Source organism: Mytilus galloprovincialis, chromosome 12 (genome assembly GCF_965363235.1).
Source record: "Mytilus galloprovincialis chromosome 12, xbMytGall1.hap1.1, whole genome shotgun sequence".
NCBI classification, from domain to species: Eukaryota; Metazoa; Mollusca; class Bivalvia; order Mytilida; family Mytilidae; genus Mytilus; species Mytilus galloprovincialis.
The window spans coordinates 16,972,842-17,117,020 of NC_134849.1; the positions used below are offsets into that span (position 1 = coordinate 16,972,842).

The 144,179-nt window shown below is 32.4% G+C and overlaps 3 protein-coding genes and 2 long non-coding RNA genes across 15 annotated transcripts in view; 1 reads left to right on the forward strand and 4 right to left on the reverse strand.

The window, feature by feature from the left end:
* Positions 1 to 5,857: 5,857 nt before the first annotated feature.
* LOC143055528 (uncharacterized) lies at positions 5,858 to 9,325 on the forward strand. Its single transcript, XM_076228687.1, has 5 exons — positions 5,858 to 5,972; positions 6,928 to 7,037; positions 7,589 to 7,696; positions 8,354 to 8,494; positions 9,047 to 9,325. The coding sequence occupies exons 1-5, from the start codon at positions 5,865 to 5,867 to the stop codon at positions 9,207 to 9,209; spliced, it is 630 nt and encodes a 209-aa protein (XP_076084802.1). The 5' UTR covers positions 5,858 to 5,864; the 3' UTR covers positions 9,210 to 9,325.
* A 4,651-nt stretch (positions 9,326 to 13,976) lies between these two features.
* On the reverse strand, positions 13,977 to 15,211 carry LOC143055530 (uncharacterized). Its single transcript, XR_012972071.1, has 3 exons — positions 14,867 to 15,211; positions 14,530 to 14,559; positions 13,977 to 14,366 (listed from the first exon to the last, which is right to left on the reverse strand). It is a non-coding gene; the product is annotated as an uncharacterized LOC143055530 (long non-coding RNA).
* An 8,795-nt stretch (positions 15,212 to 24,006) lies between these two features.
* Positions 24,007 to 28,286, reverse strand: LOC143055532 (uncharacterized). The gene is made up of 4 exons (XR_012972073.1): positions 27,831 to 28,286; positions 27,476 to 27,508; positions 26,875 to 26,928; positions 24,007 to 24,391 (listed from the first exon to the last, which is right to left on the reverse strand). It is a non-coding gene; the product is annotated as an uncharacterized LOC143055532 (long non-coding RNA).
* Positions 28,287 to 46,741: 18,455 nt separating this feature from the next.
* LOC143055081 (potassium voltage-gated channel protein Shaw-like) lies at positions 46,742 to 120,442 on the reverse strand. 11 transcript variants are annotated; one of them, XM_076228223.1, is made up of 9 exons: positions 120,276 to 120,442; positions 88,314 to 88,979; positions 86,850 to 86,891; positions 77,103 to 78,012; positions 65,520 to 65,558; positions 60,741 to 60,776; positions 53,867 to 54,037; positions 48,840 to 48,989; positions 46,742 to 47,277 (listed from the first exon to the last, which is right to left on the reverse strand). In XM_076228223.1, exons 2-9 carry the CDS (start codon positions 88,833 to 88,835, stop codon positions 47,126 to 47,128), a joined length of 2,022 nt encoding a protein of 673 aa, XP_076084338.1. In that variant the 5' UTR covers positions 88,836 to 88,979; positions 120,276 to 120,442; the 3' UTR covers positions 46,742 to 47,125. The 11 variants fall into 11 exon arrangements, with proteins under 11 accessions (XP_076084338.1, XP_076084337.1, XP_076084341.1 ...); XM_076228222.1 differs by having other exon boundaries at positions 48,828 to 48,989; XM_076228226.1 differs by lacking the exon at positions 86,850 to 86,891 and having other exon boundaries at positions 48,828 to 48,989.
* Positions 120,443 to 139,909: 19,467 nt separating this feature from the next.
* LOC143054599 (uncharacterized) overlaps positions 139,910 to 144,179 on the reverse strand; it is a 22,339-nt gene continuing 18,069 nt past the window's right edge. The window contains exon 8 of the mRNA XM_076227613.1: positions 139,910 to 143,881. Within this exon, the coding sequence (XP_076083728.1) occupies positions 143,607 to 143,881 (275 nt within the window). The 3' untranslated portion in view covers positions 139,910 to 143,606. The remainder of the gene's footprint in view (positions 143,882 to 144,179) is intronic.

Below are 144,179 nucleotides of genomic sequence, written 5' to 3' on the forward strand. Positions count from 1 at the left end.
AAGTTTGTGTTTTAATTCCCATTTCATCAAAAACATGGCCGCCATGGCTAAAAATAGAACATAGGGGTAAAATGCAGTTTTTAGCTTATAACTCAAAAACCAAAGCATTTAGAGCAAATCTGACATGGGGTAAAATTGTTTATCAGGTCAAGATCTATCTGCCCTGAAATTTTCAGATGAATCGGACAACCCGTTGTTGGGTTGCCGCCCCTGAAATGGTAATTTTAAGGAAATTTTGCTGTTTTTGGTAATTATCTTGAATATTATTATAGATGTAGATAAACTGTAAACAGCAATAATGTAATGCTTAGGGTATACAATGTTTTTTATACTTTCATCATAAATTATATTATGAACACGAGACAAACGAGACATTTCAGTGTGTCCACTCTTGTTTTTGCTTTTGAAGAAGATATGACAGAATCCAAGAACCATTTATATAAATTGAAAACCCAAAATAATCATTGATGGAAGATTTAAGCAAAAAATTTCAGGTGAGCGATTCAGGCTCTGAGAGCCTCTTGTTTCATTGCTTTATGATTTTTAAAATCGTTTGTCGGTTTATAAATTTGGATTATCCCATAGGCATTTTTTGTCTCTTTTTAAAATTTGATATATTAGAATCATGTAGTTCTTTTTTTTCCCTAAAAGAGTACAGTCAGTGGACACAAGTGAGTTCTCACTCAATAAATGTCTTAACATTTCAACTAAAATCAATATTTTTCAAACACATATTTCATAATAAATACACCACTCATTTATATGAATTAAACACAATAATATGTAGAAATTGTAGAAATTTAATTGTTAATTTGGCCCTGATATTATTCAGGCTAATATTTATTTTCTGACGAGGTGAACTCAGAGAAAAAAATTCTGGAAAAGTTTGCAATGTATTCAATCTAATTAAAATTAAATCCTTTAATTGTTCCTGTTGTGATATGTTGCACATCAAGTCATGATGCGCGACATATCAGAAGAGGAGCAATTAAAGGATTTAATTTTAATTAGATTGCAATGTATTCTAACCAAATTAAAATCGTAAAATTTGCATTTGTGTTTTACCTATTAGAAAATGATTACTTTTCTCACAAACGTTATGACAAAATAAACGATAAAACTTCCGACATTTCTTCATCTTATGGTATCTATTATACGAAAATCATTCAAAAAGTCACTTTGAACAATTTTTTTAAAATCGATTTTAGTTGAAATGATAAGACTTTTTTTGAGTGGGAACTCACTTTTGTCCAATGACTACACCATATTTTCAAAGTTTAGGTTATGTTTTGTTTAAGTTCTATATGCATTATGCTCTCCGTCGATTTTCAAATAATTTAAAAAAATAAAATAAAAAAATAACAAGAATAGACTTGAAAGTAGTAACATACTTTGTAAATTGTACATCGCTACATGTAAAACATATTTGGAAGAGTATACATTTCGAAGTGTATTCTAAAATGGAATATTTCATTATTGTGCATATTGCATTTGTCCAAATTAAACAAAAAAACAAAAAAAACAATAGCACGAAGCAAAGTTTACCCTTGCCATGTACAATGCATAAACAACATTGCAGGATACCAATAACTCTAGGATGGCTGGGTTGTTGCTTTTTTCGGCCCTTTTTTGAAATTCTTCTTATTTTCCTGATTCTTACAAAGACTAGCACTTAAACCAATTGTCTAAAATCAGAAACTATATTCAGCATTTCATATTCTTAAAAAAAAACTATTTTTGTATGACTGAAGTTGAACACATTATCTTGTATTTAATTTTCGGGATTTCAGCCAGGATCATGAGTAAAATATTCATACAAACTTGTGAATCGAAAATAAAACCCAAATTACATCTCGAAGAGCTTCTCATGGTCATTGTAATTTCGTTCCTTAAATGCTTGCAGTTATTCTTTGGGGGATAGTTATCTTTCATGGGCCCTTATACTTCACATTCTCATGTTATATAATTTTAAAAAGCATATACATTTTCACGCGAATAACTCTTAGGGAGAAAACCTTAAAATTTTGTGAATTCAAATATAAGCTCCAATATTATGAAATGGAAATTGTTTATTTTCAATAGTTTATAAAATATTGTTAAGATTAATAAAGGCAACAGTATATACCGTTGTCCGAAACTCATAAAAGGATAGAAAAAAAACCAAATCCGGGTTACAAACTAAAACTGAGGGAAACGCATTAAATATAAGAGGACAATAACGACACAACATTAAAATGTAACACACACACAGAAACGAACTAAGCATTAGACAAGCATGTATTAAACTATGCATTATCATTATTTGGTTCTCTTAAAACAAAAATATTGTGTAAAATACTTGTCAGAAAAATGAGATAGAGAATTTTGATTGGTGGACATGTATCCAATTAATACTACAGTAAAAGTATACGAATATTAACGGTCCAGTGAAGTCAATAGGGCTTGGTTAACATACTATGGTTTTAGGAGTTTTATTTTATTTCAATGCTATTTCATTATCAGATAATCATGCATATATTTGTAAACAGTTTGTTTTTATGTAGAGACATTATTAAAACATTTTAAGTATGCAGCAATAAAAGTTATGTTCATCTGACAAAACTTATTTTTTTTTAATTTGCTTTCTTAACATAATAATTTATCTTTATTGTTGTAAATTAAATCATCTTGAAAAAAAAGTAAATAAAAGTATTCCTTTCTTTTTCCCTTTTTTTTTAATGAAAATGATAAGATAAAAGACGATACAACATCAATTTGTTTTCCTTTATTAAATACCAAAAAGTGAACCCTTAAAATGACTTAGAATGTTTCGTCAATGAACTTTAGGACAAAAACACACTTTTTCGGTAATGGCTTATGTCCTTTATATCCTTTCCATCATTTATGACAAAAAAATGTTTTTGGTTCTAATTAAGAATTCGTCTACTTTTTTTTCTATTCGACACTCTTTTTTTTTCTATTCGACACTTTTTTTTTATTCGACACTCTTTTTTCTCCTGAGTTCGTGTTGCTTAATGTTTAGATATCTATGTAGTGTATTGTTACCTATTGATGCTCCATTCATTATTTCTATTTTTCTTTTGGTATGGGTTTTTGTTTGGTCTATCTTCGGCTTATGAATTTATATCGTCCCTTTGATATCCATTGTCTCTTTCTTGCTTACACACAAATATTGTCAGGTATCTATAAAAAAGAAGATGCAGTACGATTGCCAATGAGACAACTCTGCACAAGATACTAAAAAACGACAGAAATTAACAGCTATAGGTCATCGTATTTTTTGTTGATTAGTTCGTCCTTTGTGCTTTATCATTTATTGCCAAAGTGGCAATTGTTCGTCTACTTTTAAGTTTTAAATGTACCTTCCAATCTCCCATACAGACTGAGTTGTCGTCCTTTCCTCCTCAAGATTGATGTCTGTATGGGAGATTGTATACCTTTGGTATCTTCCGCTTCCTTTTGTTTTAAAGTATTAATGTAATTTTGATTGTTGAACATAGCAGTATGTAAGACAAACGTGAAGTTCATAAATTTCATAAAGTTAAATAACACAAATACCGGACTCCGAAGAAAATTCAAAACGAAAAGTCCGTAATCAAATGGTGAAGTAATCAAAGCAATGAATACCCGTTTTATATAGATACAAACCGACGAAGTGATAGCGCAATAATTAAAGGTTAATATTGTAAAATTGTAGTCGTAGTTAGAATCATATTGAGTATTACTTCATTGTGAACACACTTGCAGCAAAAGTATACATTTTCTTTTTGTTTGAAAACAGCTTACCTTTTTTTTTTTTTTAATGAAAAGCATATTGTAACAAACCGCCGCCACAGGCCGAGTAATTGTGGAAGGGTCTGTTGACAAGTTTTGGGGCTCTCGTCAGGAATATTCTGCATCTTGGGGTTTTTCCTTTTTCTACCTCTAAAGACGAATGGATGCCAGGCAATGCACTCATATTTCTCAGTCCATAAACTATAGGTTCGAACGTATATTATATTTATTATTACATGTTCATGGTATATAGTACACAGACAAATGCAGACATGCAGACGCTTAATCAGTAATCAGTTTTCGGGTCATTTAGGTCACTCAGTGTGGTGGGGGATAACTGCCTTTATATTTACATTTCCTTAAAAATACTTCATCTTATATTATTAAAGCATATTAACCTGCTTGGCTTTTCTGTTGGGCTAGGTCTGGTAAAGATAAACTTTCAGGTTGTTAAGCTACTAGTTAGGCTTGAGCTAACAAGTTATCCGCCATTTCACTGAGTGGAACCTTATTTATATACTTTTGAGATCCCTGAAAGCCAATCGAAAATAAGGGATCTAGCCAGGGATCCCTGAGGGCCAATGAAAACCCTGTCAGGACTGACAGAAAAATGTCCGATAAAATAGGGGCTTGACAGGAAAACCTACACATTTAAAAATCACACGTAAAATGGACAGTAAATTGCCTGTTCTTTAATTATTATACAAATGGGCCAAGTCCTAACTTTTCCTTTATTTAAATTTAGCAAAAGAAGCTTAAAACTTCGTTACTAGACTTGTTTCCAATTTCTAGCTGTGCGTAGAACTAGCAGACGCCGGGAGTACTGATACTAAATTCCAGCAGTAAACTGGTTACAATATAATCCCTAAGAAACTAATCTTTAACAGATATAAATAATGGAGCCTTAATAAAACTATTAATGTAAAGACTTATTTCTTACTCTTATAGAATACTTAAGAGATTTAAGATATATAATGATAACGACAAAAATATTTCCTACTGCGGTCACATGACCTGTAAAATGGCTCTTCACAGAGAAACAACAAAAATGGTTTGGACCGATAGTAAAACTTAAATATTTCCTTACTGAGACACTTTCAGGACTTATAATGGGTTGAAATATAATTTCAGGTATATGCATATTTGTGCCAGACACCTTACAATCTATGAAAAATATGTTATACAGTAAAACGAGTTTGGTAAACAAGTGGAAGGGGCACTTGCCAAACAAAATGCATAAAGTTAAAAAGTTGCAAATATAACAGTATGTCCAATTCAAATAAATGTTCATAAAGTCAATAATATTTCTGTTGCAGTCCATCATCCAATAAAGTTTTCATCCATCTGTAGTTGACTTATTTCTTCTGTTAGCATAGTAAATTCCAGGTTGTAAAAATGATTAAATGTTATATTTGTCCAGTTGTTACAATATTTTAGACGACATATATATGTTTAAGTTGACACTTTTTGTCCCACCAACTGTTTAAAAAAAATCATTTTTATTCTCGTGATAATACTGAAAAGTATGTATTAAATTATTTTATTTAATCATTTAATGAGAATTACTTGTGTTAATATATAATAAATGTAAGCGTCATCTGTATTTAGTAAAGTATGATATGCAAAAAAAAAAAAAAAAAAAAAAAAAATGGAAGTACTGTGAACATTGCTAAACAAGTGAAAAAGAAAACACATGCGAATCTTCCAATCCTACACACATTTCGTTTTAATTTTAATTGATCCTGTTTACCATAGTTTTGTAAATTTATTTGAGATTCTTTTGATCTTCAATTAACACATTTTATAGGTTAGGTAGATGCAAATGTATTTCCTTATGGAGTCTGCTGAAGCAATACGTATTTTTTACAACCAGGATTATTTACGGAAACAAAATCAGTTTTGCTTTACTGACGTATATATTCAATAAAGAAGTTCATGCCTGATGGCGCATGTCATACTTATTATCCATTAAATTGTATACTGATATTATCTACACTCCTTTTTAATGTCGATTTCTTTTCTTATGGTCCGATGACCAAACTTTAAATTATTTACGTAAATTTCCATTTGTTGATACTTTATCCAATGATATGGAAGCTTACTTCGATATAAAGACAAGGCACCGCGAAGTTCAAATCATACAACACTCGACTCATTCAAGAATAGAAATCACAGATATGGCTGTTCTAAGAATTTTGGTAAGTAATTGGATATTTTCTAAACTTTAAAATATGACTAACCATGTACTTAGATTTAGAAATTAATAAATAGATATATACTCAATTAACTGAATATTTTCTCAAATACTTATGATTTTATCATTATTTAAAAAATAAGTTGTTTTATAATTTTTCTCTGGTGACCTGATCGGAATAAAATTTGGGAATTTTAGAATTGAGTTTCTGAAATTTTTCGACACTTGCTTTTGTTCAAATCAAACGTTTTAGTACAGCCAAATAACTATTTTGAAATTGGAACTGTTTTCGTGTGAAATTATTTATTCAATAGTAAATTTAAAAAAGGCATCGTTCCTTCTTTAGCCGTTACTAATGCTCGACAATCTTTAACTGTTAAATTGAAATAATATATTAATTGATTGTTTTTTTTAACGTTTAATGAAACGAAAATATGCATATCAATGAAGAACAATTTTGATTAAATCACATATTATATATTAAGGCATTGTGTTTACAAAAAAATATGATTCGTAGGCGGCAAGAATGACTATAAAATGATAATAAATGATTCAAAGCAAAATGTTTCCACTGTAGCATTACATTGAATTTTTCTTAACTACAAGGAGATTACATCGAGCCACTATGTCTCCTATTAATTCTAAATGTAGCCCTGCATTATACATACTGGAATTAAGAATACCAAATTCTTTAAAAGTTTTTTTTTATTATTATTTTTATGTATAATGGATATTGGTCCTCATTGCTCTTCTTCGTACTTTATTTGGCCTTTTAAACTTTTTTTTATTCTTGCGTCACTGATGAGTCTTTTGTAGACGAAACGGTCGTCTTGCGTAAATACAAAATTTAATTCTGGTATCGATGATAAGTTTATTTAGAATAATAATTATTGTTTCTTACCGTTCAACCACTTATTGGTTCTTCGGCCGGTCATTGAAATTAAGTATTTTTATTATAGGGGATTGTGATGTGTTTTATTGCTGTTGTCAACTGCCAGATTTGTGCATCAGATGCAAAAACTGAAGATCCATTTCAAGGAAAATTAGAAGATGAAAAGGGCTATCCAAAGTAAGTTGAAAAACATTATAACGATATAAAACAACAAGAATCTTTCTGAAGTTGATATTCGTTTGGTGTTTGTTTTAATTCTATTTCTTTTGGGAGGGAAGGGTAATATTGTTACAATTAAATAAATTTACTGCATGAATTTAAGTAGCCACGAAAATGCAAGTTTTCCTCAATACATGAAATTTGATACCCAAGAAAAAATGAATCCACAGTATTTATAATTCCTTGGGCTAGGCTTATGAAAAAGGTTGACATATTGCAGAAACACATATTCATTGTTGCAAATGTCGTTTCTTATTTGCGTCTTTCAGAAGCTTTTTTTTTATTGAAGCAAACTTCTTGTATTAAAAAAATATATGATATCGTAGCCATACAGGACCACAAATACATTAATTAAACGCCATTTTGTTGTAATACTGGACGTTACAAACATTGAATTTGTCTTGCTTTTGAATTCACAAACACGCACAAAGGCAAATGCTAAATTGATACATCAAAGTTCAACAGGAGCTTTTTTTAATGAAAACCCACTTGCTTTTTACACTTTTCAGAGCTGAAATAGAAGGTGCATATGAGAAGTTAGACCGGGACACAAAAGCACTGATCGATAAAGATGCCGGTGAAATGGCAACTTTGAGTAAATACGACTTCCTGCCTGTGTAAGTACTGACTTATACTCTTTTCAATCTTTAAAAATCTATATGTTCCTCTTTCATTTATCACCAGTTTTCTCATTCATCCTTTCTGTCTCGGCTAATGAAGTTTCGATTTCATGAATAATTGTCAAGTATATTCTTACCAAAATGAGACAAAATCAAAGCAATTTACCTGCTAAGCAACGGCGTAGACAGGAACAGGGGAGGATCCAGTATATTTGAAAGTGAGCTTCATTGCATAAAGCTGTATATAAACTGTTTCTCTAAATCCGATAAACTATCGCTAATCAGGTCAAAGACTTATACACTTTGACTGTGTCGTAGTGTATGTAAATGAAACAATCAAAAATAAGATAGTTAACAATGAAGATCAAAGCTATCAAAGAAAGAATGATATAAAAAAAGAATATTTTAATTAGAACAATTATATGTGTGACCTTTGCTTGTCTTAGTGTTTCGTTGAATCTCTTAATTTCATTCGTATAATGTCAGCTCATAGTTTATCAATGTTATATTATACATTACATACTTTGCCCTCACAAATTTGTCACAATCTATCAAAGAGCATAACATTTAAAAAAAATCAGCCTATCGTTCATCCATGCTATGTTTTTCATTACAAAAAGTAAAAAATTGATTTCATGCAATGTTATTTTTCAGTTCTCATTTGTCGTCATCCCTTTGCCCTCACACATTTGTCACAGTCTATCCAAGAGGATGGCATTTCCTAAGCAGTAGTCTGGGAAAGTGTTGGATTCTCAATAGATGGTGGAATACCCCACTCTCATACGCTGTATGCCCGTAAGTACAATTATGGTAGAAAATTTATCAAAATACTCCGCATTCATACGCTGTTTGCGCACAAGTACAAATATGATAGAAATTTTATTAAAATACTCCGCCGTCATATGCTGTTTACTCGTAAGTACAAACATAATAAAAATGTATTTAAGTACTCTGAGTTCATACGCTGTTTGTGCATAAGTACACATATGACGGATAGTTTATTAAAAGGTTTTTATGCAGGAGAAGACAACCGGTGTATATCTACACACACAACTGGTGTCAGTCGTTTTACCCCGCGTTTGAATTACTTTTAATTCTAATTACAGGCCGTATTTACAAGAAATAAAAACCTCAAAATATATTGGTTGAACTGCGTAATTGAATAATGCAATAAATTATTGTTTCGATTTGTTGATAGAATAAATTTGTACAGATAAAAGATTTATAACTAAGAAGTTTAAGCTGTAGGAAATGAACCTTTTAACATTTGTTTTTGTATTTTCTTATATATATCTGCATCAATTCCCTACGGAAATAAAACGTAATTAACATTATTCATATTTGTAGAACAAAATCATGCCAAGGCCTACCATGTCCTGCTAAAAACTACCGTTGTACACCATCGAACTACAAGGGCTACGTAGCATGGACCTATTGTCCAGGAAAAGGATTCAGTCGCAGATGGTTTAAATTGCCTCAGTGTTGTGAATGTCAAAGATTTAAATGTTGAGAGAAAGTGATACAGACAGACAGACAGACAGACAGACAGAGAACAATTTTGATCGAAAAAAAGATAATCCTGTATCAGTTAAAAATGTTGAATAGAAAATAAAATGTCAATATAATATCGACTTTTAATTGTTGTTGAATGTCCCTGCCATTGAAGATTTTATCCTTTAACCCATAATGTGGTGTCCTGATGGACGTGATATGTAGTTTACTGACCGCTGCAAAGCCAACCCGACAATTACAATCACACAAAAAACTATGTATAATCAAATGTAAAACTTTGATTTTAACCTAAGTACTCGCCTTCTTTTGTGACAAAGCATGAGCAGACACAAAATCAAAGCACATTAATTACACACACAAAAATTGAACCAATCTGCAGTGTTGAAGCAAAACAACACAACACAAAAGTTTAGTATTACAAAATTCCCTATTTCATGATCTGATGCATACGGGGTTATATTTTCAAAATAGTACACTTACATTTTGTAATTAGTTTAAACATTAGGAAATTCAACCAATGAAGTGACGTTATTTTTACTTATCAGAAATATAGTTTTGGTCTGTCAAATTTGTTCATCTATTGACAACGAGATAACGTCATTTTATAAATCATGCAAAGTATTGTCATTGTATTTTTATCAGTCCAATAAATAATTTATTGGTTTTTTCAGATATATAGATAGTCTCTGTGGAATAACGAGACAATTTGGCATAATCTGTTGCGTTTTAGAGCTTTATAAATGACGTTTACTAATCATAAGAACCTGAGATAAACCTAGTTTTTGGTGGGGTTCATGTTGTTTAGTCTTTAGTTGTATATGCTGTGTGTTGTGTTTTATTGTTTATCTGTCTTTTTCTTTTTATACCATTGCATTTTCAGTTTATTTTCGATCTATGAGTTTGAATGTACCTCTGGTATATTTCGCCCCTCTTTCATGAATTTTGAACAGCGTTATACTACTGTTGCCTTTATTCATTAACAGAAATGAAAGCAGATGTCAAGTGTAAGTCAATGGACCAAAAAAAAAAATATTACACAAAACATTCTAGTTATAAAAAAAGGTTTCAACATGTGCGATCAAAGCACAGCATGGTATTTCCTAAACAAAATCATGATAATTACGTCTCAAACGACACTGATAGATATACAAATTATGTGGAAAAAAAGAACGGGAGATACTAAGGTACATTTTAAACTTATCAGCCGACGCGACACTGACAACGCCGTTGGAAAAAATCATAACAACATCAAAACTAATTACAATGGAATGTAATGCATGAATTTACACACTATAAAGTAAACAAATAATACTTGGAAAAAGAAATACTAATACTGAGCAATATGCAATTTATAAATTGAGGACTGTATTACCGTAATTTGAAGAAATATGGAATAAATGAGGACCATTCTAACAGCAAAAAATTAATTTTCTTTTTCACGGAAAAAAGACTCTATTTATTATTTTCAACATGTTGGTGAGCTTTTTCTAAATTGGTTATCACTAATCCAAAACTTGATAATAACGTGACATTAAATGATTAAAACGACTTAGTCTGTCAACCTGTTGATAAAAATAGTGAAAACTGATTATGTCATTACGGTTATTTTTATCAAATTGTATTGAGCATTATTGTCATACTTGACTTTTATACTAATGTATGCAATGTATATGTTTGCATTTTATTTATGATTTGATTTTTTTATAGAAGAAAAATAAAAACTTTGTCGGATGGATAAATTGACCAAGTAGTGAAATATTTCTTTTCGTCAATAAACTAATCATAGATACCAGGATTAAATATTGTATTTACGCAAGACGCGCGTTCCGTCTACAAAAGACTCATCAGTGACGCTCTAATCCAAAAAAGTTGATAAGGCCTAAAAAGTACGAAGTTGAAGAGTTTTGAGGACAAAAATTCCTAATGTTTTGACAAGTACGGCTATGGTAATATATTCATGGGGTAGAAAAGCATTAATATTCCAAAAATTCACTGTTAATTGGTAAACATGACGTAAGAATCATGCTCACCATGTCAGTCTAGTTAACAAAGTATGGTTCATCTTTACATCAAATCATTATGTTCCCGTCGGGGTGTGCATAAAACATTGGCAACGAAAAATACAAATCAAGCCATTTACACCCGTGCTAATGCGAGTGTTACCAATTTAACTATAAAACTATTCATGGATTAATTTAGGTTCTAAAGAATACAACTGTTCAATTTCAGACTAAAACTATTCATGGATTAATTTCGGTTCGAAAGGATACAACTGTTCAATTTCAGATTCAGTTGCAACTATCCACCATAATCACTGAACAGGATTATAACTTTTAAATTTTGAAAATATCTGGTTAAATCAAAGAATACACGAACTAATCAGAAAACTCCCAGTCGAAAAAGAACAGACGAAAACACACGAAGACATACAACGGACAGTCACACACTACACAAACAGATCATAAACACCTTTCAAACAACTAAGTATAACCTATGAACTGCGGAAAAGTCAACAGTTTCGGCATATTTCATTCCAAATACTGAGTAATTGTCTTGTCAGCTGTACATTAGTTGATTTGAAACCATGATCTGACAAATTTTCGAAAATTAAATCTACAAGGGTGCAATAATAATCTTAATACTGATCAGCTCTATTAGGTGAAAATCGACATCCATGTAAAACAATTTTTGGGTACTCTACGTAATAAACATAACAAACTGATTGGTTCATATCATTTAAGTAAACCCAATTCTGATTGGTTAATATCATATAAGTAAACCCAATTCTGATTAGTTAATATCACGTAAGTAAACCCAATTCTGATTGGTTCATATCATGTAGGTATACCCAATTCTGATTGGTTCATATGTAAGTAATCCCAATTCTGATTGGTTAATATCATGTAAGTATGCCCAAGTCTGAATGGTTCATATCATGTAAGTAAACCATTTAGAACCCAACCCAGAAGATAATTCACCGTCGTCTTCTTCCCCACCTGCAAAGCGAGAATGTTGTATCTCCATATCTGCCATTTGCATGTAGTTACTAGTGGACTGTCAATCCAAAAGGAACCACTCCGCAGCAGATAGAGCTTCTGTACAAAGGACTGTCATTCCAAAAAAGGTTCACTCCGCGGTTGATTGTGGTTTTGTACAGACTTGTCTTTCTATGTTGTGATGTTATACTACTGTTTCAGAAAAGAGAGAAGGTTTTCTATAATTAATACGTTTACTCCCGCTGAATTTATTTGCACCTGTCCTAAGTCAGGAATTTGATGTTCAGTGGTTGTCGTTTGTTTATGTATTTCTCGTTTCTCTTTTTTTTTTTCTTGATTTATTAGACCGTTGGTTTTCCCGTTTGGTTGGTTTTCCCGAGTGATTGGTTTTACACTAGTAATTATTTAGGCCTTTATAACTTGCTGTTCGGTGTGAGCCTATAATCCGTGTTGAAGACCGTACCTTGACCTATAATGGTTTGTTTTACAATATGCATTTATATTTAACGTATATATGACTACTAGTATATAAGTTTGAATAAATTGTGTCCACTTCCTTTTGCATATTTAGGCAAATAAAATATGTTTTAACTAAAAAATAACGTTTGCAGATAGAAAATTCGATAGTTCTTCAACCTAAAGTTAACCTATGACGTTTTAGTTCTTCTAAATTGGTTGAGTTTATTTACCTCCCCCTTTTCCACTTTATAATTTTGTATCAGTGCACAGTGCATCTAATAGATTACACATGCATATTTATCATATTTATGTGGAATGAATTTCAATGAGGCACTTGTGCGGTGCAAATAATTATAGTTCTTGACTTATCAAGAAAAGTAAATTACCAATCAATAGAAAAACACGCATTTGAAGTTAAAAAGTAAAATCACAAACATTCTGAACTCAGAGGAAAAGCCAATCGGAATGTCCATAATCACATGGCAAAATCAAACGACAAAACACATCGAAAACGAATGGACAAGAACTGTCAAATTCCTTAAAATTAAATATCTGAAACTTTGTTTAATGAGCATATCCTTCCAAACTGGTAAAAAATAAAAGAAATAACAAACACAGTTAAATATATCTCAATCAGGAATCTTAAATTTTAAAGATTTTAAAAGGCATTGTGATAAATAGAAACATAAGGAACTACATGCCATAAAGTGATATTAAAAAGTAGCCAAATTCTTATACTTTGGATTCATTATAATTATTCGTGGGGGACCAGTTTTCGTGGATTTCTATGGTACAGGTGAACAACGAAATAAAATGTTCAACGAATAACAAATTTGTTTCGACTTATATACAGAATTTAGCAAAATCACTAGATTAAATACCCACGAATATGCAAGTTTTCCTGCGTCAACGAAAATTGGTACCAACGAAAGTAACTGAATCCACAGTATGGTCAGTTTCATTTCTTGATTTACGAACACAAAATTCAAGAAAAGTACGGCGTTAATCAGGTCCGAAGCGATAAAATGATAATTAGCTGATAAACTCTGCATACTGTTGTGCACACCTCATTTCATGTTTACTGCTCAAAGACCACTTAGCTGCGAATTGATTTTACTTAGCGGCGATTTGATTTTGCAATTTTCAAATTTACTTGATGTTTTGAAATCAAGAAAGATTAAAGTCTTCTATATTTCAACGATTTATATTTACGTTTTTTTAGCGAAATTCGCAACATACAAACAACTTGTGTCATGAGTTTGTTTGTAATATTCAATATGTTGTCTTCCGATAGTAATTGATTTACAAAATTTAAAAGTATTTGAGTAAAACTTTATTATTTAAAAGACATAACAAGATAAAAACAAGGAGTTTGTAGAATGTCACAATTGGAATACACGCATAGAGAAATAGGTACAAATCTGATTCTTTGTAGGTCTACTTGGGACACGCCATCCACGTGTAGACAACTTCGTAGGTAATCGAGCCGCCCCAAGATACAATTTTGAACATGAATCCATGTCCAGAAAGATGGTGTACTGTCGCTTTTATCCTCACATTTTTCCCCCTGTAGGTATCCAGTGAGGTCATTCCAACCACTAAAGCAGGTGTCCTGCGGAAAGGTCTACGAAATGGTATGTACATAATTCGATGTTTGTTTCGTCTACTTGAATACCCAAGCTGTGCAGTTCCTGAAATGCCTACAAACAGTAAAATGAAATACTTTAAACTTATCAAAGCAAAAAACCACATTTGAGTGACTTCAGCCAATACAACAGTAACTACCCCCAAGCTAAGACCCCCATCTCAAACCCACCTTAAGTATATTTTAAATGCAAACAAACATAATAGATAAATACTTACAACCATGGCGGCGGTAATGTCGGTGTCGGACTGAAATAAATTGAAAGAATAACATTTTAATTGCACATATTATGTTACAATATAAAGCATTAAATGAAATTGAAGGAAGGAGAATAAATAATAATGCATTGTTAAACAACCAATATACACATATATACATTTATTAATATTAACAAAATTACAATGATTAGCACCTAACTGAGAAAATAAAATATGACAAATACGTATAGGTAAACATAAATTGAGGTTTACCGACCTTTGAAATAGTACGATAAAATGACAAATAAAACGATGGATGTTAAAAAGTTTGTCTGAGTTCAACGAAAAGTACACGTACCTTCTGTTTCCAAATCGGATACTTCTGATTTCAGTGCCTGAAACTCAGTCTCCATATGATCTTTTGACTGCAACTTGGTTTCTTCTGATTTTGGAGCCTCGACCTCGTTCTCCATATCATTGACTGAAGAGGGGGCAACATCTGGCTTCGGAGCCTCGATCTTGTTCTTTATATCATCGACTAAAGAAGGAGAGGATTCAAACTCCACACTCCCGCCAACTGCAGAAAAAATGCACACAGTGATGAATATAAACACAAACTTCATTGTGTCAAGCTTCTGAGGCTTTTCTATGAAAACTAGACGCGTTATAATTACGATTGTTATATCGCCTCTCTTTTATACACGTCAACCGAAAAATGTTTTCCTTCTTGTACGTGACTTCGACAAACTGGTAACGCATATTCTATTTTCCTACACGTGACTTCAACAAAGTGGTAACGCAAGTTCTATTGACCAATGTATGAAACGAGACTTCAAGCTTAAACTGGTAGTGTGAGTTTATACATTGCATATACAATATATTCACAGAGAACATAGAAATACACTAGAATGGACAAATAAGTAAATAAACAGTCCCGACGACTACCATTCCCCACAAAAAAAAAACGAACACAACAGCAATATATCACAATGTACGCCTTAGCATTAACTCGTTAATTTATTAAGCAAATAACAGATTGACATTGTATAATACTTTGAGATGAAATTTACATATTTTTGGTTGTCCCATATTTGTTCATTGAACTTTCCCTGTAAGACATTTATAAAGATGAAAGGATTAAAAGTAAAATTCATTACAGACCAATTTCGTAATTCAAAAGTTGTTTTCTTGTGCTCCACTTTGTAAGACTTGGGTATATGTTAGTTATATTTTTTCTCCATTTTCAACATTTTTTAACAAATGTATTAATACTAGTTTATTTGTATAAATCCGGGCTAATGAAGAAGAAGAAGTCAATTTAAAACTATAACGCAAGTAGCATAAACATGATACATAAATATATATCTTTTGAGCGCACAGGTAAAACATTTTGAGTACACAATGTGAGTACAAACTCATTGTGTTATACTTAAAGTGAAGTATCTATTTGAGAGTTAATATTTAAAAGTGATATAACTGTTCCAGACCATATGAGTATTTGGACCGTACGCGTACGGTCCGGACCGTATGCGTATACTCGTACGGTCCGACCATACGCGTACGGTCGGACCGTATGAGTATACGCGTACGGTCCAGCTGACCAGACATGTTTTGAGATCATATGGGTTAAACTTTAAACAAACATTTATCAAAATCTTTATTTTTAGTTATACAAATTGTTATTATTACAAAAAAGATAGATGAAGTGAATAAGCGAACAATTGACATTAAATATTTGTTTAATTGTATGTCTGAATCCTATTTTGTTACTCTGGGTCAAGGTGACACTAGTCTTGCTACCACAAGGAACGTCATATTAAAAAAAAAAATTCTTTTTTACATTAACATGTTTTGTTCATGCATGTTCCTTTGCATATGCATTTTTTATGTAAAGTTCCTAAATATTCTATAACAATTGTCCTCCCACATTATGTTTACTTCCGATAACTTCAATTTCAATGAGCATACTGGGCTGCAATTAATGAATTACTGACATGCTAAATACAGGATATTAACAGATTTTAATAAGCGTGATTTTTTTAAATAGTTAAAATATTAAGTTTTTATTTCAATTACTATTGAACTTTTTATATTAATTTGAGATATAAGTTATGTTTATCTGTTATATACATTTTTATCTAATAAACTTGACCAACTTCTTAATATTAGTCAGACCGTACGCGTACGGTCCGACCGTATACGTATTTTGAAAAAGTACGCGTACGGTCTAATTACTCATACGGTCTGGAACATAACTATTATAACTCATGCATGACTTTTTTAATATTTTTTTAAATAACTGATTTTTTTGGTAAAGATCAAAGTAATATACTGTTTTGAGTATTCAAATATGGGAAACCCTGTGTAGTTTGCTTCTGATTCATCATAGTTTATTCTCAAGATACATGATATGCATAATTTGGTATGTTTTTGTTTGTTTTTTATCTGCATTTATACTTACATGAACAACACAATAGGTGCCACATGTGGATGAGTATTTTAGCACTTCATGAACACCTGTGATCAAACCCAGTTTTTGGTGGGGTTCGTGTTGTTCGGTCTTTATTTTTATTTGTTGTGCATTCAAAATCAGCTATTACGATTTTAGTTCATTCTTTACACGTGAGTTACAGCCGATTTCATTGAGTGTGTAGGCAAAGGTTAGAATGTGTTAGGTGGAGTAATTATTAGGTCAGGTATACTACCCTCCTTTCGAAGTAGCATAATCCAACAGACAGAGAGATTGTCGGACTAGTCGTCTCTTAAAGGAGGGTAGTTTACCTAAGGCTAATATCTAGTTAATTTCCCATAGTAGGATACCTTTTACAAAATTACATTATAAAGTGTTAGTATAAGTCAGAAGAACTATATAAAAACGAGTTGTATTTATTGAAATCAATTCATGGTCGTAAAGTAAATTACAGTTGTACGAGTTCAGATTACAACCTTTCCACCCACACAACTGACCTAAAAATGTCTGGATTTTCCCCATTAATTTACATATATCATTTTCTTTCGTATATAATACGGTAGTTCACAATACAGTATCCGTAACGCATCCTATTGTTGGGGTAACAGGAAAACAATTGCATGTTTTATTAAGTAACGCAAATTGAATGATTGTTAATCGCTTGCATGTTTTTAAATAGGAGTTATCTTTTAGAAGGATCTACCGACGCCAAATTAAAAGTTTGGAGCAACTAAGTGTACACGATGTGTTTGTTTTAGTTTGATAAAGAAGAAATACCGACATAGCTAGATATAACAATTTATTATCTTATTACTAATACACTTCTATTTCAATAGTACTGTAATTGTTATTGTTATTAAATAACATCAAATATCATAATTACAAACTTAATCTTGAACTATATCTAATTTGTAGAAATTTTTAGATTTTTACCTGTGACGTCACTTTCATGCGTCGATCCAGTTGTGTGGCAGGCAATGCATGTTTCTTTTGAGTTGTTTTTATGTGCTGACCTAGGTAAATATAGTCGTATTTGTCACACTTTTTGGAATGTTGGGCCATCAATGCTCTTTGTTTGCCTTTCTTAACGATTTTGATCTGAGCGTCACAGATGTTTCTTCTGTAGACGAAACACGTGTATGGCGTATTAAATTGTAAGCCTGGTACCTTTGATAACTATTAACATGTAAAAATGTTCTATTGTATTGTTTATCTATTTCTCTGTCCTGAATGTTTTTCCATTTATTTGTACTGTAGTCCTGTCAAATAATGTTGTCATTTTAGTGTTATGTCAAACATTGCTAAAAAAGCGCGAGGTTTGGCTAGACACAAAACCAGGTTCAACCCACTTTAAAATGTCCTGTGCTAAGTCAGGAAGATGGCAGTTGTTATTTTTTAGTTCGATTCTCTGTTTGTTGCATTGTCGTTTAGTTTATTGTTGCACTTCAGTATTTCTGTCGTTTCATTGTCTTCCTCTTATAGTTTATGTGTTTCCTTCAGTTTTAGTTTGTAACCCCGATTCGTTTTCTCTCAATCGATTTATGACTTTGGAATAGCGGTATACAACTGTTGCCTTTATTCATGAAAACTTTGATGTATACTACCTGTCAATGTTGAGTCCTTCCTTTTAAGAAATATTTGAGAATTATGAAAGTTTCGTGTTTAGAATAATGGCAAAACCTTTGATCAACATATATATTTAGGTGACGCACACTAATAAACAAGAATTTCAATAAATTTCAATAAAAATACGATATACACTCTTTTCTCCTCATACTATATCATGCATACCTTAACGAGGAAAAACATAAATCATTCAAGTAATAAAAATTTTTAGAATGTTTTGTTTAAAATAACCAAGAAACACAACTCTTTTTTTTTCGATATTACTTTATTTCTAAATCATTTAACTTCAACTTTGACTTTGAGAGGTTTAGAGCTATAAAATCAGGCTATATTTGAAAATGCCTGTACCAAATCAGGAATATGACAGTTGATGTCCATTCGTTTGATCTGTTTTATCATTGGATTTTGCCATTTGATTAGGGATTTTCCGTTTTCCTCGGAGTTCAGTACAGTTATTTGGACAAATATATATAAGTTTAATATTCAGCTATGACTCTTCTCATTTGATAACAATTTGAGTCTGACAGAAAACAGATCAGTCATCTACAAATGTTTTTAAAAGGAAAACTTGTGTTTAATGGTCCCAATCATTCAACGAAAATAATATAACCTAAATTTTAAAAGGTGTTTTGAACATCGATTCAAACCAATTAGAATTAACTAATTGTCCATAGACATGTTCATCGTCAGGAGTCCAAGCCATTGCATAGTGACACTTATTATAAAAAAGACTGTAACTTGTATAAGGGGCTCAACACCTCGTGATCTGTTTGACTAATACTTTTCTATACTTTTTTCTTTTGAACCATGTGTATCAATTTGACAAACATTTTATAGAATCTTTTTTTTTTGTTCTCGACTCCTAGGAGTCGAGATTAAGAATTGAACGATGAACAGTAAGGGCGTGAATTTTTCTTGCTACCTGATTGGAAGATATTACGAGACGTGAATAATCAAAGTTTATTGATTGGTTAGGACAATCCGAACCTAGTAAATGTCCTTCAATCCCGTAGAGTATCGGATTTGTCCTCTCTATTTTAGCAATTGGATTTTACACAGGTAACCTTTATCTATAAATAGTCGAATCTTCTGGAGTAAACAACAACGTTAAACGATACTACTTCATAACGTGTGACCTCACGTGTGTGGTAAAATTTGTTGATTGATGTAAGTGGCTATTCTAGTAAATGAATTAATCTACAAAGCGAGAGCACTTTCCATTTTCATCAGCTAAGAGTCGAATAGCCTTTTTCAAAGGCTAACGCTTGTGATTTATGTCTTCAAAACACTGTGGAGAAACCAAGGGAGGCGACTGTAATACAGATTTGGGTTTTACCTTTAATGTATCATTTCTTTGTTTTGTAGTCACTTCTTGCCTAACAGTTTTTATTTCACTTTTTTTTTATCTTTCCCTTTTTAACAATTAAGACGTTCAGAAAATAACGAACATTGTCTTTGCAAATCTACTGGTTTGTTCGTATATCTCCAAAAGAGAAACATTTCGTCTTTAATTATGCCTCTAAAAGTAGAGGATGGGTGTCATGAGAACCTCTATGAGAACGAATAATGCTCAGTCTTTTTCGGGATGTCTTGAGGTCTACGATTCCTGTTTGTCTCAAGTGGGTCTTTGATTACCAACACATCTAAAAACTGCCTTTTAGTTTGTGATTTCTTGTGTGTAAAATTTAGTAGTGCATGGTGTTCGTTAGCATTTTAAATCAATTGTGTTATTTCACCATTTTTATTTATGTACCTTCATTTTAAATAAATCGTCCCTAAACCTCTATAGTTTAATTTCTGTTCATAAAAATACAACTGTTCACGTCCAGATTTAGGTGAAACTGTTCATCGTAACCACTGAACATTAATGATCATGATCATAACTACTAAATTTAGAAAATACATATCTCAATAAAAAGGAGACAAGATACTAATCTGAAACCTCCAGTCGAAGAAGAACAAAATAAAATACTGAAAGGCTTTCAATGGACAATCAAATACTACGCACACATATGATAAAACCCTTTTAAACAGCTGGTTATAACCTATGAAATCCGGAAAGGTCAAAAGTTCCGGCATTAGTTGATTTGGAACCATGATCTGATAAAGTTTATAACAATAACATTTGATCTACAAGTGTGCAAAAATAATCCTAACACTGATCAGTTCTAATAGGAAAACATAAAATCCATGTATAGTCCGTTTGATTTCTATAAATACTCAGAAAATAATTCCTATTTTTTTTGTAAAAATATTTTTTTTTCTTGATGTATGTACATCATGTACATGGTACATTGAAACATTCAAAGCACATGTTTATTGTTTATGTTTTGAAAGGAGGGCTGTCACACTATTCATACTTACTCCATCAAGTATTCAATATAAAAAAAATAAAAGTAACGTAGAGACATAAGGGCCCAAAATTATGTTATTTATAGTCAGAGTTCGTGTATTTCAAACATTAACATACATCAAGAGAAAAATGTTTATTTGTAAAAATGAAGTTTTAAGAATTTTGTTTTTAAATATTTATAGAAGTCAAACAGACTATAATCCACCTCGTGTTTTTGTTAGACGTATTTCTATTTGTATCAATCAGATGAGTTAAGCCTTTTTCAACTGATTGTTATAGTTCGTTCTTATATTGCACTGTTACACCCTGTCCCATGTTAGGGAATGATTGGGATGCCGCTAACTTTGTTATTTTTTTTTTTACATAAATTAAGCCGTTAGTTTTCTCGTTTGAATTGTTTTACATTTGTCATTTCGGGGCCTTTTATAGCTGACTATGCAGTAAGGGCTTTGCTCATTGTTGAAAGCCGTACGGTGGTCTATAGTTGTTAATTTCTATGTCATTTTGGTCTCTTGTGAGGAGTTGTCTCATTGGCAATCATACAACATCTTCTTTTATATATATATATATATATATAAAACAAGCATTGTTTAGATACTCTACGTAACAAACATGACTCTGTGTTGAAGGCCGTACATTGACCTATAATGGTTTACTTTTATAAATTGTTATTTGGATGGAGAGTTGTCTCATTGGCACTCATACCACATCTTCCTATATCTATGACACACATTATCTGATTGGTTCATATCATGTAAGTTACCAAATCTAGAACCCAACCCAGTAGATAATTCACCGTCTGTTTCCTCCCCTCCTGCAAAGAGATAATTGTTTATCTCAACATCTGCCATTTGGTTGTTGATACTGATGGACTGTCATTTTAAAAGGAATCACCCCGCAGCAGATAGTGATTCTGTACTGAGAACTGTCATTCCAAAAACTGATCACTCCGCAGCATAGTGCTTTGGTACTGAGGACTGTCATTCTCAAAAGGAACACTCCGCAGCAGATAGTGCTTTGGTACAGAGGACCGTCATTCCAACAAGGATTACTCCGCAGCAGATAGTGCTTCGGTACAGAGGACTGTTATTACCAAACGGATCACTACTCGTATGATGGGAGCTTTGTACAGACATGAATAAACTGTTAATATTTTGTTTTTCTATATGAATGTATAAATTACGGTCGAAGAAAGGTTGAATTTCTTCAATGCATTAAAAGTTAACCTATCTTATTTTAGCTGTTCTGAAAAGGTTAAGTATATTTATCCCCTTGATATTTTCGTATTATGGCATATTGCAACTTATAGGTTACAAATGCATATTTCAAGGGTGACGGATTTATATAAGTATAACTTGTTGTCGAATCCCAGTATTTCTATTGTATAATTGTAATTTGTGTGTAATAAAATATTGTTTAAACTAAATCCATATTTTTTTGCAATACATTTCTATTAGGTAATTGTGCGGTGCTAGTGATTATAGTTCTTGATTTATAATAAAAAGTAAAATAAACATTCAATTGAGCTTCCCTTCGGTGTCATAAACAGGATGTCCAGAGGCCAACAACTTCAAAAATTCGTGGATTTTCTGATAATAACCTGATAAACTCCGGGACTAACAGTCCACTTGCATACTGAAAAGTAACTTATTTGTTAAGACAATATTTCGCGCTAAGCCCTAAATAATTTTCGCGATTTTCAAATTTATTTGATGCATTCAAATGAGGTAGCATTCAGGTTTTACATTATATCGACGATTTATATTCGGATAAATTTTCTATGAGAAAAAATAAATCGTTCTCGTAAATTAGTTGGTTCACCCCTACAATGCTGTGACCCTCATATCACGGAATTACCCAAAACCCTGTTATTTGGCTCCAATGGCTCTCCATACTTTTAGAAGTACTTTTATCATGCTTATTTAGAAATGAATGCATGTTCCCTCAACCTGAGGCTATCTATTATCATGTGTCTCATGTTTGAATTGCATTTTGAGTTCAAATACGATCTTGGAAAATTGAAATCGGATAACGTTTGTATTTCTGGAGGGGTGTGCTTCCCTTCGTTGTCATACACAGGATGTCGAGAGGCCAACAACTTCCAAAATTCGTGTAAATTAGCAGCCAGCAACTACTTTTTGTAATTCTTATTGAAATACTCATGCTTAAGAAACGACTACTTCCGGTTTCAGGTCCAAAAAGAGGGACGAAAGATAACAGAGGGACAGTCAAACTCATAAATCGAAAACAATCTGACAACACCATGGCTAAAATTAAGAAAGACAAACAGACCAACAATAGTACACATGACACAACATAAAAAAAACTCAAGAATAAGTAAAACGAACCCCACCAAAACTAGGGGTGATCTCAGGTGCTCCGGAAGGGTAAGCAGATCCTGCTCCACATGTGGCACCCGTCGTGTTGTTTATGTGTTAACAAATCCGGTAAATAGTCTATTTCGGTAGGTCACATTCATGAAAGGGAAAGGGATTGTAGTTATATCCGATATCATTTGTGAAACGGTTATTCCAAAACGGTCAACCAACTCGTGATGGCGTCCGTAAAATTTCCGAAGGGATGATTTCAACTGAAGTCAAAAACAGGGGAAAATGGTGAAATTCCGTAATTTTTGGTCCAAACGACCTTGTTTAGACTGCTGTACCTAGATCAGTTTCACCCCGACCTAATGACTGTTTGGATATATGTGTAAACTGAGTTCTACTCTACTTGCAGATGACAGATAAATACCTATATCAGCATCGCTTGGTCATTGGGGTCAAGAAATAAGACGAAAAATAGTCAAAATGACGCTTTTTTGCACGTGATGACCAACTTTGTGGCAAATTCCCGTCCATCCATCCACGCCTCCTCACCTAAAGGAATCAATATGCAGCAGGGTAAAGCTCATGTGCATATAATTTGCATATTTTTGCAAATAAACGAAGATTAAACATTTTCTGAAAACAATTTAACATGGTACTAGTAAGTGTTAATAGTGTTCTATTTTTTTTATTTACCGATAGTTATTGATTAACAAAGATTTAGGATATTTTCGTTTGAAGCTTTATTATTCTAAAGAAATAACAAGAACGAAACAGAGGGTTTGTAGAAAGTTACAATTGGAAAACACTCATAGAGGAATAGGTACAACTATGATTATGTGAACATCTACTTGGGACAAGCCATCCAAGTGTAAACAACATTGTAGGTAATCGAGCCGCCCCAGGTTTTAATATGCAAAATGAATCCATGGTTGGAAAGATGGAGTACATTCGTAGTTATCCTCACATTCTTTCTCCTGTAGGTATCCAGTGAGGTCATTCCAACCACTAAAGCTGGTGTCCTGCGGAAAGGTCTACGAAATCGTATGTACATAACTCGTTGTTTGTTTCGTCTACTCGAATACCCAAGCTGTGCAGTTCCAGATACGCCTACAAGCAGTAAAATGAATAAAGTTTATCAGAGTGAAAAACTAGTGTACATTGGTAATAAAATCAACGACTTTTGATTATTTTCAGTCTATTCTACATTTACTAATTTAATATCTACACAGCTACTTTTGCATAGGTACTATTTTTGTACTGAAATTCTATAGTACTGGAAATTAACCTTTAATATTTAGTATTATTTCTTTACTTTAGAATTATTGTAATATTCAGGTACTTTTATTTTCCAGTACTTGATTTGTTATAATACCACAAAAAATTATCACAGTATTCCATGGTGGAACATCATAACTTTAAGATATTTGAAATAGACAAACTTTTAAATTGCTGAAAATCTGTAGTACTTAAATTTCAAGTACAAATCAGATACTGTAAAATACAGGTACCTAAATATTACAATAATTCTTTAACAGTAACAAAATAGTGCTGAACATCAAAAGTAGATTTCCAGTACTACAGATTTTTGGTACAGAAGTAGTACCTATCCAAAAGTAGCTGTGTAGTGTAGTTATCTTTCTTACGGCTGATTATGACCAGATATATATCAGTGATCTCAAACATAGATTACACAACATTCATTCTAATACTTTTAGTGACGGGTTATATTTACTGGTGGTCAGCGTAGGTAAATTATGAAATATTTTTTTATGTCACCGAGAAGAATAAAATGTGTTAAAATCTATGAGATTGTTTTGATAATGTCCAATGACATAACATATTATATACCCTAATTGTTAGAAGTTTTTGCTGAGATAATTGGCTCATTTAGAAATCAGTCAACAATTTTTTTTAATTTATACAATAAGTTCACCCCGCAGTACCGTTAGCATCTTAACTGTTATCAGACTGAAAGGAATGATAACAAACATTTAAGGACTTTTAAAACCTTGAATCTCCACTAGAATGCTTTTGAATAATGAGATATGGACTTCACTGAACTAGTTTATATATATTTATTTAGGGTCCAGCTGAAGGACGCCTCCGGGTGCGGGAAATTCTCGCTGCATTGAAGACCTGTTGGTTGCCTCCTGCTGTTGTCTGTTCTATGGTCGGGTTGTTGTCTCTTTGACACATTCCCCATTTCCATTCTCAATTTTATTGGAATATAAGTATTCAGAATTATCGTCATGTGAGACGAAAAAAATCATGTCAGACGATGAGTATCGTCATGTAATCGATATGTGAGACGATGATTATCGTCATGTAATAGATATGTGAGACGATTATTATCGTCATGTAATCGATATGTGAAACGATTATAATCGTCATGTAATCGATATGTGAGACGAAATTAGTCGTCATGTGAGACGAAATTAGTCGTCATGTGAGACGAAAGTACTAGGCTCTATATGGTTTTTCAGGATTAGATGTAAAAAATAACACATTATCAACATAACTGAAGACACATGATGCATATGCAATATGTTTTTAAGTGTAATATTGCAAAACATAGATCTTTTAAAAGATGTACAAATACACATCCGGTGTGCTGTACTTTGTCAATCAAAATTAAATGTATTCTTTGGGAATTGTATATTCATGATAAATCTATTTTTTATTAAAAAAAACCTGTTTTGAACCATAAACGTCCAATATGTTATACTAGATTAACAGACTCAAAAATCGCACTTCAAGTCGGTGTTATAATCCATACTGAGTGGGAAAACTTCAACAACACGCTTAGAAGTGAAAGGCGTTCCCGTAACTTTCCTGTTTAGAAATGAATTATTATCCAATTCACCATCCTAAAATTACCGTTTCTTGTGATAAATATTTTGGAGAATCGAAAAATTGATGTTTAATATACAGAAAAAGACCATCCCGAATAAGATGGTACGTGCATTAAAAAAATTAAGTATACTTTAAACCGCTTATGTATTATAAATGTTTGTAATTAAGTCGTTATTATATATGAGGTGAAAATCTGTTGATATGTTTATGATTTTGACAACGGGTTATAACAAAAGAGATAAAAAATACACCTAAGGGATATTCATACTCGACAATCTAGACAAAATGACAATGCCAAGCAAAAAAACAGTTTTTGCCGAAAAAACTCACACTAGGCCTGAAAACACAACATAAAAAACTAAAATATTGAGCGACATGTAGGTGCTTCTACATCGGTTTAAACAAACAAGCATTACCCACTCAAAAGTGTACACCAGAACATCTTGATTGGTTAAATGTGTCCGAAACAAATGGAAATTTAACCAATGACGTGACGTTATTTTCATTTTTGGATACGAACAATGAAATAACCCATGATGCTTAAGATTCTGAAACGGCCAATTCTTTAACTTCTTTTTTTGTTTTCTATTATCATTTATGATCCCGTATATTTGATCTTCGGCGATGAATGGACCGGCTTATTCTTAATCCGAAAACAGAAGAAATTATTGATACAAATACGGACTGAAGTAAAGTTCTTTAAATACAAACAGACTTGATGATAAATAAACACTTACAACCATGGCGACGGTAATAATGACGACGATGATGATGACGACGGTGACGTCGGACTGAAATAAAATTCAAATTTAAATTTTGTGCACTTATTATGTAACTATATTTAAGCATTCAATTAGATTAAAAGAAGGAAAACAAATATTATTGTTATATTTTATCACAAACACAAATACATATTTATATACATATATACACGCATAAATATACATTGTCCAAAATAATCATGATAACATTTAACTGAAAAAATATGATAAAACTACGTAAACATAAATTGGAATTTACCGATCTTTGAAAAAAAGTACGTTAAAATGACAAATACTACCATATTTGTTTAAAAAGGGTCTTCGTTCAATAAAAAATCAACTTACCTTCTGTCATTTCTCTCTCTAACATAATTATTTATTTAAAAAAATGATAGATAATTCTTTATAACTTCTTTTTTTGTTTTCTGTAATCATTTATCAGGACCCGTGTATTTGTTCTTCGGCGATAAATTGACCAGATGATTCTTAATCCGAAAACAAGAAATTATTGATACAAATACTGACTAAAGTATAGTTCTTTAAATGCAAACAGACTTGATGATAAATAAACACTTACGACCATTGCGACGGTGATAATGACGACGTCGGACTGAAAAAAGAAATAAAATTTAATTTTGGTGCACATATTATGTAACTATATTTAAGAATTCAATTAGATTGAAATAAGTAAAACAAATACTATTGTATTATTTTATCACACATACAAGTGTATATTTATATACACACACACACACACGCATCAATATACTTATATACACGCATCAATATACATAGTACAAAATAATCATGATAACATTTAACTGAAAATATGATAAAACTACGAAAACATACATTGGAATTTACCGATCTTTGAAAAAGTACAACAATATATGTTTAAAAAAGGGTCTTCGTTCAATAAAAAATCAACTTACCTTCTTTCATTTCTGTCTCCAACATAGATACTTCTGATTTCAGAGCCTGAAACTCATTCTCCGTTTCACCTTTTGACTCAAAGTTGGCACCATCTGGGTTCAGAGCCTCGACATCGTCCTCCATATCATCGTCTGAAGAGGGGGTTACATCTGGCTTCGGAGCCTCGACATCGTCCTCCATGTCATCGACTGATTCAGAAGAGGGGGTAATATCTGGCTTCGGAGCATCGACCTCGTTCTCATCATCGACTGAAGAGGGGGCTACATCTGGCATCGGAGCCTCGACCTCGTTTTCATCATCGTCTGAAGAGGGAGAGGATTCAAACTTTAACGTGCTGCCATATGCAGTCACAATGCAAACAGTTATGAATATAAACACGAGCCTCATTCTGTCAGACTTGTCAGTCTCACTTATGAAAACTAGACGCGTTATACATACTTTTATTATATCGCCTCTTTTTATACACGTCCACCGGAAAATGTTTTTCTTCTTGCACGTGACTTCGACTAACTTGTAACGCATATTTTAATTTCTTACACGTGACTCTGATAAACTGGTAACTCATTTATTAATAATCAATATATGAAATGAGGCTTCAAGCCAAAACTGGTAGTGGTAGTTTACATATACAATAAACCCAGAGGACACTGAAGTACACAGAAATTGGCAAACAATTAATTAAACAGCCCCGACAACTACCATCCACTAAATGAAATAAACAAAACAAAATTACCATACATAGCAGTATGTTACTATGTACGCCTTAGCGCAACTTGTTTTTTAAAATTCATAAGCCAATGACAGATTGATGTAAGAATATACTTTGAGCATTTTTTTCTGAAATGATATTTAAAGTGTTGCAGTTATTTGCTTTTGCTTTATTTGTCCAATTAACCTTCAATCATATCTAAAATGGGATTCAGAATAAAAACATTAATGTGCCTATGCTTACCCTTCCCGAGCACCTGAGATCATCCCTAGTTTTTGGTGGGGTTCGTGTTGCTTATTCTATAGTTTTCTATGTTATGTCATATGAACTGTTGTTTGTCTGTTTGTCTTTTTTCATTTTAAGCCATGGCGTTGTCAGTTTATTTTCGATTTATGAGTTTGACTGTCACTCTGGTATCTTTCGTCACACAGATTTACACACCTTGTCTAGGGCAGATAAGTGAATAGTTCCTGCGACACAGTGTTTTTTTGTTGTTCCAATGTTTTTAAAATACAGATTTAAACAATGTGTCAAGGCCAAATAAATGATTAAACTGTCATACACGGAGCAGTACTTGCTTATCCTGCTGATGCACCTAAGAATACCTCTTGTTTTTGGTGGGGTTCGAGTTTTTTTACGGATCACTTATGAGTTTAAATGACCATATGATAACTTTCGTCTATCTTTTTGAAGTCAAATTCCGAGGATTGGAACATATAATGATAAACTAGAATCCGTTTATTGTCGATTAGATATTAAAATCACTAATTTTCATGTTACCCGTTATTTTATCCTAGCAGGTTTTACATAGAAAATTGGAAGTATGCTAACCCTATATGGTAACTAACCATGTATTTTTAAGGGCACCCTAAACCAAATATACATAGTCACCACATGTAGTCCTTTAACCAATCATATCTCTATTAATCTATAGGAGGTAAGATAAATTTATACATATATTAGAGCGATTATTTTCAACTTATATTGAGTTGTCCTTAGAGTATATCTTGTTAATATTTTCAAACTAACTACTACAGAGTTAAACCCCTATCTCACACACATAGAAATTGTCTAAAATATATATATTTATCAATTATAGACTTTTGACGAGGTCAATACGTTATATATGGACCTGTTCAAATTATATTTACCGAGGACAAGGTCTGAGGTTTAATATAATCTAAAGGTCCATACATAACGTATTGACCGATTGAAAGTCCTGATACAAAATATATAATGGTTAATACGTGACCAAATAAACCAATGCGAAACAAGAAAAATCAAACCAAATGTAATATAAGTTCGTATTGTCTACGGCATAATACATTCGTTTGATGTGTTTGGGCTTTTGATTTGCCATTTGATTAGGGACTTTCCCTTTTGAATTATCTTCGGAGCCCAGTAGTTATTTTTATTTGTACTTTATATACAAGGATATAAGATATGGTTTTATCAGTTCTGCGACGTTTGTATCATGTTTTTGGTCATGCAAATAGCTTCGCCTCGACCATCATTAAATTTTAGGTATACATATTACTAGTAACAACTCTCTGCAAAAGAAGACATTGCGAGACTTTTCAAATCCATCGATATAAGAAGGAGTGGTCCTAATGTGATAACTCTCTATCAAAGGCACACATCGTAAAGTCAAACCGTTAAAGGTCAAAGTAAGGCATTCAACATGGAGCCTTGGCTCACACCGTACTGCAAGCTATAAAGGCACACAATTTCGAAAAACATTTAAAATTAAAAAAAAAAAATCTTATCTATATAAAAATTAGAAGAATCACTTATGAACCACAGCAATATATGACAATTATTGATCATCAGGTTCATGACATAGGGCAGGTTGATGAATGAAGCGGATCTAATAATTTTGATATGCGCCAACCTTCATCTTATATGAAACAATAGTGTAAATTCCCAACATAGAAACCCACTTTATAGTATCAATCGAAATGGCATTACTCAATCAAATGACATATTAAAAAAGACAAATGAATATAATTTTGGGCCCTTTATATCTTGTTGTTCGGTGTGAGCCAAGGCTCTGTGTTGAAGGTCGTACCTTGACCTATAATGGTTTACTTTTATAAATTGTTATTTGGATGGAGAGTTGTCTCATTGGCACTCGTACTACATCTTCCTATATCTATAATCTGAACGAATTAATTTGAGTTATGACACAAGGTAAATGCTTAATTTATCAAACAAGGGAGTTAGATGTCAAACAATATCAGGAAGACAACCATAACCTTGAACAAAATACCGCGAAAGAAATTAATGCACACAGTAAAATAAATAAAACTTTGTAGTAGGGTATACAATTTAGTACGGAAATAGTTGTTTCAGTTAGCCTACATGTTGCGATGATAAATATGGGGCTTATATTCATCAAATCCTTCATATAGGGACAAATAGTTACGCTATTAACTTTTATCATTAGCCAGAAATGTACTTATTGAAATCAATTCATGGTCGTAAAGTAAATTACAGTTGTATCAGTTTAGATTAAAACTTTCCAACCACAACTGACCTAAAAATGTCCGGATTTTTGTTTATGTATATGATATGATATTTTACAATATAGTATCCGTAACGCATCCTTTTGGTGTGGGAACAGGAAAACATTTACATGTTTGATTTGATAACGCAAATTGTACGATTATTTATCGCTTGCATGTTTTAAAAATTTAAGTCATCCTTTTGAAAGATCTCCGAACGCCAAATTAAAGGTTTATGCAAACTAAGGGGTTCCATTTATTTCGCCTACCCATGTTGAGCCAACTGTAAGTCCTAAACAACACCATCACCATTCAATAACCATTCTTCTATTTTCTGATGTTTTGAGAACAATTTTTTGTTGGTTAAAATTATGGCAAAGCTTTTGGTCAACAATAAATCTAAGTGACATGCCCTAAAAAATTTGTATATTAATGTGAATTCAATTACGAGATACATTATTTTCTTCTCCTCATACTATATCATGCATACCCTTAGAATAAAACAAATTATACATATAGATATATAGATAAATGAATAAGACAGGACTCTAAAATAAAGTGTCTTGTCTATCTATATTTTTTTCTACTATATAACATTTAAACTTTTATCTTGACTTTGGACAAATTCGAAGAACATTTATCCTCAGTTTTGTTGAACTTCCATTATTGAGGACGTTGCTGGCCATTCACGACGTTTTGCAATTTTACAATTAGAACGATCGACAACCAAGAGTCTATACAACAGAAGCGTTTTTTATGTGGCTGTTTTCGACTTTCGTCCCCAAACGGTTCACATTGTTGTTCGATGCTATGATGCTGTTATTTTACGATGTCGATAGGTCGAAAGCTCGAAGATCTATATATATACGCTGAAATGATGTTAAAGAGTTTTACTTCAAATTACATTTCCCGAAACTATTTTCGACGGTTTTTCTTATGACAATTACGTGATTGCCAATACTATTTTTGTTTTGTTTATAAATTAAAAACTGGAAGACGATTAAGATGATGTTATTTCTTAGGTTGAGACACGTTAGTGGTGCATTATCAAGTGCTTCTTTCCGTTTATCATGGACAACTTTGTGGTCTGAAATTACGTTTATGGTACGTATTGCGATGCGTTTTTATTTCAATATGTAGTTGGTTTGTAGTCATATCTTAACTGACCCTATGTTGGAATCGGAAATATTGAACAAAATCTAAATCTGATGAACGATTGGACAAAATAGCTTCATAACACCAAGTCATACTGACTAATCAACCTGATTTATGGAGGAAAACACCTTTTAAATCATCATGTGTCTGATTCTCTTTTCTTGAATCGCCTTCCTGAAGAACAACCAAAGCCAAAAACTAGAGCCCAATTTAACAGTTTCCGTATTATTGAAGTATAGAATAGGTTGTCGATCGTTTTGATTATAAAATTGCCAAACTTCGTAAATGGCCACCAACGTTCTCAATAATGAAAGTTCAACCATAGGGTAGTCTTGTGTTTATTGAACGATGGAGACAATTTGAAATTGTGAATGCACAACTTTCTAAAAGAATAAAATACATCCTAGTAAAGAAAAATCGAACACTCAGCGTTATAAAATTACACTTGTCATTGTTTTCCTGTGTCAAAACAAAAGGATGCATTTCACGGATACTTATAATAAAGCATCCTATTTGCTATGCCAAAAAATATAAAAATAAAAAAGTGTTGATTACTGGGAAAAATCCAAACATTTTAAGGTCAATTGAGGAGGCGAATTTGTAATCCTAACTAGTGCAATTCTACTTTATTTTAAAACCGTTAACTTATTACAATAAAAACACTTTTCTGTATCGCTCTCTACGGACTAATGATACAACATTATACCGTTACGTTATTAAAGAGTTTTTTGTTGGTGTTTACCCATTTTTTTTGTATATTCACCAGAACGTTAGTGTTCACGCTTGTATTGCCAGTGGTCAGCACTTCTGTGTTGACATGAATAATCATTGATATAGTCATACTTATAAATAAACCATTTACAAAGCTTTGACTTTTTAAAAACACGATTTTTCTACCTCAGGAATAAATTACCTTAGCTGTATTTGGCAAAACTATTCGGAATTTCTTGTCCTCATTGCAATTAAACTTCAAACTTTACTTGGCCTTTTTATCATTGTTGTATGTAAGGGTCACGGATGAGTCTTTTGTAGACGAAACGATCGTCTGGCGTAAAAACAAAATTTCAATCCTGGTACCTATGCTTAGTTTATTTACATATTTTACATGTTTCATCCCCCATTTTTTACACAAGGAACTTCCTATACCTAGTCCGGAATATGAAAGTTGTTTTCTATTCGTTTGAAGGGATTATATTTATGATTGTCTCATTGACCTGGGAACTCCCAGGGGAATGTTCTTTGATATGGGAAAACCAAGGGGAATGTTCATTGATATGGGAACTCCCAGGGGAATGTTCTTTAGAGTGTGCTACTTATTTCAACGTACGACGGGTGCCACATGTGGAGCAGGATCTACTTACCCTTCCGGAGCACCTGAGATCACCCCTAGTTTTTTGGTGGGGTTCGTGTTGTTTATTCTTAAGTTTCCTATGTTGTGTCATGTGTGCTGTTGTTTGTTTGTCTTTTTCATTTTTAGACATGGCGTTGTCAGTTTGTTTTAGATTTTTGAGTTTGACTGTCCCTTTGGCATCTTTTGTCCCTCTTTTGTTTCTGATGGAGAGTTGTCTTTTTTTTGGCAATAATGACACATGATCTCATTCGTATGAGAAATAAGCTATATCACTGCCTTATTTCAGATACATTTTCTTTTGGGTTTGAAAAATTGACAGGGATATAACCCTATCAAAAATCACGTTCTGTTGTTCTGTTGTTAATCAAATATTAAGCTTCTCGATGATAAAAAAACATTTTCCCATAAAATGTGTGGTTCAAGTTTTTAGAATTTTTTTTATTATTATTTATGTCTCAGTAAACTTTTTTTCAAAACATTCCGACTATTAAACGTGCAAAATAATTTTAGTCAATGCATCATAAAGCCTCGTACAAAGTATAGTGGTCGAAAGTAGTTTACAAAAGTTACATTTCTATGTAAATATATTTTATGCAAGATATTTGTGCAAACGATTTTGTTATTGTGATAGTTCTAATCTTTTGTACTCTGCTTGCCCTTCCCGAGCACTTTAGATCACCCTCAGTTTTTGGTGGTGGTTTAGTCTATGTTGTGTATTGTGTGCTATTACATGTCTGATTGTCTTTTTATTTTTTAACCATGGCGTTGTTAGTTTATTTTCGAGTTTTAATGTCCCTCTGGTACCTTCCGCCTCTCATTTCTGACTTTTGAATGAGTTTGAATGTCACTTTGGTATCTTTAGCCCCTCTTTTGTATATTTTGACATGGAAAAGGTTATCGACAAGAAAGGACAAATGAAATTTTTTTTTAAAGAAGATCCACGATCTTTTAGTTTTCAGAAGATATCCATTGTCCATCCTATCTGAATTACAGTCCGACAAGTTTGATCAAAATTTAACTAGTTCGAAACAGAGAGCACATGATTGCAGTTGAATTATCTTTAAATGAATCAAAATGTCAGATATTATAATGGTAGAAAATAAATGTTTCAATTGAATGTTTACAATCTACTTTATATATCAAGACGTAGTTTATAATCGTTAACAATTTCCTTGTCAAGTTATACAATTGTGTACAGTGAGAAAATTAAAGGTGTGGGAAACAAAAAAAGAAAAGATATTTAAAAAAAAAATTAAAAACCATTACCAAAAGAAAAGGCAAATAGACAAACAGGTCCACAAATCACTACCAAATAAAACAAAGATTGAGCACCAGAAACCACACTATCCACGGCTAATTTTACCTTATATTGTTTAGACACTGAAAGTATACTATTTTCTAATTAGTTGTAAAGATTTTTTAGAATACTGCATATCAGTAAACTTTATTTTATACAATGTAGAGTGGTATTTGGACAAACGTAAGACCCTATCCGACGGATGTTATTAGAGAACACATAAAATCTATGTTTTAAATACAGCAGACGCCCATTGTAGTCTTCTAGTATAGAAGCTCGTGTTTGACTGGTACAATCGTCAAAGTAAAATGACGCACATCGATTGTTGCCATTTTCTTGGTCCAAAGATACACCAAAATCAAAGAGCTGAAAGCTCTGAGGAAAAATGACGCCACTGCCTCTAATATTGGGATATTTTTATGCAAGTCTTGATTTTCACATACCTTAATAACTTTAACATTGCAACATGTCTCGTAAGCATAAAATTGATATTCGTATGTGTGTGTGTGTGTGTGAAGTAGAGATGACAACTGACTTTTATTTTGTTTAGTACAAATGAATAGGTCACGATTCAAGACTACCTGAATGATCTACAGTATCCAATTACTCCTGGCTGTTTTTTTTTTGTTTGTTTGTACAAATAAAAAGGTCAAGACTACCTGCATGATCTACATTATCCAATGACTACTGGCTGTTTTTTTGTACAAATAAATAGGTCAAGAATACTGGAATGATCTACAATATCCAATGACTACTAGCTGTTCTTTTGTACTAATAAAAAGGTCAAGACTATTAAATGATCTACAATATCCAATGACTAATGGCTGTTCTTTTGTACATACTAAATAAAGACTACCTGAATGATCTAAAGTATTCTAGGTAATGTTTAATTTTTTTCTTGCAATTAGATTTTTCTAAATCAAGAATCATTGACAGCCTACTAGTATCCGTTTCAAACCAAATAATTATTAAGAGCATGTTTTAACAAGCTCTTATACTCCACTAGTCCTATAACATATGACTTCGCATTCTTATTCATTTTTTAACGTTTTTATACTGATATTTTTTGTTGATTTTTTTTTAATGCGAAATGTGGCACATTGATAGTAAATTTTTTTATCAGAACAGTAAATAGAAATAGTAAATAATGCTCCCGAAGTCATATGTTATAGGACTAATTACCCACATACTCGTTAAATAAGTTACTAGTGACATAGTTATTTCTGTTACTTGAAGCAAATTCTATTTCTGTAGATTTACACAATAGCATAATATTGTTATACTAGTTTTATTTCACCTTGAAGATTAGACAAATAGGAATACTCCTTTGATTTTTTTTATTTCATGTCAGTCAGGTCGCTTTATATGAAACTAGAAACCACTTCTCTGCCATATTGATATTATATAACAACTCTGTCAATGACTCATATAATTGATATTCATTCTTTAACCATTTTATATCATAGTAGTCTAGTTTTTTTTTATTTTGCACTAACCCACCATCTTTCATGTCAAATTTCTGTCTCCATTTAAGTTTATGCTATTGAACCATCATGTTATTAAACACAATTCCAACTAACTATGCTGTTATAGTGGGTCACCATATATTCAACTTGGGTGGCATTCCAGTTATTGAAATTTGAGTGAGATTAGAACAATGAACTACAAACAAAAAATGTAGACCTTCAGGAATGGATCTCATAATTTAATATGGAGCCATAGTATGCAACCCCGGCCCAGTAACAACAATAAACAAGCTTCAAAGGATAGATGTCAAGCGGCAAAATGTATCACCAGAGATTACAAGTCAAGAGAGTATGGATACATCTAAAAAATGCTTGCCAAACTGGAACTACAACAAGATCTCCAGACAAGGACGAGCAAGATGTTGAAGCCAAAATAAGTATTTATGTAAAATGTAGTTGAGGGGCTGATTCACGCTATTGAACCAGAAGAATTCCTAAAAAAAAAAGCATGTCCGAAGAGCACCATAACTGCCGAGAAATTCAAAGAATACCACGCAACAATTATTGTGGAAAAGTGAAGAATAACTCTGACGTCAACTCAACTGTGAGTGTATTGACATTCCACCAAGTAAAACACCGTACAATATTCAAACTCATCCTTTGTAAGATAGTGATCGCGTCAAATCAGCTAGAGGACACTGTTGTGCAAGCATCAAACGTAGAGAGCTTCAAATCTAGCTGTTCTCACGCCCCGCCAACAAATCGGCGGCGCTCTCTCAAAGCCAGCATCGATATCGACAATTTATTCACATGTCATACAGAAACAGTCTGTTACAGACTCTGCTGCTGTAACTTTGTAAACAAAGATTGAATCGGGAGTGACCCAGTCTGCGTTGTTAACCACTAGCCCGATGCCCCAGACTAGTATTAAATTTTCAGCTCGGACTAGTAAATTTTTTATTATCGCTAGCCCGACCGGACTTACGGATTAGTAAGAAATATAACGTCCTTTCTATGTTATTTGAACATATTTGAAATTTTGATTGACAAGTAATGCAGAAAAGATCGTCAAATAATGCGTACGAACGTATTAACGAAGTCTAAACTATCGAGATCGATGAAAATTTCACCTACGTAATTTTTTTTACCGAGGGTATAGTTTGCTGGCCTCGATGGTCGAGAGACCCGCGGTAGCTCGCCCGCGTCTAACGTGCGACTCCCCGATGAAAATTTCACCCACGTAAAAAAGATAATTAAACATTTATCCTGAGAAAGTGAAACAGAAACGTAAACAAGTCTCACAATTCGCAATATTTCGATCTGTCATATAACCAGTAAAAGTGGCCCAACACGGACACATTATATTTTCTTATAATAAAAGCATTTGTTTGTAAAACGAAAAGACTATCAAGTTTTCCCCCGATTAATTATATATCTTTATTGTTCTAAGAATGTTTTAGTTTTACTTCACATAATCAATAAAGTTATAAAAATAGATTTATGAGTATCTAAAGCACATCGTGTTGGTACACTTCGATCTATTTGGTAATAAGAAGGACCGGAGACTAAGTGTCATCAGACGATTCATACGCACCGCGTTTATTAATTTCAGATTATTCAATACTTCGTAAATCTGGATAAAGACCAGTACCTACCCAAAAGATGTCAGGATAATTCCGATCAATACTTTTTTAATGGTTGTTAAGGTGAAATGGTAAGAAAGGCTGACATTATTTAGGAGAACTATTTTGTCTAGTGATTGCTGATCATTGGTGTGTGAAAAGTCCAGAACCATTTCAAAACGAATCTGTTTGTTTATTGCGAAGATAAAAGCGAAAGCTTGAATAAATATGAAAAATATAACAAAGGGAAAGCTCAAAATACCATTGGGGTGATACCATTTAATAACAATAAACATATAAACAGGTCAAAAAAGTTTATTCTGTGAATAAAGTATGTAAACTGATTCCCGGTTGATTACTACACAATAGTGATAATACAAGCAAATTCCAGTTTGTATTTAAAATAGTAAATACGAAACCAAGCGCGGTAGACGGAGAAATGTAATGGAAAGTAAATACGAACCAAGCGCGGTAGGCAGAGAAATGTAATGGAAGTTCAGGTCAGCAGTATCGTAAACATGCCGCTGAAAGGGTCATTTTCCAAAAATCATACAAATCAAACAATGCTTTCGATATGAGCGTCACTGATGATTCTTATGTAGAAGAAACGCGCGTCTGGCGTACTAAATTATAATCCTGGTACCTTTGATAACTAATTAAACAAGTGTTTTTGAACGTTTGAACAAATATAAGACCCTATCTAACAAATGTTACTAGTGAATCACGAACAATCTATGACTTTAAAAGATATATCATACGAACCTAAAACTTCCGGTATAGAAGCTTATGTTTCACAGGTACAATCTTCAAAGTAAAACAAGAATGGGTCCCCAGTACACGGATGCCCAATCCGCGCTATCATTGTCTGTGTTCAGTCCGGCAACTGTGAAAATCTCTAATATGGCATTAAAAGTAGAAAGATCATATCATAGGGAACATGTGTTCCAAGTTTGAAGTTAATTGGACTTCAACTTCATCAAAAACTATCTCGACCAAAAACTTTAACCTGGACCAAAAACATAAACATGAAGTGGGACGCATGGACGGACAAACGGACGAATGTACGTACGAACGAATAGACGGACGCACAGACCAGAAAACATAATGCCCATAAATGGGGCATAAAAAACACACGATTGTCGCTAATAGAACACAAATAAATAATAAAACAAAAATCATACAAATTAAACAAGTTTATTTCTTGATGCATTACATCAGATAAGATTGTGGTTTTATTCAAACAATTTACAGTGACATAACGAACTCATATTAATAGTGAATTCGTAATACAAGCACATTGATGATATCACGAAAAAAATAGTTAACCCCATTAGAAAATATTGTATCTAAAATCGTCAAGGACCACTGTAGAATCACATTTATCTTATAAGAAATGAATAATTATTATATAGCAATTCATATTATGAAATCATAGTGCTTGTAAGCACAGAAGATTAAAGATCGCGTTAATTCATCAGTGGGAAGTAAAACTAAATATTGCATTGTCAATATATTGTTTTCATTACAATTCTGAACAATGGGAGATAACTCAAATTTTTGAAGATGAGTTTTAACAATGACTATGTATATATGTTAGTTCATGTATTATTATTGTTTGTTATACATTAGATTCCTGCACCTTGCAAAAGTTATGTTATTTTCTTGACAGGTGTAACATTGTTTTGTAACTTGAATATCTGAGCATATGTTATATTGATAAATTTCCGGAAATATTCATTGATAGGATTTTAAGAATGTAATGATCAATGCACAATATGTTGGTATCAAAATGGTAGTGATAATAAGCCTTGGACGATTTAGATATCAAGTCAGTAATATAGGGTTTTGATTGCATTTCATGCACTCTTTACCCTTAAACCTTTATTGATTGCATGTTTGAGGGTCTGTATTGGGTTTAAATAATACAATAACATAACTAGAGATGGGTAAAATATAGGAAAAGAGAAAAATGAACCAACAAACAATAAAGCATATAGAGAAATGAGCTGCTAAAATATTTAGAAATATGATTTAACGGGCATAAAAAATTTGGCGTAAAAAAGTCTTAAAAGATCAAGGAGAAAAAAATGATTTAATGGGCAGAAAAATGACAGTGTAAAAAAACCTTAAGGATCAAAGAAAAAAACTGACCTCATTGAACGGTGACCTTCCCAATCAAGATCTTTATGTTATAATCAAAAAAAAAAAAAAAATGAAAACAACACGTTAAATAACTTTTTGCATGAAGCGTCTTCATCAGGAATGCTCAAAACCAAACATTTGAAATCCGAAGATGTATAAAAACCGAGACCGTTGAAAAGCTGTATATCCTGATCTGTAGACCTAATTTTTCTCCAAAGTCCAATATGCATTGTCTAACAGAAAGCATAGGTTATCGCTGTCAGGAACCAGATAAACAAGAATAATCTTGGATTACTATGGACAGGACATAATATTCAATGGAGATATGACTTATATATCTTGGTAAGAAAGGTTGATGAATGGAAATTTAACCAAAGATTCTATATATTTTAACCGAATAATATACACATTTTCAGTTCTTACATTAGAACGAAATTGACAAAGCATGAAAGTCATATCATGAATGAGTTGTTTATAGAGCTTATAATTTGGTATGGAGGACATTAATTTTAAGTCATGGCGGGGTAAGTTTTAATTCTTTTGATATTGAAGAAATGTTTTATGTTTATACTTCTGGAAAGTAGTGAAATAAAGAATAAAATTTGTTTTCAAATCTTCAAACTGTTAACAAAATTAGATGTAATAATTCAGTCCCTTAAATGGTTTCCAATAAGAAGTAATTCGTGTTTTAATTGACTTTCTATAAAGGTGATATTTTGTCAGAAATAAGTCTCGACAATGTATAATGTTCAATGGTATCAGACATGGTGATAGTTAAGAGGGTACCCAACACTTAACTAAAATAGATTTTGCTCGTTTAATTTTCATAATGTTTTTATAAATATTTACTTTGACCAGTTTACAAACAAGTGAAAATTTCTGGAAATTTCAACCACACAATTAACAAGAACAATTTTGTTGAATATATAGCAGTTGACAAACACTAATTTTGATCGTTGAAATGCTTGATTTCCCCGTACTATTAATTTGTGATTAAAACGCTCAGCTAGTTTTTTTTAGAGTTATCTATCTTATGTGTTCTGTACCATCTTATGCGTTCATAGGTAACACTAATACAAGTATTTAGATCTTTAAAACTATAAATCGAAGACTTGTAAGAAACAAAATAACAATGTTATTCATCGTGCATGAAGCAGTTGACAGTTGATTTGTGAAAGTGGATGCAACTTAGAGTTAAAATTGAAATGGTAAAGTTTGCATTTATGCAATCTACATTTTACAACTATTTGGTAAATGTATTGTAACTGTTAAATATGTTCAATTTTAACAAATTTGGCAAATTGTAAAAACAAATATTCAGATATGCCACAAATATCACAATATGAAATTATAAATGTATAACATATGTAAACATATAGCATGATACGTAACGATAACAGACACAGTTCCTCTGTTTAACAGTTATTAGATGTAAAAAAAAATAGCCCAAAAGATAATAACTTTAAAAAAATAAAATTAAATTTTGACTCATATGTGGAAATAAATATAACAAAAAGTTATCCAATTTATAAATCTAATATCTTAAAATGACAATAGATTAACAAATACGACAGGAAGAAATGGCTATATAAAAGTTTCTTTTAGTATTACAAAATTGATGATTTGATCAGAAGAATTCTTTGAAATTTCTAAGGAAAATCAATAATGATATTTTTGTTACACTTGCATTTTATCCTGTTATTCGAAAATGTTAATTTATTTGAAAATGGTTGAGCGTGATTCATTTTAGTTAATATGAATTTATAAATACCCATTTTTTGTTTATGTCAAATCGTTTCTTAACCCAACAACTTCTAAAATTACGGGAGCATTAGTGACGTTTTTTACCAGTAAGTGCAGGTCTCCTGTATTCATTTAAGTCTTGTACAAGAAAGTTCTGCCTTTTTACAGCATATATGTTCTTATATTACACATAATTTAGTCATGTGACCGTGACGTCATAAACGTTTTTTCATGGTTTTCGTTGGTTTAAAATGGAATTTAGAATTATATTTTAAGAAATAACTGTAATATTTTTTCTGTCTATTCGAAATAACATAAAAAATGTGGTGCACACGCGTGTTATTTAGTGTGCATCACATTTTTTATGTTATTTCGAATAGACAGAAACAATATTATAGTCATTCCTTAAATGCAAATCAACAAATGATATCATATGTTTTTTAACTTTCGTCCAGATATTAACATATACAAAAATTAAAAAAATCTTAATATGCAATATTTTATTTAACAAGCATATAAATAAAAATGTAAAATCTATTATAAAACTGTACAGACGCATTATTTAAATTGCAAAACTGTCTTTATCCTATATATCTGCAGTTATCATGGTTTAAAAAGAAAATCTTGTTTGCTGTGATAAGTGTATTTTTGTAATTATGTGTCCTTTAATACATCTGATTAGTTTTGAGATACCACACTTTGAATACATATTTCTGGTAGAATTTCCCAACTTATCTATTGGGAATATTGCAATCTGAATTTTTCGTTGAATCATAAGAGAAACAGATTCTGCCCCTAATCAACTTAAGAATAAAATGTATCTACACTCGGTAGATATATTTATAAAGAATTAAAAAAAAGAAATGCTCAGTAAGCAATGTAATTTCTATAATTTTGAAAATAAAATCATCTCGAGGAGATAAATAATGCAATAGATTTGTGATAAAATCTAAAAGAAAACACTGAATTGTATAATAAATTCCTATATTTAATATTTTATTGTAGAAAATACAGAGTAATAGAAATAATTCAATTACAAAATATCTTGTTATTACATTTTCATCTAAGAGAAATATTATATTTGGCATTATTCAGAGAACAAATATAAGAGTAACTCTTCTTTCGAGAAGGGGGTCATTATCGTAGACGAATTGGTTTAAATGGATACATCATTACCACGTGGTGAAATAAACTTTCACAAAACAAACTGTCAATCAAAATGTATCTACACAATAAAATTTAAATAAAATCAACAGTTTTCTAACAATCTAATAAACAACATACTCAACATAACAAATTCTGATTTGCAAATCTCGTTGATCTGACGAGAACAAATAACGGTTCTCTCCCTTTGATAATTAAAAACGTGTGCAAATGGTAACATTGAAATACAATATATTATTTAATGAGTACAATGTAAAAGATGATTGAAATATCGATTCATTATTATTATAAATAAAGCGTTGCTTGGACCCTGCAAAGGGAGATCTGAATATCTATCTTATGCCTTTTTTGAACTTAAACCAAAAACAACTAATATTTCCCGCCTTGTTTCAGATACATGTCCAATAACCATTTTAACAACTTTAAACACCAGCGTCTCTTTTCATTGTACAATAGTAGAAGCAGATTACCCTATTACTGTAAAATTTTATCAAACGATACAATTTTTTACAATTGAGGTATACATGTTCGGCGTTTTATTTGAGTATTGTATACCATCTTGAGTATTAAACTTTCCAGTTTGAAAGTCTTCATTGAGCCATACACTTTAATTTGAATCATCTGCATTGAAAAGTATATACACAAATTTGAGAGGGCAATGCATAATGGTTTATATGATTTATACACTTTATCGCATCAGCACCTTAATACCAGGAAATATATCAATGTATGTCAAATTTAAGATAGCTCATTTAATGTAACTAAAATAAAAACCTTAGACAAAATAATATATTTGTGATACGAAATCAAACATGCATTTATTTCTGCTCCAAAAAGTAACCTAAATAGGAAAAATAAACCATATTAAAAAGATATCTTAACGTGGTACCTAACACTACAGGGATATAACTCTGAAAAATAAACCATTTTTAAAAGATAACTTTATGTATTCAGAAACACTGGTTTTCAAATCCATACTATACATAACATAACATCTGTGTTCATTATTTCGTTGTTCGTGTGACTAGCCTATGTTTTCAGTTCTGAGTCAGGAATATGACAGTTGTTATCAATTCGTTTGATGTGTTTTGAGCTGTTGATTTTGCCATTTGACAAAAATTACAAAGTCTTTTCAATACTATAGTTTTCACTATAGTATTATATTTTTTTAATTTTTGATTCTGTTGTTGTAGTAAACCTTCAATATCATGTGTTCTTATTTTTGTTTTGTTTTTTATCATATATTTGTATCTAAAGATAAACAAAAGGAAAATACATGTTTTTATATATCTGGAAAAAGTTAAAATTGATTGCTATAGTCCTTAATTAAGAATTGAGCCCTGACGATATGATTTAAGTAACAAAAAGTTCATAACTGCATACAAAAATTACAAATGATGATTCAGCGCAATTCTACATTGTACATTAAGAGTTTTGTGTTATTTATTACTACATGTGTGAAACTGTAGCACCCTTTTTTAAAAAAAGGTCAATTATCAATAAACCAGGTGCTCCGCAGGGCGCAGCTTTATACGACCGCAGAGGTCGAACCCTGAACAGTTGGGGCAAGTATGGACAAAACATTCAAGCGTGATACAGCTCTGAATTTGGATTGTGATCAAATTTTTGACATTACATGGGTTTTTTTACACAAAACAAATGTCAAGATTTTACAAATCAATTAAAGATTTCTTCTTATTTAAATCTAAAATTAAATAGTTGACACAGCATAGGTTTCTGACACAGAATGAATGTGGTCTAATGAACTTAAAAGTTTTCTTTTGCCTTTGAGCAATTCACTATGCTGTTGAATATTAATCCTCTCAAAAAAATGTTTGAAGAAATTTTCTTTTTATTTATGAAATCTGAAATGAGAAAAATTTAACCCCCCCCCCTTTTTTCACATCCCCGTTTCCCTTTTTCCAAAACTGATATCAATTCAAATTTCTAATGGAGTTTGCAACAATAACTACTCTTTTAAATACATCATAAAATATTAAAATGTAAAATAAAGTGCTTGTTATCACTGAATGGTAAAGATTGGTTGGTAGTAAAAGTGAATATACATTGTTTATTGTATAAAACAATAAAAAAAACTTCATCAGCAACATTTTATATTGGCAAATTTCCAATGAAGTTATTTACATAAAGTTATTGGCAAATAAAAATAGAAAATGACATCATAGTCATGTCTGGCAAATTTCCAACATACATTATCTAAAACATTTTAGATAAGATAAGGAAAAAAAGCTTCATCAGCAACATTTTATATTGGCAAATTTCCAATGAAGTTATTTACATAAAGTTATTGGCAAATAAAAATAGAAAATGACATCATAGTCATGTCTGGCAAATTTCCAACATATATTATCAACTACTATTCTATACAAAGAAAGATAACTCCAATTGAAAATTAATTGCTATTGCACAATATTGTGCAATTAGATATTTCTTGCTATTGTGCAATACTGTGCAATTGAAAATTTCTTGCTATTGCACAATACTTGATATGGAATCCTGATTTGGACCAACTTGAAAACTGGGCCCATCATCAAAAATCAAAGTACATATTTAGATAAAGCATATCAAATAAGCCCAAGAATTTAATTTTTGTTAAAATCAAACTTAGTTTAATTTGGACCCTTTGGACCTTAATGTAGACCAATTTGAAAACTGGACCAAAAATTAAGAATCTACATACACAGTTAGATTTGGCATATCAAAGAACCCATTTATTCAATTTTTGAAGAAATCAAACAAAGTTTAATTTTGGACCCCCATTTGGACCAACTTGAAAACTAGGCCAATAATTAAAAATCTAAGTACATTTTTAAATTCAGCATATCAAAGAACCCCAAGGATTCAATTTTTGTTAAAATCAAACTAAGTTTAATTTTGGACCCTTTGGACCTTAATGTAGACCAATTTGAAAACGGGACCAAAAATTAAGAATCTACATACACAGTTAGATTCGGCATATCAAAGAACCCCAATTATTCAATTTTTGATGAAATCACACAAAGTTCAATTTTGGACCCTTTGGGCCCCTTATTCCTAAACTGTTAGGACCAAAACTCCCAAAATCAAACCCAACCTTCCTTTTATGGTCATAAACCTTGTGTTTAAATTTCATAGATTTCTATTTACTTATACTAAAGTTATGGTGCAAAAACCAAAAATAATGCTTAATAGGGCCCCTTTTTGGCCCCTAATTCATAAACTGTTGTGACCTCAACTCCAAAAATCAATCCCAAACCTTCCTTTTGTGGTCATAAACCTTGTGCTAAAATTTCATTGATTTCTATTTACTTATACTAAAGTTATTGTGCGAAAACCAAGAATAATGCTTATTTGGGCCCTTTTTAGGCCGTTAATTCCTAAACTGTTGGAACCAAAACCCCCAAAATCAATCCCAACCTTCCTTTTGTGGTCATAAACCTTGTGTCAAAATTTCATAGATTTCTATTCACTTAAACTAAAGTTATAGTGCGAAAACCAAGAAAATGCTTATTTGGGCCCTTTTTGGCCCCTAATTCCTAAAATGTTGGGACCAAAACTCCCAAAATCAATACCAACCTTCCTTTTGTGGTCATAAACCTTGTGTTAAAATTTCATAGATTTCCATTCACTTTTACTAAAGTTAGAGTGCGAAAACTAAAAGTATTCGGACGCCGGACGACGACGACGACGACGACGCAGACGCCAACGTGATAGCAATATACGACGAAAAATTTTTCAAATTTTGCGGTCGTATAAAAAATGACAAAGTCAATTAAATTCAAATTCAATCACAACTATGGTTAGAACGCAATCATAAAACAACTTTTAAACACACACTAAGTCTTTTTCCGTGATTTGATAATTAACATGAATGTTTAAATATTCAGATCTCCTAAAATGGCCATTTAATACATCTATTGTTTAATCGAATAAATAAAAAATGCCGGTGCAAAACAACATTTCCATATGTTAGCTTAATATAAATGGTTTATTCTTTCGAAGCTTTCTTCCTGGATTCTTGAAGCGACTTCCATCCTGTCTGTACTTTAAACTATATCCAAAACTAACATATACGTCCCAACTGTGATATGGATCACTTTCTAGTCATGTGACTTTATTATACAGAGCCATGAAGTGTTCGTTACGTATTTACAGCTACTAAATTGTTAGATGTTGGAGGTGAAGATGAGGGTGTATGGTTTGCAGATCGTTGTTCAGAGTTCTTGTTTGTATCGATTGGCGAGACCTTAGTATCTGGTTTTCCGTTCTCGACATGGCCACTGTTTGGTATAACTGCACAAAAAAGGATGATCACATTAATATAAAATTTGTACAGAATAAAGATTACAAGTACAAAATATATATATACAGTGTAATTGTCTAATCCGACACACATTTCAAAAATATAGGAATAAGCAAAGCAGGGTGTCGTAATACTCAGGTTTTGTCTGCAAGGATATGCATATTTTAGGACCATAAACACGTGTCTGTTTAAAGCAGGGTGTTGGAATAATCAGTTGTCGGATTAGGCAGGTTAAACATAGAAAAACATGAGGCAGACATAGGTGCATGATTCACTGAATTGTAATATTTGAAATATTAAATAAGGATGACTCAGCAAAAACCAGGCATACACAAGATAATAGTATATCAAACATAATTTTGAAGTAAAAATTTAACATTCAAAATAAACTCGAAAATTATACTCCTCTGACGTCATACAGCAATATGTGTTGTCAAGACGTTGTAGATGACGTTGCATCAAACCCAATTGGCCGTTTCAGAATCTTTAGAATCATGGGCAATTTCATTGTTCGTACCCCAAAAGAAAACAACGTCACGTCATTGGTTGAATTTCCATTGTTTATGACATTATTAACCAATCACGACGTTTTGGTTCACAGTTTGAAAATATTACCCAGGATGCATTAGACGGCGAATTGTGAATGAGTTAGTAAAGATGATTACCTTTTTTGTTTTTAAAGAAAAGTCGGTGCATTTGTAAGTACAGATTTTTCATTTTTTTAACAAATTTAAGAACGACGATTGTATGTGCTTTCTAAACAAAAGAACAGCCATGTCAAAAGAACTACTTTAGATATATTTCAGAAAATAAACAAATATATGATTTTGTTTGCTCTTTATTATCTTTTATTCTAGTAGTATACTGCCGAGAATTGTATTCAAAACTTTACCAAAATTTGTATCATAGCTCATTAAAAGTACCTTGACCTGAACTACGTTGCTAGATAACAACAATATGATATATCATGGATATAAAAAGCCTTTAATTTAACTAACGAGTCCTAAGTAAGTAATCTGCTGTTCAGTAGTTATAGTTTGTTGATATGGTTCATAAGTGTATCTCGCTTTTCGTTTTTTTTATATTGATTAGACAGGTGGTTTTCCAGATTGAATGGTTTTACATTAGTCATTTTTGGGACCCTTTATAGCTTGCTGTTCCATGGGCGCATAAAAGCTCCGTGTTAAAGACCGTGCTTTGATCTATAATCATTTTTGGTTCACTTGAACAAATTGTGACTTGAATGAGAGAGTTGTCTTTTATATCTTGTCACTGATTTTAGACGACTGATTTGTTATCATATATATTCCATAGATATAGGAAGACGTGGTGTGAGTGCCAATGAGACAACTCTCCATACAAATAACAATTTAAAAAGTAAACCATTATAGGTTAAAGTACGGCCTTCAACACGGAGCCTTGGCTCACACCGAACAACAAGCTATAAAGGGCCCCAAAATTACTAGTGTAAAACCATTCAAACGGGAAAACCAACGGTCTAATCTATCACTGCATTTTCTTAATTCTAACAAATACTAACACGTTAACATACGTTTTGTATCCCTGGATCGTGGCATAGGTGGTGAATTGGATACAGAGTTTGGATGTGTAGTAGCAGAAGGTATGGTTGTTGACTTAGGAGCCAATCCCGCAGCTTTTGGGGCCATAATCAAACTTGTAAGAGCCCCTGTACCTTGTGTATCTGAAGAAAAAGCATCATTATAAGTTATTTATGTTTTGACTTGTTATATATCTCGATGAACTTCTGACAAAGATGGCATTTATTTGTGTCAGCCTTTGTTTGCTTAGCATCTTGCAACAATATACTAATTTAAATACAATCAAAGTAAAATAATTTCTACAAATACAATATTTTTAGCTTTGTATCGTTGTAATTTGTTTTGTAGAAAATACTCATTTGTTTTCTGCTCTTTGGTCGGATTATTGTCTCTTTGACACATTCCCAATATATCTATTATCAATTCTATTATTATGTATATATCATTAAACTCCGGTAAGGGAGACAGATCCTGCTCCACATGTGACACCCATCGTGTTGCTCGTGTTATTGCAAACCCGGTAAACAGATTGATGAATTTTGTATATGAAGAGATCATTACTCTATAACTGTCTTCCATTTACCAATGCTATAACTTAAATCGTATGTTTTATTCCTATCTACACTGAAATTAATTTTATAGCAGTCAGTTTTGGGAATATGTAGATATATACACATACTGATTTCTGTAAACAGTTATAACTTTGACTATTCTCTTTAAGTCCCTTTTTGGTCATATATATCTCCTAACGTTAGTATATATTCCTTGCAACCTTCAACTGTTAAGGAATGAGCATCATAATGAAGTTTAATACAGGAAGAAAGAATGCTGCAAAGATTTTATTTGTATTGTATCCGTTTTGCTCTGTATACCATTTAAATTAAACATCTACTTAAACTGATTATTATTTGGCATATAACAAAAAAGTTGCAAAAGTTTAATACTGCCTCAATTTAAGATACCTGGGATTTCCATAATAAATATTAACCAAAATCAATTTTGTGTCTTCCAAAACAGTACATATGACGTTCTGGAACTTTATAACTGTCTGAATTTGTAGTGAATGTGACGTCTTAACATAAGAATCTATTTTACAAATAAGACCTTCAAAGTGATGCATTCTTCTTTAATGTAGAAAATATAAATCCTTTGAAGAACCTATGATTAATTAAGAGTACATCAATATTGATAAAGCATGATTTCATTAATAGCGAGGATTGTGCTATTTGTATTTAAATAAAACGAAACCAACAACATCATTATGTCTAATAAAAGGTTAATTTGACTGATCATTTTTATATCTGAAAATATGAAGAAAAAAGTTAGGTACAAGTAAAACATGATGGCAAACCATTAAACTAAATACTACTAAAGAAATTAAAAACTAAAGAAACAACAGTAATGATTACTTTTCTTTAAGCATGGTACAACCTACTACATCTAATAAATCAGTGTGAAAATAAAACTTCTTTGTCGATATCTACATATATATGAACAGTATTACAAGCATATTAAGAAAGTTCAATAATGCATCTCAAAACTGACAATATATTTTAGACATAGGATAATCCGATTACAAATTTTTAAAAGTTATTTTGAAATTTAAGTGTTTGATCCTATTTAGTTAAAATTTCAAGAAGGAAAACCTGTATGCTTATTTTGTTCTAAACACTAATGTGAGATGAAATGCTTTGCAATGGCACATTAAGAACCATATAGTGAGGGTTGAATTTAGGCGACAGTAGTTAACTTCCGTTGCTATGTGTGTTACATTTGAATGTTGTGTCGTTGTTCTCCTCTTATATTTAATGCGTTTCCCTCAGTTTTAGTTTGTTTCCCCGATTTAGTTTTTTGTCCATAGATTTACGATTTTTGAACAGCGGTATACTACTGTTGCCTTTATTTACTTATGTTCAATTTTCGTTAATCACTTAGGAAAAGACACATTTATGTAACGAACAGAGGTAATTTATAAACGAGTATCTGAATACATTAAGTAAACTCATCATATATACCAGGATTGGGTTTTGTAATTACGCCAGATGCGCGTTTCGTCTTCAGAAGACTCATTAGTTTCAAAAAAGATTAAAAAGGCCAAATAAAGTACGAAGTTGAAGAACAATAAGGTGTATGTGCTGTACGTATATCTGAATACAGGTCTGAAGAAATTAAGGCTTGTGTTGTAAGCGTGTCCGAAAAAAACTAAGATTTATGTGTTGAAAGCGTATCTGAATAAATTAAAGACAATGTGTTGTAAGTAGTCAAGTTTTAAAGTTAGATATATAATGTCGTAATGTAAGATTTACATTGACTTATAGTTATCAAAGGTCAGACTTATAATTTGATACGCCATAAGCGCGTTTCGTCTACATAAGACTCATCAGTGACGCTCAGATCCAAATAGTTGGAAGGCTATAAGTATAAAGTTGATGAGCATTGAGGACCCAAAATTCCGAAAAGTTATGCCAAATACTTAGGTGCTATCCTGTAATCCGGGTTTTCTGTTAGGTTTGTGTTGCTCAATCGTTAGTTTTGTTAGTTTGTAAGGCAAGTGCTCATTGAGAGGCAGTTGCAGTATACCACACCAGCGTTTTGTCATGCTTTTCAAATCATGCACTGTCTTTTAAGCTCTTGTTCATGCTGTCAGTAGCTACAATATCTAGGCTTTTTATAGTGTGATTTGCCGTGGTAATTTCTACATGTAATTAACCAGGAAGATTTTTGTGTGCATGGTGTCACTCCACACCGATGTAGGTCAGAAACTAGTCTGACTATCTAAACCATGCGTTGTTCATAGTTGTCTTTGCTTTAGCGTCTTTATATTTTAATTGGACGTTTCTGGTTGGTATGGTCTGTTAATCATTTTGTTAATTAATTTTTCCTCTACTCCTGGCATCCCTAGATTTCCAATTTCGCTTTCTAATACGTTTCACTTCTTATTTACCCTTTTTGGTGGGGCTCATGTTGGATAGTTTTTATTTTTCTATATTGTGTTTTGTGTACTTATGTTTGTGTGTTAGTATGAATTCTAGCAATATTACAAGCAAAAAATGTACCATGACTAAATATATTTGTCACATTGTATTTTACATTCCCTATTAAAAAATATGACGAACAGATTTTCTTTCATCAAACGAAACACTTTAATTGTATGTGCTAGTAATTAATGAGCGACATGGGTTTAGTAGCATCTTATTTGTTTATCTTTAAATCTTATAGTGTAAACATTTTCCCTCTTCAATGAAAACATGCTCGCTTCAAGATTTTTACAATCGTGTTTAAAAGATCCTTGTTTAATTTTGAATATGTATTTCTAGATAATATCTGATTCTCATTTTTGACAGAGAAAAATATTTAATTGAAAATTAAAAACCACCTGTTAACTAATTTTGAAAGACATATATGCTGAATACTTCATATCATTTGATCAACATCTGAAAAAGAAAACAATAAATAAATATAGGCCTTATTTCTCCAAAAAGCTGTGATAAAACGAAAAACAACATAGCAAGCAAACGTATCAGGTCATGCATGAACAGTAGCAATCATTTCGGAATATTTTCTTACATATTTTCTTACATATTTTAGACAAATTTGCAGAAATTTCTTCCATGGCATTTGTTTCTGAATCAATAATATAGTTGCACTGAAATATACAGTACAGAGGGGATGGGTGATTCAGTTAAAACAGTTTAAAGAATAAACTCAACATATATACCAGGATTGAAATAATGAATAAAGGCCAAACGCGCGTTTCGTCTACTAAAGACTCATCAGTGATAATCAAATCTAAAACAGTCAAGAAGCCAAATAAAGTGTGAAGCTGAAGAGCAAATTTACACTTTTAGTTATGGTAAATGTAGATTAAATATATCGCCGACTTTGAACTATATATCAACATTAACAGGACCAATTTTACTGCACCACATGCGCATTTTAACAATAAGTGGATCTTTAGTAATGCTCTAGTCCACACTATGTGTATGTTCAACACCTAAAACAAACGCTGAAGGGCTGATGAAACCTAGCGTACCGAAAAGTAAACAACAACCCTAACGATTGAGCAGCACAAACCCATTCGTGACCTTGAGCTATTTTATACTCTTTAGACTTTTAGATACATACCTTTTTCATGACTCTATTCTATTTAATTCAACAATATTTCGAGATATTATAACAGCAAATCTTAATTAATCAATATCCTTATTTAATAGTTATACAAATATGTGGCATGAGTGGTCTTCAACACGGAGTCTTGGTTCACACCGAAGTGCAAACCTTTATTACTTAGCTAGTGAATACCCGCGGTGACTAATAGTCCACCTGAAGAGGAATAAACCTTATAATACAGGATAATAAATCTGGGCATTATCACTCTAAATCACAAGTAATCACCTTGTTTCTTCTAAAACCAGCAAGGCTAATTTTAACAGAATCACCTTAAAAAACTCTATAATCAAGGTATTGTTAGATGAGGAGCGATCGTTTTGAATTTGAAAAGTATGACTGCTACTGATCATTCCTGTTATATCTAATAATACTATTAAGTAAAAACTAATAGTATCAATACAAAATATGTAATAAAAAATACTAAAGTACAAGAATTAGCAATCTGATCGTATGTTTCCATACGTGGTCAATGGATGACAATTTTACTTTAATATCGAAAATGTAAAAATACTTTAATACAGAAAACTAATACATATAGTTCTTTTCATTATAGATTACAAAATTTGTTTATTGACGATGTAGAAAACACTTAACCAGATTGCTTAGTGTGTGTAGCATGGCATGCAAAGTATAGTATAAATGTATATATAAATGGAATGGAGATAGTGTGGAACGATTATAGCAAGGAAAACACGGGGTAAGCATATAAAGCATAGGGTAACAAAGCAGGAAGGCTAAGAAAGTATTAAGGAAAAAGGCATTTCATAAAACGAAATTTCTCACAAGTATCAGGAAGCGGAAATAAAGACGAAATCTCCTATTCCATTACGGAACAGTATGCAATACTAACCGGATGCCTTAATTTCAGTTACTTTTAATGGTGTACCGGGATTGGAACTTATTTCCACAAGTCGTGGTGGAGACTTTTCAAGATTGGATTGTGGTCGGGATCGGGGCAGAGAATCCTCTTTATCAGTATGATTTAGCATCAACATCGGAATACTCTCTTCTCCATTCCGGCCTAGAGCAGAACATTAGAATAACATTGTTAACAATGCCATGCACATGGAGTAGCGGTCATCTGACTGATTTTGGTAATTTTTAATGATATTTAACTTTAGCAATTTGCAATATTTGAGTAGTTTGATGTGAAATTGTTTGTCTGAAACTATAATATATTTGTCTGATAAACAGCTACTCCATGCATGCGATAACACACACATGTTATAAGTGTTAAGTTTGAACAATTAAAGCATTATTAACGTATAAATCAATATTTTCTCTGTTATATAACTTAAAGTATGTTAATCTGTGTTAGGCGCATCATACTGCGCGCTCATAAAAATAATATAATCCATTAAACTGAATTGTTTTTCAATCTTTAAAATATTTACACAAAATACTTTCATATATAACAACTACTTTTCAGCAAATAAAAGTATAACACATTCGTGTGAATGTTTTCCCTGAGTTGATGTTGAATGAATAATACTTCAACATGTATATAATATGTGAGAGAGTAAAAACTGCAAAATTAAACCTAAGAATTTATAAACGTCACATTGTTATCAACGTATTATCCCATAATATAAAAAGAAATAAAAGATTAGCTTGCAATATTTCCTTGTGCAACAGTGCTATGAAATGAGGACGATATCGGTAGATGTTTTTTGTCATTTTGAAAGTTGTATTATTCAATAAAAGTGTTATTACATTAAACTATTGGCGAATATCGTCCCTAATAGAACATTAAGTGAACTCGGAAGCTATGGCAATATATACTATACTAGACAATATTTACCAGCATCGATGAATAATTATCGACTGTTATGTTTAAAAAAATGCTTTAGTATTAAAACAATACAGGAAATAACGTTACAAAAAAAAAATAGATTCCCTGATATCTTGAAGGGAATAGTATCATCAAGCAAGTGACACAACATTTTAAATAGTGAAGACCATAATAAACAACAACGATATGTTTAAATTACAATAAATACACTTTTAAATGTTTTGTTTACTTTATGGAAATGCTACTTAGTTCATAAATGTACAGAATATGGAAAACATGATGAATACCGTATGTAAACAGATACATAAATTATGTGCACGTAAAAGTAAGCCCAAGTGCCAAATGATTTATGTACATCATAATACACACATTTTAAAACCATCTGATTCCGTTCATATCAAGGTGTCACATATTCGTCTTTGAATTGATCTTTTCAATTCTGGGAAATCCAATTTGCCTTTTGTCCCGTTTATAGTTTTATAGTAAATGGTTCAAAAAGATCAATATACATATTCTGCATTAAGTATACATATAAAAACCTAATTTTCCAAATAAATAGTTTTATCATTTGCCATTTAAAACATATCTCATTCTAAGTTCAATATACAAAGAGAGGGATGCAAAACTGTGAATCACTGTATAACAATGTATAAGGAAGGGGAACTGTTTTAGTTTAATGGTTATTGGATTTTTAATTTATATTTTAAACAAAGCTGAACTGTTCAATACTTTAAAAATCGATAGTCGTTTAATTTGAAAGCATTATAATGTAATTGTTCTTGTACACAAGTCTTTTATAAATGGGATGAAAGTTCCTATTTATATTTGGTATCGCAAGAGATCCTGTAAAACCACTTGTGACTAATGGTGGGCCAAATTGCTTATTGAATGTTAAAAGAAGTCTTCACTTCGGAAATCCGGCAACATGGATATCAAATTACTAATTAAATGCAATGAATACCGATTATTACCATGAAAATAATCGAATGTTTTCCTTGTGGCAAGCGGCCAAAATCAATATGTAATTATTTATAATTTCACGATTAAATTATTTCTCAAGAGTTGCACTAAGACAACTGCTTCGGATGCACCTTTGCCATTGTGAATTGCTGAATCACCTTTTGTAATAAGTTTAACCTAAATATTTAGACTACATGTTGAGGGTACACTGTAATTAACGATCGTGGAATTTTATGATAGAATGGTCGTAAATTTGTCTTTGACTAACATTTGTTAATACAGCACTTGAAAAAAAAAAAACCATGCAGTTTACAATAATAGGTATATCGGTTAAATTAAACGAGTGTAACTTCTGTGTGTCCTAAAATTACTGAAAAGTGTTTTTTTTTGGGGGGGTTTTAACAGGTCACCAGCGAAAGTGGATTTTCATTATGAAGTTGTGGTAAATTTGTCTTTTCGCTCAAATTCTTTTACACAGTACTTGAAAAAGAACGTGTGGTTTCAAATATAGTTTAGGATGGTAAATTAAACGTGTGTAACTTTTGTGTCCAAAACATCAATGAAAAGTGTGTTTGTTTTTTTTTTAATTATTTTTAGAAGGTCCGTGCTTGCATGACACTTCACGATACACCGAAGTACAAAGCAATAAAACATATATTCCCTGATGTTGACATTGAAGTTTTCATTAAGTTTTTCATATTTTAGACTGTCTATAAGCTATTGCAAAATTAAACAATATATTACTGTTCAGTATATCAAATCAATTAAAACCAGTCATTATTTGAGTAGTGCAAGAAAAAGTCAAATTTGTGTCGACATCTTTGTGCGATATTTTGTATAATAAGGGTGAATGAAGTGTGTCGTATAAGGTTAAAAAAGTGAGATCTGAAATGGAAGTCTTTAAAATCTATATATCTTAAATGATACAAATTATTAATAGAATCGGCCTTAAAAATGTCAATTTGTTTTATTAAGATATCAAGTATGATAATTTGAACATAGTGTAATATAGGAAATAACAAAAAAAAAAAAAAACAGATTACATGACATTATTTCTCTGTGAAAAAGTAGAAGTTATTACTTTTTAAAGGCCACTTTTAGATGCTTAAATTCGGGTCATTTTCAATGCCCTTTTTAGTTTATTTTCAACCTGAGAGATGAACATATCCCTTTGGTACCTGGCGCTTCTTACAAGCATTTATTTATGAATTTGTTTCTTTTCTGGATTTACCTTCCTTAGGACAGCTTAAAGCAAAAAGGTTTGAAAGCCAATGATGTACAAATACTAAAATACATAAGGTGTTTATGACTAAAAGGGATCTTAAATTATCCAATGCTTAAAGTGAAGTAAGAGTGTATTGCTAGACGAGACAGCATATGCCTTATAAATGATATTACTTTCACAGTTGAATAATTTCAGGACCAATTGACCGATAGTACAGATAAAAAGTAACTTAATCGTTATGCAACAACAACTATCATTATAGAAGTATATCTTGCCTTAAACGGTGTGAAGACAGATAGTTTGGTTGAATTATCATTCAAGAAAGACAAGTAAAATTGACAACAATATTTCAGAAGAAAATAAAACCAGATGGTTATTAGCATCATAACAAGATTTTGCCTGGGGTCATTATGAAAAGTGCGCTTAATCCTAGCTATGCCAGAGTAGTAGTAGAATGTACAATTGTACAAAAAACTTATAAAGTCTCAACTCAATGAGGCAGGGTGAACCTTAAAGACATTATATATTCTACTTGTCTTCAACGAAAAAGGTAGTTTGTCAAATCATTTGACATTGAAAACGGTTATTGCAGACACACTTATGTTGCGCACTGTAATTGCCATTATAAGTCCATACCAGATCGTGCAGGTTTAAAAGGTAGAAATATATAATAAAAAAGGCAAATGAGCATGCGTTTGAGAATTGTTGTTAAACAATACCGCTAATCACGTTACAGATTAAGAGATTTACCAAAAAGAAATATTCCCAATAGGCAGACCCATTCTACACAGACAAATAGAAAAACAATCATGATAGAATTGAACTAAAGAGGCAAAAGATGAAACATTTCTAAATTTAAGGCTCTCTAAACATAGCTGAAATTAAGTTAACGATATCCCCAACCAAATTATCCTATCTAAAAAGTAATGCGAATATGCGCGTACGTTGACGATTTCCTAAACTTACATTAATGTTCATAACGTGCAGTACCACGCATGTTTTGTTGACAAAAAATGTATGATTCTGTTGGATGAGAATGTTTGATTTTGTATGATTTTATGAACTTCCCCTTTTTGAATTTACCCTAAGGTTGGGTATTTTTGTTATACTTTTCTAAAGGTAAATGTGAAAAATTAAAATATTGCACACTACGGTCTATATGAGGCTAGATACATCTTTAGCAGAACGTACCATGAGTATATGTTGCCTTCTCATTAATGTTTTGATGCGAACTTCCCATAGGAATTTTTGATTTTTTTTGTCAGTTTGCAATTACATGCATAGCAGCTTGCAAGGAATACAAATGCCTGCGAGGTTATAATGTCTACATATATTGAGCTTTGCTAAAGCAAACATACTTTCACAAATCCCGTGTCCTGCGCTGTGTATTACTAATTAAGTGCGCATGTGTAATGACTCAAAAATACCCGCACAATGCTATTCAAAGAGCAATCATTCCTTTTTAAAATTTGTCTTTAAAATTGTGGATAGAAAGCAGTTGGAGAAAGCATTTGGATTGCTTTTTGTACTTGTTGAATATGAATACATCATTTATCCATTAATGATTAATCTAAAAGTGATCATATTCCTCAACATTATCGTTAAATTTTCACATTAAATTAAAACATGAGTTGAATATTTAATAGGAAATTTGATCAGCAGTATATGCCAGTAAAATTATTTACATAAGGATTAAGTTGTCTCATACATTAGTATTTAACATGTTTAATTTTATATATAAACAAGTAGTTATGAATTTTACAGTTGATTTATATAAGACATCCCTAATAAGCTAAGACATATTTGATAGGTTCGAAGACAAACAAGGGTTAAATGATGTGTATTATGATTTTAATGATGGAAATATATGTTAATCTGTAACAATTGTATGATTACAGGATTAAACTGTATGGAACGGGTGGTACAATAAAGTTAGATATCCTTATACCAATCTGATAATGGGAGATAACAGCATCAAAAAAGGGGGTCAAAATGATAAGAGGTTCAGATAGCTCTTTGGATAGTTGTCACTGTATATTCCCATTAGTGAGAAAAAGGTCAGAACAAGCCGTTACAAATACAAGTCTTTATAAATATTTCTTGAATAAACAATTACTAAACAAACAAAAACGAGACAATATATCGAATTTTGTAACTACTAAAACCAGTTGCTCCGCAGGGCACAGCTTTATACGACCGTAGAGGTCGAACCCTGAACAGTTTGGGCAAGTATGGACACAACATTTAAGCTTGATACAGCTCTGAATTGTGATTAAATAGTTGACACAACATAGGTTTCTGACACAGAATTAATGTGGTCTAAGAACTTAAACTTAAAAACTTAAAATTTTAAATTGGACATTTACCTATTATGGTCCAATATCCAAAATCTAAATACATGGTTAGATTTATCATATTATCATAGAACCCCATTTATTCAATTTTTGTTGAAATCAAACAAAGTTTAATTTTGGACCCCGATTTGGACCAACTTGAAAACTGGGCCCATAATAAAAAATCTAAGTACGTGTTTAGATTCAGCATATCAAAGAACCACAAGAATTAAATTTTTATTAAAATCAAACTAGGTTTAATTTTGGACCCTGTGGACATTAATGTAGACCAATTTGAAAACAGAACCAAAAATTAATAATCTAAATACACGGTTAGATTTGCCATATCAAAGAACCCCAATAATTTATTTTTTGATGAAATCAAGACCCTTTTGGTCCCTAATTCCTAAACTGTTGGGACCAAAACTCCCAAAATCAAACTCAACTTTCTTTTTGTGGTCATAAACCTTGTGGTAAAATTTCATTTCATAGATTCTGTTCACTTATACTAAAGTTATTGTGCGAAAACCAAGAAAAATGCTTATTTGGGCCCTTTGTTGGCCCCTAATTCCTAAACTGTTTGGACCAAAACTCCCAAAATCAATCCCAACCTTCCTTTTATGGTCATAAACCTTGTGTTTAAGTTTCATAGATTTCCAATTTTTTTATACTAAAGTTATAGTGCGAAAACCAAAACCAAATGTCTTCGAACGACGACGACGCCAACGTCATACCAATATACGACCAAAAAATTCTCAATTTTTGCGGTCGTATAAAAATATGTGTGCGTGTTCCTTAATCTTTGATTTTCATTTGATGCGACTGTTGCTGTTTTCTGGTATTTCATTTGGTTATAATGATACTTTTTCTTCTAGTAAACGATGTTTATTCTAAAACGAACAGTTCGATCTGAGCTCAATCTAAAACGTGTATACTACTAACTATAAAGAAGGTTACATAATTTTCGGTAATTTTGTTGCGTTAGATAAAGCACTTTCAAAATATTAAGCTTGTAGTCAGTCAAATAATAATCAGTTACTTTTCAAGCAATTCAGAGGGTATCGCCAAACGCATAACTTTTTTTTAACAAGATGTAAAAGAATTGGTTCAAAAATGTTTAAACTTACGACAAATTAAGGTTTGGTATAAAATATAGACACTTGTGTATTATTGAACAGTGCATGTTGCCCTCTTAACGTGTGTGTGGTTATTTGTGTAGGTGTGTTACTGTATCATTAATATATATTCCTTATTTTTTTTATATTCATAAACAAAAAATAAAATATAGTAAAAATAATTGATCAATAGTTTTGTTAGTTTGCACATTGACCAGTAAGATTTGAATGGAAGACTTGTATATGTAGCGGTAATGGAAATGCAAAATCACCCTGAAGCTAGTTCAGTAATACATTACCAACTATTTGTCCGAACGGATAAGCACCGTAAGCACCTGTTATGAACAAAACACTACAATGTAAACATTCTCTAATTTAGAATACATATACAAAACATTAGTGACTAATGATCAATCTAATTAAAATACAGTAGCCCTTTTCAAAAAATATCTTAAGTGTAAAATGTATCGTAATATTTCCTAACAATTCAACTAAATATTTTTATCGTAAGATAAATTTTACACACAAGATTTTTTGTGAAAAGAGCTACAGATCCTGTATTTACTCTTAGCATACAAGGAAATATTCCTTTCTACTTTCTGTTTTGGTAATTATTACATTAGCCAATGAAATGTCAGCCTTCATATATTTGAAGGTATGTATGACTACGACTTAACAAGAGGATTCTGAAAGAGATTTTTAGCAGAAAGTAAAAAATAGCTATGATAGATCCTTGTAAACAAAATGTGGCAACATGATTTGTATCTTAATAAGATAGACTAAACACTAAGCTAAGACACACACTAACATGTCTTGAATCGTTGATATTACATTTTGTACGGAAATAATTATTAATCATAAGTGTCAGAATTGAATAATCTGTGCTAGTGCTATTGAACTATTGAATCATTAAAGTGTATTAATTTGTATTCAATTATAGAGTGTAATATAGCCTTAATATGCTTAAGTATATGATGCAATATTAATGTATTATATTAAGTTGTGTGAAAGTACAAATGGTTAATTTTGATATTAATGAATATAAACTAAGACTACTGGTATTTCAAAAATAAATATTGTGTTATTCAATAAAGTTATTGTGATAAATTAGAAATAAGCTTATTATCAATTAAATGATGATATCTTCTCCGTTTACAAATACATGCAGCGCAAAGGAATATAGGAATGTTTATTAGGTGCTCTCTGTCGAATATATGGGTATAGTTGAAAAGGTCTGGATGTGATGGTTTAAGTAGTCACATTTTTATTTTTTATTAATGAAACTAAATGCAGTATGTGTCTTTGATATATACACATAATGACGAGGAATCATATAATCATAAAGAATTTAAAGGAAACGATTTTTTGGGAAAAATATTTCTGAAATGTGGTGTAAAATCTACACATACATATCGTTTCTAGAAGAGACCGTTTATTTCAATAAGAATGTGATAATTTGTGTGAATGTTGTTGCAGTGATATTTTTTATGCTCGTACAATTCATATGCCTGTAAATAACACCTCTAGTTAATTCTTTATACAATCTTTTAATTTATTTTTAGAAATAGGTTAAACTTAAGTGTCGATCTATGCTTGTTTCTCTGTCAGTTAATCATGGGCTAAAAAGTGATTTGTATGATATCATGTTTTCTCTTCAATTTTCCATTACAATTAGCCGCTGTCTTTAACCTCTAAATGAACTTTTGACTTGTGTTTAACCATGTTATTTTTCTTCTGATAATTTATGATATACAACAAAAACATCTTGAAGTCTTATAATTCGTGACGCTTTTTGAAGCTTTTGAAAACTAAACCTTCCGTGACGGCACACATGAAACCAATACACATCAGATAAAACCCTCCCCTTGACATAATCTCACTACTGTAATCATTTTATCACTGAAAATCACCTTTTTAGGGGTTTACAAGAGATATTTCATTAATGTTCTCTGTACTACTGTTGTGCTGCAGCTTGCTGATAATTTTAAAAAGTAAATACTGTTAACTGAGATAAGTGATAAACTGCCCTGTAAACTTCGTCTTTTTATAAAATTAAAATATACTTTATCGTTAGACTCCAGTGGCATTTTATTAACACATTGGTTCATTTAAATAAACCGTGCGAGTATCAAATTTGGGGGCCTGGATGAAGGGTTTTCCATTTTATATTTCTCTATCCTTTATACTTTTTGCCTATTATTCTCTTTTTTGGATATGTAAGCACCTCGGTATTCTTTATTTATTTTGGTCCATTTTTCTCTATTAATTTTAAACATTATTATCTTTTCTGTAAACCCCGTCCACACACTCACGTATGCACTTAACAACAAGTATCGAGCCTTAGAACTCAAAATCATAACCAGTTATATTGTTATTTCGCATATTAATATAACAAATATGTGTTTTACGTTGTTATTCAAAGCGGTATTTGACTTAAGATACGAGTGTCTTGATTATTGTGAAGAGAAAAGAACATAGAGTGGTTGTGACGTAACAATAACATCAAAGGGAGGTAATGACGACAAGAGTGTCAATTTACTCACATTGTTGGCAGGTAGATACAGTTGCTATTGGTTAATAGTACGACAATGATACAACAATGAACAATATCATTATATGTGAGGGATTTTGTGTCCATGAATGTTTTGAAAATGCATCTCTGGTGTGTTGCAACATCAAACAAAATATATTTTACTTGAGACACTAAATATTGACGTTTACAAACGAAAACCAATTTTAGTTAGAGAATATTTCCTCTATGTTTTCCTACATGCATGTGCTCCGGCATTTAATGCGTACGTTGAAAACCCATCTAGATTCTTCAGGGCAGAGATATAAGAGAGATAAATCTTGTTTGTTCAAGACAGAGAGAGAGAGGGCAGATAATCTACATTGTTCAGGACAACGGGAAAAGGGAGATAAATGTAGACTGTTCACAGTAGAAAAAGGGAGATAAATCTTCTATATTTAAGGGAGAGAGAAAGAAGATAATCTACATTGTTCAGGACAGAGAGAAAAGGGAGATAAATCTAGATTGTTGAGGTCAGAGAAAGAAGGGAGCCACCTCATGATTGTTCAAGGCAGAGAGAGAGAGAGAGAGAGAGAGAGAGAGAGAGAGAGAGAGAGAGAGAGGATAATCTACTTTGTTCAGGACAGAGAGATAAGGGAGACCAATCTAGGTTGTTCAGGGTAGAGAAAGACGGGCGATAAATCCTGTTTGTTCAAGACAGAGAGAGGGGAGATAATCTACATTGTTCAGGACAAAGAGAAAAAGGAGATTAATTTAGATTGTTGTGTTCAGAGAAAGAAAGCAGATAAATTTTGTTTGCTCCAGGCAGAGAGAGGTGAGATATTCTACATTGATGAGGATAGAAAGAAAAGGGAGAGAAATGTAAATTGTTCACGGAAGAGAAAGGGAGATACATCTTGTGTATTCAATTGCTGAGAGAGAGGGGAGATATTCTACATTTTGTAGGACAGAGAAAAAAGGAGATACATTTAGATTTAGTCAGAGACAGAAGACAGATAAATCTTGTTTGTTCAAGGCAGACAGAGAAGGAGATATTCTAGGTTGTTCAGGTCACAGAGAGAAGGGAGATACATCTTGATTGTTAATGGCAGAGACACAAGGATGGTACCAGAATTTATCAAGTCGACAAAAATAAAACCATGATCATCAGGAGGGCATGATGAAACCCAGTATTACAACTGCATTAATCAAATTTCTTTATATAGCGACCACACAAATATCATACCTTAAGTCAGATGCTCCGGATGGGTAACATGAAAGAATTTCAGTTCTAGTTCACAGGTACCTTACATAATTGAATTAAAAGTGTCCTCTACCAGATAGCCAAATTATCATTCAATTAAGGTACAATATCACAAATACAAAAACATGAAAAAGCACAATATTGATAAAATACAAGTGAAACACAAAAAGGGACAAGACTATAATCTGACAAAAATAAACGCTCATCCATATCAACCAAATGATCGAATCAAAAACAACTTTCATATTTCTGAATGGTACAGGCATTTCACGAACAAAATGGTGGGTTAAACCTTGTTTGAGGCGAACTTAGCCTCCCACTTGTATGCTATATATCTTCAGTGCTTTTTTTTAACAAAATTGAATGAGAAACCCAAACAGACATAATTGGTAAAAAGAAAGATAAAAACTGAATATTTGAAAAATTATGCATGGACACAAAACCCCTACATTTGTGAGATGGTCTGGGTTTATATAACTCATATATGTTTTGGAAAACTTCATTAGGACTGTATGTACAATTAAACCTAACAAATCGTGGAATAGATACATATATATCCAAAAAGTCATTTTGTATTTATTCTTGTATTGCTTTATTGTAAAAACATTCATTAAAATCATTTTTAAGTGCGTTTGTCTCATGATTATTCGTACGAAACACCACGTTTGAAAGAAAGTCTAATTTGTTTGATTAGCCTGTTTGTCTGACATTGAAAACTGGTATTCCTGGAGTTCAATCTAGTGATGGTGATAATATATTATATCTAACATGAAGATAAGAAAAAAATTATACTAATAATAACAAATATAATGATAATAAACAAAAATTGCATTTTATACAACAAAAGCTTAAGCATAAACGTGGCGTTGTGTCGGTGAATACTTCTAATTGATCACACAATAATGCAACATGTTTTTGAAACTTTACATTTTTAAAAATCATAAATTCCGCATAGTTAATTATTGTTAAAGAATTAGATTCAACTTTTTTGAATTTATCACTAAATATAGAATCCAGTTTCAAATGTCTCTACTAAATTATGATCTTGAATAAAACTGAAATTTGAAATAACTGATACATTAACCAAAAAATTTTTGTTTAGCAATGTCTACAGTCCTAATGTATTTTCCCCATCTGTGCAAGATGCGTGCAAGAGCCCTTTTCTACGGACTATACAATTCTAACTACTTGTTCCATGCCACGAAGCCTGATTATTGGTTGGATATATTTGACGGAAGAGGTGTTGTGAGCAACCACCGGTCTAGCTAATACGCATGCGGCACATATAAGGTACATTTGACTTACTACGGAATGGGAACATTTCCTGTATTGCACCACCTTGTGCTAAATAAAGGGAGATAACAAACAATCAATAAAATAAAGGGATAAAAACAATAACAATCAATCAAAGGGGTAACAAAATCGAGTATTCTGATAACAAACAAACATCTAATAAAATTTCACCATTTCCGAAATTATTAATTTTTCTTCGTTATAAATAATTCTTTAAAACTGCCATTCAAAAGACCAATTATTGAAACTTGTCTTAAAAAGCAAAAAAAAAAAAAAAAAAAAAAAAATTAATAAGGTAATTCTTCTTCCGGAAATGGCTATAACGAGGCTGCTTCCAGTGTTGACTGAAATCAACCACATGTTTATAAATATAGCATATAATGTAATAAATATAGACTATCTCTATTTTAAAGTGCTACAGAAATGCATTAACATATCACAACTGTTCGCTAATAGTACAGAATTATGCAGTTTCAAACTAAAATATGGCATCCTTAAACCTAACGAAAGACCTCTTCATTTATGGAGGAGTTGTCTGCCCTGGTAGAAATCCGCTGTTTACACATGGAGTTCATCGAAGTAAAACTGCTTATTTTTTTCAAAAAGTAAATTGACAAAAACAAATGTTGTGCATATATGCGAAAAATACACCAGGATTATCACTATTTTCTGATTCGATTATTATAAACAATTTTCCAAAAAAAGCAATAAAGCTTAACTAAACCAAACTACTTCTACACAGTTTAAAAAATTATTAGATGCCATATAATGTAAAAATGTTATAACTGCTATACTATTCAGTGTGTGTGACTTCATTATTTGTACAAAAAATAACATTTTATATAAGAGAATAGAAATCAATTACAGTTACAACATGACACTTTAATTAAACTATCTGTCACAAATGGAAGTCATGACGAATGTTTTACGTAGCACTTGGACTCATTGTGACGTCACATAAAACTACAATTATTCTAATGAAGGTTGTATTCCCTCCACTCTTCTTAAAAGCCAATGTAAATTAAAACCTTAAGATCTTTTCAACCAAAATAACAAACGGCGTATCGATTAGATTCCCAATTCTACCGTTAAACAGTATAATGTTCTATTTTGCCCAAACATACGTTGGTTGTCATGGTAACAGATATTCCTTCAGTAGCAATTGACCACATATTAAGGAAAGTCGTTAATATACCGTCTTAATTAAAAGATATGGCTTGCCATGTCAATGAGTGAATAGTCAATATAGTAGCAAAATAAAAAAAAATCCAAGACCAGTCCTGGTTTTATCTTTTGATTTTGTCATTTGATTAGGAACTTTCCGTTTTTAGTTTTCCTCGGAATTCAGTATTTTTGTGATTTCAGTTTTCACACTGATATTAATTGCCATAATATATATTTATAGCATTTTAAAAACAATACAAACTGATTCTGATTTAAAAAAGTAAAATTTTGCTTTACTTATTACACTTAGATTTTGATTCGGTCGTTAAATATAAATATTTTTTTTACAAAACCAACCCAATTAAAGATAATCCTATATATAAAATAGTCAAATAGCAAAAATACCTCCAAGGAAAATTTAGCAAGTCCTTTATTAAATGGCAAAATTAAAAGCTCAAACACATTAGACTAATGAAAACAACTGTCATTTTCATAATGTGGTACAGGCATTTCTATGTGTAGAAAATGGTGGATTAAACCTGATTTTATAGCTGCTAGCTTAATCTCTCACGTGTTTCAAAAGATAGGCAAAGGATATCAGAGGGACTTCCAAACTCACAAGTCGAAAATAAACTAACAACGCCATGGGTAAAATCCAAAACCAATAGACAAACAATAGTACACAAAACACAAGATAGAAAACTAAAGACTGAGCAACACGAACGCCATCAAAATCTGAGGTGCTCTCAAATGCTCCGGAAGGGTAGCGGATTCTGTTCGACAATTAAGAGGTGTATAAAAGGTAATACAATGTAATGGTGCAATAGCTGGAGTGAAGGATAACAATTTCGACACCGATGGTTCTTCCCCAACTATTGACATGAACTGCTTGTACGAATACAATGTTATCAAATGTAATCAAATGTAATCAAATAGCATAACGCATTGTGCTTTTGTTCACACATTGTTGTCGAAGTAATGGAATTTGATGAGACTATCATACTAGTGACAGGTTTAGCCAGCTTTAAAACCAGGTTTAATCCACAATTTTCAACACAAGAAAATGCCTGAACCAATTCAGGAATATGACAGTTGTTATTCATTCGTTTGATGTGTCTAAGCTTTTGATTTTGCCATTTGATTAGAGACTTCCTTTTTGAATTTTCCTCTAGTTCAGTTCAGTATATTTGTCATTTTACTTTTTTTAAACGTAAATGCATAAGAAAAGTTGTAACTATGTTATGGATGTTACATGAGTAAAATTTATATTTATGAACAAATTGATACATCTAAAATGGCTTAGAATCGTAAATGCCATGTCCCAACTCGCTCAGGCAACGTTGGTTTTAGCTTCGTTTTACGATTATTTTTATGTCCTTGGTGGTCATATAGATCATAACGACTCTACATACATTATAAATCCTTGGTTGTCATATGTTTTGGTTTCGGCGTTTCTCATGAAGCATCGGACATACGAGCATTATAAATTGTTTGTTTTCAATTTATAATTGCTCTATTATTAATATCATAAAAATGTGGCGTTTACATTGTATTCTATTGATAATAGAGTTTCAATATTTATAAATTCTAAATCAGATAAATCTCAAATTTATATCAATTACATAAAATTAGAATCGTTTTACAAATGCATTAATTAAAAATAATTGGATGTTCAGTCCAATTATTTGAAAAATTATCCTATACATTAATGATTTATTTTACTATTTAGAGGGAAAAAAGATTTTTTCTTAAGTAAAAATTGATAAACTGAAATAAGATTTTTTTAAAAACAAGAATCATCTCACTAAATCATAGGTGTTGTTCTAAATTAAGTAGGGTTTGGCCTTACTTTCAAGTATCTTTTTTTTTATCTTAAAACTCTTCAAAGTTTCTGTTTTATCATTCAGTGACGAGACATTATTTGTACAGAACAAACATATGACGTTTTAGACAGAAAACAAATATATAACAGATCAACAGGTTATGTTAGCATCAAAGAAGGGAAGATATTGAAATTGTCTTGCAACACCATATCATTTTTATTTATCAACATTATTTGATGGTAACTTATTAAACTTCTCTTATTAAAAATAAATGTTCGATAGCGTGCTGATCTTTATTGTCTGAATCCATGATCATATGAATTCATTTAGTTAAAATTTAAAAAAAAAACATGCTGTATTAAAGAAACCCAAATTAACAGAACTATAAGCTCCGCTTACTTAATAACTCAAAACTTAATGTTCACATTGTTCGTTTATTTTCAAGTAAACATTAATTCATTTTAATAAAATCGAAAATAACATTAATTTGAACCAGATGCTCCGCAGGGCGTAGCTTTATACGACCGCAGAGGTTGAACCCTGAACGGTTGGGGCAAGTATGGACACAACATTCAAGCTGGATTCAGCTCTAAATTTGGATTGTGATTAAATAGTTGACACAGCATAGGTTTCTGACACAGAATGAATGTGTTCTAATGAACTTAAAATTTTTGTTTTCTCTTAGAGCAATTCACTATGCTGTTGAATATTAATCCTCTCAAAACAAGAATGTGTCCTCAGTACACGAATGCCCCACTCGTACTATCATTTTCCATGTTCAGTGGACCGTGAAATTGGGGTAAACACTCTAATTTGGCATTAAAATTAGAAAGATCATATCATAGGGGACATGTGTACTAAGTTTGAAGTCGATTGGACTTAAACTTCATCAAAAACTACCTAGACCAAAAAATTTAACCTGAAGCGGGACAGACGGACGGACGAACGGATGGACGAACGAACGGACAGACGGACGGACGGACGCACAGACCAGAAAACATAATACCCCTCTACTATCGTAGGTGGGGCATAAAAATGTTTGAAGAAATTTTCTTTTTTATTTATGAAATTTCAAATGAGAAAAATTGAACCCAATTTTTTTAATCACATCCCCCTTTCCCTTATTCCAAAACTAATCTCAATTAAAATTTCTAATGGAGTTTGCAACAATAACTACTCATTTAAATACATCATAAAATATTAAGATGTAAAAAAAACTGCTTGTTATCACTGAATGTTATTTATTATAATTTATCAGTTGGTAGTAAAAAGTGAATATACATTGTAGATTGTATATAACAAAGATTTAAGTTGATTCTGGACAAAGAAAGATAACTCCAATTAAAAAAAAATCTTGCTATTGCACAATATTTTGCAATTAGATATTTCTTGCTTACTATTCTGGACAAAGAAAGATAACTCTAATTAAAAAAAAATTTGCTATTTCACAATATTGTGCAATTAGATATTTCTTGCCATTGCGCAATACTGTGCAATTGAAAAGACTTGCTATTGCACAATACTTAATATAATAATTTTAGATCCTGATTTGGACCAACTTGAAAACTGGGCCCATAATAAAAAATCTAAGTACATTTTTGGATTCAGCATATCAAAGAACCCCAAGATTTCAATTTTTGTTGAAATCAGACTAAGTTTAATTTTGGACCCTTTGGACTTTAGTGTAGACCAATTTGAAAACAGGACCAAAAATGAAGAATCTACATACACAGTTAGATTTGGTATATCATATTGCAAAGAACCCCATTTATTCAATTTTTGATGAAATCAAACAAAGTTTAATTTTGGACCCCGATTTGGACCAACTTGAAAACTGGGCCAATAATCAAGAATCTAAGTACATTTTTAGATTCAGCATATCAAAGAACCTAACTGATTCATTTTTTGTCAAAATCAAACTAAGTTTAATTTTGGACCCTTTGGACCTTAATGTAGACCAATTTGAAAACGGGACCAAAAGTTAAGAATCTATATACACAGTCATGACAGTTAGATTCGGCATATCAAAGAACCCCAATTATTCAATTTTGATGAAATCAAACAAAGTTTAATTTTGGACCCTTTGGGCCCCTTATTCTGTTGGGACCAAAACTCCCAAAATCAATACCAACCTTCCTTTTATGGTCATAAACCTTGTGTTTAAATTTCATAGATTTCTATTTACTTATACTAACGTTATGGTGCGAAAACCAAGAAAAATGCTTATTTGGGTCCCTTTTTGGCCCCTAATTCCTAAACTGTTGGGACCTAAACTCCCAAAATCAATACCAACCTTCCTTTTGTAGTCATTAACATTGTGTTTAAATTTCATTGATTTCTATTTACTTAAACTAAAGTTATTGTGCGAAAACCAAGAATAATGCTTATTTGGGCCCTTTTTGGCCCCTAATTCCTAAACTGTTGAAATCTAAACTCCCAAAATCAATTCCAACCGTTCTTTTGTGGTCATAAACCTTGTGTCAAAATTTCATAGATTTCTATTAACTTAAACTAAAGTTATAGTGCGAAAACCAAGAAAATGCTTATTTGGGCCCTTTTTGGCCCCTAATTCCTAAAATGTTGGGACCAAAACTCCCAAAATCAATACCAACCTTCCTTTTGTGGTCATAAACCTTGTGTTAAAATTTCATAGATTTCCATTCACTTTTACTAAAGTTAGAGTGCGAAAACTAAAAGTATTCGGACGCCGGACGACGACGACGACGACGACGACGACGCCGACGCCAACGTGATAGCAATATACGACGAAAAATTTTTCAAATTTTGCGGTCGTATAAAAACGTAGTTGACAACGTATCTAGTAAATAAACATAGATAACTGATATACGTATCTAATAATAAACTAATATCCTATGATATGCATGCATACTTCTGATCGAAATTTGATAAATATTTAACGAGGTATCTACTTTGAAATCGACAATTTCATTTAAATGACGTATACTAATTGATTTCACGTGGAATGATACTGCTTTCATCTCACGTGACAATTTCTATCGACGTCTTGTTGTTCAAATTTTAATTTCAGGTTCAAAATGGAATAACATATATGTTGTACTTCTTTGTTACATATTTGTTTGTTTTTATAGCGATTAAGATTATAACACAATGTTGACTGCTCTGCCCCTATTTTTTGATATTTTTACCTATTATGTATGTTTGTTTTGTTCACACATTGTTGTCGATATAATGGAATTTGATGCGACTGTCATACAAATGAGAAGTTTAGCCAGCTTTAAAACCAGGTTAAATCGATCATTTTCTACACAAGAAAATACCGGTACCAAGTCAGGAATATGACAGTTGTTATTCATTCGATTGATGCATTTGAGCTTTTGATTGCCATTTAATAAGGAACTATCTTTATTGAATTTTTCTCAGAATTCAGTATTTTTGTGATTTTTACTTTTTATATCGAAACTCTCTAAATATATGAGTGAATGCAATGTATTGCACTTTTGAAAATTATATAAAATAAAAGCCATCATCCCTCTCCAATGTACCCTCATTTTTCAGTGTCAAATGCCACACACTTTCAACGCAGTCTTTAAACTATCCACAGAAAACTCTTTTGTTTGTACTTAAGGCCAAATAAAATAATATGACTTTTTGTGTGTTTCCTATTACATCTCTAAAAAAAGTAGGTAGGTAGGCATTTTTTTTAATCTACATTTTTTTACATTGAGTCTTTGGGAGAGAAATTCTGATTTTAACAGTGTTTATTGAAAACTGCCGAAAAAATAAAGGTAGGCTTTTTCTAAGCTTAAAATATTTGAGTACGGAAACAGGAAACACACATTTTTTATTTTTTTATTTGGCTTCAAACGGCATAACGAATCTCTTTTCCAACATTATCCCAGTTAGCACATTTTATTTTCCCATTCATACCTGTTTCAACTGTAATCTCAAAGGGCATGTTATTAGATGTTAGGCAATCTTAAATCCCATTGACAGGTTCAACAATCCCTTAGAACACGTAACTACATACGTATCTGTATACGTCCTGGTGTTCTGATTTTATCAAAATCATTGTCGGTAATGATGTTTGTATTCTCTGTTGTAGATCTACGATAGTCAAACATAATCCTGACTAATGGCTCGTAAAATAAGGATATTGAAACACAAGGAGTTGTGCCAAATCATATAATGTATGTTATGTAATGTGTAGTAAGATCTAGTAATGTAGTACCATCAGACAAAATCTGGCAGGAAACATGTTTCTACTCTTATAAAGAATCAAATTTGTCAAAACCTATTGGGATTTTAATGGACTTAGTTTGGCGTTTATACGCTCGTATACATTATTGTTTAGTGAATAGTAAAATCCCGCCTCCGACTGTAGAATTTTTAACACTGCGTTGAAGAACCATTGGCAGCCTTGGACTGTTGACTGCTCTCTTTAGTCGGGTTGTTGTCTCTTTGACACATTACCCGTTTCGAGTCCCTATTCTATAACAATAATCGTTTTTACGTATGAATTCCAAGTAAAATATCTCAGATGTAACGGATTGTCTTGATATTCTACTTAATGAAACGGAACATCGAAATCTTGTAATAAACTACCTACGGATATGAATTTCAATTACGCAATGTAATATAAATAATAGTATTATATTATTGATCCTAGAAGAAATATTTTACTTGAATATATTCCAGATAAATTCTACAGATTTGTGTTTGAACGGAAACGGCAGCCACAAAATCAAAATTGAATTCTTTTAGATGCCGAATTCTACAGATTTGTGTTTGACCGGAAACGGCAGCCACAAAATCAAAATTGAATTCTTTTAGATGCCGATTTAGGAGAGAAAGGGAGACCACCTCCGTTATTTCCTGCATACATCGCTAATGCATAGGCTTAAACATGTCCCACTCCAAACGTTGTCTAATTTGTCCCCTCTCCCTGTTTCACATTCCTTGATACGCACTTGTCAAATTTACATTTTTTAGAAGTGCAAATTAAAAAAAAATAATAAAAATTAATGTAAATATTTTCTAAAAGAACTACTTTCCGATTTGACCCCATAAGTAAAAACATCAACATTGATGGTGCCGATATTATTTGCTTTTTCTCATTTGTTAAAGTCTTTTTGATAGTTTTTTTGCAGGAATTTTGACACCTTGTAATGAAAACCTTGATTAATCATTTACTTTGGTAATTATGTATGTAATTATGTATGTAATTACAATTCTATGTTATAAGTAATAATTTTCTATTGTTTAGCTTACCTCCCAAATTTCTAGTGGATTGTCAGTTGCCAAATTTTTAATTTAAATTATTTGATTGTTTATTTATGTGTCTAGGTTTGTTCTATATTCTAATAATAATTTCATTTTAACATTTGTTGTCTGAACAACGGCTAATGACCCCTTAGAGGTTGTAATTGTCCTTTCGATTCGGACAGAATGATTATGTTTTGTCTTTCAGTACACTTGAGAAATAATTAATGCAAGTGAGGGCTAAAGTAACACGAATATATGCCTACCCATGTTAAAACTACAATAAAGTATAGCTTGCATCAATTGTTTCGATTCTGATTAGGACAATTAAGGTAATTTCTATGTCCGATGTGTATTAGGCTAAAGCGATTGTGTAGGCTCTTCCATGAACCTTCCTTCTTTGTTTGTAAAGAAGCAAACAGCTGGCACTGTGATTTTTCAGAGGGAGGAGTTTTTGAACAGCCAGCATGAACGGTTGTCGTATCTAGGTCAACAATGGTCAAATATGTCAATTTCGGAATGCAACACATTACAGTCATAATAAATGAATTAATAACAACATGTGTATCATTTAAGAGTTTGGAAGTGTTTAAAGTTAATAAAATATATAAAATGCATGCCAGTTTGATAAAATTCATTTTTCTGCAGTAGTCGATATACGCACGTGCAAAATAAATTATTGGAATTAGAGCATGCGTTTATTCATAAAGCGAAAGAAGCACGTCATATTAGAATAAAAGACTACTTGGCGGGAAAAAAACGTGATGTAATAATATCCTAGCTATCATCATAATTGGGTCACATTTGTTACGGAACGACCACCATTTGATTGCAGGCTTGGTGAGATACAGGCAAGTATAGAATATGAAAGGATTTGACTTTCCTCTAACCTGGACTCTGAACAGTTGTATAATAACACAAAATCTTAACAAAATATAAAAATCATATAGAAGCTTCATAACCCTACAGTTTTATGCCAATTTATGGTGTCGTGTTCTTTCATTTGAAGTCTCGTATGGAATAAAATGTTGTAGGTAACTTAACTATTGTTATTATAATTCCATCAGATACAGTAAAGCTTGTCTAAACCAAACCTCGTCGGGACCTAAATTTTGTTCGGTTAATTAGGTTCACAAATGATGAAATTAACTATACCAGATTTAAGAACAAGTATGGTTAAGACTAAGTTTACGGTTTCAACAAGATTCGGGATATACAGGTTTCACTATAAACACAAAGCAACCTTTACCATTGAAATTTTCAACTGGCCATTATACAACAAGATACCAATTGGGATGGGCACAAATTATATGTCTTACAATACAAATCATTTGTATTTCAAGTCGAGAGTCATAGAGGAATTTGAAATAACATTGGTTAACATGGTTAAAGCAACAACCAACAAGAATGATAATTAACACCCACGACAACGTACACTTAATTAAATAAATGCTGAACTATAATATAATGTTCTTGTACCTTATCATTTAATAAAACATATGTTATAACAAACACTTATCTAAATTGAGGTTAACAATACGATTCCTAGCAAATTATATAAGTATTTTATAGCTTCAAAGACTCGGTCTCTGGCAACATTCCCAACCTTCCTATTTCCTCTACAGTGTAATTGATTGCTCTTTAATGTTGAATTTGAAATTCTATCTAAACAATTAAAAGCAATCAATAATTAAAATGCTTAATCATATTGTCTGATTCACAATGACAAAGGAGTTATTTGGCGTATAAGTAAAATTTTTGGGTAAATTCGTGTTTACGGAGATCGAGTCGATTCATTCCTGCTTTGGGTTGTTGTTTAATTGTTAAATGTAGCATGACTGCGTCCAGGCCTTATTTTTTGGATGGCAATATTCAAAGCAATTTTTATAATATTACAATCTCAAAAAAAAAAAAACGAACCACCCAAATAGGAAGGAAAACATTTTTATCTGGGCATACTCGTGTGCATCTCTTGTATTGTATTACACCCAAGTCCCTGGTTATTTCTTAAATCATTTGTCCTTTGAAAGATATCAAACGCTCTGAATCAAATGTAAGTGCTGTTTGACATTAACTTAACCAGGAAGTGTTCTACTATAAAGCCAAGAAAAAGACATTCACTAGACTAAGTATATTTCTCAATTATGAACAAAAAACTAGTTTTTTTTCTTTCCAAACCCATGGGCGAATTCATTCATGAGCGCCGCTTAAAAGAAATCATAAAAAAAATCTTGATAGAGATGTAAAAATGTGTCAATTTTTTTTTTCATTCTCAGATTCCACCCATCCCATCACAAAACCAAAATCCATGTCATGTTCCTTCCATTGTAACAGGTTACAAACAAGAGCGACATTCAAACCGAGTCTTAAACCCAGTACAGTGAAACCGGCTTTAAGAGACAATTTAAAACAGGTAGTATCTTAAGCAGGTTTGACAGTACTCAAAGGCGGATCCAGGGGGGCTTGGGAGGGGGGCCCTTTCGTGGGAAAAATTTGGTTGACTATATAGGGAGCACTGAAGCGTGACTGGAGCGGGCCCCCCGTTAGGTCAGTCAGTGCCCCCCTTTTTTATAAAAAGTTCTGGATCCGCCACTGGTACTGTACTGTTAACTGTAGATAGTCGTATTCCAATGGAAAGTACATGAAGCTTTGATTTATTAGCTAACAAAACTAAGCAACGTAAAATCTTATAAACAACCTAAGTCTGTAAACAGATACACATGACTTAAATGAATTCATGACACTTTCAAGGAAACGGTACAAAGTATATGTTTTTGCGCAACTTTTTATTAGGGAGCTACCATTCGAATATTATTCGAGAGGCTAGGATAACATTTGAAAAAGGAGGGCAGGAGTTTTGAGTAAAAAGAGCAGGATGAGACACTTTGCAACAAAAAACTAAAAAAAAACAAAAACCAGGCAGGACCGAATAGAGTGACAAATAAAACGGCAGGACGGATATTATAACCTAAAATAAAATGCAGGACAAAATTTGTTCATCCTAGCCCCTCTTAAAATCAAATGGTAACTCCCAATCTATCAAAATCTTATCTAGTGTTTATAAATGCAAAATAGGATTAGTTGACTAATTTGTACTTTTGTAAATTCATTAATTCATTTATCTTACTAAATGATACGTTGAACCATATATATATATGTCTTTTTTAACAAAATTAAATAGATATCCCACGTAAAAACCTAGAAGTCATATCACTAAATACATATTATTGGAATATTATACATTGTATATTAGACAAGCGTTGATGTGCAACCTGTAGAAGGAAAGTATGAATTTCTAACACCGACTCTATAAACATAATTAACATTTATATAAATCATAAATCATAAAAACACCGTGAATACCCACCTATTCTGTTAATTTTTACATCTAAAGCGCCAGGATGGTTGTGTTTTATAGCATTAACCCTCCTAGCTTGAGGTCCACCTCCACCTGGTACCCCAGGTGCCTTAGGTCCTTTCGGTCGTGGTTGTTCAACTGGTAAAACACGTCTTCGTTTTTTCGGCAATTTGGACCGGGCTTGTGTATGTGAATAAAACAAAGCAAAGTTGCTGACAATAACTGGTACGGGTAAAGCTATAGTAAGTACGCCGAGTAATGCACAGAGGGCGCCAACAAACATTCCGACATACGTCTTCGGCACCATATCTCCGTACCCAACAGTTGTCATTGTCACAATGGCCCACCACAATCCAATTGGAATACTTGTGAAATCGTTATCTGGATTGTATTGAATTCGTTCCGCATAGTATATAAGTGCTGCGAACACAACTATTCCAAGAACTAGGAAAAAAACTAGCAACAATAATTCTCTAGCGCTAGCTTTGAATGTATGAATAAGAATTTTTAGTCCAGAGGAGTGCCGAGTGAGCTTACATAAACGCATGATACGAATGATGCTGAAAAACTCCAAAATGTCACTCTCCTGTTTCAATTTTGTTAAAAGGAAGTCGAGATAAAAAGACAATGTAGCCACAATATCAATTATATTCACAGGAGCTCTCAAAAATTCTAATTTGTACGGAGCGACTATAAGTCGTATAATTATTTCAAATGTAAACCATGCGTTACTTGCACATTCTATATAAAAGAAAGCTTCATGAGGCTCTGTTTTAAGTTTCTCGATCCGCCATATTGTTGTATTGGAAATGTTCACTGTAGCATTTTTCAAAATAGGTACTCGCATTTCCGGATGTGTCTTTAGACAAAACGATAATATAGATGTTACTATAAAGAAGACGGAAACGACTGCTATCACCTGCAAGATAAATTAAACAATTATAAAATGAAAAATATCAAAAACATAAACTGCATTTATACACGTACGATGAAGTATTAAAAGGTTAAAGCATTAAAAACTATAAGCATTAAAACTATAGGTATTAAGCTCTAAATGATGTTCGTTGCTCAGATTTTCAACTTTCCCCCTTAATACCATGAAACCCTTAACCGTATAAAATAAATCAGATGTGGTATGATACCCAAATTAGCAACTATCCACCAGAGACAAAGGGACGTAAGCGACTATTCAAAGGGTACCGTACGACCTTCAACAAAGAGCAAAACCTTTTAGTAAGTGTATCATGTTATGTATGCATATAATCCGTCATGCAATTCAGTAAACGATGTCAAAATGTCATCGTAGGGGGGAAAGAAACAATCGGTAAATTGACAGATATGGTAAGAATTCAGTCATTTTCAGATCTTAGCCGATAAAAATGTTAACCTTAAAGAGGTGGGAGCTAGCAATGTGACATTCAAATATCAAAAGTCGAAGAGAATTTGACAAAAACATGTCATTACAAAACGAAATGAAAAGTGAATGACGAAAAAAATATCAAAAAGTAAAATGACAAAAATATCCAAAAAAGTCTACAAAAGCAGTACCTAGAAAACTGCAGACTGAGCGACACGAGCACTACAAACCCACTTAATGTGATAATAGGTCATTAAAGTTGTGTATGATCAAAATCAGTCATTCTAGCTGAAACACATGTATGAGGAATTTTTACTGAGTTCGAAGATCTTAGAAGCACATCTCTGTTAATAATAAACCTGTTTAATGTGAAAATGCACGTGCGGTAATGTATGCACATGAGATGCGGTACACATGAGTGTAACCTATCAGTTGAGGTGTTAATACACAATGCGATACACATGAGTGTAACCTATCAGTTGAGGTGTTAAGACACAATGCGATACACATGAGTGTAACCTATCAGTTGAGGTGTTAATACACAATGCGATACACATGAGTGTAACCTAACAGTTGAGGTGTTAAGACACAATGCGATACACATGAGTGTTACCTATCAGTTGAGGTGTTAAGACACAATGCAATGGGACCTACTACTGAGTAATTAAAAATAAGACGCCAAGATTCACATAGAAATAAGTTTTCCTCAGGACTAAGACGTAGCTAGGGCCTAGTTTGAAAAAGAGGAAAAATTAAAAGAGAATGGCTACCTTACCACGAAGTTTAACTTAAAAATTAGAGAATTTAAGGAACTTGATACATAAACTAGAGGCTCTTAAGAGCCTGTATCGCTCACCTTGGTCTATGTGCATATTAAACAAAAGACACAGATGGATTAATGACAAAATTGTGTTTTGGTGATGGTGATTTGTTTGTAGATCTTACTTTACTGAACATTCTTGCTACTTACAAATATATCTATGTATAATGAACTTGGCCCAGTAGTTGCAGAGGAAAATATTTTGTTAAAATTTACAAAATTTATGAAAATTGTTAAAAATTGACTGTAAAGGGCAATAACTCCTTAAGGGGTCAACAGACTATTTTGGTAATGTTGACTTATTTGTAGATCTTACTTTGATGAACATTATTGCTGTTTACAGTTTATCTCTATCTATAATAATATTCAAGATAATAACCAAAAACGGCAAAATTTCCTCAAAATTTACAAATTCAGGGGCAGCAACCCAACAACCGGTTGTCCGATTCATCTGAAAATTTCAGGGCAGATAGAAATTGACTTGATAAACAATATAATCCATGTCAGATTTGTTCTAAATACTTCGGTTTCAGAGTTATAAGCCAAAATCTACATTTTACTCCTATGTTCTATTTTTAGCCATGGTGGCCATCTTGGTTGGTTGGCCAGGTCACCTCGTACATTTTTTGGACTAGATAACTTAATGATAATTGTGACAAAGTATGGTTAAATTTGGCTTGATAGTTTCAGAGGAAAAGATTTTTGTAAAAGATTACAAAAATTTACAAAAAAATGGTAAAAAATGACTATAAAGGGAATAATTCCTTCAGGAGTCAACTGACCATTTTGGTCATGTTGGCCTATTTGTAGATCTTACTTTGCTGAACATTATTGCTGTTTACAGTTTATCTTTATCTATAATAATATTCAAAATAATAACCAAAAACAACAAAATTTCCTTAAAATTGCCAATTCAGGGGCAGCAACCCAACAACCGGTTGTCTAATTCTTTTGAAAATTTCAGGGCAGATAGATCTTGACCTGATAAACAATTTTACCCCTGTCAGATTTCCTCTAAATGCTTCGGTTTCAGAGTTATAAGCCAAAATCTACATTTCCCCCTATGTTCTATTTTTAGCCATGGCGGCCATCTTGGTTGGTTGGCCGGGTCACCAGACAAATTTTTTTTAACTACATACCCAATGATGATTGTGGTCAAGTTTGGTTAAATTTGGCCCAGTAGTTTTAGAGGAGAAGATTTTTGTAAAAGTTAACGACGACGGACGACGACGACGGACGCCAAGTGATGAGCTAAAAAATGAAATAGACAAAACCATAAATATAAACGCAGCAAAATTGTTACCGTTCGCCATCTCAGGCTATGTGTATAGCTTTCTGGATAAAATTTTCAAAAGCTTACATCAACATATTGTGATTGGTTTAAAACATCATAAACAAATGACATTCAACCAGTAATTAATTCAATTTTTATTTTGAGGATACGAACAATGAAAATACCCATTGTCCTTGAAGTTCTTTTTGATTAGTCAGAGGCAGATTTAGGGGGGGGATGGGGTCCGGGTCCCCTCTTTTTGGGAAAAAATTTGGAAGCGTGACTAAAGTGGCCCTCTCTTAAGCAGTCAGTGGGCCCTTACTTATGAAAATTTCTAGATCCGCAATTGTTAGTTGTTAACCACTTTAAATCTATATCGGCGATATATCGAGAGTAGATATTAACATATCGGCGATATATCGAGAGTAGATATTAACAAGATTTTACTGCATTGCGAAAAAATGAGAGAAAGAAAAGGCGATTATATATAGAAGCCATTACTAAATGACAAAAAAAAAGAAAAAAAAACACAATATATTACAAATTCACTCTATGAAAATATGACACATGCTGTCAGGGTAATTGCTTTAATAATTATTTTTTTTTTTTTTTTTTTTTTTTTTTTTTTTTTTTTTTTTGAATTTAATAATTATTAATCTTCCATCTAATATCTTCAGTTAATATTTTGTTGGAAAATAAGTTTTATGACCTTTTTATGTCCAAAGGTATTTCTAGCACATAATGTTTTCTAGTATTTAATCATCATAAAGCATTTTTATTGATGTTATATTGCATAATTAACTAGTTCCCAGAAGACATCAATTATCAGGAAATACAACAGATACAAATACAAATAATTTAATTAAAATTCGATTTCCAAATTGACCCGCGTTTACTAAATGTCGCGTACGGCTTTCAAACACCGGAACATGAACCAACAGTTATTTTAATAACGATTGAATGTTTATATCATTAATATTCAGATGAAAAACCGAAAATTAAACTTTGCTCCTGGAGGATAAATAAAAAGAGAGAAAGGTATTCGACAAAGGTCACCGACAAAGGTCACCGCCAAATGTCAAATCAGACAATCCTATAACATTGAGAAAGTCGAGGTCTACAAAATTACACCAAAAGTTCAACTAGGAACGGGATATATAAACATTTAAAAATAAGCCAAAGAAAATAGTCAATGGTTTAAAGAAATGAAAGATGGAAAGACGGACAACCGAAATAATATTATACAGAAAACCAAAGACTGGTCAAAACGAACACCATATGAAAACGAAGCTAACAAAGATGTTCGGTAAGTAACTCATTCCTCATCAGCGACACGTACCGAGTTACTTTTACATAAATCCTATGATTAAACGTACTCGTTGTAGAATTCGTTAAAATAACCAATGTCTAGGTGCAGTAAACTGGAAATAATCAACCCAGAGGCGGATTTAGGGGGGGGACAGGGAGCCCGGCCTCCCCCTTTTGAGCAAAAAAATTGGTTGCTTACATAGGGAATCACTGAGGCGTGACGAAATCGGGCCCCCTCTTAGGCAGCCAGTGGGACCCCAATTATGAAAATTTCTTGATCCGCCACTGCAACCCGTTCCGTTTTTATCTCGATCAGTCTACTAATAAAAGGTACATAAACGAACATACAATATAAATCAGTATATACAAAGCACTTTATTCTTAAATAAGGGATAAATAAAAACACGAGTACAAAAAAAAAAATACAAAATGAATAAATAAATAAATAATTATAATAAACAAGTCTGATATAATATTATACCGTATTTATACAATGCTCGTGCAGGGTTTAAATAGTAACCATGGTCACTCTTATATTATGTTTCTGTTTGATACCAGTTCATAATATTAAAACGTATTTGTACGTGTAAAATCATTATTTTATCTGTTTGGGAAAAACTTAGTTTTTATAAAAAATGATACCACAAATATTTCGGATGTCTTCTTAAAGTAAGATTTTAACAAAGGCTGATACATACATGTAGATGTGTTATATAGAAAATAAGGAGATGTGGTATGATTGCCAATTTGATTGAGACAACTACTAGTATTCACCGTCTAAGACAATTATCCACCATCCAATGTTTAACTGAAGTAAAGCATGTCACGTTTTTACTTATATCTATAAAACTATAAAACCGAGAGGGTAATCGGTGATTCTCTTATGACTAAAGAAGATATAGCGGGTCTTTTTGATCATGTTGTAAAAAAAGTTGAATATGTTCTCACACTGGTGTGTGTGTGTGTGTGTCGGGGGGGGGGGGGGGGGGGGGGGTTGCTCTCTACTCTCAAAGTGTGGGGAGTGGAAAATAAAATTAAATGTTTTTTGGCAATTCCTACTCATTACAAAAAGTTTGAATATACATGTGATTTAAAATGATTGCCAAAAGACAGAACGAGGATGAAAAAAAAACTATAGGCTGCCGTTCGACCTTCAATTATGAGTAAAATCCATACAGCAACCAACGTTAAGTGTTGAATTGCATGCTAGGTATCAGCACATACAGAATATGACAGCACAGAACCACTCCCTTACCCCGGGAAAATAGTGTAGCAGCAAAACATAACACCAAACTGTAAAACTGAAATTGAAAGAGCTCAACTTGTCAGGTCAGCGAGAAACACAAAATAAACACAATAAAGGAAACTGAAAAGAAGCGCTGAGCATTAAAGTAAGAGATAAACACAAGAGACGCTTGCCAGTTACAGATCCAAGATTCAGTGGCGGATCCAGGGGGGGGGGGGTTCCGGGGGTGCGCACCCCCCCCTTTATTTTTGCCGATCAATGCATTTGTATCGGGACATATGTTTTGCACCCCCTGCACCCCCCCTTTGCCCTGGGTTAGCACCCCCCTTTCGAAAATTCCTGCATCCGCCCCTGAGATTTCGAAATAAAAGAGTGGTTTTGAATATAAAAAATAGTTGAATCTATAAAGCGAGATGGTAATTTTTATATGTAAAGTTATGAATTCAGCTTCTGATACAATATTGATTCATTTTTACCGTTGTGGCAATATCCGCAATATTGAAAGAAGGAAACATAAATAAATCAATGAATGGAAGAGAAAAATAAAAGTGATGAAACGTTCAAATGCATATCTTTTTAAAATGATTATTTGTAGCGTTCGTTATTCAGATATTGTCTGACAGATATTTCGTAGCAATCACATCAGAACGCACGAGCTGTCGAACTGTCGTCTGCCTAGAGAATCGTATTGATTTGTTCTACAACTGATGTAAATAACTCTTGTATTTGCCAGAAATATTAAATTATCTGTTTCTTTAGAATTATTAAATCAATCTCAGAGAAAAAGCCAACAGGACAAAACTTTGATAATGTTACTTCGTAATCTTGTGACCAAATCAATAACCAGGATCAACGCGAATTTACGAGATCATACGAGACTGCACGTAATGCATTCAAATTAACCAAATTACATAGTTTAACTTAACAAACAAGGGAGAACCACGTTCGGAATTCTTGGAATCAATTTAAAATAGGTGTATCTTAAGGTTCCAACCCCCGGACCCCCCCCCAAACCTCCTGTAGTAAAACATGCAGATTCCTGCTGACGGAGAAGATATCAAAAGGGGCATTCAAGAAGCCATTCGGTCAATGAAAACAAGACAACACCACCCCATAAAAAAAGCTGACAAATAAAGGCATACCATCAACAAACCAATACACAGAAAACTCAAGATGAAGCTTCACGAACCAAACTTAAAATACAAAGGTGAAAACGTCCATTGTTTAATCGGGTTTCATCTTCGCTAGCCAAACTGTTTAACTTAAATGTTTGTAAAAATAATAGTATACGAATTAATATACAAAAAGTTGATCAGTTAATGTTGGCAAATGAACAAACAGTTTCTTTGGGAAAAAAAAGCCTACTATTCATTGATACAAAGCAACAAAAAACATATTTAGAAAGCACTATCATTTAGCAGTTTACCCGTCTTCAAATCAGTTCAATTAAAACCAGATGCTCCGCAGGGCGCAGCTTTATACGACCGCAGAGTTCGAACTCTGAACACTGGGGCAAGTATGGACACAACATTCAAGCTTGATACAGCTCTGCATTTGGATTGTGATTAAATAGTTGACACAACACAGATTTCTGACACATAATGAATGTGGTCTAAGAACTTAAACTTAAAAACGTTTAATTTTAAATTGGACATTACCTATTATGGTCCAATATCCAAAATCTAAATACATGGTTAGATTCAGCATATCAAAGAACCCCAAGAATTCAATTTTTGATGAAATCAAATAAAGTTCAATTTTGGACCCTTAAGACCTCAATGTGGGCCAATCTGATAACCGGGCCCAAACATCAAAAATCTAAATACATGGTTAGATTAAGCATATATCAAAGAACCCCATATATATATTTTTTGTTGAAATCAAACCAAGTTTAATTTTGGACCGCAATTTGGACCAACTTGAAAACTGGGCCTATAATCAAAAATCTAAATACAGGTTTAGATCAAACTTAGTTTAATTTTGGACCCTTTGGACCTTAATGTAGACCAATTTGAAAATGGGACCAAAAATTAAGAATCTACATACACAGTTAGATTCGGCATATCAAAGAACCCCAATTATTCATTTTTTGATGAGTTTAATTTTGGACCCTTTGGGCCCCTTATTCCTAAACTGTTGGGACCAAAACTCCCAAAATCAATCCCAACCTTCCTTTTATGGTCATAAACCTTGTTTTTAAATTTCATAGATTTCTATTTACTTTTACTTAAGTTATGGTGCGAAAACCAAGAAAAATGCTTATTTGGGCCACTTTTTGGCCCCTAATTCCTAAATTGTTTGGACCTCAACTCACAAAATCAATCCCAACCTTCCTTTTGTGTTCATAAACCTTGTGTTTAAATTTCATAGATTTCTGTTCACTTATACTAAAGTTATTGTGCGAAAACCCAGAAAAATGCTTATTTGGGCACTTTTTGGCCCCTAATTCCTAAACTGTTGGGACCAAAACTCACAAAATCAATCCCAACCTTCCTTTAATGTTCATAGACCTTGTGTTTAAATTTCATAGATTTCTATTCACTAATACTAACGTAATAGTTCGAAAACCAAGACAATGCTTATTTTGGCCCTTTTTGGCCCTTAATTCCCAAACTGTTGGGACCAAAACTTCCAAAATCTATCCCAACCTTCCTTTTATGGTCATAAACCTTGTGTTTAAATTTCATAGATTTCTATTCACTTATACTTCAGTTATAGTGCGAAAACCAAAAGTCTTCGGACGCCGATGACGACTACGGACGACGACGACGACGACGACGACGACGCCAACGTGATACCATTATAACAATTACCCCATTCATTCCCTTAAAACATGAAGCCCTTTATTTCATAACTCTTTTTTTTAATACACCAAATTGTAAAATGTCCTATTTAACATCAACAATCAGAGAAAACCGCAGTTATATCTATTTATTTGGTGATAGCTAAGATTTTTCGCTTGAAACTCGGACATTCAGTAGAGTCATCTGCATTTCTGTTTAGCCTCTGTCACTTTTAAATCTTGACCTACAGTTTTGTCATTCGATAATGCGTGTTATAACATAGTGGTCAACTTTTTGTCATTCCAATTACTCATTTGATGTCTTAGTAAATAAGTAATCAATGTGCTGATGATTATTTCGCTCTGCAGGGGAAAATGTAATAACTAGAACACATTTCATATATTTGACACTAAAAGAACCAAAAATTAGGAAGAACATTTCGTGTGATCATGAATCTGATCAGCGGTATCCATTACTGGGTTTGAAATAGCCTCGCTTTGGTTAACCAATCACATGTATTGTCATTTGTCATCCGTGACGTTAATACTCCATATTTATTTCATACAAACATTTAATATATACAAGGGATGACTATAAGAAGCATACAATGAGATAGAAATAACAAAAAATGCTGAAGTAAATGAAAAAAATCTAACCATGCAAAACATTTAAACTGGTTGAGTTTTAATCTGCCGTCTACAGGGATCCAGTTTTAGATCAAATAAGCAAACATATTCATAGGACCCACATACACACAAAGAAAAAGAATGTGAGCGGATTTTTGTTTCAACAGAACACACGATCTAAAGTCTTGCATGTATTAAATTTTTCTCATTAGCCTCAAATTTGTAATCATAGAAGTCGGGTGCTTTTTGATTGACTATTATTAATGTATTCAAATTTATAAACATGAATTCTCCCTCGTTTTCTTTTAGTATATGTAGGTTCTTTGATAACAGAGAGACATACTTCCCTAAGCCGCTGAAGATCATATCTAGATGTGATATTTTCCTAAACCATAATGTGATAAATTCATTTGATATGTCGTCACTACATCGAATAGTCCATTTTCAAATTACTAACTAGGATTAAAAATTTGAGAATTTTTGGCAAAGGGAAACAACCCCTTGGTAGGACAAACTGTATCCCTGCCTGTACAAACCTTACGGAAGGAGCATCATTGGACAATGTTTAATGAACGTTTAAGGTGGTACCCAAAACTTTCACTAAAATTAATTTGGCTCGTTTAATTTTCATAAAATTTTGTCATTTACTTTGACACTTTAACAAAAATATAAAAATAAAACAATTTTGAACCAACCGTTTTGCCAGAAAAATTACACTGGTTATATAACAATTTGACAAACACCAATTTTGATCATTGAGAAGCTTAATATTTCTTTTACAACACAACGTAATTAAAACGTTTAGTTGACTTTACAGAGTAATCACCCTGTAGTGTTAGGTACCACCTTAAGCTGTTATAAATGATCATTGTTTCATCAATTATTTTTTTACATATTTTTTACCTTAAATAAACGAGGTCAATATTTTTGTCCATGCACCTTGCTCGTTCCAATTGCTTTGTATAGGAAGAGATTGTTAGTCTTGGAATATTGGAAACACAGTAGAAAATTTGAAAATGAACTAATTACATATTACAAAATGTAGATACTATTTCCAAAATTGGCAAAAAGACTTGCAGTATACCGAAGTCATATACATGTAGTTGTATCTTTTATACTTTTATACTGGTATTTTTTTTTATTATGGACCATTAAATTGATTTGCTTTATTATAATACGTATAAAAAGTGTCATAATTCAATTGAAACGCACCATTATGATTAATGTGCCAATTAAGAAACCCTCATTTTGTAACTATCCCGTGTTATGAAGAAACTTACATTCTGAGACCACCAAAGATATTAAAACTCTTTATTGGATGGCAGAAACCCTTACAAAATAGAACATTCAGAGTCAGGTTTATCATCTAAACCACAAAGGCCATGTTTATACAAACAAAACTCCTTATATTGTTTTCGAAATTAAACATAATGTAAAACTTCGCAGTTGACGTATGTGTGTATGTGTGTCCTATGATAAAAAGATCTGCTTCAATTGTATTATCATATCAGCCGCGTGCTCATTAAAACAAACACTCACTTTTTAAAAAGCATGAAAAAAAAGATTATACAGTGAAACTTGTCTGAACCGAACCCTTAATATGGGAGGAATTTTGTTTGGATAAAACATACACTTATTCAAAAGTCTAAATTCAATGAAATTATACTTAACCATATTCAGTATTTGTCCTGATACAAGTGTCAACTTAAGACAAGTTTCTAATTTACTCGGGGTTCGATTTTACAGGTTCTACTGTATGTAGGTCGAAAATACGTGTTGATTTCAATCATTCTATTTATAGTCTTACCTTTGCAGGTGTAGAGGAATAAGGTTCGTCAAACAGTGCCCAAATTTTCGGTTGTATTCTTTGCCAGCAGTTTAAATCTCCGGATTGGTATTCATCTCCCCAGCCGAATTTTTTCATAATATCATCTTCTGTTGGTTTGTCGGTATCTAGATCTAGCCGATCTAATGTCGCTAAAACTTCCGCCGTGTCTCGATGTGTAGTGTACGTCATCCAACAGCATGGTTCTACCTGATTGGAATCTAGGCCCCAGAATTCTAATTCCTCTTCAAAAAGAGGCCCACATACGTCCGTTGGGTAATGAAGTTTTCCTGATCGGTAATAATTCAATATTTGAGCAAACACGCCTGGATGCCGATCAAAGAAATATTCGTTTAACACAGGATCATAATTCGCCAACGCCTCGGTTAATCTAGATAACCGAGTTGCAGGGATTTTCTTTAACGTTGCTTTGTAGGTTTCGTGACGTATACCACCTACGTTTATTATGACCCTGTTGTCAGCGTCCATATTATTCATAGTCATCTTTGTGGTTATTAGTGTAAACAATTTTCACAGAAAAAATATATCCTAATAGTAAAAAAAGGTTTCAAAGGTCGGAGAAATATTATTAAAATTCACTTTTTCCGTTTTCCCATCTTGGTTCATCTGCCCGTCATCAAAATATTCCTGCAAATAAAAAGATGAAATTTATTAAAAGAATTTTGTTAAAATATGTAATCCGATATAATCTATTGTTTACCATTAGTATGTGTTGTATACCAATTTTCGTGGATTTTGTAGTTACAGGTTAACCACGAAATTTAATGTCCAACGAATAATACATTTTCTATAGGCTTGAATACAGACTTCATCAAAACCACGAAATTAACTATCCACGAAAATATATAAGTTTTCCTTAATCCATGAAAATTGGTAACCACGAAAATAAGTTATTGGTTGTCTACAATATCGACTTTAATGTTCTAAGTTTTGTTTTTGATGGTTTCGCTGCTTAACTTTGTATGTTTTCCACTGGTGGTTAAAAGTAATAGGTTGGAAGTATAGTTGAGATTACCAGCTATAGATCAAATTATTCGTTCAGTGTAAAGTACTCACTTATTTATGTTAACGAATGGTTAATGCGTCTTTTGATTGAGTTAGGCCATTGTATTTGATATTTTATAGTTTGACTTTCTATGTCGTGATGCAACACTATTGTTTCAGATAAGAGTGAAGGATGGTATATATATATTAAAACGTTAAAACCCGCTACATTTGTTTCAATCTTTCCTTAGTCAGTAGTCTGATGTTCAGTAGTTGTCGTTTGTTGATCTGGTGTACAGGAGTACATTTCTTTTTAACACAAATGATACAAAGTTTTGGCGAGCACACGTTTTAATCATTTGTTTCTAATATACGTTTGCAACGTTTGCATACACTTTGACAAACTATACAGTCTCTGAAAATGCGTCTACAGTTTGTCGTTCGTCGTTTGTAGACCTCTTTGTAAGTACGAAGTCGAGTTGATTTATTGATGTAATTCAATGTTCTAACCGAAAAGTCGCCCAATTTTCTGCAACAACTACATGTAACTTTAGCAGGTTAACGACCTCGGCGTTTCAGTGACCAGGGCTACAGAAGAGTACTCCTTAAAACAGTCATTGGTGCCGGGTTTCCATGTTGATCTTCGATGCGGCACGTTTTGGTACTTTATAGGAAGGAAAGGCAAACGCTATTAATGGGGCTAGACCTTGGTTTAGGAAGATAACTCTTTTAATCAGTTTTGCGTTTGTATAAATCAAGTTACATCAGTGTATTTTAGGCATTTACCTAAAACAGACTGGAAACAACCCATGTTAGAATATCATGTATTAAATGGCCGACAGACGTACTGATCATTTTTTGAGTTATTTCTCTTAACCTAGGTACTTTAGACGGGGTAATGTTGCATTTGTAGTCAATATTGCTGAAAGTGGCGTTAAACTTAAACAACAAATCAATCTCATTTTTCCAAGATTTGTATATCTATACTCTGAATATAGTCTAAGTTCCTTCTACATCCCTCAATATTTCATTCTTTAACCTCTGCCAAGAAATATAGAACGAAGATTAATGTTCAGACAGTTTTGTCTGTTGTTTAACTAAAGTGTATACATTTTCTGTACACTATCCATGATTTGCTTAACGCCCGTATCAATCATTTACTATATAAAAAAGAGTAATCAATTATTTAATTACTAGTTGTATGATCGAATCATGTGATGTCGGCTATTAATTAAATAGGATCGGGATATCAAAGTGAAAATTCTATAAAAAAATAATTACCAAACACTTAAATGTTTACAATGCACGCTATTAAACACCAAGATCAAGAACCGTCGTGTTCCTCTAAAGCAGGCGCAATACATCGAATATGTTTAAATCGGAAATATATATAGCAGGGGTGTGGAAATATTTGTTGTGAGCACTTGTCCCTGGGCAAGTAAAACTAAAAATTTTACTTGTCCGGAATCAAATTTACTTGCCCTGATGATCCCAATAAATATTGAAGTATTTATTGTTAGCTAATATATGATTCTTACTTTAGCATCACAAACGAATGAAATCCATTTGTTTATATGTGTAAAAAATTAGGAAAGTAGGAAATGGGTTAACATCAGTGGGACAGAAACCTAACAGCAAACCAACCAATGAAATGACATGTAAAGGACAATTTTGCAGCAGTTTTGGAATAAAAATTGTAGCCAGTAGGTACATAATATACTAAATTTGAGGACAGTGATTTTCGCTTCCGTTTCCTTTTTTTTTTAAATACTCTGTGTCCTCCGTTTGCATTTAAGGTTTTCTACTCGACTCACGATTTTTTTTGTCTTGTTTGCCCAGCTTTTTATTAAGTATTTGCCAATCTGAATCTCGATACAAAATATAAAGAAATGACACAACCAGTACTGGAATGATGGATAAAACTTAGTCGACGATCCAGGGTCAATAGACAAAGCCAATGCAATGTTACGCGACTTTGGTTCTCATACTTATTATTTTATTTATTTTGGTAATCGATCTATTTCCAGTATCATGTTTATCGTCATGAACATCGATGCTTTTAGTTGCTGAAGATTGGTTTTTTTTACATAAATTAAACATCTTTATACGTTTTGAAGTTAATTTTATGTTTTTGTTGGATTTGAACTTTGTCTTATACAAATGTTGTATATTTTTTTACTTGTCCACGGGCAACCAAGACAAAAATAATTACTTGTCCAGTTGTTCAAATGTACGAGTCGTGCGAGTCGGGCATAGCATTTCCACACCCCTGTTATAGACAATTAATAATTGTCCAACCTTAACGCCTCAGAGTAGAGTGTTATAGGGGGTGTCTGGGTATAGATGAGATACATAACTCCCAGTCCCATCCCACCGCAGGGGTGGATCAAGCCATTTTAAAAGGGGATGTCAAACTATATCTACCCAATCAAATGCATTGATCGGCCCCAAAAAATAGGGGGTTCCCCCCGTACTGCACCGCACCCCTAACCCTTTACCAGAATACACATACATAGACTTTTATATCTTAATTTCCAAACTTTATATGGTTGATAACGATGAAGTACTCAGAAAATTCTTTGTTTCCATCTGTTTATATTGAGGTTATAGGTCATTCTCGTATAGTCTACTATATATAGCCCTTCACATCTTTCTTATTTGAAGTATGGCAGCTCATTAAATTAAAACAATGTTTCTTAGTCGTTTGTTATTTAATGGTTCCAGCAATTCCGAAATGATCATTAGATGTCAAAAGAACGTTCGATAACTCCTTATTTGAATTTAAAGCATAACTTTTAGCTTAGGATGAATTTACATGTTTCAAAGTTAAAAATTATCCTTTTTTAAGGCTTACTATGTGCAACTAATGCTTTTAATGTGTCTTTCTAGGTTCTTTAAGGTAAGGGTGAAGGTTGGTACCAATTAAAATGTTTAAACCCGCTGCATTTGTTTGCACCTGTCCTAAGTCAGGAATTTGATGTTCAGTAGTTGTCTTTTGTAAAGTGGTTCATAAGTGTTTCTCGTGTTTTATATAAATTATACCGTTAGTTCTCCCCGTTTGAATGATTTAACACTAGTCATTTTTTAGGCCCTTTATTGCTTGCTGTTCGTTGTGAGCCAATGCTCCGTGTTGAAAACCGTATTTTGACCTACAACGGTTTTTTCTTTTACAAATTGTGACTTGGACGGAGAGTTATCTCATTATGACTCATACCACATCTTTTTAAATCTGGCCCAAGACCACAATTAATGACCCCGCTTTTCGTTGTTCACGAATATAGTTCCCTTTAATTATAGTGTATTTCTTCTTAAATTTTTTTCTTTCCTTTTCTCAAACATTTCTTAGCTTTTATAAGGTGGAAATGAAAGAAGAGAGGTGAAATAAATTTTTAGATGTTTTATTTTAACTGATTTTGATATGGAAAGAGTGATTAGGTCAGGTGCAAAAAGGTGATATTTACAGTTTTCGGAACATCTCTTGACTTGTCCATAGGGGTATGGATGTGTATTGGCTAAATTTGTAAGTTTTATACGTGCAATTTTTCTGAAACTTGGACATATTTTTGGACTTGTACTGTACATTACACACACAAAAAATTAGACAAAAAGAATAAGCAATTTTTTTTTAATGCGACAAAACGTTATAAAGAAATGATAGAGGAATTAATTGTGGTCTCGGGCCATCTGTTTCCTCTATGATCCTCTACAGATGATATACTGATTTATGCTTGCATGTAAACCTACCGCAAGTTGTATTGTTTTGTCATTTTACATATCCTACAAAATGTATTGTATTTGTAATATATAGTTGTAACTGTACAAACACTAAATGAAGCGTTTATTTGTATGTAATATGTCGTTCTAAGCATCCCTGTTGAAGATTCACACTTGTAACCTGTATATTTAGGAAACGGTATGAGGGTCTGGGAGGGGTACACAGAATAAAAAATATTGGCAAAAAAATAAAGAATTGAGAAAAATGGGAGCAAAAGTATAATTTGAACGATAAATCTGGCAACGTTCACCTGTTTGTAGCTGCTAAACCGTACCTCTTAGGTCATGATAATGTTTTTGACAATTTCCGGTGCAGTCCGCAGACTGCAGTCACCAGATTTTCAAAAAATATCGTATGGGCACAAGAACTAGTGTTCCGTAGCTAACCCAACTGTATGTAGCGACCCATGGGAATAATTTCTGTCGGCTCATGCCGCTTTTTTTATGCTGCACCTTAAATGCCGAACGAATTCGTTTAAAAATGATTGGCAGAACTCGGCCAGACATTTATGGGCATCATCATTACGAAGCGTTGTTCCCTCATAGATGTATAAACACATATCTACAGGTTAATTCATCTATGGTTCCCTCTATTTTAACTTTTGGTTATAGGGTTTCGCATTGCAAAGAGACACCAGACGGCACACTCACACAAAGGAATTTATTGCAAGAATAACACATTTGATTTTTACCTCAGTTTAAACATTTTAAAGTTTGCTTATTTGTATTTTTTTTTCTTGGTCATTCCAATCCAAATTAAATTAAAATGACATCCAGAGGCTGATTTGGAGTTGGTTGGGGGCTGGGAAAAATTTGGTTAAAATATAGGGAATTATTGAAGCATGACTTTATCGCCTACCCCACCCCACCCCTTTATAGGTCGGTCAATTCCCCCTTATAAAAAGTTCTTGATCCGTCACTACAATATGACATCATACATGCAACGTTATTAGATCTGACAACAAACTGATAACGATGAAGTGTTCATTTAACTGTGTATTGATTACAACATAAAGCATTTCTCTTCTCTTGTCGTTTTCAATTTATAATTAATAAAAAAGAGTGTTTGATCAATTAAAATACAATTACTTGTGCTATTTTATAGTAGTGTCAACAGAGCGCGGAATGATATTCTTAAAAAGAATTGGTATATGGTTAGGTTAATCGAAGAATAGATTGTAATGAGATCGGCGGAATAATCGATATTGTCATACAAAGAAAGGAAATATACTTCTGTCAACAGAACGAATTGTTTTCCATATAAGTGGTACCATATTTAAGTGGGGGGTGTTTGGAAGTATCCATATAAGTGGTACCATATTTAAGTGGGGGTGTTTGGAAGTATCCATATAAGTGGTACCATATTTAAGTGGGGGGTGTTTGGAAGTATCCATATAAGTGGTACCATATTTAAGTGGGGGGTGTTTGGAAGTATCCATATAAGTGGTACCATATTTTAGTGGTTTTTATGGAAGTATCCATATAAAAATGGTACCATAATAAAGTGGGGTGTATCGAACAGTCCGTTTATTTGTAACGGGAAGCATGTACAGTAATAAATAGCAGTATTTTGTGCAGACGACATAGAGTTAAAAATAGAAATAATTTTACACATTACACCATTTTCTAAATACCGGCTTTCATTTGAATTTTCCAATTCTTATTTTTGCAAATGGAAACAGGTAAGACAATCGATACCCCTGTCTATATAAATCTAGTGAAAAAACATGTTTTGGTCGTTTTCTGAATTTTCATTATTGACATGTATCACCTATTTTTCATATTTTTTTTTATCGTAAACATCTTAAGGGAGCTACCCGCCATTTGATTTTTAGGGGGAGAGGTTGGGTGAAATTTGAATAAAAAACACAGGCCAGGAATGGCAAATAGACTATTGAAGACCAGATTTTGATGTCTAGATATCTTTTTAGGTTTTAGTATATTTCATTGAAAACTTTATTACAAAGCAAAGGAATTAAAAAAAACAACTAAAAAGCTGTGTCACAAAAATGATTCTAACGAGGAAAAAACTGCATATTTAACAGAAGTTGAAGCTTTTAACTGTAATACAACAATATTAATGAACAATTAAATCAATTATTGAGATTTCTCGTTACATTTATGATTTATCTTCAATATGGGCAGATGATTGGGGAAGCCGAAAGAATTCGGGTTAAAATAGTTTAGGGTACTATTAATTTATTTTGTTATTTCGGAAGTGTTCTGTTTTCTGTTGTTACTTCAAGCATGTTGTAAACTTGTAAACTAAGAATGTGTCAACAAAGGTGAAATCTATATTGTAATGTCAAGTATGTTGAACTTGTATTATAGTTGTGTGTTAAAACAAGACAAAGCTCCATCTGTTGTCAACAGATCATGTCAATATATCATAGATTTTATGCGGGAAAATAATTTTAACAATGTGTTACTAACATTTTAATATCATTATTTACTCTAATTTGACATGAAATAGTCAATTTTGAACATGATGAGTTTTTAATGTGTGTGATTTGTTTTATAGAAGACAAAATGTAAAGAATTGGAAAAATAGTGTATGCATAGATATCAACAGACAGTGTTAAAAAAAAAAGGGGTATGGGTTTGATAGCATGGGTCAAGGATTTTCTTATATGAATTAAAACAATATATTCTTTCTAATTTTAAGCTGCAATATTAACTAGATGCTCCACAGGGCGCAGCTTTATATGACCGCAGAGTTTGAACCCTGAACATTGGGGCAAGTATGGACACAACATTCAAGCTTGATACAGCTCTGAATTTCGATTGTGATTAAATAGTTGACACAACACAGGTTTCTGACACATAATGAATGTGGTCTAAGAACTTAAACTTAACCAGATGCTCCGCAGGGCACAGCTTTATACGACCGCAGAGGTTGAACCCTGAACGGTTGGGCAAGTATGGACACAACATTCAAGCTGGATTCAGCTCTAAATTTAGATTGTGATTAAATAGTTGACACAGCATAGGTTTCTGACACAGAATGAATGTGGTCTTATAAACTTAAATTTGTTTTTGCCTTTGAGCAATTCACTATGCTGTTGAATATTAATCCTCTCAAAAAAATGTTTGAAGACATTTTCTTTTTATCTATGAAATCTGAAATGAGAAAAATTGAACCCCCCTCCCCCATAATTTTTTTAACATCCCCCTATCCCTTATTCCAAAACTGATCTCAATTCAAATTACTAATGGAGTTAGCGAAAATAACAGTTACTACTCATTCAAATACATCATAAAATATTAAAATGTAAAAAAAAGTGCTTGTTATCACTGAATGGTAGAGATTGTTTTAATTTATCAGTTGATAGTTTAAGTGAATATACATTGTATATTGTATAAAACAATGATTAAAGTTGATTCAACTACTTTTCTGGACAAAGAAAGATAACTCCAATTGAAAATTTCTTGTTATTGCGCAATATTGTGCAATTAGATATTTCTTGCTATTGCACAATACTGTGCAATTGAAAATACTTGCTATTGCACAATACTGTGCAATTAAAGATTTCTTGCTATTGCGCAATACTGTGCAATTGAAAATTTCTTGCTATTGCACAATACTGTCCATTTGAAGATTTTTTGCTATTGCTGAATACTGTGCAATTGAAAATTTCTTGCTATTGCACAATACTTAATATAATAATTTTGGATTCTGATTTGGACCAACTTGAAAACTGGGCCCATGATCAAAAATCTAAGTACATGTGTAGATTCAGCATATCAAAGAAGCCCAAGAATTCAATTTTTGTTAAAATCAAACTTAGTTTAATTTTGGACCCTTCGGACTCTAATGTAGACCAATTTGAAAACGGGACCAAAAATTAAGAATCTACATACACAGTTAGATTTGGCATATCAAAGAACCCCAATTATTCAATGTTTAATGAAATCAAACAAAGTTTAATTTTGGACCCCGATTTGGACCAACTTGAAAACTGGGCCAATAATAAAAAATCTAAGTACATTTTTAGATTCAGCATATCAAAGAACCCCAAGAGTCAATTTTTGTTAAAATCAAACTAAGTTTAATTTTGGACCCTTTGGACCTTAATGTAGACCAATTTGAAAACGGGACCAACAATTAAGAATCTACATACACAGTTAGATTCGGCTTATCAAAGAACCCCACTTATTCAATTTTTGATGAAATCAAACGAACAATTTACTTAAACTAAAGTTATGGTGCGAAAACCAAGAAAAATGCTTATTTGGGTCCCTTTTTGGCCCCTTATTCCTTAACTGTTGGGACCTCAACTCCCAAAATCAATCCAACCTTCCTTTTGTGGTCATAAACCTTGTGTTTAAATTTCATTGATTTCTATTTACTTATACTAAAGTTATTGTACGAAAACCAAGAATAATGCTTATTTGGGCCCTTTTTTGGCCCCTAATTCATAAATTGTTGAGACCAATACTCCCAAAATCGATCCCAACCTTCCTGTTGTGGTCATAAACCTTGTGTTTAAATTTCATAGATTTTTATTTACTAATACTAAAGTTATAGTGCGAAAACCAATTAAATGTCTTCGGACGACGACACCAACGTGATACCAATATACGACCAAAAAATTTTATTTTTTGCGCGGTCGTATAAAAATGTGAGTTTCTGCTTTTCCTTCAGTAGACACTATAGTTACCAGTAAGTTAACTAAAATTTATCAATTACAATGACACATTAGACGGTCATTTCAAGACATCCAGCGTCTTTAAAAGCATACAACTCCCACTTAAAAGTATATTTTACATTCCATAACACTTTCTTGGTGAATAACTTTATAAATTGACATCATTATTGGGTCCATTTAGCAGCTATTAATGGTTCTATAACAGCAACGTTTGTATATATATATATATATATATATACTCTGAATCACCTTGGGGAAATTATTAATCTCAATATTGCAGATGATATCTCGGAAGTGTTAATCGATGACTAAAGTCTCGTGTTTTCACGTGGGATTTACAAGCATCGTCTAACTTATGTCAAGTATAAATTATTAGATATACTATATTTTGGAAAGTATTATAGTCCAATTGAGGGGAAAAGGTGAAATGGAAAAAAAACAGGATATTGGAAATGAGTACCCCCATGTCAGCACCCCCCTTTTTTTCAAAGACTGAAAGGTGTCCATTACACATATTGTGGTTGTAGATGTTTTGTAACCCTCCCTATATTTGTTTTTGATATCACGTAAATTTCTATCTGATATATATATCTGGTTAACCAAGTCTTTATTAAGGTTGCTATTGTTTCAAACTGTCAACGTGGAACAGTTTAGTTAAAGTGTAAATTATTACGGGATCAACAAACAAATTATTTGTTTTATCAGCTTTCAGAATAAGTTCAGATTTAATTTCATAAAACAAATGTAAATATAAGATAATACGGGAATTGTTTCAGAAATAACACATGTTATTTTTTTTTATATATTAAAATCCAGAAACAATTGCAGATAACGGTACATAATATTGCATATCTTTGTACGCAAACACATTTGGATTGATTAATCGTTTGTCTTTAAGCAACTTTCAGCTGCTGCACTATTGACTATATTGTGGCTATAAGTTGTTTTCTTTTATGGAGAAAGATTTGTGAAGCAAAAGATGAAGTTGATAACCCACTCATACCACTCGGTGATTGAGACCCTATCACAATTGCATAAAATCAAGTATTATTTTACAAAGAGTAACAGCACTGAAGCTTTTACAGATTTGAAAAAAACTTTTCGTATTTTTGAAATCAAGTGTAAAAAATTGTCCTTTAAACTTGTAATAGATTTCGATTTTTTGCACGTGTTTAACACAATCTGTGATTTAATATGCATTTTGTATAGTTCGATTAAATCACCCCTTTCATTTGTAACTACAGTGTACGATTTACACTTGTGACTTTAAATGCACCATACAAATTTTAATCAAAGAACCCCCCTCCCACCACCAACTCCAATACAAAAAGAAAATCCACGTATCATGGAAAGAACATCGTATTCCCTCAATTTATAAATTTGTCTCGAAGATGCAGTGAAGAAGTATGAATACAAGCTCACTAAAAGTGCAAGTTACAAGACAAGAACAAATACAAATGATAACGAGTTCGACAGAGAACACAACGTAAATTCCTCTGCTGCCTGTCGATGGAAAGATTAAAGGTGTTTTGATTGATAGCATGGATAAACAAAGAAATGCCATCTGTACACACATGTTGTATACTTTTACAGAGCTTTCACATTAAATCTACTTTTCACAACTAAACGCACATGTTGTATAATTTAAGAGAGCTTTCACGTTAAATCATCTTTTCACACAAGAAATGCCACATGTGCACACATGTTAACATTCACATTAGATCTTTTCTTTTCACAACTGAACCCAAATGTTGAATAATTTGAGAGATCTGCCACGTTTTTTTCACACAAGAAATGCCATCTGTACACACATGTTAAAATTGAGAATGAAAATGGGGAATTTGTCAAAGAGACAACAACCCGACCATAGAACAGACAACAGCAGAAGGTCACCAACAACTCTTTTTTTTTTTTACAGATCTTCAACGTTAAATAGTATTTTCACACAAGAAATGCCAACTGAACGCACATATTGTATTCTTTTAAAGAGCATTCACATTAATTCGTATTTTCACACAAGAAATGCCAACTGCACGCACATGTTAAATACTTTTAGAGAGCATTCACATAACATCGTATTTTCTCAAAAGAACAGCCATCTGAACGCACATGTTAAATACTTTAAGAGAGCTTTCAAACTAAATCGTCTTTTCGCATAAGACATGCCAAGTGCACGTACATTTTGTTTTCTACAAGAATCTTTAACCTGATAAAATCGTCCTTCTGAAATTACTGCAATTTGCTGATGTTAATTAAGGACGTGTGTGATGCATCTAATTGGTATCTGGAAGTTTATATAAACTTTCTATTTATTATTTTTACCAAGACCATACAAATTCGTTCTTAGCGTTAGCAAAGTATAGTCACCGGCACAGAGTTTCAGTTGTGAACGTTGCCTTGATTGGTCCGAATGTTTGAATGTGCAATCCAAAGGACATATATAAACAATACAACAACTACGACATATTCCATTACCAATTGCGGACACACACCACACACCATCGGAGTAAGGAGCACAAGGGGGAGACTATTGATTATCTTTGAAGCAAATAATCAACTCATACGATTCAAAAGCTACGTTTAAATAATATCGTACGCTTTTCAATAGTTTATCTTTACACCTAACGATGTACAATGACTTCGATTATATGCTTGAAATATAAGCTTTTAAGTAAAGGGCATATAAAATATTTACAAAAACATCGAATTACATATGTATACAAATGAAAACAGTTCCATATAGGTCAATTTGATAGGAAAAAAATGACCAACAAGATTTAAAATTTGACTATATGGCTTTCATTTTTCTTTCGTCCAAAAGAAACAATTAAAAGGAATATAAAAAAAATGAAATTCCGTACATTATTTTAAATTTTTGGTTATAGTTTGATCAGCTTAATCTGCAGCGAGAACAATGATAAAACCGTGGATTATTTCTGTATACATGTATATATACAGAATGGAAATATTTGTTTCCAGCTTTAAGATTATTAATAAGTCCCTCACGACTCCTCAGAATACAAATCAATGCTGTACCTAAATGTGATTCATCATAATTATCAATATGTGTAAAACTATCTGTCAAATTCTAAATACACTTAAGTATGCTTGTGTTTATGTTTACGTTAGGAAGTTATGTAGAATCTAAACAATTAGCAATACACATCTGAATCAAATAAAGACAGTAAACAAACACAACAATCAAAGAAACCACAATCATGAGGGGAATGAATCGCTCTTTTGGATATAGGAGGTAAAAAGTTGAGATGTGAGGTATAGGGGCACCACTAAGTGGAAAATGAGGGGAGATCATAACAGGGGAACTTGTACAATGAGCACCATGTGTCATCCACTCGCTTATAATATATTACCTCCCCTTATCTAGTTGATCACTGATGCCATTTAGTATGTTTTGTTAACAACAATTACTTGACGTAAGATCTGATCAATGAAGATCAACAAACGATTTGTACCGATTGCTTCGCTGAGTCTTCTTTGATCAGGTTACCATGACTAATTTCATACTATTTCGTTGTAATGAGGGGATGGGGTGGGGCTTACAATAAGGGGGTATATTTGCTCAGGAGCTTTCCGTTTAGAATTTCCTCACAGTTCCGTATTTGACTTATTTTATAACCATATAACCATAATGTAATAACAATGAATTTTTGATTCTATCTATAAATGCAATGTTAAAATAATAATAAAACACATGACTTAAAAGTAACTAGCTCTGCTGTTTATTTTGGGAGTTCTATACAGTTCTTCGAATGCACTACATGTTGAAACCCTAGAACTATTTCGGAATGCATCATAAACAATGCCAGGAATCCAAATCCAAAGCAAACGTTATCAGCTTAACGATTCAATCTGTTATATTTAATTTCCTATTTTTAATGTCGGGTTAAAAATGGCTAATTGTCAATATAAATAATTGATATATACCACGCTTAAAAATGTCACACAAAGTCTTGTATATACATACTTATGATTATAAATCAGCGAAAATGAAGGTACATATGGTTATATCGCGCTACAATCAAACGTGTTCACATGGTAAATAAACTCAGTCATCATCATTGATACCAGGATGAAAACTTGTATTTACACCAGACGCGCGTTTCGTCTATAAAAGACTCACCACTCACGCTCGAATCCAAAAAAGTTTCAAATGCTAAATAAAGTACGAAGTTGAAGAGCATTGAGGATCAAAATTCCTAAAAGTTTGGCCAAATACAGCTAAGGTAACATCATTTAAATAGTCATATTCATTTGTTTGTGTGGTCACTTTTCTGTCCTTTAAAAAAAACCACATAATAATACCTGGTTCATTGTATTTTCAATAGTCCACATTTTATTAACAATTAAATCATCAATCTCGTCATTTGGACACTTTAAAAATCCTATAATAAACGTCTTATGGTTTTTCGTAATGCGTTGATTTGTACTTGTATACATTTGGTGAAACTAAAAGGCGTGCTTCAGACGAATCAACACAACTAAACGGTGTATGCTTTGCTATATATACAATATTTATGTATGATTATATTGTGTATAGTTTGAAGGCGTCCACCGAATGTGAAAGAATCCTATTAAACCTCCCAGCATGTGCTTAACAAATCTTCTATTTATAGTTTATATATAAAAGTTGCATCTGTAGGAACTTATAGTTAAATCAATGGGCTATAATTTGTAACTTTGTGTTCTATATGAGGGTCTAAATGAAGGTATTTTTTCTATGTACTTTATCGTGTACACCTTTTTTTTCCCTTTTCATATCCGGCAAAAACAAAAGCTATCTCGGACAGCTGTTATATGTGAACCAAATCAAAATATTACTTTCGTTTTCAAATTTAATGTAAATTTTTCCATTACTCTAAAGATATTCCGTTTATAAACATGAACCCCCATTATTTGTGTCTGTATTATAAACTTTTCCGTTTAGGCTGCTTTTTGGGGTACGTAGGAATTTAAGGCTACAATCAGACAAAGTAATTTATAGATTTTGTCCTTACGTTCTTTACTTGTGAGACCATTATTCTGCATTATTGGTCCATTATTTCTATTCGTATTATGTAAAACCCATCCAAACCCTCCTACATCGTATGGGCTACGTGTGATTCAAGTTAAAAGTACTCTTACAACCAAAATAGAAAAAATCTGTTGTGATGGAAAATAAACTTACTATGAAGAAGTGTATAAATACAGAAATGTTATGGTTTTCTGAATTTTATAAGCTTGAACGGTTATTACTCCTGTCTATGAAAATATTTATTTGGACAAGGGCTGCGGAAGGTATTTTCAACAATAAACATGCATAAGAAATTGAACTTTTTGATGAATGAACGTTTACCGTTTCCATTTTAACAGACAAGTAAAGAAACACATGCTAATAAGAGACAAAAAAACATGAGAATCAATCAACTTGCAATTTTAAATAAAGCTGCCAATTGATATGTGTAAAAGCGATCAAGAAAGTCTAAAATAGTCATGAAATTTTCCAAAGGAATTTCCTATTACGATTGTTAGCCCTCTCTATTCATCTAACCATTTGGAATATGTATGTGCCTAAAAAGACGTACATATATTTAGTAACATACACCAAGAATGTGTTATTATATACATGTATGCAAAAATTTTCCAAAAGAATTTCATTTTTCGGTTTTTAGCCCCTCTACGGAATATCTACGGAGGGTGCAAACTGAGATCATTATTGAACCTTTAAAATCTATAAAACATTGTTTTATATAGAGGTACTCGTCAGATGGAGTACAATACGGTCATGCTTCTGTCGATCTGCACAGATATTAAATCACTGTTGTGTAACTCGACAACTATTTTTTAGAAAGGTTTGTTCTTTCGAAAATATAGTTTTTCAAATGAAAAAAAAAATTACAATTATTTATAGATATAAGTGAACAGATAACATGCGATATAAAATTAAAACTTTGGCAAACCATAGCAAAATTAGCAAGTACCTTAAAACCAAATGAAATAATTCTTCAGTTGTCACATGTGAAAAAACTCCCCATAGGTAGTTACGTATTTGACGTACACGTTGGAGGTGATTGAGTTTAGTGCAAAGTATAACTGTGCATGTGCATGTACTATAGCATAATGGTGTTTTATCGTGTCAAGACAATAATACATGACCCGAAACAAGGTACTCAGATACATGTACTAATAGAAAGTTATTCGGAACTTATATACGACTCTTAAATGTCAATCGCCCAAAGTCAAGGAGAGAGAGAGACGAATAAATGAATCAATCTTGACAATAAGTGTGATGTTTACGTGCATACAAATTATCCTTTGTAGGCGAGAAATTACAAGAGTAGATAGGACTTTTCTTGATGACTTCATAATTGCAAATAATTTTATCTAGTATATAATACGTCTTCTTATTGACGGAATGTTTTTGTCTATCAGCTCATAGACATAATTTTGTCATGTGATCGTGACGTTTCCAACGTTTTTCATGATTTACTCCTCACAATGAAATTTATAATTAAATTTTAAAGAGTGACTAATATTTTTCCGTCTATTCGAAATAACCTCAAAAATATGGTGCACACTCGCTGCGTGGGTTATTTAGTGTGCACCACATTTTTAATGTCATTTCTTCATACACAGAACAAATATTGCAGTCATACCTTAAGTACACTATAATGAGAAATCAGCTTTTTTTAAACGAAATGGTATTTTAACGTACATGTACAAAGATTATTTAAGTAGAACAAATTTAATTCAAAGAATCTCTCATAAGGGTAGGACGTTAAGTGTACCTGTGTTAAAAGAAAACATTGCCAACGTATTACCATTGAAACTGTACGAAATATTTCCAACAGTATGTTATGAAGCACAGTGCGTTGGCTAGATGTTCCTGGTCTCTCAATCTTCAAAATGACAAAAATATATAAATATGTAATAAACGGTGAGAGATTTAAGTCGATCCCCAACAATTTCGTAAGCCACTACTCCAGTATTGAGTTGTTTGCAAAAAAAAAAATGTCATAAACAAGATGAAAATAAGTATTTTGCAACACAAAATGCATGAGAGAATTATGTACAGAAGAGAATATAACTGTTTGCTCTACGAAAGCCGAGAGGGGATCATGCATTTCAACAGTTGAGAATAAATTTGGAATCCGCAAAAAAAAAAAAATGCCCCCCCCCCCCCCATTTTTTTTTACCAAAACAGCGATGGGTTTCAGAAGAGCAGCCTTAAATTTATTAATGTTGTCTACCAGTCAAACAAAGTATCTCAGTTATTTGTTTTCTTTAATTAAAAACTGGTCGGAGTGCATAAAAAAGCCACATTACTCTGATAATCAGATCACGCTAGGGAAAACAATATAACTCTACGGAAGAAGTTTAAAATGAAGACAAACACCTCGACATGTGTTTTCGCTACTAAAAATAGTTCCAATCCAATTGATTTGATTTCCATATAGTTATTTAGCACACGAACCTGTTGTCTGGTACCTGGATTCCCATCAATCAAGGAGGTAAATTATTTCCTTGAACTGACATTGTGAAGGGGGTGTTTATTATTAGCAAAGACACGTGCCCCTGTCAGATTAGCACGCGTTGATATGTACAGGAAAATTTAATTATAACCATATGACTGATAAAACTACTTCAAAACAAATTCTGACAATAGAAGAATAAGATAAATGAGATTACTTAGAAACTGAACATTTCTGAAGTGCAGACAGTATGAAATACTTGAGTTTTCAATACTTTTCCCATGTAGACCGCCTGTGCGACATTCGTAAAGAATTTATTTGCTATTATAATTTTTAGAGATTGTTATTATATTTAAAGGGGAAAAAAATCAACAAAATTTAAAAAAAAATTAGAAACCACGGCTATCACACACGTATAATACTCTGAATATATACACAAATATGTGCCACTGGACGTTATCTACTCAACTAGTGCACGATTTTTTTTTTTGTCATAAAGGAGTATTCGACGTTTTAATTCTGCTGGTTTATCTATACAACTATACATGTATACAATATACATAAAATTGAGAATGGAAATGGGGAATGTGTCAAAGCGACAAACAACCCGACCATAGAGCAGAAAACAGCCGAAGGCCACATGTATATATACCCATCCACATATTGACATAATTTTCATTAAAAATGCATCAGATTAATTATGTGTAGTGAGTGAGTTCAATCATACTTTCATATTTTAGCAACAAAATAATACAATGTTAGAAAAAAAACAGGGAAAAACAAGACATTAAATCTAAACATAGGTATCATGACGTCACAAGCGTCCGTTCAAAGATTATCGCAACATCTCAGCTAGTTTCGACTGTCAAAATAACTATTAATTCATTAAAAAGCTTTTCTTTACATTGAGCTCTGCTACTGTAATTAGCACAGAGATGACTCAGATGAGAACTGGCTCGTGATCGACAAAATTAATTATTCAAAACCTTATTTTTCATAAGCAACTTTTGAACAAGCCTATCCATTCATTAACAATAAAAGCCATTTTCGTTTGATCGGTTTTATTACCAAGATCATAACACAACACCAACCTACCATCATTCGAGATCAAACTACGAATAAAATACAGCTACTAAAGAGGCACAAGCTAACATACAGTGACGGATGCAGGGAGCGTATGCCCCATTGATAGCAAAGATATCAACTGTTTGCACAAAATCGTCCAATTCTTTTAAGATCTTTTAAAGTTAAAACCTCGCTCCTTCGTTTTAAATCCTGGATCCGCCCTTAACCTCCGACCAGATTAGGCAACGGCGCATTTATTGTTTTAAAAAGACATCAACAAACGGTTCCATTGACATGATTGACAAATAACATAATCGGGCAGCCAGAAGCTGAAAAACGACTTTAATCAGTCACCCTGGGTTCAAGCTTGTGATTATAATAACAGTTTTAAAGACCTTGACCGGCAATACAGCCCTCGCACGGTCGGTTATCTTGTCAGGAATCTTGCATTCCTTTTTATACGGAGTCAAAAGGACAAGTAACATTTTATACCAGTTAGCAACCTACTGCATGATGGTCATGAACAGGAACGAGTTTTTGTCACATACACATGAGTCCAAACTTTGAAAGATTGAAATCGCTCGAGCTATTTGAAAATGAAAATTAATGCGTTTTTGTCTCATACAAGCGAGTCTCAACTTTGAAAGATTGAAATGGCTCGAGCTATTTGAAAATTAATTTATCATTTTCTGGTTAGGTGAACGTTTAGAGATTAAATATATGTAGGTAACTAACATCAAACGGAAGTGTGAAGTGATCGTCTGCTACTTTATCGCATCCTTATCATTTTAATGTTTATTTTTATACCTTCATTTCAAATAAAGATAAATAACTTAGACAATTCTGTGAATGAATTATTTTAATTTGAAAGTTTATTAAGTGTAAACACTTGTTATAAAAAAACTCCTTGTTAACGTCTAACTTTTACATAGCAACCCTCTACATGTAAATCATTCTTCAAAAGTGTAAAAGAAGCAACCAGGGAGATAACTCTGTAAAGTCAGCTAAACGTAGCAACCTTTAAACATCAGAAAGGGGCATGTTTTTTTTTTTTTTTGTCTGTAAATATTTTTCGCGCTTATTTCTCTTCTAGTTTTTCGACGCTATCTATCAAATTATTTTTTCTTCAAAATTTAACACTTTTTTTCATCAAATTGGGGTTTAGAATATATTTTTAGGAGAATAACATAACACCCCCTCTTTTGATTTGCAGTTAAAAGTATATCATACTGTTATAGAAACATTTATATACAGTTATGAAAAGATGATGAAAATGAATGCGTTGAATGTGTAATGCCTAGCACTAACATGACTATAGACAGAGGAATGTATTCCAACAATTTTCCAAGATCGAAATAAACTAACAACTTAGTAGTTCGTGTCCTGATAGGGATTTTTCAGTAACAGACCCCTTATATCCAAAATATTTTATGTTTTTCAATGTTATCATACCAAAATTATCAGAACACTTTTTTCGCATCATTTCATTTTGCCATGGTATGTCTATATTCGACAATTGGCTGCCCATTTCATATCATGAACTTTATATCATAAACAATTATCTCCCGTTTTGCAAGAAGCCTAACATTATCCAGATTTTGGAGTTTGATTCAAAAACATTTTTAACTTTTACTTTAATCCTGAACTTCAGTTAATCAACAATGTTGTAATCAAAAGTGAATGTCTATAATTGCCTACGAATTGAACAATCTAGGGTAAGCTCACAGAAATGAGAAATCATATGTATGCATGCATTAATGTTATAGGTAACATCGAAATATCACCTATTCAATAATCCTATCAATCAAAGCACGCAAACGTACCAAAAACACTAATTATTTTTTTTATAATATGAATTGCGTAAGAGACTTCTGCTTTTCGTTGTGAATGAATAATAGGAAAGAAACTTATTACGTCAATACAGAGGTCAAAGGTGGTGAAAGATACTTCAAGAAATTGGAGCTTTGACACTGAAAGACAAATCTTTAATCTTTACGAGTGTACAGTAATTTCCAAATGATTTAAAATGATACTAAATGAATACGATGAACAGTAGTACAACTATGTGCGTAAACATGTAAAATAATCAGATTTACGAAGGAGATAGGCAAGACGCAAAATCTTCCATAAGCGGATCTAGGGGGGGCCTAGGGGCACGGGCCCCACCCTTTCGTGGGAAAAATTTGATTGATTATATAGGGAATCACTGAAGCATGACTGGAGCTCCCCCTTTAGGTCAGTCAGCCACCCCCTTTTATGAAAACCTCTGGATCCGCCACTTATCTGCCTTGTTCCGTCAAAAGAGTATACTCTCAGAACCGTACGTACTTTCTTGACTTTTTGTTGTTGTTTTTTTTTTTTTTTTTTTTTTGGGGGGGGGGGGGTAGGTGTATAACCGTACGTACTTTCTTGACTTTTTGTTGTTGTTTTTTGGGTGGGTAGGTGTATAAGTACCCATTGAAGGCCGTATGGTTGCCTACTATAATTGCTATCATCCACTTGCCTTCATATAAACTTTGGTGGTTAGTTGTCTCATTGTCAAGTATTTCTAATCTCCGTATTTACATATAGGTAATTAACATACTACAGCTTTGAGATGTTGTGCCATGAAATGAAAATCCTTATACTTTTCCGAATGCTTCCGGGTTCACCGTTTCTGCTGATGATGCTTATTTAAACGTACTTTAGCATACTTAAAAAAAAACACTGCACGTGCAAAATTGCACACCAACCTGATAAGTCGTTTGCAATTAAAATTCCATGTGATAAGTATTTATATATTGCTTATGATGCAATTTATTGAAAAAGAAATTAAACTTGCATCATTTACATTAGAAAGTCAAAGTTTTGAAACACACAAATATAACAAAGTGAGGTCAAATCCTCTTCCCTGGGGCGGGGGGGGGGGGGGAGTTGTAACCTTCATTTAAGTACATTTATAGAATGTATTAACTAGCGATTTAAAGTCGAAAATAGCATTCGACAAATGCCACAAACAAAAAATGAGAACCGATCGACGTTTTTACTGTCTCTACATCTAGCCCTTAGAATGTAAATCAGGTAGAATGTGATAGGCATATTACACATCAAAATGTAGGCATCAAATATTCATTGAGCACTAAAAGAAATATGTGGGGTTAGTAGGAATTAATAATCAAGACGTCATGAAACGAATTTATACATGTATAAACTTTGCGGTTGCTATGGCGTTTCACCAGAGAAATAACATACGAATTAAATGATAATAATTATTATCGACATTTAAATCTTTGATAATTGTATGACACTGTAATAAATCAAATTGTCAAGATTCTCGGTGAAACAAAATCTAGACGTACAAGTATCGAGGTTAAACCTATGATTATTGTATTTCAAACATCAAATTGTCCAGCTTCTTAGTGAAAAAATATCTAGAAGTACAAGTATCGACGGTTAATCTTTGATAACTGTACATGTAAAACATCCAAATGTCTAGATTCTGAGTGAAGTAAAACATATCTGGATGTACTGTTTCGTCAGCTAAATCTAGCATGACAACTGTATATAAAACAGCAAATTGTCCAGATTCTAGGTGGGGTGAAGGAATATCTTTACGTATACAAGCAGCGACAGTTAATTCTGTTATAAATGTATGTAATACATCAAGTAGATTCTAAGTGAAAAATAATATCTGGATGGTCAGGTCAATTATTGACAGTTAAATCTGTGATAGCTGCACTGAGTATAATTGCCCAAATTCAGTGTGAAAGAATATCTGGAATTCAGTTATCGACAGTTTAATATATAATAACTGTATGTAATACATCAATGTACAGACTCTGGGTGAAGGAATACTGGTTTGTAGCCAGTGGCGGATCTAAGGGAAGGGTTGTTTGAACCCCCTTTAGGACGATCAATGCATTTGAATGGGGACATATGATTGGAACCTTCTTTTTATCTTGAGTTGGGGAACCCCCTTTTGAAAATGGCTCTATCCGCCCCTTGTAGCCGTACAATATTCTACACGCAAACTAACCATAATGAGTTTGAAAGTACTTTATATTTCATTCATCGCCCAGAAATACTAAGTACCTTCACCACTAATCAATCAATACTACGCGTAATATGCACGTTACGCGCGTGTGAATGTAATTGTAAATTGGCCATAAAATGTTGCATTAAATTCAATCTCTGCCATATATTGTTTTCAAACGTTTAACATTGTATTTATTATTAGACATCTGAAGGAGACTCGTTCTACCTTTTCGATAAAATGTTCAGTTCATACCTAGAATTCGTTTGACCATTGTTTAAATCAAAGAGGAAAGAAAAATTATGCTAAAGATTCCCAACTTGTAAAAAAAGAAAAAAAAACAAATGTGTGTATAAACATTGGGTCTTGTGCCTGTTCAGTTAGCCACAAAATCATCCAAACCACCAGTCTTTATGAAGCTTTTGGGCATAAAATCAAGGAAGAACTTGATGGATGACTTAAAACATAAGTTTGATATGCCAACTGTAAGATTACTTAGTTAACAGAAATACAATTGAGAATGGAAAGGGGAATGTGCCAAAGAGACAACAACCCGACTAAAGAGCAGAGAACAGCCGATGGTCAGTGGCGGATCCAGAACTTTTCCTAAGGGGGGCCGTTGACTGACCTAAGGGGGGGGGGGGCGCTCCAGTCATGCTTCAATGATTCCCTATATAATCAACCAAATTTTTCCTACGAAAGGGAGGGGCGGGCCCCCAGCCCCTCCCCCTGGATCCGCCTATGATGGCCACCAATGGATTTTTCAATACAGCGAGAAAGTCCAACACCCATATAGACGTGCTTCAGCTGGACAATAAACTAAAATGTGTATTAGTTCACTGATAATGGACGTAGTACTAAGATACACCTTTGCCAATATAAAAAGCCAATATTTCACTAATTGCGATCGTTTAATAATGTCCTGGTGCAAATGAGAGTCCATTGCTTAAACAAGATAAAAAAAAATACTGTATATTTTGCCAAAGATAACAAAACATGTCGAGTAACTATATATGAACCACTGCAATCTAGTGGTGATATATAGCATGTTTAAAAAAAGTAGTGAAAAAAGAGCTGGATTCATGTGAGATAGCAAAACAAGTTGTTTCAAGGTTTTATATGTTTAAAGCATCAAGGCTGATTGCACTTTCTTCTAGTTTTAAAAGGGAATACCCTGGTTCAGAGAGATAACTCTTTAAATCAGTTATACGTTTGTAAAAGTCAATTTTCATCAATGTATTTTAAGCATTTACCTGAAACGGATAGGAAATAATCTATATAACATAGAAGCTTAGAATGTATTTATGAAAATGGTTGGTTGACACAAAACGTACTGATGATTTTAAGAGTTATTTTCCTTATTAACCTAGATCTACCTCCTTAAACGCTACATGATTCAATAATTCTATGAAGATTTCTTTTTTTGATTATTTTTTTAAAGTTACTGTTGTTTTGCATGTTAGCCAATAGAACAATCAATAACAAACACTCTATGTCATGTCTGTTGTTTATGATGGCTGCGTCCATGTAACACTATTAAGGTCATTGAAAATTTCAGCTGATAATAGACAATATTACCTTCACGATGCTGATAATACACAATATTACCTCACCGATGCTGATAATAGATAATATAACCTCCACGATGCGTGCAATATACGTTTGACAACGAACACTTAATAATATTTCATGCCTTCACTAATTTTTCTTGTTCAGTTTTATAGTTTTATTACACTTCATTTATTTCGCGCAATAATATAAGACTTTGAAAATCTAGCTTAGCAGACGATTACGGCGTACTTACACGTATCTAGAGGTAGGTAATGCTTTCTTAATGGCGGCAATAATGCACGTTTTGTTAAGATGGGGTCTTTAGACATAAAAATTCTCATTGAATGTATGTGAAATTTGCACAAGTTATGACGTCATAATCGTTTATAATTTACAAAGCCAATTGATTTTGTTCAAGTCTGTTTGAATTGAAGACGATTTGGACAAATGATTAAAAACTAAAGAAGACGAAACCGGAAACACTTAAATCTATGTGATCTTGTCAAGACGCTTGCAAATATTCCTGTTTAATTTCGACTATAAATACAAACAAATAAATTGATTTTTTACAGTTTGTTCCTTAAAATAACTCATCAAAATGGCGATTTTGTTTAAGCATCAAACACATTTGTATATATATATATATATGATAGATTGTAAATACGGTATTGTCATCGAGATTGGCATGGCTACAGCATACATCTATGGCTACAGTAACGTACTTCTGGCCGAAATTCGAACCCAGTTCTCCCCTTTCGAATTTTAGTGAGCTGAATGAACTACTGGGTAATTCGGGTTTGGGACATTCCAGTGATCAAATTAAAACAAAACATCAGAAAAAAAAATAATTCCACTCTTAAGTCAGGAACATTTAAGTGCAACTTACTATCAATGTTTTGGGGTAGAATTTTTGTGATAAGAGCCCCGGAATGCTTTCTAATGGGGACATTTGACTGGACGCCCTTTTATTCTTGTTTTGGAACTCCCTTATAAAAATGAGTGGATCTGCCCCTTTATTAGCCTGGAATCCTGACATCCTATACCACAGTCGACGAAGTATAATTATATTTTGCCAAAATACCAGACTACCCCTGTATCTCATAAAAATCCTCAACAATCGCATTCATACTTTTATGCTATATACACTTACGTTTGATTATACAGTAAAACCTGTCTAAAGCAAACGTGTTCGTAAGCACCGTCATATCAAATTATGTGCGTTGTAAACGGTGACCGTTGAACCTGATAAAACCGAACATCGACCAAAACCGAATAAAATCCTAATGCGGCGTTCACACATTGCCGATTATTGCTCCCATTTGAGATCAGACAGCGATACGACACTAAAAGTAATGAAGTCGGATTACTATCCTCAATTATCTGGAATGTCCTATTATTGTCTGAACGCAGTCGTTTAAGTTCGTAACAGATTCCTATGGGTCGGGAAGGGTCGGATCCGAATAGTCCCGACTTGAAGAGGATCGGTTTAAAAAGGTTTCACTGTATATATAGTAAACATATATGGCAATTGATAAGCAATCTTATAATTAATCAATAATACATTTCTAATAATTAATTAATAGAATCATTCCAGCATATAATAAATCAATTCGTTTGATAACAATAATCCAATAAAAAGAAACATTTGGCACGAACCTGCGGAGACCATTATGCAACCTATAACACGAATAAAATCATCACAAGATTGTTTTTTTTTTAGAAGAGAGACAATAGCACTATAGCTCGGGCTTCAGACACACTTATATTTTTTCATAAGGTTGCAGTAGTTGCAACTTCAGTTTTAGCATATTGATAGAATTTTATGAACTTGATATTTTTGTACAAAATGATTAAAATCATACTAATTATTGGGTAAGACAACTGGGTCCACACTTCTGTTACAGGGAACAAAACGTTCCAATTAACCCAGTGGCAGAAAAAAGTGCAATTTATCACTGTCATGACTGTTGAAAATACGGATTTTTAAATATTGCTATGCAGACATTTATGTGAAATTTCCTTAAACACATATAAAATTATTACTAGCATAAAATCCAAACATGCAATTAGATTGCTTCTAAATAAAAAAAAGTAAACAGCACATGCGTAGTCCGGGGGGTCAAGGGTTTGAAAACAAATAAGCACTGTTTAAGTCGACGTTCTGTTTGAATTGTAACTGTTAAAGTTGAGTATGATTGTATCGACCCTCCCCCTTTTTTTGGAGATACCTGCCTACGGGTCTGTAAACAATATATTTACCAATAAAAAATCTAAGTTTAGTTTAAAGAGCAGGTTTTTGTACTCCATACAAGTATTTTTTTTGTTCAGCATATCATAAGGGTTAAATCGAATAAATATAGTGACATGTGTTAAATTATTGATGAATGAATAAATAGAAATAAAATTTTGTGACGTAATTATTTTGTATCACCATAGGTGACAACAGGTTGAAACAGCCTCTTTGTTCGGATTACTTAAGCTGTATAAAATCTATACCATTTAATACATATATATAAGGGTAATGGTTGGTACCTATTAAATCGTTTAAACCCGCTGCATTTGTTTGTACCAATCTGATGTTCAGTAGTTTGTTGGTGTTGTTCATAAGAGTTTCTCGTTTCTTGTGTTTTATATAGAATAGACCGTGCGTTTTCCCGTTTGAATTTATAAAAAAACTGTAACCGCTGCGTCAGTCATTGTCAGTGTCATAGTTAAGTGAATTGCTACAGTTTGTTATTGGTTTTTTTTATCTGCATTTAATATTCCGAAAAGGATATAAAAAAATTGCTCTCAAATCGTTTTAATTATTTATTTAAGCAAGATCATAGCTTTTGAACTGTCATTCCCTTTTTTGTGAAATCTTTTAGTGTTTGTTATTTTACAATAAATTAAAACAAAGAAACACACACAGAAAAACTTATGCCCCTCCCTCCCCTCCCCCCAAAAAATAAATTATATTAAAAAGGAAGTAAAAAGTTTGAGATAAAATGAATTTAAGCTCGAAATAAAGTATTCAAAGTAATATTTTAGCAAACGGAAAGGAGAAATAAATTTGAATTAGATTATTTAAATTGTATTGTAACAAAATATAAAGAGCCAAAAATAAATTAATAGATAAATAACATTGAACTAATACGTTATAAATATACTACACAGCTACTTTTGCATAGGTACTATTTCTGTACTTTAAATCTGTAGTACTGGATTTTGACTTGTAATATTTAGTACTTTTTCTTTACTTTAGAATTATTGTAATATTTATAGGTACTTGTATTTTCCAGTACTTAATTTGTACTCAAAATATTGGTACAAAAAATTATACCATAGATGTAATACCAACAATGATCACAGTATTCCATGTTTGAACATCATCTATAATACAGTTACTAAAATTACGAGGTCCAATTTGTCAGCCGTCATCACGTAAAAACGACGAATCAAAAAATTCAACTTTATATACAACTAATATAGTACAAAGGTGTAGATCAAAAATTACACCACCCCAGGCCCTTTTGTTTTCCACGTAATTAATATTGCCAATAATTAGGAAGTTCCGGGTCGAGTCCGATACCGATACCAATAGTATAATCACCTGTTACCTATTACCTTATCTGTACGTTCCGCATCTGACAGGCGCACCACCAAACGGTGTATTGAATAATATGCTATATACACGGGTCATAATCACTGGGTTGACACTACTAAATTGTCAAATTGTTACCTATTGTAGTATTTTAATCCGTAAGACTTTCTAAGATAACAATACGAATACTAAAAATCTGGACTAAAAATAAGTTTCAATTTGTTAGCGGGCATGACGTAAAACAGCGAATCAAAGAATTCAACTTTATTTATAACTAATATAGGACAATGATGTTGATTAAAAAATACTCCATTCCAGGACCTTTTGTTTTCAAAATAATTAATATTACCAATAATTGATAAGTTCCAGTTCGACGGGTTCAAACAGAAAGATTTGAAAGTAGAGAAAATTGTGTATCTTATAATCGGCATGACTTTATCAGATGACAGTACTAATACTAAGATAAGGCTTACGCATAGTTATATACTTTAATTCAGTCACGGGCCCGCGATATCACGGGTGTTTTCTAGTATTATTAATAACTTCATGAGATTTGAAAAAGACAAACGTTCAAAATGCTGAAAATGTAACCGTGCAACCAAAAATCTGTAGTACAATTTCAAGTACAAATCAAGTACTGTAAAAATACAGGTACCTAAATATTACAATAATTCTTTAGTAACACAATAGTACTGAATATTAAAAGTAGATTTCCAGTACTACAGATTTGTGGTACATAAATAGTACATAAATAGTACCTATGGAAAAATAACTGTGTAGATAATGACTTATGAATGCTAAATATAGGAATCATTTAGCACATTATTATACACAATCTAATTATAGCGGTACGGGAGCAATAGTCGGCTGATCCGTTTTACACCTTAATTGTTATAATGCTTTATTGATGAAGCATATGGTTGTGACACCACGTGCACGATATGACTTAATACCTTCTTATTTATTGATAACGACATAACGACGGCCTTTATCACAACAAGAACATATTGTTATCTGTTACGTCCGAGACATTACTAACACTATGTCGATGAGTTTGTCAATATATAAAATAGGAGATGTGGTATAATTGCCAATGAGAGAACTATATATAGGCCACTTTCTCCTGAGGTATAATAAGTCATCGTACGGCCTTCAACCATGAGCAAACCCCATACCGTATAGCCCATTGGTACTTGGGGACAGAATTTTTGTTTTGCTCTCCCCATGTTTAAATTGCTTATCATACACTGAGTCACAAAAAAAAATAGCATATACGCCGCCACTTCAAAATATTTTAACTTGGTTTTGATTTTCATCTCTGATATATGATATAACATAGCGTAAGCGTAATTAGTAATGATTCTCAATTCCAAAATAAACAATATAAACCAACTCTGAGATTCTGGATTGGGGGTCTACAATTCTACATTCTCATGTTGTATGTCGGTTTTTCTCTATTCTTCATAAATCTATCCTTTATTTACTATACTATATAATTAAGTATTCCATTATTTTAAAATTATTGTTCTATATTCTTTATACATATTTGTCCCTTAATCTGCACTTTTTGCCCATTATTCTCTATTCTGTAAACCCCATCCCACCCCTCAACTATCATACCGATTATCGTGGTACAAATGTCCCCATCCCACCCCCCAACTATCATACCGATTATCGTGGTACAAATGTTCCCATCCCACCCCCAACTATCATACCGACTAACGTGGTACAAATGTTCCCATCCCACCCCCCAACTATCATACCGATTATCGTGGTACAAATGTCCCCATCCCACCCCCCAACTATCATACCGATTATCGTGGTACAAATGTCCCCATCCCACCCCCAACTATCATACCGATTATCGTGGTACAAATGTCCCCATCCCACCCCCCAACTATCATACCGATTATCGTGGTACAAATGTCCCCATCCCACCCCTCAACTATCATACCGATTATCGTGGTACAAATGTCCCCATCCCACCCCCCAACTATCATACCGATTATCGTGGTACAAATGTCCCCATCCCACCCCTCAACTATCATACCGATTATCGTGGTACAAATGTCCCCATCCCACCCCCCAACTATCATACCGATTATCGTGGTACAAATGTCCCCATCTCACCCCTTAACTATCATACCGATTATCGTGGTACAAATGTCCCCATCTCACCCCTTAACTATCATACCGATTATCGTGGTACAAATGTCCCCATCCCACCCCCCAACTATCATACCGATTATCGTGGTACAAATGTCCCCATCCCACCCCCAACTATCATACCGATTATCGTGGTACAAATGTCCCCATCCCACCCCCAACTATCATACCGATTATCGTGGTACAAATGTCTCCATCCCACCCCTCAACTATCATACCGATTATCGTGGTACAAATGTTCAACTTGATATATGGATACATGATTTGATTTATATAACATCATCTACACGGAAATATTTGTTCAGTAAATCTATAATTATGCTTAACACATTGACACTGAGCATTGACAGATGTCTAAAGACAAAAGCTTCAATAGTTCAAAACAATGGAAAAAGTGGTGGTGGTCGGTTACCGAGTGGCCTAAGTAGTTCAGCTACTATTTGTTCTCGCCTGGCACTCCGCTGACTGAGATGTAGCGATCTGATTAAGTGTAGGATCGGAGAAAATATTTACATGAACTTCTATAGAATCGTGTTCAACTTATTACAATTGTGCTTTCGTTGCTATTTCGGCAGGTACCTCTTTTCTATAAATAGACCAGAAAGTTTAGGGATCTGATTTAGTGTAATATCAGAGAAAATATTTACTTGCACCTTTATATAGAACGTGTCATCACCTAGCAGAATATATTGCGTTTGACAGTATACTTCGCTATTTCGACAGGTATCGCTTTTCTAAAAATAGACAATTTAGGGTGTAGGGATCTACATAAGTGTACGATCTAAAACAATATGTACATGAACCTTTATAGAACCGTGTTCAACCAAGCAGAAATAATTGCATTTGACAAATACACTTGCTATTTCAACAGGTATCCCTTTTCTAAAAAATGACAAATTAAGGTGTAGGGATCTGATTAAGTATACGATCTAAAAAAGTATTTACACACCGTGTTCACTCTAGCAGATTTAATTGGATTTGATAAGGTAAAGATGAAATGTGTAGAGTAGATTGGCTTGAAGTTAGATCTAATCGATTCGATGTATTTGTAAACATGCCATATAGTCTGATTAGAGTTTGCAATATGACCCATAACAGAACAAGTATTAAAAGCAATCAATTTTTCCTGTTTAAGTGCAAAATTATCTTGTAAACAAAGATGTGAAATGTAAAGAAAGAGAGGCTGTCATAATTGGTCAATTGGTTGTACATTTAAACTGAATATTTACATTTATAATTGTTTATATGTTTTAAAAAAAGAAGATAGCGTCTATAATTAGTGAATTCATACGCATGCCATATTTTCCACTAGCCTCGAGTTTTTCGCCCTCATTTCAATATTCTGCATGTTCTAGATTTTATTACCTTCATGCATACCATTTTGATTTGTTCTCGCTTATTTTATATTATGAAGTGTGTTGGTGTAAGTTCTCTTTACTGCTGTGAGGTTGAAACCAGGTGCTCATTTTCAAATTCTTGCATTTTCTACACTTCTTTTCGAGATCCCTATACGTATACCACATCCCATAAGCATATATGTCACTCCCGCATTGACATAAGCGGGAAGAGCGACCGGGGGTATTAAGTGAAATGAACATTACAACCCTATGTTTACAGTTTGAATCGCCCAGTTCTGCTCCATAAACGAGCTTGTAAGATAGTTACGCAAATCATCACGAGTAAATAGAGATACATCAATGAAACAGCTACCATATGCATATGAATAAACGTAGATTTAGGGTGAACACAACCGAACCATAAACTTGACGTTCAATATTTCTTACTTATATGTACATAGGAATAAGAAGATGCATGGATAAGGCAATACAGTGCCAGAAAATGAAAATTCAACATACAGATGTATATAACACGATCGCCAATAAGACAACTCTCAACCAGAACCCAAATGGCATAGAAGCTAACAACAATATGTCAGCGTAAGGTGCCTTCAACAATGAGCAAAATTCCTACCACATATAGTTAGCTATAGTTCCCTCCATTTCCGTAATATAAAACGTTAATTTAAGACTACTTGTTAACCATTATTGTTAATCGCTTTTGTGATTCCGTATTGTTCGACTTTTAATTGTGAGAATCAAGACTTTTGCTTCCTGGTGCGAAGATAAAAAATAACTTACTAAAATCAGATTTACTAAGCTTCATTAAGATTTATACTATAGACTTAATAGGACAAATATTTTGAGAGAGAAAAACACGACTATAATTCGACGTACATAACATTGTTGTACTTATGAAAATCTTATTAACTCTTTTTATCCGTTGTCTTTTTTTGTAATAAATTCTCTGAGATCGGAATCAACGTATATCTTCGGCACTGTTTTATGCAATATAACAAGAGATCGATAAATATGTTAATTTCCAGCTTCACAATTGTCAACCATGTCCGTGTACTGTTTATTTCCAATACAACAAACCTATGTATGTTTCATTTGTAGATTTCACATGTAGAAATCGATCATACATATTAATCCATCTTTTCTTTATATGTATTACAAATAAATATAAATGATAGCCTTCAGTTCAATGCGTTATCTTTGGTTTAAGAGAATCTGTCTAAGATTTTTCTCAGCTTGACGAATATTCAGCATAATAATTAAACAGAATATATCAAAAGACAATTAGAGAAATAAAGCGGTTTCTTGTACGTACCTTAATAGCATTTCTGCAGAATTTGTTAAAACTATATCCATAATATGTAAATATGAACTCATATCCGTTAATTGAAAAATAATTTTTGTGTAATCATTTTTGTGTAAGCTGTTTTTCTTCTATCAGTTCGCTTCTTCAACCGTCATTGAATCGATTTTCCTGGAGCTCTGGGCTATTCCATTATGACTTGGTTGATAGGGGTGATATCGTCACAATCGGTATTTTTACTCAAAAATTGATTTTAGATCAATAAAGACGTGAAGTGAATATGATATTAAAAACAATATAACCATTTTAATTGACAGCTGTAATCTTGATTAAGTATATTCTCTTTGTAATCAATAGGATCTTTAACGTTAAGAAAATATTGTTTGATTATTTAATCATAATTTACTATGACACAAGCAAAATTGCTAGAAACTTGATTTGTAGTAAAGAAATGATAATTTGAAATAAAAATTAGTCTAGGGTTATAAATAAGATATAAACAACATCACTATCAGATATATATCTTGAATTACTTCATCAATTTGGTTTTTATCGTGTAATAGTGTTTTAAATTTAATCTAACGATGTAGAAACCTGTTTACAAGGATCAGTATTCGATGTTGAATAACATCAGCCATGTTTTACAACTGAAGTTTCTGTTGCTTTTGAAATACACACCCCCTTTTTTGTGGAAAAAATTGATTGGTGATATAGGGAATCACTGAAGCGTGACATGAGCGGGCCCCCTCTTAGGCAGTCAGTGGCCCCAGCTGATGAGAATTTCTGGATCCCGCCTGCACTTTGAAGGTGCGTGCGAGTGATGCTTGTAGCGGCATTAGACTGCTCTTTTTCGAAATCTACGTCTTTTACGTGCAAGAGATATTGCTTTCTCAACACGGGCCAGGCATTTATCGTCCCCTTCCGCATGACTAGTAGCATCGTTTCTCAAGACCATACTCGAAAATGGTGTCGAGGGAGAGCCGAAAATTCATTTCCTGAAATTTTCTTTCCGTAACGGGGATTGAACCAGGAACCTTTGTGTGTGTAGTCCGATGAGCTAATCACTACATCACGGTTCTCACGTTTAGGTCTATTAATCATAGTCCCGAGGCAATGCGATAGTAGCCTTTTATAGATGAGAGACTCAAATATATTCAATAAACTACAAAGAAGTTCTTTGGTTTTTTCTTTGGTTAAATAAATGTTTTCTAAGCTGTAGTTACGCTCACTATATAAAACACACGTCATGTGTTTAGGCAGCAACCATTTGATTTTCTGGGGGGGGTTTGGATTTTGTTGGAAAAAAAAGTTTGTTTCCAGTTTTTGGAAAAAAATAATTTGATTTTGATCCTGAGGAAAAAAAATGTTTGTTTGACCCTCAGCTGCCACTATATGTAATGCTAAAATTGAAAGAAAAAAATTGTTTTCGACTTGTCGCCAAAAAAATAGATTGTTTTTCGCCGAAGTCAAAAAAAAAAAAAAAGTTTGTCCAGGAAAAAAATCCATAGCCCCCCCCCCCCCCCCCCCCCAGAAAATCAAATGGTTGCTGCCTTAAGAGTGCTTAAGGTGGTACCCAACACTTTCACTAAAATTAATTTGGCTCGTTTAATTTTCATAAAATTTTGACAAAGTATGTACTTTGACCCTTTAACCAAAATATATAAATTTTTTAAATTTTGAACCAACCATTTTATCAGAAAAATTACACTGGTTATATAGCAGTTTGACAAACACCAATTTTGATCATTGAGAAGCTTAATATTCCCTTAACAACTCAACGTAATTAAAACGTTTAGCTGATTTTACAGAGTTATCTCCCTGTAGTGTTAGGTACCACCTTAAAAATATCCAAATCATAAAACATTGAAACTGAGCATTGAGATAAACGAGGAACTCGCTTCACATTTTTCTGTGTCCGTTTCCTGTGGCACAAACTCACACAACACACCGAAGGCTTGTCCTTTTAATAATTAAAGATGTATAAATACGCAACCGCGCGCCGGTTGTAATGGGACGACACATTGAATTTGTTGTCAATTGTCGGGGAAATTGCAAAACGGTCTGCCCGACGAATAAGCCGACGATTACACGTTTTAGAGCATGCACAATGTCTTTCTTCATTACGAAGTATGTAATAACAGATCGATACAATAAATGGTTTAAATAAAGTTTGATACGTATATATATATATTCTACATGTACCTATTTTAAGGGAGCAGCTATATATGTATAAATTGACTAATATATAGCCATCTAATAGTCACTGATTCTTTAAATAGATCATGTATTCAATATCAATATGGATAAATTCCACTGCAATTATAAATATGAAAATAAAAGACGTGGTTTTTATTGTCAACGAGACAACTTTTAAGCAGAGACCAATTGACGTAGATTTTAGGATAAAGCCTTTTTAGGAAAAACAATCTGACTGTGTTATATAGTACTTTATAAGACGTACAAAGCGCTTTCAAGGATTTACCTTCAATAAGACTGCTCAAACCCAAACACGTGACACCAAAGGATGTGCAAACTAACTGAATACGCGGGGAGCTAATAGACAAAAAGGGACATAAGTAGAGCAGAGAATTTAACTGTAGTCACGTGACTGTAGTAGTATTGTCTTATCAGTTAACTCATAAGCTCGGATGACATAGTAGCCAGGATTTACGAATGCCAAATAAAGTTTTACTCGTTTCTGAAGGCCGTACGGTGACCTATAGTTTTAATGTCTGTTTCATTTCGTCTATTGTTAAGAGTTGTCTCATTTGCAATCATACCACAACTTCTTATATCTTTATATTATGTACACACATTCATTCTTTAATGTTTAGCCTCTTCAAATCTTAGGCCCGTAGCCAGGGATTTCCAAGGTTGGGTTCGATACAATCATACTCAACTTTAACAGTTACAACTCAAACAGAATGTCAACTTTAACAATGCTTATTTGTTTTCAAGCTAAAGGAGCTCGTACCAACCTCTCGACCACCTGGTTACGGGTGTGATTCTGACACATCATATACGATTAAGTTCACGGAGATCAGTGCAGTAGCATTAGTGTAATTCAGTACTGATTCAGAACGAGTAATGAATGGTTTCTATGGTAAGCCGTTTTTTATTCTTACTTCAAGATATCTCATAAACTTTATAAGATATCTTATATAGTTTATAAGATATCTCATATAGTTTATTAGATATCTCATATAATTTATCAGATATCTTATATAATTGTCTTTATAAGATATCTCATAAACTATATCAGATATCTTATAAACTATATGATATATCTTATAAACTATATAAGATATCTTATAAATTATATAAGATATCTTATATTAAAATTGTTTACAAGATATCTCATATACTTTATAAGATATTTTATAAACTTTAGAAGATATCTTATAAATTTTAGAAGATATCTTATAACCTTTAGAAGATATCTTATACACTTTAGAAGATATCTTAAAAAGTATATAAGATATCTTATAAATTTTAGGAGATATCTTATATAACATTAAAGATATCTTACATAATATATAAGATATCTCATAAAAATGAAATTATATCAGATATCTCATATATTATAGGAGATATCTTATATATTATAGGAGATATCTTATATATTATAGGAGATATCTTATATATTATAGGAGATATCTTATATATTATAGGAGGTATCTTATTTAGTTTATAAGATATCTCATAAAGTTTATAAGATATCTCATAAAGTTTAAGAGATATCTCATAAAGTTTAAGAGATATCTCCTAAAGTTTATAAGATATCTTATATAGTTTATAAGATATCTTATATAGCTTATCAGATATCTTATATAATTGTCTTTATAAGATATCTCATAAACTATATAAGATATCTTATAAACTATATGAGATATCTTATAAACTATATAAGATATCTTATAAATTATATAAGATATCTTATATAAAAATTGTTTATAAGATATCTCATATACTTTATAAGATATCTTATAAAGTATATAAGATATCATATAAACTTTATGAGATATCTTATGTAACATTAAAGATATCTCATATAACATTAAAGATATCTTATATATTAAAGGAGATATCTTATATATTATATCTTATATAATATAGGAGATATCTTGAAATTCGAATAAATAGTAAAACGGCTTGCCATAGGTTTCTGTTACAATGATTTTACCTGTAATTACAACTGATATTAATTTATATAGCTTTGTATATATGTTGTCAATACTAGTAATTTATATTATTATTTCAGAAAAAGTGAAAATGTTCTATAATGATATAGACCTCCATGTTGTCCGCATTAGTAACACGTGAAAAGTTGAAAAGCATAGATTTAACGATTCCCCAAATAATGCACGAAAACTGTCCATTAACCGTATTTCCCATAATTAATAACAGGATTTTTTGTCGGTTATCAGATAATAAATTGTATATAGAGATCTATATAAAATTAGACAATAGAATTATTATGACAAGTAGTTTTATTTGTCTTAACCAAACACTTAGCAAAGTTTCCCTATATTGTGGGTCGAATATAGATTTAGGCTTTCCCATGGTGAAAATATATAACTTTTTGACAAAATGGAAATAATCTTCGAACAACTAGTCTTTGCGGTTGAGTGTATAACACATACGATTTGACTAAATGATAAATAATGGTGTCTACTGAGAGTCAATGAGTTTCTTTAATCTATTCCGAAGAATCTTGAAAATACTATATGGAGTTGTGAGGATATATTATGGAATACCTTTAGTTCCAGCCGAAAATGTCGAATGAGGTGTAGCATAAACAGTTTTTCCTATGGGGACCCTCAATTACGAAAATGTCGTAAACAAATTCTTATTTTATACGTCACTACGATCTCGGCAGAAGATGTAATCAATTTTAGAATCTTCTAATCAATAACTTAAATATTATTTTATTATGTTATGAAAAATGTAATCGATTGTTGTCCTAGATCAACACTTCATAGTAATCGATGATCGTCTCAGGGTACCAGATAGAGAAGAGAGAATACAGTACTGATATAAAAGTAAACATTATTACATGGGAAAGTAAAGACATGAAAAATTAATTTGTTTGAACAGGATACGAGAGTACACACCAACACGTCTATTATGCATGGAAACAAAAACAGCACAAAATGAAGGACTGAAGTTCACCGAAAACCATGATGTCGGAAATAGGGCCAACTTCCGAAGCAAGGTTGTCGCGGAGCCGAAATTTCCCGAAGTCCTGCGCTGAACTTATTAGTTTCGGTCATTGCTTGGAATTTGAGAAATATACCTTGTGGAGACAGTATGTTTCTGGATAACTTAATTAGAAGGAATAACAAGAAAATTGAAACAGCAAAATAAAAATCGAAATCAAAGGAAAAGTTAAAACTCAAAAGGGAAAATCCTGCATCAAATGGCAATATAAAAAGCTCAAACACATCTTATTGAAGTATATACAACAACTGTCAGTTTCCTGACTTGGTACAGGCATTTCCATGAATAGTGGATTATACCTGGTTTTATAGCTAGCTGAACCTCTCACTTAAATTACAGTCGCATGTAATTTTATTACATTGACAACAACGTGCAAGAAAAACACACAGACATAGTAGGAAAAATTGACAAAAATTGAGGTACAGGACACAGGCACTAGTCTCTGATTTATTTCCCCTTTAGGAATTGTTTTTCTTAGACAAGTGCCCATGATCAATATTACAACAAGTAACAATTTCATCAAAGATAATCAAAAGGGGTACAAGCAATAGGTTAAATGGGATGAAACAAAATGTTAGCTTCTTTATGGAGGGATTTAAAGAACTAGACTGAGTTTTTAGAAAAACTTGGTACGAGCAATAAAAGTGCTTTACTAGTCACATTCTTAACTTTATAATCCACATTGTATGTTTTGTTCATTTCTCCTAATGTCAGCGTTCTGATTGGCACTGATACCACGTTTCCTTGTTTTATTATATTTCTATATGTACCATCATGTGTCCCGTATCATCTATGCACTTTTAAGAATGTACTTTCTGACTACAATTTATGTAGGGCCGGCTGTAGAAACAATGTCTTATCATGTATCACATAAATATTGCAGTTCTATTATATATTTGTCTGTACTAACATTCTTATTACTCCAATCACCAGTTTAATAAGTGTATAACTGCCTAAGTTATTCTCTTTGTAAACTATTGCATAATATTTACCGCGGAATGTGACGTCACCAGTACCTCTTTATAACAGTGGGTCTGGTGGGGGTTATAACCTTTCATGTATTCTTTTTTTCTTATGCCATTTTTCTCTATTCGTTATAGCTAAAGCATGTGTTCATTATGCTCCATTCTTAATATTAGAGCACCCCAGTTTTATTTAGATTTTGGTCCAGTTTTTGTATATTGCTTATACGTTTGCTTATTATTCCCTATTTTGTAAATCCCTTCCAGATCCTCATTGATATTCAAGTAAGTATGGAGGGTCAAGACTATCAACACAAATTTAACGTATAAGGATCTGCGTACATCGTTCTTCAATTAGAAAAGGTTACTAGTACTTTAAAGTGTAGTTCAGACAAATGCATGTTGGATGTATTAAAAAAAAAGACAAATACACATTGGAATCTATAAAATTGATACATACACATGATATTAGCTACGATGTATTATTATACCTTTTTGAATTCAAGGTTCAATACTGTGTTTGTACTTAAATATCAGGACTTTCTATAGACAAGAGTGCACACGCTGAAATGTCTCGCCTTCTTTTCTTATAATTGATATTATATTGAGAGTCCTAAATGTAAAGCTTTATTACAACTGTCACATTAATTTAACAATAACCAAGAAACCTAAATATTGACCAATGAACCATGGAAATGAGGTCAAGGTCAGATGAACCATGCCAGGCAGACATGTACAGCTAACAATCATTCCCGATGATACAACAAATATAGTTGACCTATTGCTTATAGTTGAAGAAAAACAGACCAAAACACAAACACTTAACACTGAGCAATGAACTGTGAAAATGAGGTCAAGGTCAAATATTACCGACACGATTGACATATAGATAATAAAATGTTTCCATACACCAAATATAGTTGACCTATTGCAAATAGTATAAAAAAAATTATCAACACTCAAAAACTTTAACTTTGACCACTGAACCATGATAATGAGGTCAAGGTCAGATGACAACTGCCAGCTAGATATGTGCACCTTACAATCATTCAATACAACAAATAAAGAAGACTTGTTGCATAAAGTATGAGAAAAACAGACCAAAACACAAAAACTTAACTATAACCACTGAACCATGAAAATGAGGTCAAGGTCAAATGACACCTGACAATTGTGCATGTACACCTTACAGTCCTTCTATACTCCGAATATACTAGACCTGTTGCTTATAGTATCTGATATATGGACTTGACCACCATAACCTAACCTTGTTCACTGATCCATGAAATGAGGTCGAGGTCAAGTGAAAACTGTCTGACGGGCACGAGGACCTTGTCAGGTACGCACATACCAAATATAGTTATCATAATATTACTTAAAATAAGAGAGAATTCAACATTACCAAAAATCTGAACTTTTTTTTCAAGTGGTCAATGAACCATGAAAATGAGGTCAAGGACATTAGACATGTGACTGACGGAAACTTCGTGACATAAGGCATCTATATACAAATAATGAATCATCTAGGTCTTCCACCTTCTAAAATGTGAAGCTTTTAAGAAGTTAGCTAACGCCGCCGTATCCACCGGATCACTATACCTATGTCGAGCTGTCTGCAACAAAACGCATTTGACTAACAGGTTGAACAACTGGTGTTCTTTAACCCTACTAACTGCCATTGGCGATTGCCAAATAAAATTGATCACGAGATGTAACAAAATGGATCTTAATATAAATTAATACTAAACAGAAAACAATAAACTTGTGGCCCAGATGTTATGCCACAAACATAAGGTGTCAATATTTTTTTTGCTCAAACTAAACACACAAAAAAGAAAGAAATATATAATCGAATTTAAGGAACTAAACACCATTGTATGCTTTTAACCAGATAAGGTCACCATGCACAACCATGACAACGAAATGTGTGTGATTTACAGATTTACGTTTCCGTGTCGCCGAGGACAATACGTCCAATCTGTCGTCCGCTATTCATTGTTTATCAATGAATGCAACTTAACTTTTTTTTTTAATCTTTTTACGAGTAAAACGACATACATGTCTGACATTTATTGCTTAAATGACCTTTAAACGTAGGAGGATTATTCTCTCTAGGATACATGACTTTATTTCATAATGATTGAAAAAAATATATATGCAAAAGCTAAATAATTTCCCAAAATTTCAGTTGACATTCGTTTTTTAATGATGACATGCATTTTTTTTATGTAAATAATTCAATTTTGGAGTTTTTGTCTATCAGTTCAAAGACATAATTTTGTAATGTGACCGTTTATTCTTTTTCGTTAAACTATCCATTTCAATGAATGTGCAAAACACGTTGTCGCTTTTACTTCATCGACAGACTTCTGCGACTTAAAAAGCCAACTGTTTCATGGAATATATATGGGCACTTTGCACGTGAAATAACAATTAAGTTTGAGGTAAGTGCAGATCTATTGATAATTGGTACTTTGATCCGAGCGAGCAAGAAAATAAGTGTATTCTATCTTTACCTTTAATTGTTCGCTTATCTATTTGAAGTTATGATTCGATAACCCAAGCTTCACTGTTTATCAATAGTAATTACTAGTAGCTGTGCATTACAAACAGTACGATTTTTTTTTCTAAATTTTATCAATTAAAAACAATTAGATGGAGAAAAGACAAGATTAATTAACATACCCGATATTAAGTGCGAATTCTCTGTGTGTATGCGGTCGGTCTCTGAATTACATGCATGCTAAACCTTATCGGTACCCATCATTTATTTTACTTGTGTGAACCACATTGAGATTCTCTGTTGACGTGCGGCGTTGGTCATTGGTGAATTGCGCCTATCTGTACTGTACGTTGGTCACGTGACTTATCTGTACTGTTGGTCACTGGCAATGCCTGGGTTAACCACATACAAACAAACTGTGTACAAACCGCTTCCTATGATGTTTACTTATTTCTATCATGTAAGCGGTCTTTATTTTATTAGATTTTAATAAATTGCCCATTAAATGCAATCTCTCAGGTTTAAATACGTCATAAAATGTTTGTGTTTGTCCGTTGTTGTTTGGACATGTTATACGGGTATTTATCGATACCACCAGGTCAGCTGCCGTATCTTGATGTTTACAAAGTCTGTTAATTGGTATTTACCGTTTCTTGAATGATCTTGCTTTATAAATATAATTGGCAATAAGTACACGTTTATGATCAACTCTCATGTTTTATACCGATAATTTGTAATTATCGAAAGCGTATAAATCAATTGATTAACAACTTGTCGGCAGAATTTACATAACCTTCAACCGACATTCCTGGTAAATTAAAATGATGGAACTATGTTATGGCACTATATAAAGATGTGTTACTTTTGAAACGTTGAACACTCAGTTACATTCTATTTCACTTAAAGCGGCAAAAATGACAGAAAATGTTATAGCATTTCCCGACAACTTATACATGTTTAACTCCGTTTTCATTTAGGTCTGTTTTGTTTGCTCAAAGGCGAACGTCAAACGTTGAGCAGGCAAACAATTAAAAACCGGTATATTAATAGACTGTTTACTACAATAATGGAGTATATTAATGATGGATAATTAAAATTTTAAATATAGATTTCAGGGTTATATCTAATAATTATCTTTTAATGAGACTGTATTTCAGTAGCTAGTTATGGATTATTCTGATCTTCCTAGATATTATGACATCATAGCCGGATGGATTTCTTTTAAGAAGTGAGCTAGAATTTCATTTAAAGTAGAGTAACTCGGAAGACCGATGCATGGATGCATATTTTCTGTACTATATTAACGAGTGCTGCCCCGGGCTTGATGATCCCTCGCTCTATATCGATCAGTCCGATTCATCAGTCTTATCTATAACATGAAGACATTTTCCACTTAAAATCTATATAAATGACAGACAAGTCATTCCAAAGCTAGCCTAGTTTAACACCGCCAAATATGTAGAATGTGCCTTTCCAAAAGTCAAAGCACAATTGGTGCTCATAGGAATACCTTTCGATCTTGTAAATAAGTTTACTGAAACGTGACAACTAGATCATATAAATCAATTTACTAAAACATGACAACTAGATCATAAAAATCAATTTACTTCAACATGACAACTAAATCATATAAATCAATTTACTTAAACTTGACAACTAAATCATATAAATCAATTTACTTAAACATGACAACTAAATCATATAAATCAATTTACTTAAACATGACAACTACATTTTTGTGAAACTTCCTATTCTAGAGGTGGCGTGAATCAGATGTGGATACTTAAAAATTCCAAAGATCTTTTAGAGTACATACAATCTAACTCTCTTTCATCTTGTCACAGTATTAAAACATTTGACTTTTCTGCTCTTTACACAAGTATTCCACATTCCAAACTAAAAGACAAATTGAAAGAGTTGGTATTGCTTTGCTTCATAAAAAAGAATGGTCAACGTAGATACAAGTATCTTGTCTTAGGGAGGAATAAATCCTACATTGTAAAGGATCACTCTGATTCTCTGAAACTGATATTATCAAGATGCTTGATTTCTTGATTGACAACATATTTGTTACGTTCGGAGGAATCGTTTTTCAACAGACTGTCGGCATTCCAATGGGAACAAACTGTGCCCCTCTACTTGCCGACTTGTTTCTTTATTATTATGAGGCTGACTTGGTGCAGGAACTTCTTATGAAGAAAGATAAGAAGTTAGCAATATCCTTTAACTCTACTTTCCGCTATATAGATGATGTTCTTTCACTAAATAATTCAAAATAAGTTGACTATGTGGAATGCATCTATACCATCGAGCTAGAAATAAAGGATACTACAGATACAGTTAAGTCGGCCTCATATGTTGACTTACATCTAGAAATTGACAATGAGGGTCGGTTGAAAACAAAACTTTACGACAAAAGAGATGATTTCAGCTCTCCAATTGTGGACTTTCCATTTCTAAGTAGCAACATTCCAGAAGCACCTGCATACGGGGTATATATCTCCCAATTGATACGATATTTCCTATCATGATTTTCTTGATAGAGGGTTGTTGCTCACAAGGAAGCTATTAAACCAAGAGTTCCAAATGGTGAAGTTGAAATCATCCCTTCGTAAATTTTACGGACGCCATCACGAGTTTGTTGACCGTTATGGAATAACCATTTCACAAATGATATCGGATATGTTCCTTACGTCGTAACTACAATCCCCTTCCCTTTCATGAATGTGACCTACCGAATTAGTCTATTTACCGGATTTGTTATCACATAAGCAACACGACGGGTGCCACATGTGGAGCAGATCTGCTTACCTTTCCGGAGCACCTGAGATCACCCCTAGTTTTTTGGGTGGGTTCGTGTTGTTTATTCTTTAGTTTTCTATGTTGTGTCATGTGTACTATTGTTTGTCTGTTTTTCTTTTTCATTTTTAGCCATGGCATTGTCAGTTTGTTTTAGATTTATGAGTTTGACTGTCCCTGTAGTATCTTTCGTCCCTCTTTTACTTAGTATGACAAGCAGATTTTGTAAATAGATTTACTGAAACGCGACAAGATCTTGTACATAGTTTACTGAAACGTGACAACTAGATCATATAAATCAATTTACTAAAAACATGACAACTGCATTTTTGTGAATCATTTTACTTAGCATGACAAGCAGATTTTGTTAAATAGGTTTACTGAAACGCGACAAGATCGTCTAAAATTTTTTACTGAAACGTGACGACTTGATCTTGTTAATCAGTTAACTGAAACAAAACAACTAAAACATGAAAATCAGTATACTGAAATGAGACAACTATATCATGAAAATTATTTTACTAAAACACAACAAATAAAATATGAAAATTGGTTAACTGAAACGTGACAACTAGATCATGAAAATAATTTACCTAAACGTGACATTTGGGTCATGTGAATTAGCACTGAAACACCACAGTTCTATCTTTATAAATAAGTTTCTTGTTCGCTTTGGAGATTCAGTATTAGGTTATCGGAATTCTAATGCGGACCTGTTTTTGTATTTCTATGAGTTACAATTTATGACAAAAATCAGCAAAGACCCACCGAAACAACATTTGATAAGCAAATTTAATAATACTTTTAGATATTTGGATGATAGTTTAGCTCTCAACAATGACGACTTCAGTATGTATACTAAAGAAATGTATCCTGTTGAACTTACTTTAAATAGAGCTAATACTAACAATGACCACTGCCCTTTCCTCGATCTTGATATCTATATTACTAACGGAAAGCTTAATACTAAAATTTATGATAAAAGACGATTTTTCATTTCCTATCGTTAATTATGATCCTTTTTTTAGATGGTGACGTTCCCTTGTCACCATTTGCGGTGTTTATATATCTCAACTTGTACGATTCGCTCGTGTACGTAACAATGTTTTAGATTTTAACGAGAAAAATTTATGTATTACTGAAAAATTATTTCACCAGGGTTTTCGTTATCACAAACTAGTCAAAACATTTACTTAATTTATCATCGGTATAAGGACATCATTCGTAAGTATAGCTCAACATGCAGACTTCTAGATCTGTTACGTTCAGGTATTTCACATCTATTTTTTATGGAAATATTCTTTATAAAGCACAAAATTGTCAGTATTCACCTCAGAAACTAACAAAACCTTTAAATAGATTTATAAAGAAGTGATATAGTTACGATACTCTTGTCAGGTCATTAAATATTGCATATGTTGGCGTTAATATTGATTCACTTATAGGGTCTTTGCATCGGAACTAAACACATTTATTCAAAAACCAGTTGTTGGCATGACACGGGTTATGTTCTTCTCATATATGTTATGATGGTATGATACTAAACCCCTAACGGGAAGGATTGTGCCTGATACTCATAATTATATGATGAAATCATAATCTTTCAATCAGTTTAATTGAAGTCTGGAGCTGGCATGTCAGTTAACTGCTAGTAGCCTGTTGTTATTTATGTATTATTGTCATTTTGTTTATTTTCTTTGGTTACATCTTCTGACATCAGACTCGGACTTCTCTTGAACTGAATTTTAAATGTGCAAATTGTTATGCGTTTACTTTTCTACATTGGCTAGATGTATAGGGGAGGGTTGAGATCTCATAAACATGTTTAACCCCGCCGCATTTTTCTTTGTTAGTCTTGTATTATGTTAATTTTAGTTTCTTGTGTACAATTTGGAAATCAGAATGGTGTTCATCATCACTGAACTATAGTATATATTTGTTTAGGGCCCAGCTGAAGGACGCCTCCGGGTGCGGGAATTTCTCGCTACATTGAAGACCTGTTGGTGACCTTCTGCTGTTGTTTTTTCTATGGTCGGGTTGTTGTCTCTTTGACACATTCCTCATTTCCATTCTCAATTTTATTTCGAAACACAGCAACTTTGGAACCTGACAAATAATTTATCATGAAAAAAAGTTTACCGAACAGGTGACAACTGGAATAACTGAATGATGAAAATCAGTTTACAAATAGAATGCATCACTGAGCGCAGCCTGATATGACCACAGAGGTTGAACCATGAAAAGTTGGGACAAACGTTGACACAATATTCAAGCTTGATACTGTCTGAATTTAAATTGTGATCAAATTTTGGACATAATACAATTATCTGACACAAAATAGATGTGGTCAAAGATAATAAAAACCCTATTGCGCAAAACTGTGCAATTGAAGATTTCTTCTCAAAGTTGAAACTTAAAAAAAAAATTGAAAATATGAACCCCTTAAAAAAATTAGGAAAAAATCCCTCAAAGCACTTTTTGACTCCCCCCTTTAGAGAAATTACCCTAAAACTCAATCCAAGGCTTCCCTATGTAGTATAGAATCTTGTGGTACAATGTTAGAAAGATCCATACACTTGTACACTAGTTATTCTAGAAACTACAAAAATGCTTGTTTTTGGACCTTTAATTCCTGAACATTTATGCAATTACCGCTCAACTCAGCCTTCTCTTTCTGGTATGGAACCCTAATAAAAAATTTCATAGAGATCCATTCTCAACTTTAGTTATTGTTCAGACACCAAAACGCAGACAACAACATCATAGCATTATACGAACCCCAAAAACATTTTGCAGTCGTATAAAAACGAAATAATTGAAGCATGAAAATTAGTATACTAAAACCGGACAATTGGATCTTGTATATAAGATTACTGACGCATGACAGCATATACCATGGACATGTGGTATGTCAAAGTTAATACAACTGGCTGCAAACCTAATGTAATTAAATCGTCAATAGTGGTTCAACTGAAACAGACCCAATCACAAACTTTAACGAAGTATTAATGCCACCATATAGATGTTTTGATTCTGCAATTTGACTTAAGGTAGGAATAAAAGAATTTAAACGTTAGTCAACATTCCAACTAAGTACTGCTTCTGAGCAATAGGAAATTTCACCATCCCAGACAATAGATTGATTGATTACTGTTTGCTTAATGCACAGTGGAAAATAATTCATGCATGTTCAGGACGAGAACAAGTTATCAATAAAACAGTTGAAATAGAGGCAATTCGGGATGAAGATCTGGGAAATTTGGACTGCCACTGGAAAATGAAGGTATATTGGATATGGACAGAGATTTTGTCTTGCAACAGAGTTCAGTTGCAAGGTTCTTAATGTGCAAAAAGTATGGCACTCTCTTTACATGAGACATCAGATTTAAGGTCTCCTCCCAGCTAATAGAATTTTAAATGTAAAATTCAACTAGAGGCCATAAAGAGCCTGTGTCGCTCACCTTGGACTATGTGCATATTAAACAAAGGACACAGATGGATTCATGACAAAATTATGTTTTGGTGATGGTGATGTTACTGAACATTCTTGCTGCGTACAATTACCTCTATCTATAATGGAAACAATTTTAAAACGAGATACCCTAATGATGATTGTGGACAAGTTTGATTAAATTTGTCTTAAAAGTTTCAGGGAAGATTTTTGTAAAAGAGTACAAAAATTTACGAAAAATTGCTAAAATTTGACTATAAAAGGCTATAACTCCTTAAGGGGTCAAATGACTATTTTGGTCATTTGACTTATTTGTAGATATTACTTTACTGAACATTATTGCTGTTTACAGTTTATCTTTATCTAATATAATATTCAAGATAATAACCAAAAACCTTAAAATTTCCTTAAAATTACCTATTCAGGGGCAGCAACTTACCAACAAGTTGTCTGATTCATCTCAAATGTTTAGGGCAGATAGATATTGACCTGATAAACAATTTGACCCAGTCAAATTTGCTGTAAATGCTTTGGTTTCAGAGATTTAAGCCAAAATCTACATTTACCCCTATGTTCTATTGTTAGCCATGGCGGCCATCTTGATTGGTTGGCAGGGTCCACAGACACATTTTCTAAACTAAATACCCAAATGATTAATGTGACCAAGTTTAGTTGAATTTGGCCCATTAGTTTCAGAGAAGAAGATTTCTGTAAAAAATAATGACGATGGACACCAGACACCAAGTGATGAGAAAAGCTCACATGGCCCTTTGAGCTAGGTGAGCTAAAAAGTCTACATAAAAAAGTCAACTTTTGAAAAAAGTATTTTGCTTTTATTGCCTTTGGTTACAGTGTTGATCAGTTTGTATTTCTCATTGTATAAAGAGGATGGTAAAGGGTAAAAATGTGCGTGTGCAGCCGTGAAAAAGGTTTGTTATTCACCGTGTTTCGTGAAATCGGTAAAAAGATCAACGTGCAAGAAGTTTTTAATTGTTCGTTCATCGTGAAATGGCAATTTTATTTCGTGTTCTTCCGTGCAGATACACACCCCCCCTTTACGCCCCTCTATAAAGTACACGACTGATGTATATAATAAACAAATATAATTTGTAAATGATATGTATATATTATAACAAAACATGGAATGATATAATAATTAAAAAAAATAATTTTCAATTGATTTAAGGTGGTACCTAAAACTACAGGGAGGTAACACTGTAAAGTCAGCTAAACATTTTAATTACTTTGTGTTGTAAAGGGAATATTAAGCTTCTCAATGATCAAAATTGGTGTTTGTCAAATTGCTATATAACCAGTGTAATTTTTCTGACAAAACGGTTGGTTCAAAATTTTTGAAATTTTTATATTTTTGTTAAAGGGTCAAAGTAAATACTTAGACAAAATTTTATGAAAATTAAACGAGCCATAATTAATTTTAGTGAAAGTGTTGGGTACCACCTTAACCACATATAGTAATAGATTATCTTTGGTCAACAAGATTGATTTTCTCCCTTCAGTGGGTATGCAAAAAGTGAGAAAAAAATACAGTTGAGATGACCAATAATAATCTGTTTATTGCTATTTAACCTATGACGACATTGTTAAATTAAATTTATTGACAATGCATGTGGGCCTTTGGTTTCTAGCAATAATTTTTTATATCGCTCTACTGTGCTGAGAAAATATTTTATCAGTCAGTAAGAACAAAGGAAAATTTCGTAAAATAGCTATAAATGCTTTTCCACCTGATTTCAAAAAATAAAATTTAAAAAAAAAACTCATAACTGAGAAAAATAAATCTTTGTGTTGTAAGTGCATCTCAAAGTGGATTAACAAAGGATCAATAACCTTCTGTTATATAACATATCAATACATCTCCGATCAACAACCGTATTTTATAATTACAACTGAAAATAGAATTTCTGTTTCAATTAATAGATTATTTTATTGTATTCACCACTATAAGATTATATTTTTGTTTTTTCTACCTGTCAACAGAGGACATCTTTATGACTAAATCAGTTAAAGTGTTTCACATTAACTAATTGAATCAACTGAAAAAGACACTTTAAAAAGTGTACAAAATCTGTTGTCAGATGAACCTGAAATTTGAGGCCAAAATCGTCCTTACTGTACCTACTCCTTTCCTACTGACAATTTTTGCCATGCTGACTTATTTGTTGATTGTATTTTTCTGAATAGTTTTTAAGCAAAGCAGCCATGCTTGTTTTATCAAATTCTTTGATCTTTTTTAACAAGATTCCTTATATAAGTTGCACAGCTGTTTCTCAAACCACACCTCTTTCGGGGAGATGTTGATATTGATCAGTGTTTGTGGTAATGGGCATTGTGTATAAGTTTCATAACATTTGGTTTAGAAAAACTAAACTAAAGTTAGAGAACAGAAACTAAAACTTCCAGCAAATTTTATTTGTAAAGTAGAATAAAACGCTAGAATGGTAAAAGTGACGCAACTTAAATTCCACTTGACTTCTGAATTGTGGTTATAAGCATTGCGTATAAGTTTCATACAATTTGGTTCAGACAAACTAAAGTAAGAGAACAGAAACGAATTTTGGGGTGAACGGAGGTATGTACAAGTAAGGGAAGGACGTACATACTTACAGAAGAACAAGGATAAAACTCAATACGGTAGGAGCATAACAGCAGCAGTATGACCACAGGAATAAAAGGTTTATATACACTAGATTCATAGTGGTGCTTATAACCTGTAACACAGTTTTAGTTACTGTTGTGAAATTAAGCATTGTCTTATGAGTCAATAACATATGAGAATTTTTGTTTTAAGCCATTCATTTGATATATTACTGTAATCATTGCCTCTGTGTTTGGATGACAAAGCAATTGAATTCTATTTTAATATAAAGGGCATGGTATGCCTTAAAACTTTTCCAGATGCACAGGTTTGTCTGTAATCTATCTAAATTTTTATGTGAAAATGCAGCCATTTTAGCCAAAGGGTACACATCATGAACCTTAATCATTTCTACAGCACTTGTCTTGATACCCTGAGCTATAATATTATAAGAAGTAGATGCTGACTCGGTTGCTTTTAATACAGATACTATATGATACGAATTTGCGTTAATACACCAGAGGTGGTATGATGTAAATTATTGGAAGAAGACTGAAGAAGAATTGACGTTGTCAGTTTGATTCACTTGAGCATGCTGAACGAGTGAAGGTACTTATATCCACATTGGAATGTGAAACAATTATTATTCAAATAAAGGAATTAAAAGTTTTCAAATGATTTTTGGCATCAACCATAATCACTTGTCAATTATCCGACAGCTTGGTCAAAATGTCAACTTGTTCTCTCATTTTAGTCAGTCATTCCCGATTCTTTCGATACACTCGGGCGGGATCCCCACTTGGGCTTTCACTATGTTAACATACATGCATATAGTAAAAGTAGGGCGGGAAAATGTTCATTCATGAAATATTCATGAATGAAAACGCAATCTCGTGTAGATTTCTTGTGATTTTCTCTTCCCCGCATGGCAGATCCTCAAAGTAGTGTTTGTGATACTCATTTTCAAAATGAAGTTAAATTCATCTGAATTGTCGGTGAACATTCATTTCTTTTTTTATTCAAGCTGTAATCTTTTCAGTCAAAAGAGTAGTTACTCAAAATTTCAAAAGAATCTTCCAAGAATCAGAATTCAAACACTAGTACTACAATATCTCGGAGCAGAATAAATTGCGATAGTCTGTCACCAGAAGTTTGAGGCTGACACCTAAGGAAAGTAGCAATAGCAAGCTATAGCAAACTTTCCCAAAATTGTGTATATGTGTCAATTGACAAATTACATTTATTTGATATTTCATGCATTAGAAAAAACTGATTGAGTCATTTAAGGAAAACATATGTCACCTGCTTCTTTCAAATTAATTTTTTTAGTTACTTAGGGGTCATCCATAATTGTCAACCATTTTTTAAAATGTAAAAAACACACACTTTTCAAACCCCCCACCCTCCCTCAAAAAGTGTATAGCAACCACTTTCAGATCAGTGGCGGATCCAGAAATTTTCATAAGTGAGGGCCCACTGACTGCTTAAGAGGGGCCCGCTTTGGTCATGCTTCAGTGACTTTCTATATAATCAACCTAATTTTCCCCAGAAAAGGGGGGCCACCCCCCCCCCTAAATCCACCTCTGCAGATTTCAAAACAAGAATGAATAATTCATAATAAAAAGAAGACCATATCTATTATAATTTAGTTTAATATAGAAATTTGCATTAAAAATAAACTGAACCATGCAAATGTATCTATATTACGGAAATAAATTTAAAAAAAAGCAAACCGTAAAAATGATGATTTTTTTACACCCTCACCCCAAGTGTACTTTTTGTACACATTGAAAAATGGATGACAATTATTGATGACCCCTTAAATAAATCAGTGATCCTTCACTACAAAATAAAATCTCACATCTTATTGCAAATGTAACCCCACCCCTAGCACATTGCAAATTTATCTTACTACTTAATTCCCCACCCCACCCCTATCTTACCACATTGCAAATTTAAATTGACTTTAGATCGTATCTAAATGTTAAGTCTATTTTATATACAGTGACATGCAGAAAACTTTAAATAAATATATTTCCACTTTACCCAGGATACAGCTGTTGTCAGAATATAAGATTGCTATATTTTTGAATCAACAACAAAATGTCATAGACTAAAAAAAAGAAATACATCTATTATAAATTCAATTACACGGAAATGTACTTGTAATAGTAGTTAAAACCATGTTTAAATTTTTTGTGGTAAGGATTTTTCTTATTTTAAGTAATTTATGACACAACTGTTACATGTTAACATATTTTACAAAAAATACATGTACATGTTTGAAACTTACTACATGTATTTGAATCAAAATTACATTAACACTCAAATCCAATTTATATAATATATAACAAAATTGATTTCATAAAGTTTAGGATTTTTATTTTTTTTTCAAATTTCTCTTACTGATGAACACCTGTTACATAAAATGTAAGTAGCCAAGGAAAGGAACTTATTGGTACTTGTACCATAAGGTTGCAAGAGCACAATTATTTGTAATGCATTTTCCATAGGGTACCACTAGTGTTTCGTATTTTTTTTCTCGAAGACTTTACAAACTAGGGAAAAAAGGGTAGCAGTTCCTGTTATTAGAAATGCCAGTGTTGCATTACAACCAAAAAAAATACAGGGTCATGAGGCTCAAACTGACTTAAAATGGAGTTGAAAAAGATCGCCAATTTTTTTCGCTCAACGAAAAAGGGCATATTTTTAATGGCTCCGACCTGCAGAAATGGAAGATATTTTCTATACTTCATAAAATGTGGATATGTTTTTCCGCAATTTTTAAACCTAATTGGATAAGCTTTCGATTAAATGTAATTCCAATCCTGTATCAACCAATCAGAAGCCGTATAGGATTTTATTCTGAGTACCATCTTGGGTAAAAAACTTGCCGGTAAAATGTGAACAAATAATTGGGTCTTGTAACCATAACATCCAATTTCAAGTGAAAATTCAAATCAGAAAAAACTCCCATTATAAGTAATCATATATTATCTTTCTAAATATACATGGCACAATATATAATAAATTTGATAGAATATTTGTTTAGTCTTGATATATATCTTTTTAAATAAACTATCTGTATACAAATATTTAAAAAAAAAAAATCATTTTTATTTCTTGGTTATTATCATTACTGTTAAACGTTCTGGTCAATCTATTTTTGTGTATCACACCTTATATAGATGCCTCGTTTTTCCTCTCTTTGAATTTATATATGTTTAAGAATAATCTTATGTATTTTGTTTTCAATAAATCCAGGTATCAGAACACTGAATGCAGCCAAACAGGAAGAAGAAAGGGTCCAACAGACAGACTTTAAGCAGTATAAAATGATTGCATTAATGCTTTTAATGAATTAAATTTCCCAATTGTCTATTTTTCATTGGATACCAATTTTCGTGAATTTATATATTAACAACATAACATACAGATATAACATCATCTTGTAACATAAAACGTGAATCTGACAAATATCACATGTATAAAAAATCCTGTGGAGTACATCAAGTGATTATTTGTAAAACTAGAAAATAACATGTATTCTTTTTATTTCTGTCATGGTACTGTGAAACCAGATATTAAAAGGTTTAAAAATACAGTGAAACTAGATATATAGGTTTCAAAAGTACAGTGAAATCATATATTGAGGAAGTTTGCAGGCTATTACATGGGAAAATCCCAGAAGAGTTGAAGAAAAATACAAACAGTCACTGACATGACTAATTCTTATTGCTATATTCCAATAGAACATATACAGAAAAAGACCACTTTAGTTTAATATGGAAAATATCGTCAACAAGTGATGATGCCCCTAAACACATGAATAACGTTCACTCAAACCAAAGTTTGAATTGAAATGCATCGAACTCTAAAGTTGTGTATTGAACTAACTAAAGTCTAGCATTTTTATCAGTTGTCCAGGATTTAAAGTAATAAATACATGTGTTAAAATCAGAATAACAGTAAACAAGTAACCTTATTTAAACCACCTAACTTTAAAGAGGGGAGGTCGGAGGGTCCTGATCCCGAAATCTCCCAGGCTTAAAAACATGAAATCCTAAAGTCCCAAATTAAAAAATATTGAATCCTGTAATCCTGAAATTCGAAAAAACAAATTATCCAGGATCCCAAAAGGGTTAATCCCGAAACCTGAGCTTAAAAACACCTGATCCTGACGTAAAAAAAATGTCCTGCCCCAGCCCCCTCTTTAAACTTAATCCAGTTAACATGAGCAAAATACTAAAACAATGCTCATCATCAACCAATACAAACAACAATTTGAAAATAGATGAATAGCTTTCATGTATACATTGATATGAACACAACTGGTAAAAGAAAAGAAAGAAAAAAAAAAAAAACAACAACAACAAAAAAACACCTTAGTCTCCACATGGTAATGCTGCATTTTCACAACCTTTTGTATAAATATATTTCATAACAAAGTATTTACAGTTTTTGAGTTTATACACATTAAATATCAAAGTGCATCTTGTATTTAGGATCCTTTCATGAAAATACTTCGTAAAATTTAAAAAAAAAAACACAATACAGTCATGACTAAGTAATCTTTTTTCATGGATACAAATTTTCCTGGATAGAGGAAAATTTCCATTTTGTGGATATTTTATCTTTATATTTTTTGCCAAGTGCATACATGCCCATGAAAAAAAATCATGAAAATTTGTATACCACAAATATAAATGAATTCATAGCATTAAAAAATACAAAATGTCAAACTATGACTGCTTAAATACAACACAGATTTATATAGTAAAAATATACAAATCCTTGAATACCATAACCTCAGTACTACAAATGATTTTTGGACCTTTATTTTTGAATTTTTTGCCAAGTGCATACATGCCCATGAAAAAAAAATCATGAAAATTTGTATACCACAAATATAAATGAATGCATAGTATTGAAAAACACAAAATTTCAAACTATGACTGCTCAAATACAATACCTTTAGTACTACATTTAATGACACTATAATCTGTTAAGAGCACCTGTTCATATACATGTACATTTATTAAATGTTTATTCTACAGGTACTTGAATTAATTTAAATACATTAACCAATTGTGCTACTTATTTTATTTTCCACATTTGTTCCCAACAGAATTTCAATAATTGTTACAATAATTACCATGAAAAAATAACATGCAATAACCTTGTGTCACATGAAAATGAAAATAAAACATAGAAAAAACATTTGCATAAATTGTCTTCCATTAAAATAGGTTAATTGTATAATTTATAATGATTCTAAATTGATATACTATTTTCATCAATATTCTTCCAATAAATATAAATGCATATTAATCATCATGATCATGTAAGGATAAAGTATTACTCACATATCATCTTTTATTTAAATTGAGTTTGAATTTAAGTGTTTCATCAAATAGTTTAATACTGTCATTTGAATCATTTCAGAAAATATTGCAAGTTTTATTTTTCATTAAAATGAATAATGCAGAACTTTCAAATTTACAGAGGTAACGTCTCAGTTATTTTGTCATCTGGATAAAATTTTGCTGACATTGTATTAAAACATAAAAAAAGGATGAATTATTCTTCATTTCTTTATTTTTACTCTTTTATGCCATTTTATCCGTTCTTTATAAATTTTGAACATGTTTCTCTATTTCTTTCTATTTCAGCATCCAATAAGTTATCTTTTATTGTAACATTTCACCTTTATAAAACCCACCTTTACATGAGAATAAATCCCTCCAAAAACCTAAAATCATTCAGTTATTCATAAAAAAGAAACCAACGTTCAAAAAATTTACAACTATGATCACAGCTCATCCTTTAATTTATCGTCTTTCTGATTTTCTCTTTTCTTTTCAGAATTTTTCTCTTTCTTTGTTTTTTCTTTACTGGTTTCTACTTTCTTTCCTTTTGATGTTTCCTTTGCACAATAATTAGAAATGATTTGATCTGCAGCTCTTATTCCAGACAAATAAGCTCCGTGAGCTGTGTTCATGTGTTCTAATGACGTATATTCACCGGCAAAATAAATAAATGGACATACAGGTTTGGTTAAAGAATCAAACATTTCTGGCAAAATACCTGGAAAACAATATAATGTGTAACATGTAGTTATGATAGTACAAATTTTTAAACAGATGGATGGATAGCTTCCAAGACAAGACAATTTATTACAACTTAGGCACACATATGGTGCTACAAGTGGATAACAATTATACATTAACAATAACATAAATATTTTCAAGTGGAAAATCATCAAATTCGAATTTCAGACAAGAACATTTAATGCAATTTGAATATATAAATCCTGAAAGCATAAACATATAGTATATGCCGATATAAACCAGCTTTGTACTGGATTGATACACTGAGCCTAATC

Excerpts from the sequence above, each read along its gene's own strand:
- LOC143055528 (XM_076228687.1), top strand. The coding sequence starts at position 5,865 with ATGGAAGCTTACTTCGATATAAAGACAAGGCACCGCGAAGTTCAAATC. Across the intron at positions 7,038-7,588 it reads GATGAAAAGGGCTATCCAAA|AGCTGAAATAGAAGGTGCAT; the intron begins GTAAGTTGAAAA and ends TACACTTTTCAG. Across the intron at positions 8,495-9,046 it reads CTCTCATACGCTGTATGCCC|AACAAAATCATGCCAAGGCC; the intron begins GTAAGTACAATT and ends TCATATTTGTAG.
- LOC143055081 (XM_076228222.1), bottom strand. The coding sequence starts at position 88,835 with ATGACTATGAATAATATGGACGCTGACAACAGGGTCATAATAAACGTA. Across the intron at positions 86,892-88,313 it reads ATTCCTCTACACCTGCAAAG|GAAAATATCACATCTAGATA; the intron begins GTAAGACTATAA and ends ATTATGGTTTAG. Across the intron at positions 78,013-86,849 it reads ATCTTCAGCGGCTTAGGGAA|GTGATAGCAGTCGTTTCCGT; the intron begins GTATGTCTCTCT and ends TTTATCTTGCAG.